This window comes from Bactrocera dorsalis, chromosome 4 (assembly GCF_023373825.1).
Source record: "Bactrocera dorsalis isolate Fly_Bdor chromosome 4, ASM2337382v1, whole genome shotgun sequence".
In the NCBI taxonomy this organism is placed as follows: Eukaryota; Metazoa; Arthropoda; class Insecta; order Diptera; family Tephritidae; genus Bactrocera; species Bactrocera dorsalis.
In genome coordinates, this window is record NC_064306.1 from 17,555,614 (window position 1) to 17,697,942 (window position 142,329).

The 142,329-nt window shown below is 36.6% G+C and overlaps 5 protein-coding genes across 6 annotated transcripts; 3 read left to right on the top strand and 2 right to left on the bottom strand.

The window, feature by feature from the left end:
* The first annotated feature begins 4,147 nt into the window (after positions 1–4,147).
* LOC105233115 (E3 ubiquitin-protein ligase HUWE1) lies at positions 4,148–38,318 on the top strand. 2 transcript variants are annotated; one of them, XM_049454588.1, is made up of 13 exons: positions 4,152–4,284; positions 4,323–4,622; positions 16,930–17,169; positions 17,224–17,445; positions 19,263–19,534; positions 19,594–20,051; positions 20,184–30,212; positions 30,383–30,787; positions 31,120–31,308; positions 31,370–31,691; positions 31,770–31,935; positions 32,021–32,211; positions 38,042–38,318. In XM_049454588.1, the coding sequence occupies exons 2-13, from the start codon at positions 4,356–4,358 to the stop codon at positions 38,142–38,144; spliced, it is 12,864 nt and encodes a 4,287-aa protein (XP_049310545.1). In that variant the 5' UTR covers positions 4,152–4,284; positions 4,323–4,355; the 3' UTR covers positions 38,145–38,318. The 2 variants fall into 2 exon arrangements, with proteins under 2 accessions (XP_011213379.2, XP_049310545.1); XM_011215077.4 differs by having other exon boundaries at positions 4,148–4,622.
* A 23,067-nt stretch (positions 38,319–61,385) lies between these two features.
* Positions 61,386–62,249, top strand: LOC105233116 (uncharacterized). The gene is made up of 3 exons (XM_011215080.4): positions 61,386–61,545; positions 61,629–61,829; positions 61,890–62,249. Exons 1-3 carry the CDS (start codon positions 61,426–61,428, stop codon positions 62,151–62,153), a joined length of 585 nt encoding a protein of 194 aa, XP_011213382.2. The 5' UTR covers positions 61,386–61,425; the 3' UTR covers positions 62,154–62,249.
* A 151-nt stretch (positions 62,250–62,400) lies between these two features.
* On the bottom strand, positions 62,401–68,138 carry LOC115066097 (putative nuclease HARBI1). The gene is made up of 3 exons (XM_049454718.1): positions 66,546–68,138; positions 66,332–66,476; positions 62,401–66,272 (listed from the first exon to the last, which is right to left on the bottom strand). The coding sequence occupies exons 1-3, from the start codon at positions 66,939–66,941 to the stop codon at positions 65,902–65,904; spliced, it is 912 nt and encodes a 303-aa protein (XP_049310675.1). The 5' UTR covers positions 66,942–68,138; the 3' UTR covers positions 62,401–65,901.
* Positions 68,139–80,536: 12,398 nt separating this feature from the next.
* LOC105233117 (E3 SUMO-protein ligase ZBED1) lies at positions 80,537–82,963 on the top strand. The gene is made up of 4 exons (XM_049454705.1): positions 80,537–80,592; positions 80,645–80,708; positions 80,840–82,419; positions 82,477–82,963. Exons 2-3 carry the CDS (start codon positions 80,672–80,674, stop codon positions 81,826–81,828), a joined length of 1,026 nt encoding a protein of 341 aa, XP_049310662.1. The 5' UTR covers positions 80,537–80,592; positions 80,645–80,671; the 3' UTR covers positions 81,829–82,419; positions 82,477–82,963.
* A 3,758-nt stretch (positions 82,964–86,721) lies between these two features.
* LOC105233118 (uncharacterized) lies at positions 86,722–120,764 on the bottom strand. Its single transcript, XM_049454722.1, has 5 exons — positions 120,523–120,764; positions 102,209–102,408; positions 95,733–95,907; positions 87,159–87,345; positions 86,722–86,980 (listed from the first exon to the last, which is right to left on the bottom strand). The coding sequence occupies exons 1-5, from the start codon at positions 120,707–120,709 to the stop codon at positions 86,857–86,859; spliced, it is 873 nt and encodes a 290-aa protein (XP_049310679.1). The 5' UTR covers positions 120,710–120,764; the 3' UTR covers positions 86,722–86,856.
* Positions 120,765–142,329: the final 21,565 nt, after the last annotated feature.

Genomic DNA, 142,329 nt, shown 5'->3' on the forward strand with positions numbered 1-142,329 from the left:
AAAATAATTCGAGCTGCAGAACTTGATCGAGCAAGTAGATAGATAGATGGATAAATAATTGAGGAATGCACCACGACCTTAGGTCTATTGTGCCCTCTCCTAACTCACAGGGACTAACTTAGCCCCAGCATATTGATAAAGTCCAATATCTTGCTAGGTGCTAGTGAGGCGATATGATCCCTATCCAGAAACATGGATCCAAGGGCCTTCGACCTGCGTCTGCAGACTGCGATGCAGTCGATTAGCAGGTGCTCCGGGTTTTCAGGCTCCCTGTCGTAAAACCGGTACAATATTTTATAAGAGTGTACAGCTGCTGGCGTATTCTGATGATATTGATATCATCGGCCTAAACACCCGCGCCGTTAGTTCTGCTTTCTCCAGACTAGACAAAGAAGCAAGGCAAATGGATCTGGCAGTGAACGAGATCAAGACGAAATATCTCCTGTGATCAAACAAACAGTCGTCGCACTCGCGACTTGGCTCTCACGTCACTGTTGACAATCATAACTTTGAAGTTGTAAATAATTTCGTATATGTGGGAAACAGCATGAACACCAAAAAACAATGTCATCCTGGAAATCCAACAGGTGCTACTTCGGACTGAGTAGGCAATTGAGAAGTAAAGTCCTCTCTCGACGAACAAAAACCAAACTCTCTAAGTCACTCATAATTCTTGTCCTGCTATATGGTGCAGAGGCTTGTACAATGACAACAAGTGATGAGTCGACGTTGAGAGTTTTCGAGAGAAAAGTTCTGTGAAAGATTTATGGTCCTTTCCGCGTTGGCCACGCCGAATATCGCATTCGATGGAATGATGAGCTGTACGAGATATACGACGACATTGACATAGTTCAGCGAATTAAAAGACAGCGGCTACGCTGGCTAGGTCATGTTGTCCGAATGGACGAAAACGCTCAGCAAAGGAAGAGGAAGACCTCCACTCCGTTGGAAGGACCAAGTGGAGAAGTTCCTGGTTTTGCTTACAATATCCAATTGTCGCCACGTAGCGAAAAAAAACACGAATGGGGCGGTGTTGTTAACTCGGCTACAATCGCGTAAGCGGAGTCTACGCCAATCAAGAAGAAAAAGAAGAATAGATTTTATTAATAAAATGCGTATTTTGCAATCCTTTTTTTGCGAAGAAACAATTAATCAACAATTTTTTCTTGAAGAAGTGATCATTAAATTCATCTTTAATTAGTTAAAATCAGTATTATGAAGTATAGTTTATTTTGAAATGTTGTATAAAACTTACCAATCATCAACAACATTCCTTAAATCGCAATGAAAATATTTATATACTTACACACATAAGTATATTTTCATTGTTTATTATCTCTTGCTCTTCTAATATGCATGATTCACAATGAGTAACCAGCTGTCAAAATTACTTGGCTACAGCTCAAGATATAAGGAATTTGTTTTCTTGAACATTTCCTTGAGAGCTGGAAATGAACAATTCCAATTCTCTATTTGAATAAATACGTAAAATAATTTCTCATCATGTAACTCACTCTTGAGTTCGAGCCCTGGATTGTTAAATAAAATTCCCAATTTAATGGCTATACACGCATCTCTATTTCTTATTCCAATAACTTCGTCATTACTATTTCGGTTTTAATAGATTCGTATTGAAAAAGTGTCAGTTAAAATAGTTCCATCTCACATTTTCGCAGATGCCAGTGAAAATATATATGCAGCCATAGGCTACTGCTGAACTTCTAAAACCGATGACTGAAGGAAACCTTGATCTGTTAGAAAAGAGTCCAATCTGCCTCGTTCTCATTTGAGCTTAATTAATTGAAAGATGACAGATATGTTATGAAGGGGCCTGAGTTATACAACCTCTCGCCATTTATCGATACAGAATGTCTTGTACGTGTTAGCGGACGTTTCCTAGAACCAAATTATGGCTTCAGGGGCCTAATTTTACTGAATTGTCACAATCGGATGGTGTATCTGAACGTGGAGGTGATGGTATGTGAAATTCGAAAAAATACTGGGTGCCGACATAAGACGTACTACGCAAAAGTTCATATCGACATGTTCGATTCGTAAAATTTCAACATGTACACCTCCACGGCCTATGACGGGGCAAATGCCAAAGGATCGACTGACTGAGGTCATTTTCTTACATAGGTATTGATTATTTTGGTCCTTTTAACGTAAAAGTTGGTCAGCGTAAAGAGAAAAGATGAGTGGTGTTATTCATCTGCCTAACTGCGGGAGTGATTAATCTAGCCGATCTTTCAACAGACGCATGCATTCAGATGTATTTGATTGTCATCGCATTCAGAACGATCTTCCTTTGCAAGGAGTTGAATGAATATTCAGTCCGAACAATCCGGAAGAGGGTGGCATATGGGAGCGTATGGTAAGGTGTGTAAAGAGTGTTCTCAATATAACTTTAAGGGAAGTTGCACCTCGCGAGCATACGTTGTGGGGTTTGTTGATTGAAGCGGCGAGCTTCATCAACTCCAGACCCTAGCATCACGCGAGTGACCCTAGCGCAAATTTGTTCTGGATATTGTAGCAGGTTAAACTCCTACTTATCCAGAATCGACCCCGACATACCCAATGTATGTCCTGCATGCAACGAGTCTCCGCATGACACTGGCCACCTCTTTGCATGCCCCACAAACCCCACCCATCTAACACCCTCTTCCCTTTGATCCGACCCCGTCGAAACAGCACGTTTCTTGGGCCTACCGTTAGATGATCTCGACGACAACACAAACAACCCTTACTATCCTAACGGGGATTAGCTAACCGTTAAAACAACAACATCAACTCCAGACCACTACACATATGCCGCAATCGTGAAACAAGGATGAACCACTCACTCGATCACAGATTATCCTATCGAAGATTTTCCAATGTTATCAATCAAACAGAGTGGCCTTAATTAATTGATGGCCGATACTTGCACTACCTCATTGCCTCGGGTAAGAAACCAGAGGCTCTATGCTATTAGAGAGCAGTTATTTGTTTGCTAGCGCTAGTTATGATGGAAACTTGGTTTCTACTACCTCATTTAGTAATACAGGGCAGGTCAGCTTTCGTCTCTATTCCTTCTAAGTTTCGACATTACTGCTTTACATGCTCCATCTCATGGATCTTCAGCCGCTTTGTCGCTGTAGTTCATTAAAGCATGCATCTTTGCTTTTACCTTTTGCCGCCTTAAAGTCGTTCCGTCTTATTTTAAAAAATGTATGTAGTCTCTCATATTCCATGGCTCCTTTCTTTTATATTGTCGTTTAACTTTGTGAAAAATTCTTCTCAAACCTATAATTTCGCTATTCCACGATTTACTGAACTTCGGCGACATTTGCACTTTTTTCTTTTTATAGCAGCAAAGCAAGCTCTGCTAACATGATTAATCAATAGTTTTTTTTAGTATTCTTGGTTACCGTATGTAGTAATACCACGTCAAGTAGTGAGAATGCTTTGAGCAAGGCATTCCCACGTTGATTTGTTTATCTACTTACCCAGTCCAAAGCCTAGGCATTGAAATCTCCGGCTATTTGATTCCGCGTATTCGTTTGGACATCTCTAACTAAATCGTCAAGTATGAATTGAAAGATTTTGAAGAGGTATCAACGTATAGTAAATCTAAGCATTTACCAAATTTATTCGGAATTAGATTTATGTATTTGGTTCAGACGCAACTACGTAATTTTTTCGAGAAATTTGTTAAACTATGACTAACTGCAAAGCTTTCCATGAAGTACACAGTAAATTAAAATCGCCCAAACAAATAATTTAATTTGAATTATTTGCCAGGGATATAGCATTGCATATATTGATTTATTTAGGATGTATTATAGTATATAACTTAGGTCAAATAACTAAAACAACTATTATCATTAACTAGAACACTTCTCCGATTTTGTTCAGTCGTCACAAAGACGTTTAAGGTTTTATTGTAATTTTCAATTAAACATACATTTCCACAGGAAAAGTTTGTCTGTTACAGTTTCTTATTTAAATTTCTTTTTTCGGAAGAACGCATTATTGTGATCAGGTAATCTCTTTGACAGTAGTTGAAAATTTGTTTCCTTTAATCTTTTACAATGGTCTAAACGACTTGTAACAAATTGTTAATTATAAGATAGGGGTATTGGTGAAAGTGAGAACAATCACTAAAAAGATTGATTAATAAGAGAGGTGGCAGCTCCTTGTTTTGTTTTTCTTTATTGTCTACGGTTTTTGAATTGGATAGTTTTTGTAATAATAATTAGGGAATCCAAGTAAAAGTGCTGAATTTTTTGGTCCTGCTATTGTGTTTTCATAATAATGATATGTAATGGTGAATTACTAAGATTGGGCAGTAAAATTGTGAAAAAACTACAACCATGAAAGTTGATACAAGTAAAATGAAAAAGAGTTCGTCAGAACTTACGCCAGAATGCAGATTGCTCATAGATCAATTAACTAAATGTCGCAGTAAAGTTGATATTTCCCGGTTTCTTGAGACAGTAACAGTTTGGACATATGGAAAGTGTGAACTATACCACTGGACTCATATTTTGGATCGTTTTGACAAAATTTTAGAGGAAGGTGCAAGGCAGGTGGATGATAATGAGTTCATGTTATATTGCGATCTAAAATTTTCCAAAGAGGTACTTATTATAAACACTAATGTATTACAGGATAATGAATTCTGTTGGATTTATTCCACATTCACCAATATAATATTGTTTTTGTGCATAAAATCTTTGTTTTGATTTCATAGCTTATTTCATATCTTGAAAATTAAAAATTGCAACTGAAATAGTTAAAAATATTTTCGTGTCTAGTTATAGTATTTTATCCATTTCTTCAATATCATAAAAAGTTATTTAGAAATGAACTCTTAATGTTTTTAGTTACATCAATGCTTTGCAGTTCCTTTTGTCGAGCAATGCGATATATAATATGTGACCTGGTCTACGAAAAGGGAGCTAACGTGCGAAAACTAGTTTTCTGGGAAACAGCTGTTAAAAATAAACAACTCGTTTCGTCAGTTTCTCGTTATTTCTCGATTTTTTGACACCTAAGCCCCCTTTCCGTAGACCAGGTCACATATACGTAATTACTGTTATTAGTTAAATGTTTGTTTAATTTCGGAATAACATCTTTGTTTAATTAAAATTATACCTCATCACAGCTACAGAAATGTGTATTCTATGTTTTCACGCATTGTTCTAGCCCCAGAAAGCATTCGTAAAGTAATTTATATATGTTTATATAGTTTTCAAGAATTTCTATTTAAAGTTAAAAAATTAAAAGGCATTGCCAGCTATTTCAAAAAGTTTTTTGCCGCCCTTTTTTTTTAAATAAATATACATATATCTAATTACACTGTATACATTGAAATTCATATATAAAATATAGATTAAATGTGGGTTTTTTTAAATATATCCTTAACTAAGTAGACGACATAAAGCAATACGCCGGGCAGACATCGGACTTCAGAATGCAATGAGTGTCGGCATGACCAGCTATCCTTAAACATCTGACACCCCTCTCCCTTTTCCTACTCCGTCGAAAGAGCACGTTTCTGGGTTTACCGTTTAGTGACCTCGTTGAGGACTTATCTGAACCTTACCACCCTAATGGGCACTAGATAAGCGTTACAACAACAAGATCTGGCCAAACGTTTCTCGTTAGACTTTAGATTTATCTACATACGTACATATGTGGATGCTATAAGATATACAGTAGACAAAATAATACAGTTTTTACTTAGTAACTTTGAAATATTTCCAATTAAAAATCTTTGTTTTAGTTATATATTTGCTTTACTTTATTAAACCATAATATGTCGGAAATCTTCCATTTCGAATATTAAAATTGTTTTTTTTTTTTTTTCAAAACAAGAAATAGAATTGGTGAAAGTTTCTGAATAAAAAAAAGTCAAGTTATCCTTCAATAACCTGTTTATCCGTGGTTATTCGTAAGTTATTCAATTCTATTCGGCATGGTTACATCAATTTTTGCCAGGTTTCCAATGGGATATCATCTCAAATTTACTTTCCACAAATGCTCTTTATTGTGAAATAAAAAAGCTGCCAATCTCCTTTTAAGGTCACTAGAAAAGTTATCAATCGGTTTGGAATCAGGGGATTATCTGCTTGGTTGCATGCAGGTCACATTTGTATTTTTAAACCATTCAGATATCATCCTCGATGTATGTTTCGGGTTGTTATGTTGTTATGCTAACACCATTTCTGCAGCACCATACGATAGCAAAACGTTTTGCAAAATATCTCTGTACTCAAAGGCAGTCATTGTGTCTTTTATCCAAAATAATTAATGCAATTTGTTAACACTGGCGCTCTACTAGTTCGCCTTCATTGTAAAATTATAACGGTACAACACCATTTGATGAAATAACTGTAACCGCTAAACTCACATCTATTATTTTGTCCATAAGTGTAGATATGCTTCTGTGAAGGGTATTATAACTTCGGGAATTTTGTTTGTTTAATTAAAAAATATTCAGATCAGCTTCATTTTGGTTTCATAATTTAATTATATTCTTATTTTTAAATTAACATAGTTTGTAATTCTGATTTTGTGTAGACAATTTATATATTTAGATAGGGCTCCAGTACAGAACTCCAAGCAGTATTATTGATCGAAACCAGTGCAATTCCCATGTTGTCAACGCAATACGTAACACACAATAGTGGCGTTGCCAAGCAACACAACAGTGCTACAACCGCCTCTGCTGGTTCTACAGCTGCAACAAATAGCACCTACAAGTCACTCCCTGACCCCCAGGGTCACGGACACCTGCGACAAAATCGCATTCTTCAATTTAACGGACTTTAAGATCGAGGAGATAGTTGCACTTATGGTCCGGGAACGCGTATCGATAGCTGCAGTCCAAAAAACGTTTTAAAGGTGGTTGTCTAGCCTTCATATTGCTACTTCGTGGTGAAAATCGTTTGATACTAAGCGAATTTAATGCACACCATGATCTTTGGCATTCCTGCCTGTCAAACGTTCGTAGGAACAGATTGACGATTTGACATTCTGCACAATGAATGATGAAGCACCACTAGAGTTATGGGCACCTGTAATAGCTCGCCCGATATTACCTTTGCTAGTGGTGGTCTGATAAATAGCATAACCTGGCGACCTATGCTAACTCTCGTATCAGACCATCTGCCTATAATTATCTCGATCGAGAAATCTCCCGATTTTGTTTCTATGGACAACCGTACCTTCGTTAACTTTAACAAAGCTACCTGGGTCGGCTTCACAGAATTTACTAAGATCACCTTCAACGCTCTACCCATTCCTACTGACGTATCCATTGGTGATCGAAGCAGCATGAGAAACCTTACGCCATGCCGATCCCTGCGATCCCCGCATAAGGAATTCCAATTTGGAGATTCGGCGATTGGTAAACCATCATAAGCGGACAAAATGGATAGAGCACCTGAAGTCCTGCAACCTCTCCACCGGTGTGAGTAAGCTTTGGGCTACTGTCAAGGCTTTGTTTAACCCAAAGAGACATGACGACCGAGTTGATGTTCAATTCAATGGTCATGCCTCTTCGGACCCGAAGAAGTGCACGAGCTACTTTAGCCGGCAGTTTACACTGTACCCTTCGGTAGACAAGGCCAAGAGATGTGTTAACCGACGGCTGCGCAAAATGCCAAAAAACTGCGCGCCACTTACTTTCACCGAGGAGGAGGTTCAGAATGTCATCAACAAATCAAAATCTTCTAAATCCATTGGCTCTGGTGGAATCAACCTGCTTATGCTAAAGCATCTAGGCTCGACGGGAGTAAGCTATCTTACCGAGGTTCTCATCCTGTCTCTGACCACTCTTCAAATACCCGATGTGTGGAAAGTCGGAAGAGTGGTCCCACTACTGAAACCTGGGAAACCCGCCAACAAAGGGGAATCTTATCGACCGATAACTCTCCTCTCCCCAGTAGTGAAGACACTTGAGGCCTTGTTACTCCCGACCTTCACTCACCACCTGAGCCTAGCCAGCCACCAGCATGGTTTCCGCAAAGTGCACAGCACCACCACAGCACTTAGCGTCATAAACGCCCGGATAGTTCGTGGCCTTAACCAGAGACCACCCTGTGAGAGAACGATTCTCGTAGCGTTGGACTTGTGAAAAGCTTTTGACACAGTCAACCACACAACGCTACTGCAGGATATCGAAAAAACTACGTTTCCTCCAGGACTGAAGAGGTGGACCATGAACTACCTGAGCGGTCGGCAATCATCTGTACTACTTCGAGGTAAAACATCCAAACTGAGAATAATTAAACAGGAGTGTCCTCTCCCCGTTACTGTTTAACTTCTACATCTCGAAACTCCCGCAGCTACCAGAGGGGGTTTCTATAACCTCGTACGCAGATGATTGCACAATATTGACGTCGGGCAATGGAATCGATAGCATGTGGTCGAAAGTAATCAACTACCTCTCCGACCTTTCTTATGATCTGGATGAAGGAGTATAGACCTAAGCCTAATATTGCAATCGATGGCGTCAAAGTTTCCACTGTCAATAAACCTAAGATTTAATGTGTAAGTTTTGATAGTCTATGCTCCTTCACTCTCCATACGACCGTAATTATCGCCAAGGTACAGAGCCGCAACAAAATTCTCAAGTCGCTAGCCGACAGCACATGGGGAAAAGGCAAAGAAACGTTTTTAGCAACATACAAGGCAGTCGACCGGCCGGTCCGCAATTACGCCGCACCAATATGATCGCCTGGATGCAGTGGTACGCAGATGAGCAAACTTCAGACCTGTCCGAACACTGCACTCCAGACCACGACGGGATGCCTCCTGATGTCCCCATCGAATACCTATATAGTGAGACGCTTATGCTCCTAGTTAAGGAGCATAATGAACTCCTCTCCAAACAGTTCCTGTTAGGATGTTTTAGTAGAAATCACCCTTGCAGCCACCTGCTTGGAGCGGAACCGCCTCCTAGGAACATCAAGAGGTCCTTCCTGGAGTCAAATCACCACCCATCCCAGACGAAGAGCTCGAGTTGCCGCGAGAAACGCGAGTGACCCTAGCGCAGCTTCGTTCTGGATACTGTAACAGGTTAAAACTCCTACTTATCCAGAATAGACCCAGACATATCTAATATATGTACTGCATGCAATGAATTTCCGCAGGACACTGGCCACCTCTTTGCATGCCCTGCCAACCCATCCCCTTTCTCTTTGGTCCGACCCCGTCAAAACAGCACGTTTCTTGGGCCTCCCGTTAAATGACGTCGAGGACAACATGGATAACCGTTACCTTCCCAACGGGGATTAATACTCCGTTAAAACAACAACATCCAAACCACTGAACTACCTAAATATTCAAGTTTCAGAGTTCTTAAATTTGGCGACTTTTACAAATTTTGTATTGTTAATTGATATAAGGGCGTACTTAGTGTAAAGGTAAAAAAATGATAGTTTTCATATTTCGATAGGTTATAATTTTAAAAATAGTTTTTTGGTTACAGCTTTCCATAGTAGATAACTGTGTTCAATCTCCTCATTACTTTCTCTTTAAACCCATTTTTTCTCAAAACTATATCTTCCAAATTTTCTTGAGTTTTTACTTGGTAACTCGGAATTGTGATACGATCATTCTTTTTTCATTGTTTTTTGATCTGATCAAAAATCCAATTTTTGCGGACCCAAATCGACCAAAATTGTAGGTAAAACTCAACATTATTTTAAAAAATACTGCCATTTTATCAATGTTTTTGGACAGTAGTTACGGACAATATCTTCTGGTAAACAATGATGTTTTTTTTTGTTTTAGTTTTTAACCACGAGAAGGCCAGAATCATTCCAGCAGTAAATAACCTCTTTTTAGCGCGTCGGAGATTGCGTGTAACTCAAAAATATTAAAGATTTTCAATCCAAAAATTTACTATGTGTTCTTAAATTATGTGCGGGTAAAGTGAAATTCTGCAATATGAACAGCACTTATAACCACATATAACATGTTTTCATTAATATTTTCATATAAAACCAATCCATATAACCGGAGATGAGAACGCTCCAATGAACGGACACGGAAAGTATCTGTAGAAATTTCATAAAACCTGTAAAGAAAATTGTGTACAACTTGTTTCCGTTTTTATAATTTCTTATCAATTTGCGACAATTACAATTCGCTGTGGCTCATCGGAAACAAAGTAATAATGGGTTGTCAAAAAAGTCTTACGGGATTTTTATTGAATTTTTTTAAATTGAAATTTAAATGAATTTTTGATGACTCATGCCCAGCTCTTGACCGATGCTACGGCTGCTACTATGCCGGCCTCTTTCGACCAATTCAGCGATTTTATCGCAATTTTCGACGACAGGCCTTCCGGAGTGTGGCGCATCTTCGACCACCTCTACACCAGAACGAAAACGTTGAAACCATCGTTGTGCGGTGGAAATGGAAACTGTATCGGGTCCATAAACTGCACAAATTTTATTGGCGGCTTGAGATGCATTTTTGCCTTTATCGTAGTAGTACTGTAAAATATGCCGTATTTTCTCTTTATTTTGCTCCATGTTTGCGACGCTATAACTCACGAACAACTTCAATCAAACACGTGTTAGCGCGTGAAATGAGCTTGAGGTATAATACCGCAAGACTTTTTTGACAACCTATTATTCCCCTGGCAACACTGGGCTAAACAACAAGTGCTAAATTTTGTGCTAATCATTTATTAGTTGTTTTATTTATTTATTTTCATAAATATCTAAATTTAATTGCTTAACGATTTGTTAAGTTAGGCGAAAGTAATCGGGAGTAATCGAATTGAACAATAAGTACGGTGATTATGCCCCCTAAAAAGTCAACCAGCAAATTTGCTTGCGGGGCTTGTCGTAATGTTATTCGCGAAGGTACCAGCAGCATTCAATGTGCTCAATGCAGCTACTGGCATCACGCTCGATGTACCGGACTCAGCAGCGAAGAATTTAGGGCTACAGCTAATAAAATATTAAAAAACAAATCAGTTTGGAAGTGCGACAAGTGTCTTTGCGAGGTTAGTGTAATGATATCAGATGCCCAGCGAGATTCTAAGTTAGTTGACAGTGACGTCACAGACGATGAATCCCTCGATAAATATGAAAATTTACTCATCAAACTGTCAAACAAAATTGAGTCGAAGTTCGATAAATTCAAGCAGTCGATTGAGGGTAACCTCTCAGATATAAGGAGTGAGATAAACAAACTAAATGAGGCTATGTCGAAAAAGTGCTCACATTTAGATAAACGAGTTGCGGAAATTGAAGAAAAATTAAGTTCATTCTCTTCACTTCCTCCAGAGTAGGTTATTACCGAAATCAATGAGCGTAAGAAGCGGGAAGCCAATGTGATCGCATTTAATATTACCGAATCCAAGGCGGTAGACGGTAAAGTACGTCTAGAAGAAGATAGAGCACGGTTAACATCAGTCATTCCTGAAGAGCTCCATGACAGTATGAAATCGTTCAGGCTACGCAGGCTAGGACGTCCAACACCCGATCGGTCTAGGCCGTTGCTAATTGAGACACAGTCTGTCACTTATGCCAGAAGTATACTAAGATCCAAACCTGATCCTGACACACGAGTCTCCTTCAAGTCAGATCTCACACCGGCTCAGCAGTCACATTTGCAATCACTGAGGGAAAAACTTAAATTGCTGAATGAAAGTGGCGTGAAAAACAAAACCATTAAATACGTGAATGGCACGCCTAAAATTGTTAACACTAACTTTCGCCAAGTCGTCGAGGAAAGGAAATCTAAAGCAGCTACAAATATTCTACCAGAATACGCGCGGTTTAAGGACAAAACTGAGCGAGTTCCTAACCTCATCAGCAATTAGTTCGCACGACGTAATATGCATCACAGAGTCATGGCTTTACTCGTCTATTCAAAATAACGAATTCATCGATAGCTCCTATATCACACTAAGGAAGGACGGAGATACTTCGACAGGATGCGAAAGAGGAGGTGGTGTCCTGATTGCTTTTAAACGACTAATTAAAGCTGAGCTTATATCCATTGGGAACAATAACCTAGAACAGATCTTCATAAGGATCAAAGGTGATAATGCTTGTATCATCATTGGGTGCGTATACATATATACCACCACAATCTAATTATGAGATATACTATGCCCATACTGAAACATTAATACATTTGAAAGAAAAATTTCCGGATTCAAGGATCATGATAGTGGGAGACTACAATTTGCCCAGCAGTACACCGCGCTTTGATTGCGAGAAGCCGCTGTACGATACCACTGCCCTTATTGAGTGTCAACAATTCAATAACATCTTAAATAAAAATAATAAACTGTTGGATTTATGTTTCAGTAATTTGGATCTCTCAATCAAAGAAACTCTTGCTTTCACGACTGTGGATAAATATCACCCGCCTCTGGAGATCTCCTTGGAGTTTCAGCCTAGCCTAATACCAAACTATCTTCCTTCTTATTCGTTTAAGAACGCCGACTATGTGAGTCTTAATGCTTTCTTTTTAAGATCTAACTGGATTGAGCTATACAAAATAAAAGAAGTGGATGATAAGGTTAGTTGGTTTTATAATAAAGTGCAAGAAGGTATTTCTCAGTTCGTCCCTGTATATTCGAGGAAACCAAGTAAATTTCCCTGCTGGTTCTCTAAAGAACTTATAAATAAAATTAAATTGAAGAAATCTGCACATATCAGATATAGGAGGAATAAAACTAAGTCAAACTATAGATGTTTTAGCCAACTCAGACTAGAATGCAAGAAATTAAGTGCAATATGCTACAAGTCATACATTAATAAAGTGGAAAATCTAGTCTCTTCAGACAAAAATGAATTCTGGAGGTTTGTCAAGAACAAAAGGGGTACCGACATGGGAGTCCCAGCTACCATGACATGGAATGACTTAACCGCTCATTCGGGTGCGGAGATTAGTAATATCTTCGCATCTTACTTCAAAGACACCTATACATTGAGCCCAAGCGGAGTTGGTCATCATCAATCTGCTGACATTGCAGGAAATGTGGGGCTAAATGAATTTGATGCGAACTTCAATGAAGTTTTTAAGCAGCTGTTGGCCCTGGATCCAAAAAAAGGAGCAGGACCTGATGGTCTGCCTAATATATTTCTACGCAACTGTGCTGTCGGGCTCTGTGAACCTATCACGCATATATTTAGTAAGTCCTTTTATCACGGAACCTTTCCATCGGCGTGGAAATCATCGTTCATCAGTCCCATCCACAAAAACGGCCCAAGATCTGACGTCACTAATTATAGACCTGTGTGTATCCAATCTGCTTTAGCAAAACTGTTTGAGAAAATTGTCTTGCCTCAGTTGATATCATCATTTAGAAATATCATTTCTCCTAAGCAGCACGGATTTGTTGGTGGCAGATCCACTACAACAAACTTATATATATATGTCAACTACATCTTGAAGGCCATGGACAGTGGTATTCCAGTTCATTCAATATATACGGACTTTAGCAAGGCATTCGACAAAGTGGACCATGAGACTCTTATGGTGAAGCTAAAAAATTATGGAGTGAATTGCAATGCACTACGTTGGATCAGATCGTACCTAACAGGAAGAAGGTTGCAAGTAAGAATCGATGGACACATTTCAGATGAGTATGATGTCACATCTGGTGTTCCCCAGGGATCCCACCTTGGACCCATACTCTTCAACATATTTGTGAATGACATTGGGAGGAGTCTGCAGTCTGAATACTTATTATACGCTGACGATTTAAAAATTTTTCGTAGAATTTCCACCGTTTCTGATATTCACATCTTACAAAACGATATAGATAAGCTGTATAACTGGTGTAAGATAAATAAACTCGTTTTGAATGTGAAAAAATGCGCAGTGATGTCCTTCACCCGTACGCATACGCAGGTACCTTTAACCTACACGTTGAACGACCAAAGACTCACGGAAGTTGAAGACATCAGAGACCTGGGTATAACTATTGACAGAAGACTAAATTTCAAGAAACACATCGATAGAATTACTTCGCAGGCATACAAAGTATTAGGGTTGATTAATCGGATGTGTAGGGAATTTGAGAACAATTGCTCGTTAACCTGCCTATTCTCAGCATTAGTGCTACCTATTTTAGAATATGGAACAGTGATTTGGTCCCCATTCACAGACTCAATGATCAACAGAGTAGAGAGAATCCAGCACAAGTTCTGCAAAGCGCTGCTATTTCATAACAGACACAGAAACGATATCAATTCAACAGAAGACGTCCGAAAAATCCTGAAAATAAATGACCTGAAATCTCGAAGGCAGGTAGCAGACCTCATCTTCTTATTCAAAATCCTCAATGGATTAATTGATGCCCCAGAAATCCTCGCAGACTTTGAAATCGTACCAAATAAGCTTAACCTGAGACAGATGAGGATCCTGAAAACTTGCAGATCGAACAAAAGCTACGTAATCAATGGCCCAAAGGAAAGAATCTGTAGATTGGTAAACTCTCTGCACGGTGACATCGACTTCTTCAGCGGATCTCTACAGAACCTCAAAAGGATCGTTAAAAAAGCTTTATTAAAATACTAGCATACGAACTAGGTTACGTGTTTAATTTCTAATTTTATATGTTTAAGCCTGTTGTCTTATTTATAATTATAATTGTTATTAGATGTATAGTGCCGATTGGCGTTAAATAAATGAAATGAAATGAAATGAAATAATAATAATTGTTGTTGTGGTAGCGGCAGAATTCTGCGGATACCAGTCCTTGCTCGAATAAAAAATACGGGTCCGGTTCGACTACGTAGACCCGACTGTCCTGAGAGGGATAATAATTATCGTTCATTCCTGGCTGAGATTGGATTGCATTCATTAGATCAGTAGAAGTATATGTAGTTCTGAGTTGCAATACCTTTTTTTATTCTGGGGACTAATTTGTTGTAATTTTTATTGATGTTGTTGTGTGGCTAAAGCTCACAATTTTTGGTAACTTCTATTGAAAGAGTTAAATTGTTTTTCATTTTGGTAAACCGTTTCGTAGAAATTCAAGTTAAGTATATATACGTTATAATATATATTCATTTATAGTATATACAGTACTATGTCAACTATTTTATCAGATACGTTTCCAAAAAAAGGTTTGAACAAGAATAACCTCACAACAAATCTCATAATTAAAGGGTGATTTTTTAAGAGCTTGATAACTTTTTAAAAAAAAAAAAACGCATAAAATTTGCAAAATCTCATCGGTTCTTTATTTGAAACGTTAGATTGGTTCATGACATTTACTTTTTGAAGATAATTTCATTTAAATGTTGACCGCGGCTGCGTCTTAGGTGGTCCATTCGGAAAGTCCAATTTTGGGCAACTTTTTCGAGCATTTCGGCCGGAATAGCCCGAATTTCTTCGGAAATGTTGTCTTCCAAAGCTGGAATAGTTGCTGGCTTATTTCTGTAGACTTTAGACTTGACGTAGCCCCACAAAAAATAGTCTAAAGGCGTTAAATCGCATGATCTTGGTGGCCAACTTACGGGTCCATTTCTTGAGATGAATTGTTGTCCGAAGTTTTCCCTCAAAATGGCCATAGAATCGCGAGCTGTGTGGCATGTAGCGCCATCTTGTTGAAACCACATGTCAACCAAGTTCAGTTCTTCCATTTTTGGCAACAAAAAGTTTGTTAGCATCGAACGATAGCGATCGCCATTCACCGTAACGTTGCGTCCAACAGCATCTTTGAAAAAATACGGTCCAATGATTCCACCAGCGTACAAACCACACCAAACAGTGCATTTTTCGGGATGCATGGGCAGTTCTTGAACGGCTTCTGGTTGCTCTTCACCCCAAATGCGGCAATTTTGCTTATTTACGTAGCCATTCAACCAGAAATGAGCCTCATCGCTGAACAAAATTTGTCGATAAAAAAGCGGATTTTCTGCCAACTTTTCTAGGGCCCATTCACTAAAAATTCGACGTTGTGGCAGATCGTTCGGCTTCAGTTCTTGCACGAGCTGTATTTTATACGGTTTTACACCAAGATCTTTGCGTAAAATCTTCCATGTGGTCGAATAACACAAACCCAATTGCTACGAACGGCGACGAATCGACATTTCACGGTCTTCAGCCACACTCTCAGAAACAGACGCAATATTCTCTTCTGTACGCACTGTACGCATTCGTGTGGTTGGTTTAATGTCCAATAAAGTAAACTGAGTGCGAAACTTGGTCACAATCGCATTAATTGTTTGCTCACTTGGTCGATTATGTAGACCATAAATCGGACGTAAAGCGCGAAACACATTTCGAACCGAACACTGATTTTGGTAATAAAATTCAATGATTTGCAAGCGTTGCTCGTTAGTAAGTCTATTCATGATGAAATGTCAAAGCATACTGAGCATCTTTCTCTTTGACACCATGTCTGAAATCCCACGTGATCTGTCAAATACTAATGCATGAAAATCCTAACCTCAAAAAAATCACCCGTTATTTCTGTTAGTTTGGTTTGTATGGACCGAAGTTATTTAACTTCTTTTCCGACTCTTTGATACGACGATCTTTTGATGGGTTCTGGGTGAAGGATGTTAGAACTAGAATAATGATAAAGTGTTTAAAACAAAAAAAATTAAAAATTCTTAATTAAGTTCAGGTGCTGTTTGTTTGGATGAAAAACGTTGAGTATTATATATTGGGCATAGTTGATATTGTGGGGGACAATACCTTATACCGGTATAATAATTATGATGAAAGAAAGTTGATGTATATACATACACTTTGAATTCGAAAATAGCAGTAGAATATAAATAGAAATTGCATGTCAGTTATGTATTATTTAAAAAAAAATGTGTTGGTATCAAGTGTATTAGTATTTAAAAAATATATTATATATAAATATACAACATATTTTAGTATTAAAAATTTGTAGACTTACATTTCTTTAATAAACGATATCACTTTTATAAATGGTTTCAGGATGTTCGGCTGTTACTTCTCGTTTTGAATTTTACTACTTTATTGATTGAACACTCCTTTTCAAGACATCTTTATAATTCGGTAGAACATTTGACCCAATTGCTGTCTTCTCAGAATATGGATATTGTATTGGCAGTTCTGAATTTGCTGTACATGTTCTCTAAAAGAAGTAATTTCATACCGCGGTTATCACTGGAAAAGAAGGATATGCTTTTGACGAAACTTTATAATATTGCTGAGGTACAATTACTTATTTTTTTTTAGATCTAATATTTCACACAAATTTATTTGCAGCGCTGGGGGGACCCAAATTATGGTTTGGCTTTAATTGATTGTTGCATTAGAAAACCTAAACTGGAGTTTTTATATCAACTTTCAATTGAATACTCAGATGAAAATGGTCAAGTAGTTTTACTGGAGATACCTGATATGGTGAATACATGCAAGGGCTTACCCATCTCAGAAGTGGTGAAAGCGATCTGTGGTCATATGAAAAACCCATCGGAGACAGTTAAGGTAAGTGGAAATTAAATAAAAAGAAAAATTGGTTATTTCGATGTCTACAAAAATTAATATCCTATGCAGGTACATAAATTAGCTTGGATTAGATTATAGTTAACAGAGAATGACACTGCGACATATTATCTATTGCGGTCTTTCCTCTTATTATATCACTCCATTTAGCCAAGTTGCATTAAGTAGACTCTCAGGTAATGCAGATATTTTGACTGAAACATAATTGATTTTGATAATTAAACAAAATATATTCACATAGATTTGTTTGCTTTCGCAACTTGTTGCAGATGAAGTTATGTTTAGGATATCGATAAGAGTTCAATACCTTCGGGAAAACTTCACTTAATTGAGTAAAATTTGAGATCATTTGATGACACTATGTATAGAAGGCATCTGTGATTTAAAATATTGTTGAGGAGTGGGTGACCAGTCATACAAGGTCTGTCGCTAAAGAAAAAGAATTTTTTAAATATAACTGTTTCTGGTGGCGCCACCTATTGATGGGTATATGAAATAAAAAGTTTGATCTCTTGTTGACATTTCGTAAAAATTTCAAGACAATTGGATAACTACAATCGATGTTATCTATCAAAAAGTGACAGCAGCTTTTGGCCATCGGTCGTAAAATGCATATAAATGCATATAAAGACAATGCTGATTTGTTTTTACGATTCCGAGGGTATTGTACACCGAGAGTTCGTCCCACCTGGCCAAACGATTAATGCTGTGTTTTACCTTGGTGTTATGAAGCGTCTTTTGTCACGCATTCGTCGTGCTCGACCACAATACCGTGAGGCAGGGTCCTGGCGCCTGTTGCACGATAATGCGCCGTGTCATCGGTCGCCGCTTGTCACTGATTTTTGGACAAAAAACTCCATATTAACCATTAATCCCTCACCCTACTCACCTGATGTGGCACCCTGTGATTTTTAGCTATTTGGAAAACTTCATTTGCCCATGAAAGGACACTGACTTCAGGACATTTCAGCTATGCAAAAGGCGACGACCGATATTCTCAAGAGCATTCCAAAAAATGACATTAAGCACTCATTTGAAATGCTAAATGACCGGGCTAAACGCTGTATCGAAGCACAAGGAAACTACTATGAATAAAAAAATATAACTTTTGAAAAAATTTTTTGTTGTTTTTTTAACAGTCCTGTTTCTTTTGCGACAGACCTTGTACTTTTAATGCATGTACTTATCTCACAAAACACTCAAGCCAAATATCAACCAAATTTACGATATTACTCTAGCATATCTTCATACAATATGAAATGGATGAAATCGGATAGTAATTTTCTCACCCCTACATAACTGCTATGTAACAAACTATAAAAAGGCGATTACACGCTAAAAAAGTTCAGCTATACTACTACTTGTTTAAGTATATAGACATATTATTTCGGGTCCTTCAAATTGATTGCAACTTAGAATCATCGCTTTTTCCGTACATATTTTATAAAAAAAAATTAATAGCCGGTTATACAAAAAAGAGCAAATAAATGTGTGTTTTTATTTTATATTCACAAAATTCATGTGATTGGTTGTGGAGGAGTAGAATACCTAAAATAATTATATTAAACAGTGGTTTGTGAGGTCTCGAAGCAATGTTTCAATAGTGGGATATACTTGAGTTGTTTTTTAAGTTAACACTTTATTATTTATTAATATTAAGAAATAAAAATTGTTAATATAAAAACTGTTATATAGAAAATAGAACGTATAACAAAATCGAAAAAGTGATCGAAATAAGAATAAAAAATAAAGTGAAATCAGAACAAAAAACTGAAGTAGCAAAAATCCTATACTTTTAGATGCGAATTGCACATAGGATTCGTCTTGTATCTGGTTTTAAAGATCAAAAGTTACGTCTCCAGTTTGTTCAAGCTCGTCTTCAAGCAATATCGGTACTGATTTACTCTAATGCTTTACAAGACAATGTTGAGAGAATTCTATATTCCGGCTTTGGTGAAGAACTGTGCGAATTAATAGATAAAGAAGATGTATACTTAGTTGAAATTCGTGCTGCCGTTCTAAGAACATTAACGTCTATGTTGCACTTCGACCGAAATCCTAATGTACCAAGGTTTGTATCTTTCTTTCATTAATTATTATTATTATAATTTAAGGATGTATTTCTTTTAGACCAGGTTCTAGGCTGGCAAAAATAATACAATATACAGGAGCAGAACGTCAAGGAGGCATTTTACCACTTTTAGTCCGCGATTGTATAATAAGCTTGACGAACGAAGGAATTTGCGAAAAATATCCATTGGTTCTGGCAACATCATTGTTTAGTCTACTTTATCATTTAGCCAGTTATGAAGCAGGTGGTCATGCTTTAGTGAAAAGTGGTATGATGAAATCTTTGCTACAAGTAATTAATTGGCCCGGAGTCGATTTAGAACACATAACCTTTGTTACACGAGCTGTTCGGGTCATTGATTTAATTACCAATATCGACATCAGCAAATTTCATCAATGTAATGGCCTTAATATATTTATTGACCGCATGGAAAAAGAAATTAATTGCTGCAGAGATGCTTTAGATAATTTGGAAATAAAAGTGGAATCTATAGACGATATGGAGCAAATTTCAAATGGTAATAGTTGGTACTGTAGTGTATAGTATACAAAACAACCTTTTTTTCATCCGTCATAAAACTTCATTAAACATTTAATAATTAGAACATGCCGTTTCTTTAATCACGATTTTTTGATGTTTTTATCTTCAGATCAGGGAAATGGGGATAATGCACCACCAGAAACGTTCGAAGATAATGAAGCTTATGTTGGAAGGAGTGAACTTCAACGAGACACCAGAAAGTATAGTAGACTCTTGAATGAAAAGTCGGCGTCACAATCACCGGTAACTGAGCAAGACGGAAAAAAAATGGCATGTGTTACTCAAAGAGCAGCCTTATTGAAATCTATGCTTAACTTTCTTAAAAAATCGATTCAAGACCATGCTCATTTTAATGGTATGCGAAATATAATGGAAAGTTCCTTGCCAAAATCTTTACAGCACATAATATCAAATGCTGAGTATTACGGGCCGTCATTATTTTTGTTAGCTACAGATGTTGTTACGGTTTATGTTTTCAATGAACCATCTTTATTGTCATCTTTACAAGAAACGGGTCTCACAAATATAATCCTTCGTTCGTTGTTACAAAAAGAAGTACCAGCCACAAGGGAAATATTGGGTTCTTTACCGAATATATTTTCAGCCCTTTGCCTAAATGAACGTGGCCTAATGGAATTCATGTCTTATGATCCATTTGATAAATTCCTGAGGGTATTGTTGTCGCCAGATTATTTAGTAGCTATGCGAAGGCGCCGGTCTTCAGACCCATTAGGTGACACTTCTACGAATTTAGGTAATGCCATGGATGACCTCATGAAGCATCATCCCTATTTACGTACAGACGCAATAGAAGCCATCGTACGATTACTTCATGATTTAGTTCGATTTGGATCTGATGCGAAATATGTTTGCTGGAGAGCGCATAAGGATAATAGCTCTTCTATTGCCAATACGATCAACCCAACTAATCAACAAACTCCTAGTAATGAGAACACCCTGGAATTAAGGTGCAACGAAAATGATAGCAGTGGGGAAGACGATGAAGATGATGATGAAATGTCTTCTGCGTCACAGCAACAGCAACACAGACAAAATAGAAATATAGAACAACAGGTGCAAATCCGATTAAATCATGAACGGGAAGCTATTCCTTTAATCGACTACATATTAAATGTTATGAAATTTATTGATGCGATATTCAGCAATAGCTCAAACGGAGATCATTGTAGAGAGTTCGTAATGCATGGCGGTTTACAACCACTACTACGTTTGCTGTCATTGCCAAACTTACCAATTGATTCACCTGTATCTACTACAGCACAAGCAGTTGCTAATGTGTGTAAATCTATTTTGAATTTAGCACATGAGACTACAGTAATAGATATAGCACTCGAAGAATTATCAAAAATAACAAACAATTTGCAACCGCTTATATCGAATTTTAATTTTCCCGGAGAAAGTATACTTTTGCGTGAGTTAATGGCATGTCCCAAATTAGATGATGGCTTTTCTACAGCTGATTACACACCACTCTTACACAATATGAGCTCAGTTCATGGATATGTGGTTCTTCTAGTTCATTTATGTCGGAACGCTTCGAGTGAAATGCGGCTAACTCTACTAAGTCGTTGGGGTAACAATTCAGGCACTGGCTTACAACTCTTGCAAAGTTTAGTCCGTCTTTATATTTCTTTGGTGTGGGAGAGTACCATTTTGTTAAGCCTGTGCTCCGATGAAATAAATGAAACTGGATTATATGACACATCTATTCCCGAGCCAACAGTGGGTGCTGACAAGGACGATTTGGCAATGAAGAAATTAAGTTCCATTAAGTTTAAAATAAAAGCAGATGATCAACTGCGTTATATAAAGTCATTGTTGGCAGCTTCTTCTCGGCTAGGACGTGCATTAGCCGAACTTTTTGGAACCTTAGTAAAACTTTCCGTTGGTACACCTCAAGCTCGGCAACGGCGGAACAATGACTATTCAACAAATACTGTAAACAGTAAGATTCCAACAGCGGACGCTAAAGAAATTGCTCGAGTTCTGAGCTCAATTCTAGTAAATGGCTTCAGCCATGAAAATAATGTAACAAAACCTGCACCAAAGTTAAAACTTACATTTCTTATATGTTCTGTGGGATTTACTGGTCCGATGCTTTTTGATGACAAACGAAGCTGTTTCCACTTAATGATCTCTCAATTCTGTGAAGAAAATGGCTTGGGGGCATTTTTTGATATGTTCTATTGGGCTTTATCTCTAGATAATAGTTCGAATACTTTTGGATTTGAGAATTGTTTGTTATTAAATAATATTTTACAAAATATTCCGAGTGATACCAACGAATACCCTGCAGGCACCGGAGAATTTATAGATGCCTGGCTACAGTTGCTTGAAAAAATGGTAAATCCCAGGGGAATTCTTGATTCACCGTATGCTTTGTCGACAAAAGGTAGTCATAGTTCAGATACTATTGACTTCGAACCAATATTTTACTTAATCCAAATGCATCAACTTGCTATGCATGTTGTGAGGCGCATTTGGAAACGTAAACCTATTCCTAATTATGGAGTATCTATAACGGAAACTATTATGGCTATATTGAAGCATATTATAAAATCACACAATATGATATCGAACCGTTATAAAGCACGTTTAGATGAGATTCAAAACGCGGATAAACTACTTAAACAACGGAAGAAAACTGAAAAGTCTTCAGAAGAAGGATTTTTAAATGCTAACCATTTCAAAGTATTGACCGACATGGGATTTGGCCCACAACACGTTATGGATGCCCTAAGAAATACGCGTTCACTTGAACAAGCAACAGAGTTCCTGTTGAATCATCCAGAAGCAACAACTACTGAAATTCAAAATACTCAAAGTATTTCAAATCAACTTAACTGTCAACAAGGTGGCACCGACATGGACATTGACACAGATTCGGCATCAACTTCAGGTTTCAACAGAACAAGTGATACGAAAGGAAATTTGAAGTTTAAACAATATGGAGGTTTTCATAATGTTCAAATTGTACCAAATGAAATATTTAATCAGTTTTGCAATGATGTATTTGAAAGAGTATTTGCATTTATGGAATATTTGCCTGAAACTGTTAATACTGGTACAGAGCTTTTATCTGCGCTATACCGACAGAATAATCAACAAAATAAACGAGAATTCATTATGAATCTTGTAAATGGCGTAACCGAATGTATGGAACAAATAACTAACGTTATAAAAAACGAAAAAATAATGAATACATCTGAATTGGAAAATATTTTCTTTGGGGAAATATCGACAAAACTTTTAATACGCCTTAAAGTCTCAACAATACTGTTAGATGAAAATTATAGTGATATTAGGAAGGAGTTTTGTGCTATAGTCTCTCATGAAAAATTTATGCATATTATAGTCAATCTACTCTATGAGACTGAAGCTTTATTGAATGAACAGACATTAATAGGTGTTAAGCCCCAAGCTCCTCAATGGTTGCAGAACTTCATAGAATTCGTTGACGCAATTGATAACGTTTGCATAATATTGCAACGAAGGGAAAATATGCGAGCCGTATGCACAGATAAATGGAGGTGGTATGATGTTTCGACGGGAAAATGGAACTCATATACAGAAACGAATAATAATTTACTTAAAAATGCGTTTGCAATGGGTGAAAAGTCTCAAGTGATTCATATAGGACGTCAGCGATATACTGTTAATTTTAATTATATGACCCAAGTGAGCGAAGCTTCAGGAAGCCATCGCTCAGTGTTACCAGACTTAAAAATATCGGAAGCTATAAGCTCACTCAAAAATGGAAATACCAATATCAAAACAGATAGTATTCTTACTCGCAGTGTAAGATCAAAACCTTGTGGTGAAGGTGTAATTTATAAAGATGAACTGATTTGCCTTCGTTCATTAACCGGTTTATCGCAGGCTAAGAAAGATTGTGATAATGAGGAAAACATTGTTCAGACTAATGAAAAGGATTCGACTTGCGCGACGCAATTACAAGAATGTACTCCATTAGGACAAAAGAAAATGAAGGTTAAAAACACTACAAAATCAACCACAAAAAAAGGAACATCTGGGTTTTCCAAACATAACAAAAAGATTATTCTCCACGAAGAAAAGGTTGGATTATCCCGCGAAAATTGTATTGATATCATTGCCTGTCTTGTTCACTTATTAAGACCTGAATTTTTGGTAGATTTCGAAACAAAGATTTCCATTATGAAACTTTGTGCTCGCTTAACTAAGGATTATGAGAATGCAAAGGCCTTCTATAAAAATGGTGGAATATCACTATTACTTAAGATGCGTCAAGCATGTGGAATGATGGAGTTTCCCACTTATGCTATCGTTATAATACGACATGTTCTCGAAGCTCCCTCAATTTTACAGGATTCCATTGAAAGAATTTTGACTATACGTTCTTCGCCAACTGTACCAGTTGGACATCGCGATCTGGTATATTTTTTGACGCAAGTATCATCTGCGGTAGCAAGACATCCGAAGATATTTCTTTTGGCGGCAAAACAGTCGTTACAAGCTGATAATGCTTTGAGTTCGAATTTTCCTATAGATGATTCAAGATTCCTTATAAAGTGTCAAACTCAAAATAAACCCAGTGACACCATCACTAATAATGCTTTGAAAATTGATGAAGCCTCAGAAGAAACAGTAAAAGATATATTGAGAGCTATAATTCAACCTTGTGAACATTATGGCGGATTGTCCACAACAGATGATTGTGATGATAGTATCACAGGGATGGGGGAGACTTCACATATTCAATTAGATAATTCTCAACCTAAAATATCTTCGGCTAAAAAACACACAGAAAATATTGATGTAAATCCTTGCTGCTGCAGTTGGCATATACCATCTACAAGTCATACGCACCAAAAGCCAATATTGCCGCGTTCGACTTTATTAAAAATATTAGCAGATGCAGTTAGATCCTACCAGTGTCTAGTGCCGAAAATTATTATCGAATACGTATATATGCCGTCCGACAGCCCACTAATTAAAAAACCACAGACATGCATCTCATTTATTCTAGATCATTTTCTACCAATAACTAAGCGCCAACAAGATCCAGAAGTGAGTATGATGTCAAGAGTTCTACTTTCTTCTTTGTCAGATTGCGTTAGTCAGCCAACAGTTCAATCGAAATTGGTTGAAGAACTTCATGAAGCGATTGTGCGAACACTAACTGAACCTAGCTACACAGAAAAACATGTTCGTTTGCAAGTTCTTATTGGTTTGATTCCCATAATGATTGAAAGTCCAATGCTGTCAAGTAAAGTGCATTTACAACGTAATAATATGTATAGAATTTTGCTGAAGCAAGGAATAATGACTGATTTGGCAAAATTAGCGCAATATAAAGATTTGTCTAATTCTAACACTCTAACTACAGTACATTCAACTTTACGTCCAATGGAAATTTTATTGAGACTTACTATTACACCTGGTACTCTATCTTCTAGAAAAATATTTTTTGGTACTCCACCAAATGGCAACAATGCTATTATGAATCGCCGTTTATATCCAAGGATAACATCACGTATCTCTAATGAAAACTCGGGATCTGTAGGTAGTGAACATGTGCTTCGTGATATTATTCGGAACGTTTTATCTGATCGTAGACAGGCATTCGATTTTATTTTGAATGGCGAAGATATATTCTTAGATTCAGAAGAACCAACCAACTCCATGTCGACCAGTAATGAAGACACTGCAGAAAATGTACGAGAATCACAACTTTTAGCTTCAACAAATTTGCGACCTCAAATTAATTTTGATCAACTATGGGATGATCTATTGCAAAATGGACATGTAGCATTTTTAGGCAGAAGTTCTGATTCTAATAATGGCCCTGTAGATGGAAATAGAATGGACACAAGAAATAACCGATCAGATGGCAATCAAGTTGCAAATACAGAAAATGGAGGAAATGGTGGTAGTGATGGCGCATCAACTTCATCTGAACTTGTTGCAACTGTTGTAGATAACTCCACTAATCTGGGAGATGTTAGTACAAGTGAATCTGAATCTGACTCAAACGCTTCTACAGAAAATGAACGAAATGACGATGATGAAGATGATGACGAAGATGAGGATGGTAATGAAGAAGACGTTGAAGATCATAGCGAAACAGATGCCGATGAAGAAACCCGCCAGTTTATTGAAGTTTTCGATCATATTTATGAGCCCGAATCCTCAGAAACCGCGTCAAATGATGCCGATGATGAGGCTTCAGAAGTAAGTGGTAGGAGCGGCGAACAAGTGGTCAACGGATCTGACGCTGATGATGAAGTTTCAGAAGTTAGCGCAAGAATTAGTGAGCAAGTAACTAGTGCTGACAGTAATCTTAATACCGAAAATAGAATGATGAATTCCCCCGAAATTCGGGGAGCTCGTTTGGAAAATCAAAATGATATTTTGTTATTATCTGATCAGGATAATGTACAAGCGTCCTCAAATGTGGTTAGTAATATGGTTGACCAATCTTTTGCAGATAATAATCTGACCAATGCAGAAGAAAGCTCAGTGAGAACAAATCCTTCATCTGTTTGGGTAGCACCGAGGCTCGGTCCAACTAGGGCAGATTTAAATTTTGTTACAAATACTGAATTAGAAAGTGCTTCAACAACCAATCATGAGCGGAGTCAAAATAATACCAGCACAGTATACGTTGGATCAACAAATAGCCAAACTACACCAATAGGAAGTTTGATTCAAAGGCGTGAATCTACTAGACGTTTAATTTTGCTTGATCAACAGTATTGCACTTTAATGCCATCATTTAATAATCCGACCGAAGAGGGGCAACTTGATATATTTAATCAAGATAGTTTACATTGGTGGCTTGAGGAAGCTAAGCATTTGGACTTGGAGTCACAAACAGATGCTTGTTTATATATTGCCCATCTTCTAATTCCGTTTTTAATAAGAGCATTCAAAGACAATCAAAAGGCCAAATCTATAGATCAACCAATATCCACTACCACTTACAATTCTCCTAATCGCCGCAGTGCTATACCTGTATTCATTCAACAGACAACTAATTTAAATAGTGCATCTGAAAATATCTCGTCGGCTAATGGAAATATAACAGAAAGAAATGAAAATACTGCTTTATCTACTGACATACAGGAACAGCAGGATCAAATATCAAATGATGGTGCCGGTGAAGTGGAATATTCGAGTGAAGAAGAAAACCCAACAATACTGGTAACGAATGAGGGTGAAACTCTTGAGAATGTTGAAGATGATTTCGAGGATGAACAGGATGAAAGCAGTTCAAATACTAACCCAACAAATTTGGGAGAAGAAATGAACACGGCTTTTGATATACCGCCAGGCTTTGAAATGCGCACAGTGTTGGAGCCATCAAATAGCGAAAACGTGGATAATATAATGACTCAAGCATCACAACATTTTACAACAAATAGGCCAGAAGATGTAACAACTGAAAATATTGAAGAAGAAGATATTACGCTAGTGAGTGCCGTAAATCAAGAACTTTCTGTGCAAGCGGTTCAAGACCATCGGTCGGATGATATTGAAGCTGTTTCAGAGGCTGCACCTTCTGGAATGAATGCTGAAGTTCGAGCTGCGTTGGGAGATCTACAAGTTCCGGAGGGTGTGGATCCATCATTTTTAGCTGCATTGCCCGCTGAAATGCGTGAGGAAGTTATAAATGAGCACTTAAGAATGCAACGCATACGCCAACGAGCACAACAAAATGCAATTCAAGTCGCACATGATTCTTTAATAGAAGTTAATCCAGAATTTTTGGCTGCGTTACCACCAAATATTCAGACTGAGGTTTTAATGCAACAGAGAATTGAACAACAACGCCAGGCTGCTTCGGCAGCCAATCCCGATGATCCCGTTGATACAGCGGCTTTTTTCCAAAATTTACCTGAGTCATTACGTCGAGCAATTCTTACTGATATGGAAGAATCACAAATTGCAAGTTTACCTCCAGATTTGGCTGCTGAAGCTCAATATCTGCGGCGCGATTGGGAGAGTCGAAACGGTCCAAATATAGATACGCCACATGTACTTCGACGGTTTCCATCCTCTTTACAAAATCTAACTGATGACTCGAGATGGCATTCGAACTATGATACAATATGGTATGAAGCAGACCGCACTCAGCAATCTCAGCATCACCAGCATACAACAATTGTACATCAGCATCAGCAACAAATTCATGGCAAGCCTATAGCACTACTCTTCATGGAGGATGATAATAATTTGCTTGATCCAGATTGTTTAGCAACAATTCTTCTATTTTTATTTACAGAAGACACTAAAATTAATTACACTCGTTTTCATCGCGTTATACGCAATTTGTGCTATCATGCTCCGACGAGATCCTGGATTATACAGTCTTTAATAAGCATTATACAAAAAACCAATGAAGACAAAACGAACGAATCAGATGGACTAATTGTTAAACCCAACTGGCTTAAACTGCGCATAGATGCAGCTTTTGGTTACAAATCGAATGTTTTTATTATTAATGAAATAACACAGAAAAATATTGAGAGCAATTCAACTACAAAATATAATATTAGCATAAATCCACAAGCAGCTCAAATGGTTGTTAAAAACTGCTTAGATTTACTTTTTGTTTTAGCAAGGCATTTTCCACGCAGTTTTGTTCCATTTAAACACGATCAAAAGAGAAAAACTGATCCAGCTACTGAATCGAAAGAAAATAACAGAAATATGAATATATCTACTGGAAATACTTCAGAAGTGAACCGGGAGGCTCTCATAATAGAATCAAATATGCAGCGCAATAGTGCTTTGAACATTACTAAACCATCTCATAAGGTTTCAGATTTGAAATTAGATGAAGGCCCATCAACATCAAAAGCCGCAGCAAATCGTGGACACAAAAATAATATATATGGTGTGAAAAGCAAGCAACTTAAAAAGACTACATATAACACAAACACCAAACAATTTTGGGATGTTCTTTTAAAAATCGATTTGCTTACACCACAAAGACTTACGAATATGCAAGATTTTCCACTTACTTCTTATCCACGGTGGGAGTGGGAGGAGCCGAATGTCGAATTTCAATCATTTAATGACACTCCATTCTCGAAATTACTTGAAATGTTACCTTACAAAGTTATTTGTCGATCTCCGCAACTTACAGATATGCTTGTTAAATTATTAGCTAGTCTTAGTGGGGAACTCCCTAAAGAGAGTGATTTGGACGACAGCAAGTTAGGTAATAAACCTTCTGATATGGAAGAAAAGGGTAAAAGTACTGCAACTAATGTTGAGTTAAAACATAGAGATGAATCATCTACTGACGCTGAAACTAAGTTATACACTACCGGTTATCGTTCAAAAAGTAAACTGTATTCAAAAAATTTTTCACAACTGCAGTTAGTTACTGAAGTACTAACTCATCAATGCGGCACCGTCGATGGGCTTGATAATATTTCAAAACTAATTGTTAATTTGAGCCAATGTTCTCACGCTTCTAATGCAATATTTTTGGAGTATTTATCCTCAGCAGTATTTGGATTGGCAAAAGAAGTTCGTTTAGCCATACAAAATTTACTCGAAGAAATTCGCTCCTACAAAGTTCAAAATAAGGTCGATAATGAAACAAAATGTGAAACAGCAATTCAAAATAAAGTTGTACTGGAGGGAATAATGCAAGACCGGTTTACATCAGAAAACGTAATTATTTCGGCACCTAGCAATTTTAAGCCTTCATGTGAATTGCAACTACCGTCTATCAAAAAATTGCTTTCACCTTCATCAGCTCAATTGTATTTTTTGAAAACTCTTAAGATATTCATACAAGTTCGTGAGATTTTCTACTCAGAAGATCCTGTAGGTATGAATCCAGCGAATAAAAAGCCGACTCTAAGTCAGATAATATCTCTGCAAGATCTTTGGAACACATTAAGTGAATGTTTAGTAGCTTTAGAAGAGTCAAAAGACGAGTATGCGGTTCTTGTATTGCAACCCACTGTGGAAGCATTTTTCCTAATACATGCCACTAACAAAAAAAATGAGAAAAAAAACACTTCCAACCTGGAAACCCAAAATTCTACCTTAGAAGTAATAGAAGAAGCAAATAGCAACCAGGCTGTTTTAGCTTCAGACAGCACTGATAAAGCAGGTTCGTAAAATTTATTTTGTTATATATTAATTTTATGTAAATATTCATAATACTACGACAGTAATTGCTCTAGAGATTCTAAATAGTTTTTTTTTTATGATTTTCCACTTAATATATTATTTTTTCATTTAGAAATATTATTTAACTTTCTCCAATGTATTTATTTTTAGATTCAACAGACATACAAGATTCAATTGGTTCGTTCGAGTTCTTAGATAATATACGAAAGTCTTGCATACGCACAAACTCATTGGAAGTTCAGCAACGACTAGACAAGGAAAATTTTTTGATTTTTGCAGAAAAACATCGAACTGTGCTAAATCAAATTCTTCGTCAATCTCCGATTCATTTATCGGATGGACCTTTTGCTGTTTTAGTCGATCATACACGTATACTTGATTTTGATGTGAAAAGGAAATTTTTTCAAACTGAGCTTGAACGCATCGATGAAGGTGTACGTCGCGAAGAGAACACCGTTAGCGTACGTCGAGTTACAGTATTTGAAGATTCATTCCGGGTATTATATCGTTTAGGACCAGAAGAATGGAAAAATCGTTTTTACATAGTATTCGAAGGTTGGTAATTTATTAAAACTTACTTCTATGACTGAAGTATGAAAGCAGGGGTATTGTTTATTTCCTCGATACATGGGTTGTGAATTGCTTGTATTTAATTTTCGAAAGTGCTAATTGAAACGATCTTCACTTAATTATATTTCGCTTTTGTTAATATTTACTCGGATGTAATTTTTATTATTCATTAATATTTTAAAATACAGCATACATACATAGAATCGAATGCAAAATTGTGTTAAATGTAGCTCAGTTGTAATTAATGGTTTGGTACATAAAACAATTAGTAGTCACACAACCCTAATAAATTTAATATATTTTTATGTATTTCACAGATGAAGAAGGTCAGGATGCTGGCGGTCTTCTAAGGGAATGGTACGTTATAATTTCAAGAGAAATCTTCAACCCCATGTATGCTTTATTTTGTGTTTCGCCGGGAGACAGAGTTACTTATATGATAAATCCGTCGAGTCATGCTAATCCAAACCATTTGAGTTACTTCAAATTTGTCGGACGTGTAATAGGTACTATTTTTTACGAATTTAATTAGAATAAATTGTAATAAATAAATTCTACACATTTTAGCAAAGGCAATACATGATAATAAGTTACTAGAGTGCTACTTTACTCGATCATTTTATAAACACATCCTCGGAAAACAAGTGAAATATACTGACATGGAGTCGCAAGATTATGAATTTTATAAGGGCTTGGATTATCTTATGAAGAATGATATTTCAACTTTGGGCTATGAACTTACATTTTCTACAGAGATACAAGAGTTTGGTGTCACCCAAGTCCGGGATCTTATTCCAAATGGACGTAATATCGCTGTGACTGAAGAAAACAAATTCGATTACGTCCAGTTAGTTTGTCAATTAAAAATGAGTGGTTCGATTCGTCAACAGTATGTTTGAGATATATTAAAAGCACTTAAGGTAATAACCAATAATATTTTACTTTCCACTTTCACTACAACTTACAGGTTAGATGCCTTTCTAGAAGGTTTTTACGACATTATACCAAAACATCTAATTTCAATATTTAACGAACAAGAACTTGAATTACTGATATCTGGATTACCTGACATTGATATTGAGGATCTGAGAGCAAACACAGAATACCACAAGTATACCTCAAAATCTTTACAGGTAAAAAAAAATTTTGTCATATAAAATTATTCATCTAATAAAATATTATGTTTTTTACCAATTGACTTCCTCTTCTCTTTTACAGATACAATGGTTTTGGAGAGCTTTACGCAGTTTCGACCAAGCTGATCGAGCTAAATTTTTACAGTTCGTTACTGGTACATCAAAAGTTCCTCTCCAAGGATTCGGATCTTTAGAGGGAATGAATGGTATTCAAAGGTTCCAAATACATCGCGATGACCGATCGACAGATAGATTACCATGTGCACATACTTGGTAAGAACATTTTATATTTAATATGTTATACTATGTTCGGACCGACATTGAAAACATTGTTTTCGAGGGAAAAACTGTTTTCGTCCTTGTAAAATCTCTCAAACGAAGACACAGTTTTCGCTGAAAACTACTTGAAAACTTACATTCCACTGATTATAATCGGTGCCTGCTCTAGTTTAATCGATTTTTTGAAAGATATATTTTGCCGGCCCTAAATTGTCATTCGATATTTGCTTACATTTCATATACAAATACAGCTGTAACTTGATATTCTCATATTAGAGGAATTCTCTTGATCTTGCAACACCTTGCACGATGCAGAAATTGTAGAATTTTCCTCTTGGTGCAACGGCACAACAACAAACACACGCAGAAAATTATTTGCAACGGCTGTAAAATATGTCAGACCAAAACCCATGTTAATTTCCATCCAAATATGTTACTTTTTTCCCAATTAATATAATTCTCAATTTCATAATGTCATTACTATTGAAAGTCTCGTTCCTATTAGCCACAAAAAATTGGACAGTCGACTTCCATGCTTCCTTTGAGGCGAATTTTTCACTAAAAAAAATTATTAGACATATACAGAATCAGGTGGTAATCACTTTTTACCATGTCCGGTATATAAGTATAAGAACCACACAACCAAGTTCCCAGAGTTTCTGGCGAGTCTGTGGCCTGTAACCATTGGCTTCAGCAGTGGAAGATAGTACTTATCCATGAAATTGTTTGCGTTATTCCGTGTGGGATTCATACATCGAGCTTCTTTTTGTATCCAACCTTATTAAAATGGTACCAAACAGTTTTTTTTGTGCCATGTTTAGTTCTAGGCAATCGAAAGATTGCTTACATGACTGTCGGATTCGAAGACAATTTCAGCCGCCTGGCATGTATTTTTGCCTCTATCGAAGGAAAATTGTAAAATATAACGCTTGATCAACCAATACTGAGTCAAGTAATCACAACCTTTTCCGCCCTAAAAAACGTATATTAATTTTTTTAAACAACATATAATTTCTTAAAGATTTGAAAGCAATTTGTTGCTAAAACAGGTAAGAGGGCTTAGACTGGACATAGATATTTCATTCATATTCACGCCTAGAAAACATCTTACTTAAAGAAACGGGTCTACTTAATATCCTTAAAGTATCACAAATATTTTCCGACCTAAACGGTTAAACCAGGTGAAAGTCGGAAATCATATCGTATCAAGTTAATAGGGGCTAAGGCAAGGTCTGGATTGATTGCATTAATTTCTGACGTTATTCAATTATACATGATGAGAACATTTTTTATGAGTATAATTCAAACACTGATCGGCATAAAATAGGATATAATAAGAAGAATCAGTAGTATACTTAGTGACTTAGTTTTGCTAAGATATCTTACATTTTGACCATTATATAGTTATAAAGCCAACCCGAATTTTTTTTAGTGTATGGAAGTTTGGGTTAATATTGGCCCGATTTTATTAATATTAGGCTTCATTCTGACATACCATTCTCAGAAAAAGATGCTCTATGAGCATCAGTAAGATCTTTTTTGATAAAATCAGACGAGTGTTTAAAAATCCTTATATTAGATATAATATATGAGCGCTAGAGGTAGTGTTCACCGGATTTTAACCATTTGACGTAGAACGTATGAAGTCATATAGAAGTTTGGAAATGTTTATATGATGTACTATATATTACGCCTTCTGATATGGCCACTTTGATCCTATGACATCATTTTGAATCATTTAGGATATGAAATTCAATGCTTTTGGCATTGTAGTCGTAGTCGTTGAAACTACCAGGGGTGTTGTACTTGTAGAATATAATAGTCGGTATCGTAATGGGTCACACTTCCTCTTTTCAATCCAGTGGTGTAATATGAAATGAAATGTAAGTAGGCTGATTCAATTATAGAATCTAATATGTACATAAGTATGGTATATATATATAAAAAAAAAAAGTATATGTAAAACATTTTTTTTTAATTTAACGTCCGCTTAAAAAATGCGTTTACACTGACGAGTACAAAAAAAAAATAATTTTTTCCACAAACGTTGCCGATTCGCAAAATACCATAAATCATCCGTAAAATCTTTCAACCGAACACTCCTAAGGCCAACTCGTCAGATGATGTCATTGCCCATGCCTCAACACTATAGAGTTTGATCAATGTTCATCGAGTAAGGACTTTACTTTTCAATTGCCCATTCAGACCATTTGACATACATATAAAATACCTGCCACCATCGTATCGTAAATTTTGTTTTTACGTTAAGGTTGTTTTCCCCCATAAATGTCGGAATTTTTTTTTAGTGGAAATAGTGGTTTTCACTGAAAATGGCCGCCAAAAATTTTTAAATAAAAAAAAAATTATCAGAGAACGATGGGGGAAGATTTGAAGATTTTGATACAATTCCTATTTGTTTTTATTCAAAAAAGTGTCATTTATCGCCTTTAAAAAAAAAAAATTAAGAAAAAAACTACATAAACTACTAAAAAAAATAAAGTAAACATTTTTATAATTTTTCATTTTTATTTTATTTATTTATTTTAATAAATATTGCCTAAAAAAAATTATAAAAAAGGCGATAAATGACACTTTTTTGAATAAAAACAAAAAGAAATTGTAATTCTTAATTTTTCTAAATTTGTTTCATCAAAATTCGTTCGCGAAAAAACATCAAGATAAGGAAAAAATTTAAAAGGTCATAAAAAAACTGACACATACGAACGCCAAACTCTTTGACGGTTTTACTATACTGACCTAGTACCATCACCCTGACTTGGAATTTCTCACCCCCCAGATTAGCTGTTGTACTGTGTAATGTACAAAAGGTCCGCATAAAATTACTCAATCCTTATTTAAGAAATAAATTTGCAAAAAAAAGAATTTTTTTACCTTAAAAACCTTATCCCACTCTCTTCCCTCTTCCACTCTCGGTATCTATCCCACCCTCTCGTGTTGTAATCGATCGCCTACCTCACAAGGCTCTCCACTTTCTCTCCACTGCGACGCGACAGTCCTATCGTACCAACTGTTCTTCGACCTTTACGAAAACCAATGGTTTCGCTTGGAGCTGTGCGTAAAGAGCTTGATATGCCGTCCACAGTTCTTTTATACCGAGTTGCTGATGAGTACTCTCGGAGAGCAGGTCGTTTAGAAAACCGTTTAAATGTCGATTGTGATGGTCGCTCCTCGACGTCTTATCTTCCCTGTGTTTGTTGACGGGCGTGCTTTGCTGTAAAGCTTAGTACGCAGCTCTCAAGAAACGTAAAAACTTCATATAAAAAAACGCTTAAGAAACGGTCCAGAAACGTTCCTGCGATAGAGTTACTTGTGCTAGTACGCAGCTCTTAAGAAAGCTAGTACTAATTTTTAATACTTTTTTTCAATAAAATGTGAATATGGCAAACCTGGTTTTGCGAAGAAACATCAAATCAACAATTGTTTCTTGCAGGAAATTCGAAGTAATCGTCAAATTCATCCTAAATTAGTTGAAATCATTATTATAAAGTATGTTCCATTTTGAAATGTTGTATAAAACCAACCAATCGTCAACAACATTCCTTAAATCTCAATGAAAATATTTGTGTTACCATACACATACATACATACGCACAAAGTTTGTTTACTTTGTTTATTCTCTCTTGCTCTTCTAATGTGGATCATTCACAATGCGTAACCAGCTGTCAAAATTACTTCAGAAATAATGTATTTCTGTTCTTGAGCAATTACTTGAGAGCTGCGTACCAACCTTAAGACAAGACAATGGAGACATATTGACCATCTATCATAACACGATCGATATAGCTTTGAACTTTGCTATCCGGAGAGAGTCAAGTAGCTTGATGAATTTGCTTGTGCTGCAATCTCAACCCATTTGGAGAGGTTACGCCATGGAGGCTGAATTTTCCAACTGTTGTACCAAATATGCCTTCTTATCCCACCCTGGCATTAAAATCACAAAGCACAATTTTTGCATTCTGTCGTCATAAACGCGCTCCAGCCGCTCATAAAAGGCATCTTTGGTCATATCATCTTCTCTTTCGTTGAGACGCGGGCGCAATCGTTGGCGTTAGAGGCTCATCCACGGGTGTGAAAACAGTGAAATTCTTCATAATCGGACCATCCACCGTCGCAATGCCTTTGTTCGATTGGGAAAGCTATTTTCATATGGGGTTATGAGAAAATTTAATGTAATTTTGTATTATTAGAGTCGCAAAAATTAACAGAAGTTGTAATTTATAAAATAATGTATGTTTTAAAATTACGAGTATTTAAAATTAGAAATTCTCTTGACCAAAAGCAGCTTCTTTTGTCCAGCCATGTTTGCTCGAAATAGTATTGTTAGCCCCTCTTTACAGAATTTACCACCAACGCATTACCGGTCTTAACAGCGAGATTTTTGCATTTTAAATGTTTTTTATGTTGTCGCGCAGCAGTGATGACAACTTTGCCTTGTACACTTCTACGGCTCATATCATAACTTCACCACATGTGCTCTTAAAAGCAGCATTATTCCTTATGCGCCGTTTATTTAACCATCAGAAGCAATATACATAAATTAAATAACCCAAGTGAATCAGTCAAAACACATTTTGTTAATCTCAGTCCTACTTCTTTTGTAACTTATCAGGCTTCTATTTAGAACGAATATATCATAGTCCACATCTTCAAGGGCACTGGTCCGCATTTCTTAGTGCAATTCCTATCGTTCAGTCGACATAACGACGAAATGACATCAGGCATGGTCATGCCGCTGAAGCAAATGTGCTCTGCCCGAAATTTAAAGACAATAAAATTGATGTATTTATGGTTCAACATACAGTTAAACTTCCTTACTTGAACCACCATAAATCACAAAAAAGGTTAAGTTAGAGAGGCTTCGAGATATTAAAGTTTTCATTACAGCATATAGTGCCTATGTACATAAAACATGTATCCCCTTATTTTTGGCTGAACATATACTTTTTGCTTGTTTGTTTTAGTGAAACGATAAACTAATCTGTTTAGTGCTTTGTAGCGACCGTTACATTATTTTTGGATTGAATAATTTCTTCTTCAGGATCCTCTTTGTTTGGATAACTTTATTTATGTTTGATTATACTGAAAAGTAAAACAACCAAATGGAATGGTTTTTGCAAAATATATATAACACTTTCGCGAACGATCAAGGTCTAAAATTTACTCCAAAAAGGTTAATATTGTATTAATTAGAACATAAAACATTCTCCAATCGTTTAAAGATATTTATTGAAGTATTAAGGCACATGTTAGTCTTTTAATGCTTTTTAAAGTTCAAAAATGCTTTATCCTTGTTTGTTAATTCGGTTTGCTTAAAAGTCACGGGTTTTGAAAAATATTTAAAAAAAAATCTCCAAAAAAAGATTAAATGCAACAACTTCTATCACAGGGGTTTAATGTCTCATTTTATCTTTAATAGAATATTGACTAATAACATACATACGTTCGTGTCCGAATTTCTTTGTCAGCCACTATATAAATATTATATATGTAAATAAATTGCTTAGCAGTTGCTAAAAAATAAATTAACTTTCTGTGGTCAAGAACGCTAAAGAAGCGCCTCTAAAGAAGCAAAAATTAAAAAAATAAATAAAAATTTTTCGGTATATGACCAATCTTTACAGACGGTTATTAAACTTCTAAATAAACTTTTTTTTAAGAAGTGATATCCATATTTTTAGGAAGTACACGTTTTTTACATGGAATTTTGCGATAAAGATAAATACATAAATACTCATTTTAAATTAAAATACTTCTATAACTAATTTTTATAATCTGACTTATTACTATTTCGTTTTTTTTTCAGCTTTAACCAGTTGGATTTGCCCATGTACAAGTCATATGAAAAATTACGAAGCAGCCTGCTTAAAGCCATTCATGAGTGCTCGGAGGGATTTGGCTTTGCATAAATATAAACAAAACTTAACAAAATTAAATAAATATTTTAAAATAATTATCACATTTTGTCAAGGAGGTCACAAATTAGGTAAATGGTGTATTGACTTATATTTGTGTTGCCTTCATATTATGATTCCAAATAAAAATCAGATTAGGTGTTTATAAAATTGGCCGGCAAAGCGTTATTTGCTTTGTTTTATTATTGAATTTTAATGAACATTATTGTTTCCATTTCTTTATGTTTTATCTCATGATTTTTGTCACAAATTTAAGTAATGCTGCCAAATGGTTCGAAGTAGTCTAGTGTAGTAGTAGTGCTTTTAAAAAATTTAAACTCGGGTTACCGTCAGCAGTTTTTTACAAAGCAAAATCGCTATATTTTTTTTTTTAATAATAAGGGGGGGGGAAATATGAAAGGACACTCCAAAAACAAAAATCCGTAGAGCGGACTGATGAATAACTAGAAGCTACTAATTCCCACTATTTTCACTTTAAATTGAATTCAAATCTAAAAAGAAAATCATTTGCTGACATATGCGAAAAGGTTTTCGCGAAGCTGAATATTTAAAACGCTTAAAATTATAAAACTACCCTGTAACAACAAACGTAAAGTATTCGCATGGAATGCCATGACTTGAAAGAACGAGTGGCATTTTTTTTAAGGAAAACTTCAATTCAATTGAGATGGACCTGATGACTTCAAATTAAAGAAAGTTAACACTTTCGCCATCATAGCTGCGGTGTGTGTGTGAAAGGTGTTACGGTTTGGGGTACTATGTCATATTGCGGAACGTTTCAATTGCAATTTGTGTCATCTAAAATGAATACAACCAACTTAAAGACTGACTTCAGAATGCATTTCCTGAAAGTAGCAACGTATGTGGACATTGATCGGGGATCGCAGTACAATTTCCGTGAATATGAATATGGCTAACCAGAAGAGAATAAACATTAACAGATGCCATAAACGCCGTCTGGAGCGATATATTCTTAAATTATCAAATGATGATGAGATGATGTATGATTCACTGATCTGATCGTCTTGAGTTTCCATCTGTATATATACTTTTACTTTGTTCTCTATGTTTATAATCCCTTTTATGGGATACACTTAAAATACTGAAGTTCAAAATGCCGACACATCAGAATGCCTACAAAATTTAAATATGCAGCTAAATCAAAATACCAACAAATCAAAACACCGACAAATCAATATACCGACAAACCAAAATGACGACGAATCAGCCTAGAAAGTCTTTTAGGAATCCTAGGAACACAAACTGGGAAATGTACGGCAAGAAGCTCCGTCAAACTCTTCCACGGGCGCCGGGGGGAAACTTATTAGTCACCACGGGCACGGTGGACGGGTGGTTCGAAGCCTTCAGCTCAGTATGCAAAACGGCTCTGGAGAACTCATGTCCACTGAAGACACCGAAATGCAGAGAGAAACCTCTCTGGTGGACTATAGAACTATCGGAAATCAGGGCGTCCTGCAGACGTTTATTCAACAAAGCCCGTAGTGGTGAGTCTACTGACGACAAGGCGCTGTATAAAACGGGACTTGCAATATACAAGCCCGAGTTAAGGAATGCAAAGAGGGCTTCATGGAAAATCTTCTACGAAAAAGTGGAGTGCTGCTATGAGTCTTCTAGATTCAGGCATATTCTCGTAAAGAACCCGTATCTCCGGGTTATCTTAAAGACGCAAATGGGAAGTGGGCCTTGAACAGAGAGGAAACACTTCGGATGCTTCTTAATGCTCACTTCCCGAGCTACACGTCCTCTAAGGGGATATCTCTCGGGGCGTGCAAGACGATTGCGCGGCCTTTGTCGGCCTTCTGGGTGACCGGTGCTTAACCTGGGTGACCGGTGCTTAACCTGGGTGATCAATTCGTTCAAACCCTTCAAGTCCCTGGGAGGGGATGGCATCATACCAGCGCAGCTGCAACAGGTGTGTCGTAAACTGGTTGGCACCCTTCTATGCGAGCTACATAAGTCTGGGTTACACCCCGGGGGCCTGGAGACGAGTCAGAGTCTCGTTCATCCCGAAGACTGGCAGGGGCTCCCACGTTACGGCCAAGGACTTTAGGCCTATCAGCCTCTCTTCCTTCCTACTAAAAACTATGGAGAGACTGATTGACTGGTATATAAGGGACGCGTTCCGAGAGACCATTTATCGGGAGCACAACATGCTTATTGTAAAGGCAAGTCAGTGGACACTGCCCTGCATACTATCGTGTCATGGCTTGAGAAATTCATTAAGTTTAAGGATTTCGCTGTTGGGACTTTCCTTGATATTGAGGGAGTCAACAACGTCCTACCGATCAAACCAAAATGACGATCCCTACGATCTTTGGTTGGAATCAAACCTTAAGCACCTCATTCACATTTTCTTTGCGACAGAGTGATTGGTACGGAATGGAGCAACGCGCGAGTTACATCAACTGGCGTCATGCAGTTGTGCACCACATCGCCATCCGCCAGTTCTCTAGAAAAGACCACACATGCGAAGAAACTCGAAATCGTTCAGTGGGCGGCGCTCATCAGCATGTGTGGTACACTAAGGTCCACCCCAACAATGGCACTCAGGACCAAGTGCACCTTATTTGGGTGCCTGGTCTCAAAAATATAGGCTGGAATGAATTGGGTGCATCCACTGATCCAAACCCTTTATTGCGGTGGGTCCTCATACCATATGCCAAGTTGCTAATGGGTGGTTACAAACTCGGCAGGTTTAAATATATACTACCACTTGATACTTGTCGGTTCTACACTGGCCACTGTAAGCTCAAGAAGAACTTATATAACATGGGCATAGCTTCTTTTGCAAATTGCCGGTTCTGCGATAATACCATTTGATCAAGGAAGCCTATCAGAGTATTTGTTATTAATTTTAACTCTAAATGTGCGTTCCATTTTATTAGCTGGCAAGAAACAACGTTTATATCTATTGGATCAAAAGTCCTTTCGAAGTCTAGTACAAGTATAGTAACATGGCTTCGACTTAAGATATGCCACGTGAACAATTTTTTATAATATGAAACGTGTTTTTCCTGTTGAGCTAAACAAGGGTTCTTTATTTTTGAATTCCGCCCAAGCCTAAGCAATGAAATTTTCTTATTCAGATGGTTTACCGATAAAGGTTTTTGCTTGAGGTACAGTACCAGGTTGTTCAATAAATTTTGTCGTTCGATAAGAGAGGGCGTTGCTACTAGCCTAAAAGTTTTTTTTTGTTTTGTTGATACACTCATATGAACGTATGTGAAATTTCATTTCAATCTGCCAATTCATTCTTTGTTTACAAGCCATTTAGAGTCGCCGTCGCATTTTTTACAATGGAAAAAATTAAATGTTGAGCAGTGATAAAATTTTTATTTTTGGAAGGTGTGGCCCCAAAAGAAATTCACGAACGAATGTTAAAAGTGTATAATGATTGTTCACCTAAAATTAAAACAGTGGAAAGATGAGTTGCTGAATTTAAACGTGGTCGAACAAGCCTTCAAGACGATCGACGTAAAGGACGTCCAAAAAGCACATCAACACCAGAAATCAAAGCCAAAATACAAGATATGGTTTTGGAAGATCGTCGATTGACAGAGAGATTTAATAGAAGCTACACATTTCATTAGGCAGTGTGAGCCATATTTTAAGTGAAATTTTGGGTTTTAGAAAGCTGTGCGCACAATGGGTGCCGCATTCGATAACAATGGAACAAAAAACCATTCAAATCGACTTTCTCAGCAACATTTGGAGCATCTTAAAAAGGATAAGGGTTATTTTGTGCATCGATTCATCACCATGGATAAAGATTTGGGTGAACCAGGTTGTTCGGCCTCGAAAGGAGTTTGTGTCCGGAAAACGGCCAAGAAGGTTATGGCATCAGTTGGGGGATGCGAGAGAAATTTTGTTTTTGGATTACTTTCCAACTACTAAAACATTTAATTCTGAATTGTTTAAATGAGTTAAGCCTCTACCCACTCTAACCGGGAAAAACTGGCGCACCCTAGCTAGACACAACACCAATACACCACATCTGGGGACACATTGGATTTCACCACAGCAGATGTCAAAAGGACTGGATCATCGCTATTATTTTTATCATATTCGCTTCTACACTGCGCCGCGTCGACACCTACCGCATCTTTACATCGATCGGATGAATCTTGCGCGCTGATTCAGGATTTCAGCATTTGATTCAACCGAGATCATGAACGTCTCTTTTTCTCATCTTGTCGCCGTGGAATTTCAATCGCACGCTCACATGTAGCGAGTGCATTTACATTTTTTTATAAACATATCTAATGTTTAAATGTGAAATATCAAAGTTTAATTAAATTCATATACACTCAAATCAACAACAGTATTTTTTCTTGCCCCCGTTTAAACCTTTTGGACCAGTTGAAGGCAAAAAGTCGTGAAAAAATACCCGTTTTACACAAGAAAAAAATCATTTTCCATCAGGACAATGCACCGTGTAATAAGAGCATTCTGGCTAAAATTCATGAATTAAGGTTCGAATTGTTAGAGCATCCACCAGATTTGGCCCCCAGCGACTTCCATTTGTTTCCAGAACTCAAAAAATTTATGTGGCAAGCGTTTTTCATCAAATGAGAAGGTCATAACGGTTGTTGAAGCGTATTTCGCAGACCTTCCGCATTGTCACTTCAGGGATGTCGCATCGCAGCAAGCTTCAAATTGAGGCCAATCCGCTTTGTTTGTGTTAAACTTTGACGATGTTTTGATTTTTTCTTTAATTAAGTTAGCTTCAATAGGGGTTATGATCGGAAAAGCTTCACTTCCGTGGATATACTTTAGAATCTTCTATGATCATTTTGGCGCTACCTTTGCTGAACAAAATAGTATGTCCACATTTGTGAATCTTTGGTGAGTCGAGAAATGAGTAGGTGAACCATCATTGAGGACTACCAAATTTGACGTTAAAAGCATGTCTTCTTTATATTCCCCTTTGATTGTCTGTGGTAGTACATGAGTTAAAATCGCCCAGCAAAATGATGGTTATGGAAATAAGTGCTTCTTAATATTGCCAAAATTGCATTAAAACTTTAACTTGGAGGTATATACATGGATACTAGCGTAATTATAAAGCTTTTATCAATTTATATGGCATTTGTAGAGCCTAGAACTTGTGTTGTCATTGTGTTGAGTGTTGAGTGAAAATTGAATTTTTGAGAGTTGCTTTGGAATTATTCTGGAATAAATGTGTAATGTGTGTGTTGGATATTAGCGTGAAAAGAATATTTGTTTCTAAAGAAGTTGAATTTTAATGTTCTAATTAGAGTTTTTTGAGTGTTTAACGGACAGGTTAAGACTGTGCCTGCAATGGATATACTATTTAAATGATTATTAGATTTAACATGTTTTTAGGAAAAGGTGGATTTTTCATTTACTGATTGACCCTCATCCAACAAGTGACCCTAATTTCTTTAAACAAAAAAAATATTTAAAATCAAAGAAATACACAAGGCGAGAAGCAAAAAGATTCATAGAAACCTGTCCATCTTAGAAATTTCTCAAAATGAAAAAATAATCGAATAATCGCCCTACAAATTATGAACCACAGGATGTGGTACAATATTCCTCTAAATATATATTTACCTATATAAATCTATCTCTATAGTCTCGATCTCTAAAAAGTTGTAGGTGTCAACCGTTAGGTGAATAAAACTATTATACTCGATTGCAACATGTTGCGAAAGTATACAAATAATATAAACAGATTGTTTCCGTTGATGCTTATTATGTAAAGAAGAAATTTGGCATTCGATTTGCTGCGATGCATATGTTACAGGTGTGCAGTCGCTTACTGGAAATAGTTTTCGAATTTTGATAAAGTGGAGGACTACAAAGAAAGAAGAGTTTGTTTTTCAAAACAAATAACCGTTTAAAGACTGATCAGTCTTTTAAAAATAGAAAAGACAGATCATTTTAAATTTAGAAGTTTAAATGAAATTAGCAATTGAAAAACGACGGAGTTTAGACAGTTATTATTGTATATACATAGGTATATTTGTCCTAAAAGATTGCATTGGTGGTGACCATTACTACCGTTTCCTCTTATTGCACGTAGGTATAAGGCTACTGTCATGCAAAAAGCCGTATAGCACTGAAGCCAATGTTGCCCAACAAATTTTTGAGGAATTCGTTGATTTAGAAATGTATATGTAGACCATTTAGTTGCAATATACATGGTTTACTCCATTTAACTGACTGTACTAAGCAACATGATCCTCTAGATAACTTTCCCGCTAACAAATTTTAAGGCTTGAAGAAAGAAATATTCGTTGAATATAGATTTTAAAAAAGATTTCTTATTGTTTTAGTCAAAAATTATTCCTCATAAAAGTAACAGGCATGACAGTCGAATCTGGTATCGCTATACCATCGGCACATTGTTTCTTAAGTTTTGAAGCTACTTTCAAGAACCATTGGAATCGTTATCTGGTTTAGGTATTTTGTTGCCAAATAAAGTAGATAAATTATTTTTCAAAATATAAAAAGACAATACAGTTAATAAATATTTTTCTTTTCCACATGAGGGCAAGTTTCTTCTTATTCCCATTTACATCATATATTTCATGAATTCTCAAATTAGTCTTTTTCACTGGTGTAAGTAATTATTGTATTTTCCCGACGCCATTTTATTTTATTATGTTAAATTATTTAAACTGAATTTTGATGTTGCCAAATTTTTATTTTTCAATCAGATAGATTCACCTGCGCTATTCTATGAAATTTATTAGGAGGAAAGCTCAACAACGTCTTCGACTGCTTTAAAAGGTACATGCGAAATTGTCGTTTTCGTTTTCAATTTATTTTTACGCATTTGTTATTGTAAAACAATTGACATTGAAGCGGAAGAAATTTAGCATTTCTAGTTGCTGCAGCTCAGAAAAAATTCCACCACAGCACAATTACAGCTGTTGAGCTGAATTGCAGCTTCGAGTCTTATAGGAGAAACAGTGGAGAACGTAGAATCGTGGCCCGTGTCAGCTGATACGACCTATCTTATGGGCGCGCAATGTAAGTGAACAGTGAAAAACGCTGCTCTCTTCTCTCTTTGACGTAGAATGCCGTGAGCGAATTCACTGCATTTGTATTTTTGCGGCAGAAACGTGTCAGCTGATTGCTCTCTCACGACACAGGGTTGCCAATATCGATATACTGTAATAATTATCAACTTTTATAATTCAATCTATTCAATATGTTTGAAATTTTCTTAAGGGGGTATTCTACTCTAGAATTTTGAAAAACTCGATTTTTTTCATATATTTAAAGTTTAGACCCTTAAGAACATATCCTCCAAAGGATTTTTAAAAATTAAAATTATTTTAAGAGCTACAGTTACTTTAGTGACGCAGTACCTAGTCCGGTTGGGTTTGACTCACTTTTTTAAAAGCGTTTTTCTCGAAACTACTTTTTTCCACATGGTACCGGCATTATCTCAAGTTCTATTTAACCGATTTACTTGAAATTTTGTGTGAACTTTCTTTATCATGTAAAAATTTTTGTTTTTAATATTAAAAAAAAAATCAGGAATATCAAAAAATAAAACCTAAAAATGATTTTTATTTTCATACAGTCGCCATTAAAAAAAAAAAAAATTCGTGTTCCCTGAGGTAGGGACTATGACAGCATCCTTACTGATTAAGTACAGTGTTGTTTACTGATTAAGTAAGGATGCTGTCCCCCTCCCCCCTCCCCCCTCTAATTATTTTAATTTTTAATATTTTTTCTGTATTCTTAAGATATCAATAAAACATCATAAAAAATGGATAGTAAAAATATTTTTTGGTTTTTTTTTTTAATAAAGTTCAAAAAACTGCCCAAAATTTGATTTCTAGACTAGAATACCCACTTAAAATAACTCAAAATCAGAGACGAATGATATTATTTATAAATACATATATACACCCCTATCATGCATTTCGATTACGTTCCCGCTCTACTCTCCGCCGGAGTCGAAATTAGGTATCATGCGTTGCGATTGGATTGAAAGAAGAAGAGGAAGAGCTATAACTCTTTCGAAATCAGCTGTTTGCTTTAAAATATGTGAAACTGGAACATAACAAAGCAAAAATACACAAATTACTGCTGTTCAAAGAAAATAAATAAAAGTAAAATTTTTATATTGTTATTTTTTTTATTAAACGTAACTATGGAATCTTTATCCGCGGCGATATTACTGGTTGAGGAGGAGAGCAGCGCATCTCAGAATGCTGGGGTAAGAATTGAAAGGAAAAGATTACGAGATATGTGCGATCCCTTCCAGATGAATGACGGGCTGTAAGTAATTGCAAGTGAAAGTAGAAATTTTTCTTACAATTTTTTTACTTATTTAGATTCAAAAAAACTTTCGTCTGAAGAAGGACGCATTCAAGTATGTCCTAGATACGTTTGAGGAAGAAACGACGGCAAGTAAATTTGATGCTTCCTCTTTCCAAAAAGCCTGCATATCTTTTTTAGGACCCTGGTGGAAACCGTTGGCTATATCTAGCTTACTCTCCATCATATCTGCCAATTTTCCATATTGCTCTGGTATTGTTGTTTTTGACCTGAAAGCATATCAAAAAACATCACTAAAACTGGAAATATCGTGTGTTTTACAACTTTTAAATACAAGTTTTACTTACATTTTTAGAAAATTAAAAAAAAAATCATGCAAATAATAAAATTTTCGCATCAAAATAAAAAAACAAAAAGTTCTCCGCCAACAAGATTGCAACTTAGCAAAACGGAGCTACGATCGAAATGCATGATAGGCAGAATTGTAAATTTCGAAGTTGAACTGAACGGGAACGGAACGCATGATACCAAAGTCGCCAACGGAGAAAATTTCAATCCAAGTCGAAATGCGTGATAGGGGTGATAAACTATTTTTAATAGTTTGTTTTCAGTTTTGATATTTTATATTATAAAAAAATGTAATTGAAAACATAGATGTGTACAGAACTATATATGCGTATTGAGCAATGGCAACATTGTTCAAATGAAAACAAACAAAGATGGCTGATTTCTGCGTTTTTCTACGTGCTGGTTTTTTTGACTGGTTCTGCTATTATGCCACTGAACAGTTATTATTCCGGCAACTTCTGACCAGGATGTTCAACTTATTCCAGTGTGAGAGCGCCTCAAAAGAAGCCTTTTTTTATTCCATTATGGCCAGATTGGACAAATTAATAATTTTTGGCCATTTAAATCAAAACACTTAACATTTAGAACGAATAAAAATTACTATGTACTGGTTATTTATTATATGGAGAAACTATTTAAATATTTTTGTAGTATTTTAGAACAACTGACATTTGACCTTGCAATACCCAATAAAAGGATTTAAGCTTGTTAGCTTTCAATCATCAAATGTTTATAATCATTTTCCATTGAAAATAATACTATGATACTTCAAATTACAAAACGTTTCATCAAATGCCTTTATATTTCACATATTTATTTAATTTCCACTGTTTTACATTTTTTATAAGTGCAACAAATGCCTCCGTTTACATATTTTTTTGGTAAGATTTCAACCTGGCCATCGCTCGATTCCAATTGATAAACGTTAAAACCTACTGACAGGGATAATGGGATGCCCAACTTATTCCAGTGTGAGAGCGCCTCAAAATAAGCGTTTTTTATAACATTTTCCATTATGGCCAGATCGAACAAAATAAAAATTTTTGGGCATTTTAAATTAAAACACCCAACATTTAGTACGAATCAAAACTACTATATAGTGATTATTTATTATATGTAGAAACTATTCAAATCTTTTTAAAGTATATTAGAACAATTGATTTTTGAACTTTCAACTTACCCAATAAAAGGATTTAAGCTTTTTAGCTCTCACTCAATAAATGGTTTTAATAAATTTCTATTGAAAATAATACTATGATGCATCACATTACAAAACCTTTCATCAAATACCTTTAAATTTCATAAATTTATTTAATTTTCATTGTTTAACATTTTTTATAATTGGTCTTGAACGATGCAACAAATCCCTCCGTTTTCATATTTTTTTGGTAAGATTTCAATCTGGCCATCGCTCGTTTCCAATTGCTAAACGTCAAAACCTCCTCAATCCAGTCAACTGTCAAAGTTTAGGTGGTTTTGACGTTTAGCAATTGTTCTCTCACTTTCAGTATGTAAAGTGTATGGCTAGTATAAGCAACCGCTACCGAAATTTTTACTGAAGTCTAATATATTTGGGGTATTCTCTTGCTCTTGCAAAACCCTTGCACGGTATCCTCTTGATACAACGGCACAACAACAAACACACGCAGAAAATTATTTGCATTGGCTGAAAAATATGTCAGACCAAAACCCATGTTTATTTTCGTGCAATGACACTTAAAAAATTAATTGCAAAACTGTGCTACCTGTCATTTTACATAAAGACATATTTCGTCGTTAAATTTGTTCAGGAAGGTAAGCTTTAAATATATTTTATAATTTCTAGATTTGTTACAGTTATTTTTCTGTTAAGAATGAATGCACAAGGTGCGCCAATTCACAATAGTCATTTACAATAAATTGGCCGAACCAGCTGTTCTTATATCTCTAGATTCTGCAATGGGTGCTCTCGTATCCTTGCATAATTCGGTATAGGATTTTTAGCGCATACAAATCGATCGATCGTCTTGACAATGAGAATGAATTATCTAGCAGAAATTCTAAATTCTTTGTAGAGGCTTTGTATGCCACCGCAACATTGGCGTCTCAAAGTTGGATCTGTCGTTATTATGTTTCGCAATCTTTAAGCACCGATACTGTGTAATTGAACCCGACTGATTCTGACGCAGCTATCGAATACTAGGGGGCAGAATTCTTGATTCTACGAATTCCTTTAAGTTCTAACGATTTGCCATTTCAGTTCAAACGTATTCCGTTTCCAATTCAAGTTGCGTTTGAGAAGACAATCAACAGGACACAAGGATGGTCATACTCGTACAAGGCGAGCTCACGAGTTGGAAAACCTTCTTCTTTGCCCATTTACGCGCCGGAACAGAAATCAAAAAATGTTGAATAAAGTTTGGTTATATTGAATAAAATTTAGAAAAATCGCAAATAAATGATTTTCAACACAGTATAAATTCAACTTTCTTTTCATTTTAAATCACATAATTTCACGTAGGAAAACGGCTGGGGGTTCAGCTAGTAAGGAGATAAAAACAAAAAAATTCGGTTGAAGTTTTAGTGAAAAGTTACAATTTTCAGTTAAAAGTTTTAAAAATACCAGTAAAATCATGGAATGTCAAGTTACTTTGTAGATTTTTTCGTTTCATCGGTTCTGTAGGATTTTTTCGGCAAATCGACCAACAGAAATTGCTGCTGACCATTCCACCTGCAGCGTGATTTAATTTGTTTGTTTCAACTTTGAATTAAAAGCTTCATCCGTAATAAACGCGAGTTATAATTTCTAACGATGTTATTAAATAGATCCGAACACCAAGACGTTTGGTCAGCAACAGTGGCGTAGCGTTGTAGTCGGGCGCCCGGGGCCAAGGATGTTCTGCCGCCCCCCTTTATCTACCTATCTACAAGTTTCATGAGGTGGTTCGAACAAAAGTGAATTTTGATAAAATATCTTCGATATTAAGTATATAAAATTGCGGAACTAGAAGCCACGCAAATTCTGAAGTTCCAAAATTCTCACAATATGGTTTTCGCCCTATATCTTGTACACTTTTGACACAATTTGCAAGAATTTTTGCCCAAATTTGAGCTTTTAAAAATTGGTTGAAGTATTTTTCTGAATATTAAAAAACAGCGAAGATCGTTTTGCCGCCCCAAGACGTTGCGCCGGGGGCGACGGACCAAAAATATTTTTACTATCCATTTTTTATGGTGTTTTTATTGATATCTTAAGAATACAGAAAAAAAAATGTTACAAAAAAATATTAAAAATTAAAATAATTAGAGGGGGAGACACAGGTGTAAAACAAAATGGCGCATCCTGGTGACATTGATCCTGACTCTCCTGGTGGTCTGAAAAAAAAAATCAAAAGAAATTCTTAATCAGTAAGGATGCTGTTATAGTCCCTACCTCAGGGAACATGAAAATTTTTTTTTTTTTGAAAAATGGCGACTGCCTGAGAATAAAAATAATTTTTTACGATTTTTTTTGAAATTCCTGAATTTTTTAAAATATTAAAAACAAAGAATTAAGGATTATATAAAGATAAAAGATTATATATAGAAGGTTCACACAAAATTTCAAGTAAGTCGGTGGTATAGAACTTGAGATAATGCTGATACCGTAGTTTCGAGAACAACGCGTTTAAAAAAGTGATTCTACCTACCTACCGGGCTAGGTACTGCGCCACTAAAGTAACTGTAGCTCTTAAAATAATTTTAATTTTAAAAAATCCTTTGGAGGATATGTTCTCAAGGGTCTAAACTTTGAATATATGAAAAAAATCGAGTTTTTCAAAATTCTAGAGTAGAATACCCCCTTAAATTCCGCAGGGCAAGGACATTTAACTTTAACACAACTATTTTTTTTATCATAATATCCCGAGGCTAATTAGTGAAAAAGCCGTCATTAGTGTTTGTTTCTCCCGGTTCCTCAACCCGACTCTTAGTATCTACTTCCATATACACCTATAATGCCCACTGTTATTGTTAGTCCAGATATTCCTAGAGTATTGTCTAGAAAAATTATTTGTGTTTTGCAGTCTGCTATTATGTTGACCCGGTCCATTTGTTTGACCTCGAAAATTTTGTTGTTGACGTTCAGAATTATTTGTATGTATTGGCCTGTAATTTTGTTGATTGTTAAAACTATTGGTATATCTAGGCCTAAAACTTTGTTGGTCTGTAAGTTTATTTCTATTACTTGGCTCATTGTTTTGTGTCCTATAATTTTGATTTTTTCTTTGACATCTAAATTATTGGAACTTACGCAACTTCGACCTCTGTAAAGTATTCGGTTTAAAGAAATTAGCCTTATCATAATTGTTCATGTTTTATTTTCTCTGTTATCTTTCCTTTCCTCTACCTTTATTCATAGCTGCATTTAAAACTGTTCTCTATTATTATTATATGTATTATGTATTAAACTAAAGATCCTACTTAACATTTTGTATAGAAACCATAAAAGATGTAACCATAGAAGATGTAATACTAAAACTCTTACGACATATGAAAATAGATGATAAGAGAGAGCGTTAAAGCCACCATTAGGCGAAATCGCATATCTCCGGACGTACTAGACAAGTTGTAACAGTTCATTCCCTCACAAACCGAATATATGGATCCCAGTGCTGATGACTGACTTTTTTTCGAATATATCGGTCAATCTGGGAGATATTTTATTGAATTTCAATAATAATATACCATTCAGTCAAAAATGAGTACAAACGAGTAAAATGATTTTCGTTTCGTCGTAACAAACTTTCTGCTCGTTAAGTGTGTGAGTCATTTGCACAGTTTTGCCAACACATGAAGCAATTCCCCTTGTTTTTATCCTTGTAAATTTCAAGAGTATGAAATATTCGGTTACACCCAAATATAAGCCTTTCCTACTTGTTATAAATAATCTTATCTGAAAGCAAACAAGTCTGATTCTATAATCGTTCTGGGAGAATTCAATTCACCGTGTGAATCATGAAAATCTTATCCATAGTCATGGACTGAGTCGATTTAAAAAAAAATTATTGTGCCAATCGTTACAATTCTTTAAAAACTTTCAAAATAGGCTCCTTCATAGTTGATCCTCTCTGATCCCCTCTGTCGTCTCAAAATGCTTGTCTTTCATCGGCCACTTCAGGCAAACAAAAACCGTCCGAGGGAGCCACATCTGGGCTGTAGGTAGCTGTAGCTGTTCACAAGAAAGGCAGTGTGAACCAGGGCGTTGTCGTGATGCAACTTCCAATCGGCTTCGATGTTTTGTCGGACCCGATTGACCCTTCGTTTGAGTCTCTTGAGGACTTCCACGTTAGATTTTGATAAATTTAACATTTGGGCAATTAAACAAATACTTAGTCGACGATCTGAGTTCAAAACTTTGCGCACACAAGTCGTATTGTCGGTGTTTGTCGAAGTCGCAGGTCTCCCAGAAAGGCCTTCAACAGCGATCGGCCCTCCAAAAAGGCTTGGTGCCACCGAAACACACCACTTCTTGCTAAAGCTACATCTGGGTAAGCCTGCTTTATCATATCAAACGTCTCTGTCGCAGATATATCGAGTTTCACATAGAATTGCGTACCTCTGCTCTAACGAACGCTGCGTTTTCGGCTTGCACCACTCACAGAAAATCGCCGCGCTACAATGTTTGTCCTGACTCTCCAGGTGTTCGGAGACAACTGACCAGCCGCTCTTTCGTTAATTAGGAATGCTCTCTACCGAATCCAGTCGGTGCGCGCACGCTCCGAAGTACAGTCGCGGCGAAAGAAAATCAGTCCTATTACTTTCCGGACAAACCCTGTATATTCTCATTACCGATAAAGCGCGTTCTTGCGTACATATAAAAGAAGCAGTTACATACATTAGCAAAAAATGGCAAAGTATTAGTAATATGAGCGGTAAATATGAAGGAGCGCAAAATCACATCTTCTTCTTTATTAATGGCGCAGACACCGCTTATGCGATTATAGCCGAGTCCACAACAGCGCGCCAGTCGTTTCTTCTCTTCGCTACGTGGCGCCAATTGGATATTCCAAGCGAGACCAGGTCCTTCTCCACTTGGTCCTTCCAACCGTGTGGAAGTCTTCCTCTGCTTCCGCCGGCGGGTACTGCATCGAATACTTTCAAAGCTGGAGTCTTTTCGTTCATTTGGACGACATACGATATTCGTTGTGGCCAACGCTCAAGGGACCATAAATTTCCCAAGAACTTTTCTTTCGAAAACTCGCAACGTCGACTCACCAGTTGTTGTCATCGTCCAAGCCTCTGCATCATAGAGCAGGAGGGGAATTATGGAGTTTTGTTTTTGTCCGTCGAGAGAGGACTTTACTTCTGAATTGCAAAATTAGTCCGAAGTAGCACCTGTTGGCACGAAATATTTTGCATTGGATTCCGGGGCTGACGTTGTTGTTGATGTTGATGCTGGTTCCAAGATAGACGAAGTTATCTGCAACTTCGAAGTTGTGACAGTCAACAGTGACATGGGTGCTTAGTCGCAAGTGCGACGACTGTTTGTTTATTTCGTCTTGCCCTCGTTCACCACCAGACCCATTTACTTCGTTTCCTTATCTGTTCTAGAGAAAGCAGAACTAACGCGCGGTTGTTATGGCCAATGATGTCAATATCATCAGCATACGCCAGCAGCTGTATGTACACTCTTATAGAAGATTGTACCTTCTCGGTTTAGTTCTGCAGCTCGAATTATTATCTCCAGAAGTAGGTTGAAGAAGTCACACGGAAAAAATCGTGTTGTCAGAAACCTCGTTTGGTATCGAACGACTCGGAGCTGTCCTTTCCGATTCTGACGGAGTTTTTGGTGTTGCTCAACGTCAATTTACACTGGTGAGTGTCGATTCTCTTTTCACGGGTCTTTTTCAAGATTTAGCGCATGGTGAATAGCTGGTCAGTGGTTGATTTGCCAGGCCTAAAGCCACATTGATAATGCCAAATCAGTTTGTTGACGGTGGACTTTAATCTTGCACACAATACGCTCGATAAAACCTTATACGAGACGTTTAGAAGACTTATTCAACTTCAAAAAGTTTTAGAGAAAAATTAACTGACGCTTTATTTCATGAAGCTGCTGAAGAAATTATGGACATTGAAGGTAAGAAATATTTTTATGCGGCACATAGCACAAATTTCAAATTTCTTAATTTTTATTTTACAAAATTTACAAAAATGTCTCCATTTTTTCTCTTTGTTTACAGTATTTTTATTTTTGACAGCAGCTGATAATTTGCAAACCAGTGTTGCAAATAATACAATGGCGTTTTAGTGTTGCTTATTTGCAAGGGTGTAGCAGATGCAACGCTATACATTTTGTTAATGTAAAAGCAAAAATATGCTCGCTAAGTGTTGAACTCAGTCTTTTGAAAAGTAGTGAATTTTTTCAAGATTATAGTGAATATATTAACATTTTACAAAAAGTATTTTTATATTATAATTTTTTGTAGTAATACTTCATTTTAAATTAATAAATGCACATATTAATTAAATTTGTAGCAAAAAATTCTTTGTGGTGCCACCGTTAGCGTTTATGATACTTTTAATTTTTTTTGGATTGATTCATATAAAGCGGTTAAATATTCGGCGATTACTGCTTTGAAACAAATGTCGTCAACAGTCTTCTATTATTTGTTTCAATTCTACTTTTGTTTAGGGTTTCGTTTTCCGCATTTCAGCGTTTATTACAGCCATTTCGTTTTCTATTGGACTTAGCTTAATGACCAATCCAATTTATTAATAACTGAATTTTCCTTTAATTTTCCAATCTCAAATGTAAAACTTACCAAGCGGTTGCAAAAGCAAGGTGAAGAATCATAAAAAATAAGGCTTGGATCACGCAACTGGATACCTCCCCTTCCGTTACAATATTTTTATACTCTTGCAACCAGTTACTACAGTATATAATGTTTTGTTCACCTAACGGTTGTTGCAAAATAGATACACATATGGGGTATGACGACAATAGTTGAAATCCGGCTGACTCTCTGTCCGTCTGTGCTTCCGTGCAATCTGTAACTTGAGTAAACATTTATGAAACTTGGTATGATCCTCTAAGATTTTTAGTACAACAAAAATTCGAGTTCGTAGATGGGCGGAGGATGGAGTCATGTGTAGAAGTTCACGCAAGTGAGGAAAGTTCTCTGATCGCCATTCACTTGGGAGTGGCCAGAAACGATTCTTTTACATATGACTCAAGCAGCTCACGACTTCCGGTCTTTGACCAAGTATCCTCTGGGTAGCCTAAGAACATCCGTTTGAAGGCGAGCTAAAGTGAGAAGGCAAAATATCCCCTACTTAGGGTTGTGCGCTGGGTTTGGGACCCGCCACGTAAAAAAACACCCCCAAGGAAAAAGCAAACACAGCCTCGGATGAGAGACCCCCCTTTTGATGACGACCATGGCAAACGAAATAAGGACTATGATTTGAGGGCATGCACCTGGAATGTCCGGTCCCTTAATTGGGAAGATGCCGCTGCCCAGCTGGTAGATGTCCTCGTAAAGATAAAGGCTGACATCACCGCCGTCCAAGAAATGCGATGGACGGGACAAGGACAGAGACGAGTAGGTCCTTGTGACATTTACTACAGTGGCCATATAAAGGAGCGCAAGTTTGGTGTTGGATTCGTGGTGGGAGAGAGACTCCGTCGCCGAGTACTATCATTCACTCCGGAGAATGAACGTCTAGCCACAATCCGCATCAAATCGAGGTTCTTCAACATATCGCTTATTTGCGCCCACGCCCCGACGGAAGAGAAGGACGATGTGACCAAAGATGCTTTTTATGAGTGCTTGGAGCGCACTTATGAGAGATGCCCCCGCCACGATGTCAAAATCGTGCTTGGCGACTTCAACGCCAGGGTGGGCAAAGAAGGTATCTTTGGCACTACGGTTGGTAAATTCAGCCTCCACGAGGAAACATCCCCAAATGGGTTGAGGCTGATCGACTTCGCCGGGGCCCGAAATATGGTTATCTGTAGTACTAGATTCCAGCATAAGAAGATACATCAAGCTACCTGGCTGTCTCCGGATCGAAAAACCACCAACCAGATCGATCATGTTGTGATAGACGGAAGACACGTCTCCAGTGTTTTAGATGTGCGTGCGCTCCGAGGTCCTAACATCGACTCGGACCACTATCTTGTTGCAGCCAAGATTCGCACTCGCCTCTGTGCAGCAAAAAACGCACGCCAACAAACACAAGGAAGGTTCGACGTCGAGAAGCTGCAATCACAACAGACAGCCGAACGATTTTCTACTCGGCTTGCACTCCTGCTCTCTGAGAGCACTCGTCAACAACTCGGTATAAGGGAACTGTGGGACGGCATTTCAAACTCCTTACGTACAGCTGCAACCGAAACCATTGGTTTTCGGAAAGTGCAAAAGAACAGCTGGTACGACGAGGAGTGCCGTGTCGCAGCGGAGAGAAAACAGGCTGCCTACCTCGCAACGTTACGATCGACCACAACACGTGCGGGATGGGATAGATACCGAGAGTTGAAGAGGGAAGCGAGACGCATTTGCAGACAGAAGAAGAAAGAGGCCGAAATGCGTGCGTACGAACAGCTTGATAAGCTGGCCGACAGGGGTAATGCTCGAAAATTCTACGAAAAAATGCGGCGATTTACAGAAGGTTTCAAGACCGGAGCATACTCCTGTAGAACCCCCAAAGGTGATCTAGCCACCGATGCCCAGAGCATACTTAGATTATGGAGGGAACACTTCTCCAGCCTGCTGAATGGCAGTGAACACATAACACCAGGAGAAGGCGAACCCGATTCCCCAATCGATGACGATGGAGCAGACGTTCCATTGCCCGATCATGAAGAAGTTCGAATAGCAATTGCCCGCCTGAAAAACAACAAAGCGGCAGGGGCCGATTGAACTGATAAGGAGCATGCATCAACTTCTTTGTAAAATATGGTCGGACGAAAGCATGCCCAACGATTGGAATCTAAGTGTGCTCTGCCCAATCCATAAAAAAGGAGACCCCACAATCAGCGCCAACTACCGTGGGATAAGCCTCCTCAACATCGCATACAAGGTTCTGTCGAGCGTATTGTGTGAAAGATTAAAGCCCACCGTCAACAAACTGATTGGACCTTATCAGTGTGGCTTCAGACCTGGTAAATCAACAACCGACCAGATATTCACCATGCGCCAAATCTTGGAAAAGACCCGTGAAAGGAGAATCGACACTCACCACCTATTCGTCGATTTCAAAGCTGCTTTCGACAGCACGAAAAGGAGCTGCCTTTATGCCGCGATGTCTGAATTTGGTATCCCCGCAAACTAATACGGCTGTGTAAACTGACGTTGAGCAACACGAAAAGCTCCGTCAGGATCGGGAAGGACCTCTCCGAGCCGTTCGATACCAAACGAGGTTTCAGACAAGGCGACTCTCTGTCGTGCGACTTTTTCAATCTGCTGCTAGAGAAAATAGTTCGAGCTGCAGAACTGAATCGAGCAGGTACAATCTTTTATAAGAGTGTACAGCTGCTGGCGTATGCCGATGATATTGATGATGATGGTTTGCATATTATCAGCTGCTGTCAAAAATAAAAATATTGTAAACAAAGAGAAGAAATGGAGAATTTTTTGTAAATTTTGTAAAATAAAAATTAAGAAATTTGAAATTTGTGCTATGTGCCGCTTAAAATATTTCTTACCTTCAATTTCCATAATTTCTTCAGCAGCTTCATCAAATAAAGCGTCAGTTAATTTTTCCCTAAAACTTTTTTTCGGCATATTTTCCAATTTGTGCGAAAATTTTGTTTACAAACAATGTTTTTCTTCACGGATCAGCTGTGAATTAATGGTCTTTGCAAGGGTTGCACAGAAGCTACAAAAAAGACGTTCATTGTTGATGGTAAATATTTGCAATTGCATAATTTTCCAAACTCAGATGCACAAGATTCTGAATTGCCCTTATATGATTGGTTTTACACCTGAAATTTTTAAATGGCTTTGATTCTTGCAGGTTACAAGAGTATAAAATGTTCGGTTGCACCCGAACGAAGCCTTCCTTACTTGTTATATTTGTGAGCACTGAGCCCTCTAATAAGACCCGTGAAAGGAGAATCGACACTCACCACCTATTCGTCGATTTCAAAGCTGCTTTCGACAGCACGAAAAGGAGCTGCCTTTATGCCGCGATGTCTGAATTTGGTATCCCCACAAAATTAATACGGCTGTGTAAACTGACGTTGAGCAACACGAAAAGCTCCGTCACGATCGGGAAGGACCTCTCCGAGCCGTTCGATACCAAACGGGGTTCAGACAAGGCGACTTCGTGAGCTGTACGAAATATACGACGACATCGACATAGTTCAGCGAATTAAAAGACAGCGGCTACGCTGGCTAGGTCATGTTGTCCGGATGGATGAAAACACTCCAGCTCTGAAAGTATTCGACGCAGTACCCGCCGCGGGAAGCAGAAGAAGAGGAAGACCTCCACTCCGGTGGAAGGACCAAGTGGAGAAGGACCTGGCCTCGCTTGGAATATCCAATTGGCGCCACGTAGCGAAGAGAAGAAACGACTGGCGCGCTGTTGTTGACTCGGCTATAATCGCGTAAGCGGTGTCTACGCCAGTAAAGAAGAAGAAGAAGAGCCCTCTAATATTGAAATTGATTCCGATTTAGATTTGAAAATACTATATCACTATGGGAATGGGAATGTATGTTTATAGTAGGCTGAATGCAATTTCTTGGGAATCGTTCACCCTGTCTGCAACGAACAGATGGATAACCACAAGGCTTTTTTACAGGTTTCCTTTTTAACATTCCCATCATATCATCACTAAGTGGTTTCCGCAACTCTTCTTTAATCTCGGTTGAGTTTTTAAATCGGGTTTTCTTAAATTTTCTTAAGTCTGAACGGTCTTCTCTCAAGTTACTGATTATTTTTCTTCCTATCAATTTCTTCCTCTATAGTTTAGCAGTTTTACGATATTTTTCCGAAAAACGTAGCTCTGAGCTTTAGTTAAAATGTACTTGTATTTGTGCTGCTATTTAACGAATAGACTTTTTTGATCAGCCAACGAAATAACAATAGCTTTTTGTGCCAAAGAATGCTACGTTTGCTTGAACATGATATTTTTTAGCAATGAAGTGTAAAGCAAAATATCTAAAAAGTTTCCCTGCAAAGCCGTATGACCGCTATATTGGAATAATCTCATTGATAGAGCTATTGATTATTTTCCTGTTTCATTTGATACTTTTCTCGAAGCACAGATATTGGAAGCTTAGTCAGTCGAACGTATTTTGGGAGCGCAACGTTGGACAAAAAATTCAATATCTTCGGAATGGCATGAATGAACAAGGCTTTGTTAGCAGATTATTAAAGGAAACGTTCTCCTTCCGTGTTGGATCGCATAGTTTGCAATTTTTTTAGCGGCATACAAAATGTTTAATTGTTTAAGAAAAATAGATGTTAAATAGTATTATTTAAACAAATTGACCATAAAAAAATATTTATGATATGGCACGAACATTTTTCTTTTAGTACACAAATTTCATCGATTTATCTTTAATTTATGAGAAAATAATTTTATAATTTTATAGAATTCAACCTTCAATAACATTAGCAAAAAATTGAATTTTAACGAGATCACGAGGTCTGGTCTGATCCTCACCTAATGATGTGCTAATTTTCAAAATTATTCATGAACAACCAATATTCACATAAATTGACAGTTTGGTGTGGTTTTTGATCTGGAGGAATCATCGGTCCGTAGCTCTTTCGAAATGAAGTGTATAAATCAACCACAAGACATGAGAACAAAACTTTGTAGTTAGTTAAATTGGTTTTAATTAAAATTAAGTTACTAGTTGTAATTAAACCAATTTATTATATGAACTATAGCTGGGGTAATAAATTATGAATAATGATTGTTGTTAAAAAATTCAACATTTAAATTTATAAAGCAAATATGAGGGAATATTTTTTTGTTCCTTTGAATTTTGTCAAAATATATTTGTGAATATCCTCCTTTCTTTTCAATGGATTAAAAAGCGATCTTTAGCAAAATTCTAGTACTAGATAAAATTTTAATCTTAAAACATTGACAGACAGAAGAAATAAGTACAGTTTAAAAATTGGTACAATGGTTTTTTGCAACTATTTCTATTTAAATTTACTCTTTTAATTAGGCAATAACCGTCATGGTGCCCGCGATACTAAGTAATGGGACAATGGTGGTTATAGCAGTAATAATTTAAAATTATGAAAGTTTAATGAGTCAAATAATTAAGTTTTTGTGTGCAACAAAGTTATTTGAGAGTTTTACAAATAACAAACAATCGACTTCTTTCGCAACCCGGTACGTACGGAAGTTCAAGTCATTGAAGAGGTGAAAAACGAAATTCAACTTTAAAATTTGTTTACAAAACATAACCCACAGGCTTCTTCTTGTACGAAAAAGGAAATGCTCATTTGCTCCCCTATACTATAGTACTCGTAGCTGTAGTGTTTAAAAACAACCGCTACTAGGATTCTAATAGTTGTACGTCAACGTACTACCTAAGGACCATAAGTTTATGCTATTTACAATTAATTTTGCAGTTCTAACAAATAATTTTATATGATAATTCCCTTAGCACTAATTTCATCCCCTAAGCCACAGCTGAAGCAATTTGACAATGCAAAGTTTTTCGGCTTTTGAGATATTTTATATTGATCATTCTGATTTTGGCATGATTTCGATTACATACTTATAATTATGAATTTTTTGGCACCAAGTGGACCAGAAAATCTTGCTTCAATAACTCGAACATTTGTATTCTTTATTATAGTAGTCCCAATACTACAAAATACTCGGTTGGATACCAAACCAATTTCTTCGAGAGATTGAGTCATAAGTATAAAAGTAACCGTAAAAAAAGTAATGCTTCGTGTTTCGAAACCGAAAATTAATAATGATGTGTGAAACAAGCAAAATTTCGATCTTCGAAGATAAATATTCAGATTTTTTAGAAAAAAGTTTGCTACAATACCAAAAAAAAGTAGTTTTTGTCGTATTCTAAATTGATTGTATTTTTTTGTGCAATCTCGATTTTTTTACTATTTATATTGTTTTATTCAAACTATTTTTCTTATTAAACCTTTCGTTAGTTACCAATTGTATTCATAATGGAGCATTCATCTGAAAAATTTAGATTTTGTATTTTGTTTATTCCTTATATGCCAAACCTCTCATTATTTTATAAAAAACTTTTAAAAATATTTTAAAATTTTCATACAACGCAAATGTCCCTGGAAGAAATCAATAATTGTGAAGTACAAAAGTAGTATGCATATAAGTATTTATAAGCCACGTATTTAATCTAAGCTAATGTTATGTTTGCTAAGTACATATACATAATATGTTATATGCATTCGTATATATATACAAAATTTGCTGTCCAATGTTATCAACACTAGACATTACTATTTATACAAAAATAATTTGTCTTATTATCATATCGCTTATACATACACCATGGAGCAAGTATTTAAACTTCCTTATCAAAAAGCAAAAATAATAACTTAGTGGGCACTATTTAGAAGATACAATAATATTATGGACATACGTATTCAAGCAAACACTTTTTCATTTCTAATAAAATAAATTATCGCATGATCTTTGAACATTACTCTCTACGAAATGGTATATAAAGTGGTATATTCACTAATTCTGAGTAGTCTCATTCTGATTATTAGAAAAGCACATCGCACAGACATGTACTTGAAACAGCTATTTATTTTAAGTTTCATCGTTTTTGCGGTAAGGGTGCTTTTGCAAGAATTTAAAACAATTTACCGACTGTACGTTATCTTAAATAATTAAATAATGATTACATATTTCAGAGCGTCAGTGCTCGCTCAATACGCGAGGTTGCATCTGATCACGAAGTACCATCGATTTTAAATTTATTTGAAACTATTAACGAGAATTTTAAGAAATTTGGAGATACGGTTTCAAAATCATTTAATTCGCAGAAGTTTGAAGAAAGTGGACGAGATGTTGCTAAACAATTAGATGAGTGGGGTGCAAATATCAAGAAAGAGGTAAATTCGATAAGTTAGTAGGTCAATATTATTTTTCTAAACTTATTCTGTTTATTTCAGACTGAAAACTTGAAAGATAACGAAGCTGTCAAGAGCTTAAGAGAATCTGTAGATAAAGCTCTGGAAGAAATCAAACAATCACCCGATGTTAAAGTCGTAATTGAAAAATACAAAACTGGGGCAGATGCATTTTTAGCCAAAATAAACAAAATAAAGGAGACTGAAGAGCCAAAGTTGCAAGATCTTTCCAAGAAGATTTTGGAACAAACCACTACAACACTGCAGGATATCGCTAATATTTTTCAAAAAGATGTAAAGCAATAAATTAATACTTGAAAATAGCTGCGCTAAAAATATATAAGTGCATAAATTCTTACAAAGTAAAATTTAATGCGATTATATGTCGCTTAATCTCTGAAATGTAGTTGCATTTTTGTATTACTTTAAAGAATTAATTTATATTATTTGAAATTTAAAATAAAAAGGTTTGCAGATATCACAAGATTGCTGAAAAAAGGTCTTTCTGGCGTCTCTTCACACACCGTGAAAATAGGTGAAATCAGGTAATTTTTTCTATTTCTCATATAAAGGTTCTGTTGAAAACTACAAAAAGTACTTGGAATCTATAGGTTAATATTAAGGTATTTTAATAAGTTTAATATTGAATATTCTATAGTTTAATGCAAAAAATGTATATAGTCATTACACATATTCCCATATACAATAATTTCGTTATTATAACATACTTTATATTGAATATCTCAATCTGTATATGAGCTGTTTTCACAAAATTAGGTGAAAGACGTTTATACTCTTGCAATATGGTACTGCAGAGTATAATAGTTAGTTTTGTTTATCTCAAGCTGGTGGTCATCCATGCAACGATTTGCATTGTGGATAGCTATCTATTCGTCCGTCTGCCCGTACAAGCAGTAACTCAAATAAAGTCTAAGATATCTTTACGTTTACGTATTTCATTTCACAATAATTCCCGGTTTCACAGTCCATACTTATGTTGTACTTAAGATAAAACAGGAAAATAGTGTTTTACAGTTCATACTTATGTATTTTATGCTTAAGTACTGAAAAGCGAGACTTAAGCAGTGCTTACATAACAGCTGATTTTTGTTTTGAAATAAATTATATTTTGTGAAAAAAATATGGAATCGAATTGGGATTTTGACAGGGACTCAGAATACGATGACCTGTGGAATATTATAATAATGCGACGAACAAAAGAAATCGGGTCCCGGCAAAAATTCTTCAAGCCATGTGACGATAAAGATGTCCGCGACAGATTTCGGATTAGCAAATACTATGTTCGGACCGACAATGAAAATATGTTTCCGTGGGAAAAACGGGTTTTCGCCCTAAAGCTTGTATTTTCATCCATGTAAAATCTGTCAAACGAAAACACATTGAAAACCAGTTTTCGCTGAAAACTATTTGAAAAATTACATTCCACTCATTATAATCGGTGCCTGCTCTAGGTAGGAGTGCAGCCCTATCGAGCTCAATTAGCACTTGATGTGCCATTTTTTGCTCTAGTTTAATAGATTTTATAGGAAGACATATTTTTCCGGCCCTAAGTTGTCACTTGATACTTGTTTATATTCCATATACAAATACAGCTGTCACTTGATATTGTCCTATTAGGTGGATTCTCTTGCTCTTGCAAAATCCTTGCACGGTGCACGAATTGCAGAATTTTCCTCTTGGTGCAACGGCACAATAACAAACACACGCAGAAAATTATTTGCAATGGCTGTAAAATATGGCAGACCAAAACCCATGTTTATTTTTGTGCAATAAATATTTCGTAGTTAAATTGTTAAGGAAGGTAAGTTTTAAAATCCGATTTTATAATTTCTATTTAAATTATAAAGATTTGTTACAGTTTTTTGTTAAGAATGTATGCAGAAGGTGTGCTAATTCATAACAGTCATACACAATAGTCATTCTCAATAAATTAACTGAATCGGCCGTTCATATATCACTAGATTCTACAATGGGTGCCCTCTTGGCCCTGCATATTTCGGTATAGGATTTTTGCATTTTGTGTCATCGTGCAATCTTGCAAGAACAAAAGAATCCCCCTGCCCTGCTCATTGAATTGTGGCAAACCAAAATTAGTGCTCTTCACGGGCCAATATTAAGGCTGGTATTGTCACTAGCGAAGCGAATGAAATTTTAGGCGAATTTCGCTATTTCGAATTGCGAGTAGCGAGCGGACAGTAAATTCGCCACGAAGTGGCGAAAGAACTAGCGAAAATGAATATTTGGTATTGCCACTTGCGAATTTATAAAATTCGCTTCACCTCAACTGTCAAAATTTGGCGAACGTTTGTTTGATTCGAGAATCTAATTAAAAATGGAGAAAACGTTAGTAAAATTTTAAAAATTTATTTATTGTATTTAATTTATTACAAATTTAATTATTTTTAGAATAAAACGAAATACTCAAAAGCAATTTGAGGTACTCGTGAAGTTGATGGAAGGAAATCCTGTGCTAGCCAGAGGAATGGCGATGTTTGGCTCAACAAAAAAAAAATAGGATGGAGTTGTGGGAAGGTATTGCTTCAGAGTTAAACTCCAATACGTAGTGGCAGCGAATGGAATAAAGTAAGAATAAACAATTTTGATTGCATATATGTACATATCTGTATTGATTTGTGTATTTCTTAGGTTTGGTTGGACTATAAGCTAAAATTAAAAAGGAAAATTGCAGATAATCGAAAAGAGATTGTAGCCACAGGTGGAGGACCATACAACCAACGGAGTTTAACGCCTTTGGAGCAGGCCGTGGACGAGCTGCTCAGCTTGCAGCAGGCAGTAAATCCAAGCGGAGCCGCATTTGGTAGCACTACACCTGCACCTGCATATTTAGAAGAAGAACATCTGGAAGATGTCGAGGTGCAGCCTACAAGCAAAGTGGAGGACCGCGAAAATTTGCGTATGAAGGCTTTGGAGAAACAAGCAGAAACGCAAGAAAGCCTTGTCGGTATTATGCAAAATATTAATTCGTTGTGTAATGAAATTTCTAGATACAACAGAAAAATTTACGAATTAAAAAAAGAAAAATTGGCGCTTTATAAAATGAAAGAAGAAAGAAAGAAGGAAGAAAATAAAGAAAAAAATAGGCGACATAAAGAAAAAATTGAAATAAAACTAAAAGAATTGGAATTAAAAAAATTTAAATACTCAAAATAAAAAAACGTATTTTCTGCATATTCAAAATTAGTTTCAGTTATTTTATTGTAGTTATGTTACATATACATACCAGAGTCCTGCACGAGTAATTAAAAAAGTAACATGTTAGCAAGCGGCGGCGGTCGGCATTTCTTAGAACAATTGTGGAAACTAACTTCACACGTACGCTTACGCTCTATCGCAGAGCCGCTCAAAATTTTTCATGCCTATACTCGGAGTATAGGCAAGCAAATGCAGTCGAAGCATGTACGCTATGACGCTAATTCTGCCAGCGTAAAAAATACACTCGAAATACAGGAATTCAGTTTCGAATAAGCATATAGAGGACTTAATGAGAATCAAAACTTACGATCTTGAAGTCGATATGGAAAAAATCATGGAAAGTTAAAAAAATTAACTTAAAATTATTGTTGTTCTTAATTGCTTTTTTAATCAAAAACCATAATTTTTTATTTTTTTCTAAATTTTTAATAACAAAATAACCAAATAGCACGATTTCACTCAGTGTACTAAGCAAGCGCGCGCACACAATCATACGCTAGCAGATATCAAATGTGTGATTGTATGCGTTGGTAAATAAATTGCGCATTATTTTGAGCGGCTCTGCTCTATCGTTCAGTCGTTGTCGAGCCAGCAACGAATTAACATCATGTAAGACTATAGCGTTTCATTTGCCATTGACGATACCAGATAGTAATCGTACGATGCCACGATGCCGCGATGCCGATGCGCAATGTTACCTTCGCATCGTGGTAATCGTCAGAAGTGTTACTTAGTAACGTAATCGTACGATGCCTACCTTAATCGTGCAGGCCTCTGATACATACATATATTTTACATATACTTTAGGGATGCAACTAAACTACGACAATGCATTCGCAATTTGTCTTCGGCGATGATCTGCTGCTGTTCCACTGAAGTTTCCTTCAACTGGTTTTAGTGGTACTACGACATCAACAAAAGTTTCTTCTTCAGGATCATTCACATTATATTGTTTGCAAATATTGTGTAAAGCACAACAAACATTTGAAATAACAGTTGCTTTACTAGGAGGATATCGTAGTTTACGTTCACGTAGTATACAACGAAAACGACATTTCATCACTCCAATTGTCCGCTCAACTACGTTCCTTGCCTTTGCATGTTTCTTATTAAAATTTGATTCCACTGATCCTGGTAAAGCGTTTCGGAAAGGCCTCCATAGATACTCGTGTAGTGGATAACCACAATCACCTATAATATATTTAATTTTAGTATTTATGTAGGTACATACACATATAAATTGTAGTTACCTAAGTAAACCGAATTATGATCTCCTCTTTGGTATGTTTGCTCCAGATATGTTTTTAATGCGCTATTGTTCCACACAAATGAGTCGTGGCTAGATCCTCCATATCTTGCATCAACACACCGAATAACCATATCTTGATCGCACGCCTAATAAAAATTAATTTTTTAAGACGAAATAATGATAAGTAAAAATTTATTTATTTAGTTGCTACTTACAATCATCGCATTTATGCTGTAAAATCCTTTTCTATTCATATATAAGTGCTTGTTCTCACATGGAGCAATAATTGCAACATGGGTTCCATCAACGCAACCAACCACATTTGGAATTCCAGCTCTGGTGAAAAATTTCCTTCTTGTTCGTTTCTGCTCGTCAGTTATGTCTGTTTTGATCCAGACACTGCACAGAGTGGATTCCAATATCGGAAGCATTTCCTTAAAAATCAACGAAACAGTGGGCTGCGCAATACCTAGTTGGAAATCATTAAACACTGTTTGCTGATAGCTCCCATGAGCAAAAAATCTGAGAACGCAGCACAGTTTCAACATTGGCGATATTGACGACGATAGGTTAGTCGGACATTTTTCCTTTATGCTGTCTAGCACATACATAAATGCGTCCTTACTTAACCGAAAGTTTTCTTTAAATCTGTTAATAAAAACTTATGTGACGTGATATTTGTTTATGCACTTTTATAGCAATAGATACAACACTGAAGAAAGTTCCATGGGATTAGAGTGATCTCTGATGAACCGTCGCTGCCTAAGTAACTTCGTTGTTGTCCTTTCAACATAACTGTCTTCAAAATACAAATCTACGTTGTTAAACATTTTTATTCACTTTTTTAAAATCACGGTAAAATTTCAAAACACACAATAACGAATAAGCGAATAATAAAATTTCAAAACAATAACAATAATACGTCAAATATGTCAATTTCGGATGAACTCGTGTGACATTTCTCAATTATTTTAGTATGGCAACAAAAAAGTTGAGCGAATGTGTTCATTCGCCAGTCACAATGTGAACATGGCGAATTTTCGCCCAAAGCAGGGATGGGCACATTTTTAGCCCGCAAAGTTAGCAAAGTGCGCACGGGGGCTAGATGAGGGGAATATAAGTTTACGGAGAGAAGGGCATAACAAGTTGAGAAAAATTGCGAAAAAAATGAATTACATCCCTCCGTAACTTGATGTTCATCGCAGAGTGATTGCGGCAATACTGACATTGTACACAAATTTAAGGGTGGAAGTTTACTTCATATCGGAATTGTACAGTTGTGTGAACAAAAAGGGGTAAACATAATTTGCAGAGTTTACAATTTCGCAATAAAATTTGTTTTTATTTACCTTTGCATGGTGGGAAATTTTAATCACTGTTAGGAAAAAATATATCGTCACCTGAAATGCAAATTAACGTAACAACATTTTCAGAAATTTACAGTGGCATGAATGAAACACGGAATAAAATGGAACATGAGTGAAACAAAATATTAATATTGGTTAAAACTGGTTTATATATGACCGCAGAACCAGAAAATGTTGAACATATTTAATATTATGTATATAATTTGAAGTAGTGAAGCGTAATCAATAAGACACTCAATTTCGAATTTTTTGATGATACGTTATTTTGCATTTCAGGTGACGATATATATGTTATGTTATGTATCTAAAAACAATTTTATTTAATAAGAAAACAGCATATTTTAAAACTTCACAACACCTTATGGTTGTTTCTATTTTGTTCACACCACTGTACATGTGATAGATCAGTCAATGGTGGTGGAAAATACGTTGCTCTCATTTGTAAATATGGAGTGGTAAAACGTTGCTCTCACTTCCCTCTTCATGTTTGCCCGCGATGATCCCCTCACCTAGCCCTCAAAATGTGCACTCGTGCCCGCACGGGCTAAATGCCACTGAGGGCTAATGTGCCCATCCCTGGCCTAAAGCATTCGACTCGGCAATGCATTCGCTTCGCCAGTGACAATACCAGGAAAGTTTGAGGAAAGTTAATGCAGCCAGTTAACATGTCTATGGGAAATTTTCCATTACCAATGTCAATTAGTTGTTTAGAGAATATGTTTCTAGATTGGAGATTTTGCAACTCGACGCGCATATTCTTGCTTAAATGAAGTACTTTGACATGTTTCCACAAATTGGAAGACTTTAGACATACATTGAGTTCATCTGCTGGTGTTGATCGTGGAATCACTGGCAATGTTTGACGAAACAATAGTAAACAATAATAATAAAATCATTGCACCACCAAATTGGTTATGATTGCTCCGTAGATCTTTTCTGTCTAAAGCCTCCAAGAATTTTTTATGTGCCATCGTGCATTCATCCTAAATAATTAATTTACATTGCTGCAAGACCTTTGCCATTGCAGAGTTCTTCGAAATGTTACAGGTCGGATTTTCATTGTTTTGCATATTTAATGGCAATTTTAATGCTGAATGGGCCGTTCAACCACCTTATAGCAAAGTTGCTGCGATTCCCGATGAAGCGAGTGCAAGTGCAGTTTTATTTTGTAATCGAATCGTTGCTAAAATTAATGAAATCAAAAATGTTTTTCCTGTACCACCAGGTGCATCTAAGAAGTAAATCCCTCCAATTTCATCATTTGTTACTTTCATAAGAGTATCAAATACACACTTCTGTTGTTCATTCAACAGTGGGAGATTTGTTTGAATTATTTCTTTCAAAGTGCTGAGATCATACTGATTCTCTCGATTCAACTCTTGGTTAAAAGCATCATGCATTGGACGATTGGTTCCGGTCAGGCCTAATTGAATTAATAGTTTGTTTGACATCATCAAGCATATGTCCTCAATTGAAATCAATGCTTCGTTGTAAATTTCTTCACTGATTTGTATTTTTGGATTTCCCATTCTATTTTGTATTTGATACAAAATATCATCACACATATAATCTTTGTACTTGATCCACAAATCAATTGGGTTTGATGGGAAGCATAGATATGATTATAGAAAACAATGTTCGTATTTGATGAGCGTGTGATGATATTACAGCATCATTGAGGGTTTGATCCCAATGAGCGTCATTTTCTAGCAATTGCAGACGTTGGCAGGCTTCTCTGTAAAATCTACACAATTCACCATTAACAGTTCGTAAATGTTGGACCACGTACATTGACTAATAGCAGTCGTAAATAAAAACATTCATAATTACTTGGAAGTACTGAATAAATTCGACCAATGGCATCGGTTGAATACACATTTGGGTGTCTTGGAACTTGTTTTCCTTGTTTCCGTCGTATAAATCTTCTTGAGGATTGATTCCAAGTATAATATTTTGGCATTTCAGAATATAGCACTGTGCGTGCAAAATCATCGTTTTGGCATGTCTCAAAAAAACTGGTTAACGTAGTAGATGGTGGCTGAGCAGCTCTTTGTACTGCGTTCTGTGCTGTAAAATACACTCTTTGTCCATTTTCTAAATGCTCAGCTAAGTGAACAACAGAAGGGTGTCTCTCATGAATAGGAAAAGAAAATACTCGCCATACTGCTTCATTACTACTAACATAGCGGCCCATTTGGTATTGGGTAACTTCATCATTGGAATTCTCTGCACCAATTCCAATCACAGCCATATCGCTCCCTTTGGTTACACATTTACAAAATTACAAATAGATTTCACTGAATAGCAAGATTCAGCGTTGAAGGTCTTTGATAAAATGGGTGAATATGGAATAATCCAACGATTATCTATTTCAATATCTTGTTGATTTAATTTGACAGTTGTTGATCTTCCATTGCCTGCAGTCGATCGTCGACGATACAGTGGGTAACCGCCATTACCAGTAATTGTTTCCGCTATTAATGTTCGTAGATATCGTTTTGAACATTTACCATCCATTATACATGGTGCATTTTGACTAAGACTTCCACAGGGACCATGTATCATATTTTTGATAACTACCTCATGCAATCCAGGATCTATTTGTAAGTTAGGGATTTCAGCTGATATCACTGCATCAACTTCGTTTGGCCTTATCAAAATGTGCACATGTGGCAATCCTCGTTTCTGCCACTTTACAGAATACATCCAGCACCGTGTCTCATCAAACACACAATGTTTTACGATGAAATCCATTAAAGATTTCAATTTTTGTGTAAAAATTCTGGCTGTAATATCATGACGATCAATGGGTGATTGCCCAGGGAATAACTCCTGCTTGATTTCTATCCAGTGCGGATTGCATGTAAATGTGATGAACAAATCTGCTGTACCATAATGACGAACATACGACATGGCGTCTTGAGCATATTCGTGCATATGTCGAGGGCTTCCGATGTATGATGCTGGAAGAATAGTCATCCGACCAACATTCTGTGCATTTCCATCAGAATTAATCGCATCTCGAAGGTGAATATACTCTTCAGATCGGAGTTTGGCCAGATTCAACCAGATGAATGTTAATCTCTCCGTTTCAATTTTAACATACATACATGTCAACAATATATTTGTGATATAATCGCCGACATTTCAATATGTGATTGTCTTCATTTTCCCGAATCATTAGGCGGTATGAATAATAGTTCATTAAACTGACTTTTTTGTTGGTTTCAGAGCTTTTTTTGGTGTAAAAACATTAACATATAAAATTAAAATACATAATATAGTGACTGAGATATTATCGCTATTGCTAAACTAATATTTTAACTACCTGTAATGGCATTTATCATTTTTATTAAGAAATCATAGCCATCTTCACCTTGCCAAAATATAATGGAATATTGCAGTGCATCATATGAGCGGTGTGTTAATTTATACGTTGTAATTGATCATTCCGACGATGCAAAACAATATCACGGGATTCCAAGTTTTCTCCAACTACAACGATAGCAACTTCATCAATATTTGGTGCATTAAAACGTCTTGCATGTTGACCCGAAGGTGTTTTATTAGCTCTGATTACAATTTCGTGATTATCTGATGGCATCAGATTCAGGGCAGTTTTAAACAATATAATCAATTGATTGTGTTCATGAAATAAGGTTTGTAATTCTTCTGCAATAGACCTCTTTACTAAATTCTTATGTCCACAACGTAGATTAATTTCTTGTGCTGAATTACCCATAAAATAAATTTTTAGTTGCTCTGACACTGGTAACAGTGAACCTGCTCTGTGATATATTTGGCCTTGTACCTTTAAATTAAAAAAAATATTACGTTTGTACCAAACACTATAAAATAAAATAAATAAGCAATGTGGGATATAAATTTATGGATTGTCAGTGATCAAACTTAAGTAATATTTATTCTTAAAAATTATATCTGGCTCCTAATTAGTTGCAACTGATATCTTTCATCAAATAATTATATTTGGTTTCAAAATAATAAAAGTGTCGTTAAAACTGAATCACCAAATAATATGATGACTAAGTGATGATTATGATCAGTTACATAACGAACGCAAACGATCCTTACCATCCTAACGGGGATTAGGTAAACCGTTAAAACAACAACATCAGTTACACATCTTAACTTAGGTGACAGAACATATTGTTGGCTAAAATAATTATAATTAACTGCTATAATAACGGGTGATTTTTTTGAGGTTAGGATTTTCATGCATTAGTATTTGACAGATCACGTGGGATTTCAGACATGGTGTCAAAGAGAAAGATGCTCAGTATGCTTTGACATTTCATCATGAATAGACTTACTAACGAGCAACGCTTGCAAATCATTGAATTTTATTACCAAAATCAGTGTTCGGTTCGAAATGTGTTTCGCGCTTTACGTCCGATTTATGGTCTACATATCATTTCTCATTTCTGGTTGAATGGCTACGTAAATAAGCAAAATTGCCGCATTTGGGGTGAAGAGCAACCAGAAGCCGTTCAAGAACTGCCCATGCATCCCGAAAAATGCACTGTTTGGTGTGGTTTGTACGCTGGTGGAATCATTGGACCGTATTTTTTCAAAGATGCTGTTGGACGCAACGTTACGGTGAATGGCGATCGCTATCGTTCGATGCTAACAAACTTTTTGTTGCCAAAAATGGAAGAACTGAACTTGGTTGACATGTGGTTTCAACAAGATGGCGCTACATGCCACACAGCTCGCGATTCTATGGCCATTTTGAGGGAAAACTTCGGACAACAATTCATCTCAAGAAATGGACCCGTAAGTTGGCCACCAAGATCATGCGATTTAACGCCTTTAGACTATTTTTTGTGGGGCTACGTCAAGTCTAAAGTCTACAGAAATAAGCCAGCAACTATTCCAGCTTTGGAAGACAACATTTCCGAAGAAATTCGGGCTATTCCGGCCGAAATGCTCGAAAAAGTTGCCCAAAATTGGACTTTCCGAATGGACCACCTAAGACGCAGCCGCGGTCAACATTTAAATGAAATTATCTTCAAAAAGTAAATGTCATGAACCAATCTAACGTTTCAAATAAAGAACCGATGAGATTTTGCAAATTTTATGCGTTTTTTTTTAAAAAAAAGTTATCAAGCTCTTAAAAAATCATCCTTTACATACCTTGAAAGTTGGCATAAAATTTTCCCGAACTACATTTGTTGACCCCAATGAAGTCATTTGAAAGCAACTGTTATATTGCTGTATATTTGTTAAAAAGTGTATAGAATCATAGAATCTGTTCCTATTCCTGAAACCAATGAGTACAATGGCTCTGGTGGTGGTTCCAATGGTAGCAATTTCACCTTACCATTTGCGCAACACAATCCATTAGCTTCATTTTTATATTTTAATGCCTTGCAATGTGAGCAAACCGAGTTCATCGAACCAATAACAACACATTGGTAGTTACTGTAGTCAATTGACACATGGTAACTGAAATCAGCTCGATTCAAACTTGCGCGATTTGGTTTTGAATGTCGCGCTCGCTCTTCACGCGTTTGTGATATCCGAATCCTTTCACGTTCATTTCGATCGTCACGTTCTTGTGCAGCATTATAAGATCTGTAATTAACTTGGTTTGCAGCATTTCGGGTTCTTCTACCTAAATTGTTTCGTCTAATAGGAGGCATATCTAAAATGCAATAATTAGTTATCATAGGTAACTAAACACTGCACAAAACGAGATATAGGTACGATATGTTTTGTGTATCAGTTGACAAAAACAAACTCAGTAGAGTAGGTGACGGAAAATCCAAGAAAAAAACGCTGATATTGATAGTTTGTTTCAACTTTTTTTTAATTTGATATGACTTGGAGTCAATACCTTCAAGTCGTACTAATGTTTTATGGATGTAAAATAGGGATATAATAAAACACTTTTTGTAATGTTGTTTGTGTTTGTCTGATGTAATGACGTGAAAACTGATTCATTTTAAAGTAAGTCAAAAGAAATAATATCGCGAGTTTATTAGCCGATCGCGTTAAAGGCGTAAATCGTACTTACTTGTAAAATAAATGGTTTTTAAATTTTTTTAATTTGAGAACAAAGCGAATACTTCAAAATAACCAATTGTTTTCTTCGTTGGAATTGAACAAATTATAAATCTTTTTTCTTGTTTTATTTTCACACTATGAACTTTATTTATGACACTTAATGATTTTCAAAGAATTTACAATGAAATCAATTGGAAAACAAAGCAAAAAAATTGAAAAAAAAATTTGTATGGAAAAGTCACTTTGAAATCTGCGCTCGTAAGTCAGTTAAAAATTTACATTTTCCGTTTTTTTTTTTCTTTACAAACCATCTTCATTGGATCCTCTGCAAAGTGGACGTTGGGAACATACCTACATTGTTTGCACAACAGTGAGTACTCTTAATTTAATATGTACTTTATATAATAGCAAAAATCTCAAATTGATTCTACGTTTTAGTTAGATAACGTTTGTATGGGAAAAAGAAAAGGGCTGTTTTTAGGGGTTTTCCGGAAATTATTCGAATTTTTCTTGCCGTAAGAACCATCCTTGAGCCTCAACGAACATTAAAAAAAAAGAATTGGCAAAATTGGTCCAGGCGTTTTTGAGTTATGCGCTTACCAACGCATTTTGCGACTCATTTTTAAATTTGATCGGCATTTTGAACTTCGGTATTTTAAGTGTATCCCATCAGGCCTATTTACAGTAGAAAGTTCAACTTTTTAAAGATAGCTTTTACAAAGTTAAACTATTAAGTAATTTTCAAAGCAGGATTACACGAGTCCTCAGGTACAACAAGGGGATTACTCTGAATAAAGGAACACTTTCAAGGAGTATCAACGTATACTAAATCTAAGAATTTACCGAATTTATTTCGAATTAAATTTCTAAAAATTCTAAATGATACAGATTGCAAAACACTAAAATATAAACGTCAAAAGCTTTCCATGAGATATGGTAAACTGAAATCACCCAAAAATACTATTAAATCTGAATTATTTCCCATCGAGATAACACTATCGATTAAAGAAGCATGTTGCATATATACGGAGAAATCGGATTGGTTAGGTATGTAAGACAGGGTTAAATAAATAAAGCAATTATGAACAAAAGCTCTAATACATTTAAATTTAAAACATCTTCACAATTAATAGAAGAATGTACGGAAAATAGAACAATTCCCCCGACTCCTATTATACATTTTCTTACGTCCAGAATACAGAAAGTTTGCTATTTAAATATATTATTTATACTCTGTTGAAATTCTTTAATTTGGTGTAATTATACCTATAGTATCATTACCGAAACCATTAAAAAGAGGATATAAAATACTAAAAATATTTTATGCAATAATTTTAACACCTCTTACAAACCGCATATACTCAAAAGTCACTCTGCAACCAGCTTGACCATCGACAAATTTCTTGCTATGTACCGAAAACTATTATTACTCATTTGAAAGATCAAAGATTAAATGCACTAAGTGCTGTCAATAGGCTTCAAAGAAAAACTAAAACTTCATTCCCATGGATTTACGATGCCAAAACTGTTTCAAATCGAATTGTTTCTATTGAACCGGAGTCACTGGCTAATATTGCCAATACACAAAACTATTGTGACTTGCGAATACGAGTATGTGTTAAGTGCTCCGGTAAGCACAAGAGAATGTTCAAAACCAGAGCACTAGCGGCCTAAATTCTGCGACTGTGGCGAAGCCTATCCAGTCAACAATAGAGGATGGTCTGTTGCTAAAATATTACAAAAAATGCGTGCTAAAAAAATTGGCCACAAAAAAGGTGCCAGTATGGCTCGAAAGGTAAAAGGTCCTGTAAATTTTAAAAGGAAAGAAATGAACCTTATCAACATAAAAAATCTACTTTTGCTGATATTTTAAAAGCAAAAAATAATGACCATTTATCCAATAACATCATTTTAGCACAGATCTTACAGAAACTCAAAAAACAAGACGAATTCATCACCTCCTTACAAAATCGGTTAGGCATGCTTAAAGCCTATCTCTTAACACCAAATATGCCTAAGTTAATAAAGATTATCTATGGAACTCAAATGGGTAATCATACCTAAGGATGAAATCGAATTTATATTAAGCTCGGAAAAAGTTGACGTATGTACAATATCAGATACACATTTTACGGCACAAACCTATTGTAAAATTAAAAACTATGAAACTTACCATACAATTCATCCAGGCAATTGCGCCTTACGATTAAACATTTTGAGAAAGAAAAAGTTTCAACTGATAAGTGATAATTTTTTACTCCGCAAAAAGTCCACTCTAAGTTATCTCTCTGTATAGACCTCCAAGAGATAAAATCTCCAATTTTAAGAGTACCAAAACTTAATAAACAAACACACATACATATTTATATTTATAAAGGATGGAGATTTTAACATAAATAATATGCACTGGAGTTCAAGGCTTACGACTACAAAGGGGAGAGGTTGTAATCATACTGGCCTACAGGTTCCAGATCTGATAGGTGTTTTCATTATCGACAAAACATTCCGGAACTATCTGTCGATTAATGAGAGTTATGCCCTTAACTCGGATCATCTTATATAAAAATGAATCGCAAAATATGTTGCTAAGCGCATAACACAACAACGCCTGGACCAATTTGACCTATTCTTTTTTTTTAATGTTCGTTTAGGTTCAAAGATGCCAAGAAAAATTCGAATAATTCCCGGAAACCCCCTAAAAACTGCCCTTTTATTTTTCCCATACAAACGAATAAATGTTTGTTTGTTAGTAACGCTAAGAGAATGGCTGCACCAAACTTGATGAAATTTTCAGAGGTTGGACATTTAGAAATAAAAATACCTTATACTTTTCATGAGGAAAAGTCGGAAAATTGGACATTTCCAAAAAGTAACTTTTTTCCATATGCATTTTTTATTAAAATTTTGTTTGTTTTGTTTTACAACATTTTGATTTATACATTATTTAAATCGTTCAATTTCGGTCACCTGCTTTTTATTCCGACAATTCAAAAGAAAAATTATTGAAAATTATTCAGTGAAAATCAGTGAATTATTTACACAAAGTGATCAATTACAAATTGAAATTTGTTACGAAGCCATGAAGAGGTCGCACTAATATAGCATGGCAAGAAGTACTTCCAGGATGCGATGACATACGTGGGGAATTATGAATCGCGGTCAATCAGCAAGCGATCGACACGATGTCACAACACGACTTTTCAAACAACAGTTGGGATGTTTGATGGACTTTATCTTTAAGCAACCTATGGTATATATGATGCTGTTAGATGCTGGAGATACATATTTTGTTGAGTAGCAAAAAAGAGGGTTGCCGCACGTACACGTTTTTCTTTGGATGGGGATAGTGGTTACACGAGATCAAATTGATGAAATCATTTCTGCGGAAATTCCTGATACAGAGATATATCCAGAATTATACGAAGTGGTGACAGCCAATATGATTCATGGACCTTGCGGATATCACAATCGCACTTCGTTTTGTATGTCTGACACTAAATGCACGAAACACTGTCCCCGTCCTTTTCTTACGGAAATGGAAATTATGGACATTCACTGTGTAGGCGTCGCTCAACTGACGACAATGGCAGAACATTAAGCATTCAATTTAGAGGCGTGAATATCGAAGTTGACATTACACCGAAGTTAATAACACATGGATCGTACCATATTCGCTACTTTTGTATAATTCACATTCAAAACTCATGTGAATGTTGAGTATTGCAATTTGGTGAAATCGATCTTCTTCTTTACTGGCGTAGACACCGCTTACGCGATTATAGCCGAGTTAATAAGAGCGTTTCTTCTTTTCGCTACGTGGCGTCAATTGGATATTTCAAGTGAAGTCAGGTGCTTCTCCACTTGGTCCTTCCAACGGAGTGGAGGTCTTTCTCTTCCTTTGCTTCCCCCGGCGGGTATTGCGTCGAATACTTTCAGAGCTAGAGTGTTTTCGTCCATTCGGACAACATGAACTAGCCAGCGTAGCCGCCGTCTTTTAATTCGCTGAATTATGTCAATGTCGTCATATATCTCATATAGCTCATCGTTCCATCGAATGCGATATTCGTCGTGGCCAATGCGTAAAGGACCATAAATCTTTCGCAGAACTTTTCTCTCGAAAACTCGCAACGTCGACTCATCAGTTGTTGTCATCGTCCAAGCCTCTGCACCATATAGCAGGACGGGAATTATGAGTGACTTATAGAGTTTGGTTTTTGTTCGTCGAGAGAGGACTTTGCTTCTCAATTGCCTACTCAGTCCGAAGGAGCAGCTGTTGGCAAGAGTTATCCTGCGTTAGACGAAATTATCTACGACTTCAAAGTTATGACTGTGACGTGAGAGCCAAGTCACGAGTGCGATGACTATTTGTTTGATGACAGGAGATTGAGCTCTGCAGCTCGAATTATTTTCTCCAGCAGCAGGTTGCAGAAGTCACTCAATAGGGAGTCGCCTTGTCTGAAACCTCGTTTGGTATCAAACGGCTCGGAGAGGTCCTTCCCGATTCTGCCGGAGCTTTTGGTGCTGCTCAACGTCAATTTATACAGCCCTATTAGTTTTGCGGGAATACCAAATTCAGACATCGCGGCATAAAGTCAGCTCCTTTTTGTGCTGTCAAATCGACGAAGAGGTGGTTTGTGACGATTCTTCTTTCACGGGTCTTTTGCAAGATTTGTCGCATGGTGAATATCTGGTCAGTTGTTGATTTGCCAGGTCTAAAGCCACACTGATAAGGTCCAGTTAGTTTGTTGACGGTGGGCTTTAATATTCCACACAATGCGCTCGATAGAAGCTTATACGCGATGTGGAGGAGGGTTATCCCATAATAGTTGGCGCAGATTATGTGGTCATTTTGGGCAGAGTACACTGGAATTTCCATCGTTGGGCATACTTTCAATCGACCATATTTTACAAAGATGCATGCTCTGTATCAGTTCTTCGCCGCCGTGTTTGAATAGCTTGGCTGGCAGGAAGTGTTCCCTCCATAATTTGCGTATGCTCTGGGCATCGGTCACTAGATCAGCTCCTTGGGTTTTACAAGATTATTCTCCGGTCTCGAAACCTTCTGTTAATAGGCACATCTTTCCGTAGAATTTTCGAGCATTACCCCTATCGGCCAGCTTGTTCAGCTCTTCATACTCTCGCATTTCGGCCTCTCTCTTTATCTGTCTGCAAATGCGTCTCGCTTCCCTTTTCAACTCTCGGTATATATCCTATCCCACAAGTGTTGGGGTCGATCGTAACATTGTGAGGTATGCAGTCTGTTTTAACCATACACCTATTAGATATACACTAGTTAGAACACACTCTAAGCAAAGTCAGTATTACCAAAATATCCGCATCCTTTCATTTGAACTGTATTACAATAGTAAATACATGAATGTGTACAAAATAATAAGAGTAATAATTTTAAGTGGCGTTTATGTAATAATGGCAAAGTGGTAAAATGCCAACTTGGGTTAAAAGAGTGCTCCGTGGCAATAAATTAGCTGTTCTTCATTTATCTGCAAGCGTTTTTCCAATAAACATCCATTCAAGCAGTTTATTTGAAAATAATCAAATAATGCAATATTATATTTAAATGTAATTATATTTTCCATTTTACAGCGAAGAAACCAAATCTGATTTTATTTGAAATAGATGCTGCATTCCACGGTATATTTTTTATGTGAAACAAGATGGGTTCAACGGCACGTTGCAGTTTTTCAATTTGCCGCGAAATTGTCGGTGATCGTCAAAGCTCTGACAAAAATTACTAACAGGAAATATAAGGAACCAGCGCGAAAGGCAACGATACTCATCGCAGCCGTGTGCAAATTAAAATAATAATGGGGATTTTTTGCCCATGTGATATTCTATCTCTAACTCATTCACTCAGTGTGATTATTCAGAAAGAATAGATGATCTATCGGACACGAAAAAAATTACGGCAGAACTGAAAGTTGACGAAGAAAAACCAGGAATAAAACAAGAAAATTTCTGCGTAAGAAGTTACGGGAAATACTATAGGGCCTCAGTGGTCATTCCTCTGTTGGATACAATCGGCGAAGATTTCAAGACGCTGAGTTTGCTGCTTCCAGAAAAGGTATATGATTTGAAAAAGAAATATATGGAAAATCTTATTCACTGCGTGATAGGTAGATTCAAAGGCCTTTTGGATTCATTATCAACGTCGTGCAACATTTCAAGGTGAAAGGTGAACTAGATCACTGACAGTGCTATTGGGGGTAGAAGCAAAAGTCAAAAGAGGACAAGTTACCGACTATTGTATTGGAAACATTGAAGAACTGTGATGTAAGCCTATACCACATAATTCATAGTATTCTTCGCATATTCTGCACACTTCCTGTAACGAATGCGAGCCCTGAACGCTCTTTTTCGACACTTCGCCTAACGAAAACGTGCCTGAAGACAAATATGCTTCAAGATAGTTTGATCGGCCTGGGGTTGTTGTATATGCATCACTACATTGAAGACGTTGCAGAATAAATTCTCGAAATATTCTCAAAACTCGTTTCAAACATCGTTTAGTTTTGTGAAAATTTTCTATTCAATACACGAACTGACCACAGTGTTTTACAAGTACATTCAACAATTTTTTTTCACGGTAGATACGTTCCTTATTTCGTTTGCCATGGTCGTCATCAAAAGGGGGATCTCTCATCCGAGGCTGTTGGTAATTTTTCATTAGTACAGTTTTTTACGTTGCGGGTCCCAAACCCAGCGTACAACCCTGCGGAGGGAATGTTTCGTAGAGGTGGAGAAACATCGATGACATCGATGTTTTCGAAACATCGGCAACATTGATGCTTAGCTGGACAAAATCGATGTTTTTCCATCTCTAAGGCACATAGAGGAAGACAGTCGAATTGTAAGTACATATATCATTTAATCTCATTATTAACAGAATATTATTATTTTAGTTATACTTGTTGGTGGTGTTGGCGTAAATGTGGTGGTACTTAAACATGGACAGGTTTATGAAAAGTAAGTACTAAATATCCGAATTTATCTTCAGAAAAGCATTGTAGATGAATTTCTGCAGAAAAGCATATGCACATTCACATGCATTTTTGCTTTTGCATTGAATAGGCATTAATGCAGTTTAATTCTTATAGGAACAGCAAGCGAACAGCCAAAGCCTGAAGAGTATCAAAAGAAGAGGAGGCGTGATGTTTCTATAGCTTGGGATCATTTTAAAAGAAACAGCGAAAAAACGCATGGGATATGCAATTACTGTGGTAAGCCAATAAAGACGTGTGGAAACACAACAAATCTAATGGACCACTTAAAGCACGTTCATGCTGATCGGCTTAAAGTTGGGGGAACTGCACAGAAACCAAACATCTTAGAAAAGTTTGTTGGAAAATCGGTTTCCTTTTATGAAAATGACTCGAAACGAAAACGTCTCCTAGACAGTAAGGTCATGAACATGATTGCTGTCGATGTTCAACCTTTTTCTTGTGTGGAGGACGACGGATTTAAAGAGCTCATGAAAGAAATGGACCCTCGCTACAGGTTACCTAGTAGGTCACACCTGCGCGACGTAGTGCTTCCATCTCAATATGAGTCTCTTAAGAATAAACTCCAGTCTGTACTTAACGATATTGATTTTGTGGCCATAACGACTGACTTGTGGACATCCAAAGCAAACGAAGGTTACATTACAGTTACGTGCCATTTTGTTTTAAATAGTTTTACGTTGGAGTCGGCAATTTTAGCAACAAGGCAACTTCTTGACACTACCAATCACAATGCTATTAATATTTCTGAAACACTAAAGGACGTGCTTGATGATTGGGGTGTCGTGAATAAGGTTGTTTGTGTTGTGACTGACAATGATGCGACGATGCTAAAAGCATGTGAGTTGCTTGAGTATAAGCACTTGCCTTGTGTAGCGCACACAATCAACCTTATTGTGCAAGATGTTCTAAAATTGCCCGATTTCGACGTAATTCTTACAAAATGTAAGTCGGTAGTTGGCTTTTTTAAGAGAAGCCAGATCGCATATTCGAAATTTAAGGAAGCTCAGGGGGACCGCATTCTCTTCTGCAAGAAATGCCAACTCGCTGGAATAGCGCATATGAAATGGTTAAGCGCATACTGAAGACAAAACGAATTTATTACATTAGCTTTGGTATCTTCTCGTGGCGCTCCATTGATGTTTTCAGCAGCAGAAGTGGATATTTTAAATGATATTTCCGAGTTACTATCCACCTTCGAAGAGGCAACGCTTTCTGTATCTACAAACACAAAAGTATCGGCGTCCATAATTATCCCTGTCATATGCGAACTGAATCATAAAATAAACAATATTAAAGTCAACACAGAAAAAGGCAAAAACATATTGACGACCATCAAGTTTAGTCTTACCAAGAGGCTCGCAAGCTATGAAACACGCACAATACCACGAATTGCTACCATACTAGATCCCCGCTTTAAGAAACACGGATTTTTTAATCCCTTTAATGCGGAAGAAGGTGTCAAAGCTGTGCAGCATGAACTGTTTACACAACTACTTGCAAACCCACTACATCCGCCAACATCACCAATACAGGAACCAAGCCCATTTTCATTTCTACAAGTCAAAAGCCAAAACAAGGTGCACTCTTCCTGGGCAGATGCCATTATCCTGATGAGACAGCATTTTGAAAAGGAGAACCAGCCGGAAAAATGTGACCCTCTTGTGTACTGGCAGGTAAGAAATTATGCAATAACATATTTCTTCCAATTTATTGTATTAATTATATTTTAGATTACTACAGATGGCGACGCGTTTAAAACGTTAGCTAAAAAATACTTCTGCGTTCCCGCATCTTCGTGCGAATCTGAAAGAGTTTTCAGTAAAGCTGGACAACTTATAAGTGAGCGTCGCACACGGCTATCATCGACCGTTGTCGATAAGCTCCTCTTCTTAAACAAAAACAAACATGTAAATAATATGTAATATATGTATATAGTAGAGTTTGGGATAGTAAGTAAGGATAGTAAAATAAGCAATAGTATAGTAGGGATAGCACAATATCCTAAAGAACTAATATTTTCTTTGGACCATCTAAGTATATATTGAAACATTGATATTAAATTTGTTTTTGTTTTTAGTTTTTATTTACAAACTAAGGATAGGACAATACACCAAAGAAGTGGAACATGAATATCATAAGCAATTTTATTTTAATTTGTTTTTCGTTTTCTTTTTTATTTGATAATTGATTAATAAAATTGATATTTTTTGTTGAAAATTTGACTTTTAATTTTTAAACATCACAAATCAAAATAAAGTTCAAATAAACTAAAATAACTGCTAATTTTTTTTTGTTTAAAATGTCGATGTTTCATCGATGTTTTCGCTAAAAACATCGAAAAAATCGATGAACGTGAACATCGATGTTTCTCCACCTCTAATGTTTCGCCTTCTCACTTTATCTCGCCTTCAAACGGATGTTCTTAGGGTACCCAGAGGATACTTGGTCAAAGACCGGAAGTCGTGAGCTGCTATGTAAAAGATTCGTTTCTGGCCACTCCCAAGTGGATGGCGATCAGAGAGCTTTCCTCACTTGCGTGAACTTCTACACATGACTCAATCTTCTATACTAATAATACCTACTGGCCGATATATCCGGCACAAAACTTGTTAGAATAACGACAATTTTGAAAAGTAGTATAAGGAAGTTTGGGTAATATTGACTAAATTTTATGTATTCTTACCAAGCCTACGTACAATAAAAATGCCACATATTAATAGGAAGCTCCCAGAGTTTCATCAAAATTCCTCACATACCTATTGGAAGGGTGTTCGAAAAACTAGACACTAGTTATTTGGAGGCTACGTCAAGTTTTCACCATTTTAGGCACAAAGATTTTGTTTAAAAAAAAACGCCTCTTAATTTTATTAAGATAACTAACATATTGGCCGATATATGCGTTATAAATTCACCCAGAAGTTCGAAAGCCTTTGTATTAGGTATACTATGTATATATGGTATTTTTATCATATAGATATACTATTATCAGGAAAGAACTCTCTCAAAATTTCCCACTGCCAGTATGGGCTCTTAATTGGGAGTGAATTTGGTTAATTTAGTTTGAGCGGTTAAAAAGATACGTACATCAAATATATGAGGAGCCGGGGCTACGCCTAATTTTACAAAAGTTTTAGCCCACAAGTGCCCCTTGATATAGCGATCCTCTGTGCAGTACTGTACTCGAATTTAGTGCTTAGTTATGGCACCTAATAGGTATTCATTTAATGGCATTTTGCGGGAAGTGATACTATTACGCCCATCATGAACTCGTCCTTACTTTTTTGAGAGGGAACGTATATACCAAGTTTCACTGCGATATCCCCATTTGTGTTCAAATTACAGCCTGCACGTACGGATGAACAGGCAGTCACGCGGATTAAACTCGTTTCGTCATCCGCATCATTTTTGTACATATACATATATAACTCTATATCTATCTTTATTGTTTTAGGTGATACATACAACAGGTACGAGAACAAAATGTACAATTCAATTCATCATGCATTATTCTATGAAACCGAATCGATTACAATCTAATTTGGTATTTTATTAACACTTAGTTTCAGTCCTACATTTTGCATGTCGAAAATGTTAATATTAAGATCAACCTAATTAAATCAAATTTATGTGATATAAACTAAGTCAAAAAGGGTAAATTTAATATGTGGGGTATATGAGGAAAACATCAACCAAAGGATGGAAAATTTCTTCTCGAGTAATGAAAATCATTACATTTAATGTATGACATAATTTTTATCCATTTCGATATTGACAATTCTTATTAACTTTCCTATATAAGGGCTATTGCTAGGGGCTAGGGAATATTTTGAATCGATATTAAACAGTTTTGGTATTGCGACATATTATTACAAACAAGAGGTGATCTCTGAATTTAATTAAGAAACTTCACGGATTAACCAATATACATATATGGTATAAAATCAAGCGGATGTTTAAATACCTTTGTATTAGATATATGGGGACAAAGGGAAGTATAGGGTTGATTTCATTCATTTTAAGCAAGGGGTTCCATTTTTATTGGGCATATATTTTTCTGATTAATGTTTGTCATTAATGTTTTTGTGTATTGGCCGACAGATGGGTTATAAAGTCAGCCAGAAGTTTGAAAACCCTGTGACATTTGAAAAGTTAAAGTCCGATTTTGTATTTTTTGGGCGTGAGGTAAACGAAGCTATTATAGGAGTATGTATACTTTGCAGCAATACGAGTACGTTGCGAGAGTATAAAAATAAGTTGGTTCAGTAATGGTTACAAATATTTTAAGTAAAGGTAAAGTAGAACCTTGCCTACACTGGAATAAGTTGCACTTCACATTAAAACTGGTGAGGCTCATAAGATAAATTAGAAAGTAAAATTATTGAATCCTTAGTTATAAATTTATAAACATATTAAATTCTTAATTTACTTACTTATTGAATATACGGTGATCAATGAATTGTTTATTAACGGTGTTGCCGCAAGTATATTTATATTAACAGCCTAAACATTTTTTAACTAATATATGTTAGATGCATACTAACCAGAGAACTGCAACGAGTAATAAATTTTTGTTTATACTTAAGTACTGATCCGTTACTCTGTCGGATTCTGTCAGTTCGGTTCATGTACACGAAGCGCACCGTTTGTCTTCAAATCAGCGATAGGGACCAATTTTGAATCATTTATGAACGTTCGCATCAGCAGAAAATACCCAAAGTGATGCAAACGCATGCTTCAATGATGGACAGCGTTCGGTTTGTACATCATCCCCTAAACAATTAGGCTGTTCACGATAAGGTGGTTATCGGGTTATGTGGTTATGTGATTAAGTGAACAACAACAAAATGCGGTATGACAATATAACCAAAGTTGACCAACCTAGGCCCTTGTTTACAGATTATGTGGTTATTTGCTTATTTCCAGTGTTAGAAAGTCGTTGGAATTTTACTAAATGGCAGCACAAAAAATAAATAAAACTAAGCGAATGGCATTTCCATTTAGATTTTCTTATTGGAAAATCTGCTATTAACAGCTGCATTTTGTTTACAATCAGCAAATTAAAACCGAAATAAAAAGCAACGAAAAGCATCAAAAATTATCAAAAGTAAATAAGAATCACAAAGTACATAACAAATATACACTTTTTGTCATTTATTTATACTCTAATTTTAGTATCTACAGAAACACGAAAGCGCCGGCGAGAAAAGGAGGTGAAAAAATGGACGGAAGCCGAAATCAAATTTCATTGAACTAAAATTGTAAACAATGAACAGCTGTTTGTGTAAACATAAGCAAATAACCATACAACATAGGGTGCTCACGGAGCATAGAGGTTATTTTTAATCTAATAAGCACATAACTCGATAACCACCTTACCGTGAACAGCCTAAATGATTTAGTCGGGCACTTCTGTTCTATTTCAAATACATATGTTTGTATGTACATGTATGTATGTACATATGTTATATGTATAATGGAAATTCCATCAAGTACATACATTTTTCAAGAAATGTATGTATGTATATATGTATGTACATACGTACTCGATGGAATTTCCATTGTTTACGCATCGAAAATTTGTAACATGCGCTCATTTTCAAAGCTGATACATTTTTTGCCACGCATGATTCAAATCAGTCCAACAGAAAATTCTTGTTGTTTGCTGTACTTATAGATTTACCCAAAGATTTACTCGTAAATTTACTTATAGTTTACCCAAAGTTTCACGTCAATTCAAACAATCCTCGCAACGAAGCTAGCCGTACCGTTTATTCGATCGCGATTGCCGAAGAACAGATTGTTCGTGTTGCATCAGATCAGTTGACGCTGGCGGCTACTTGCATTGATTAACAATGTTGTCTATGCTGAACTGAATTGATTTGATTGTGTTTTTGGCACGACTGTTTGTTCTGATTTTATCATACTCGTTGCAACTCTCTGATACTTACTATTAATAAAAAAAATTAAAGTTAATGAATTTTGCATATATTTTTTAAAATTTATTATTTGATTAGAGATGTAAAAAGTATTATAAGAGGTTTTAAGAATTAATATCATGTGCAAAATCCATTTCGTAAATCATAGTAATGCAGTGTTTTTATTGGAATATATTATTTTATACTTCTTGTTGGTTTAATAAGTTTACTTGATGGTGGTGGCAATTTACAAAATCCAGTTGCATCGAAAACAGGAAGCAATTCACGGACTCGACTACTCTTATTTCCATCGAAAATTCTGAAATAATTGGATACATATGCATTTTAAAAATTTTTCATGTTATTCTATAATAAGAAACTCATTTAACAAAAAATTGTCAGAAATAAAATAATAATTTCGTATAATGAAAACAGGTGAACACTTTAAACACATATTTTATTTATACGACAGTATTTTTTAAATGTATTTTATATACCGTCTTTTATAGTCAATTTTTACATCCTTCATTTGAATATTTGCTTCTGTTGGAAAAAAGGTCGCATCGTAAAAGTTTAGTCCATTTTGTAGTAATATATTATATTCATCCATTGAAGCCAATGTTATTCGAATTACCGACGTAGTTGATTCTCGGCGGTCTGTTTTCTCAGCAACTTCTGTTCTAACTGTAAGAATTCATGAGAGAATAAATTAAACGAAATTTTTAGTTAAGTCCGAATGTCAAGCTTCATAAGCTCTATATATTTCAAAAAACCTAATGCCCGGTTTCACAGTCCATACTTATGTTGTGCTTAAGATAAAACAGGAAAATAGTGTTTTACAGTTCATACTTAGGTTATGCTTAAGCACTGAAAATTGGAGTCTTAAGCAATGCTTAAATAACAGCTGATTTTTGTTTTGAATTTGCTTTGAATTTTCAGCGACATCTATCGTAGCGTAGGGCAAGTGTCCGTTCGCTTGCACTCAATAACAGCTTATACTTTTCCTTCCGTTCCAATGGGTGCTCCGACTCGCTAGTGATGAAATTTGGGGTTCTTTTGTTGTTTTCATCCATTTTTGTTATAATTTTCCTCGCAAATTTATGTATTGTCTGTTATAATTTAAATATTTCAAACATATTTTTATGAATGACATTTGTAAAACATATGTTGCCCACAACGTTGCCATATATCATAATAAAATTTTATAAAAATTAAGCATTGACTGAGAAACGCCTGCTTAGTTTGCAACAATGCTTAGCTAAGATTTTATTTAGGCACAACTTAAGTATGGACTGTGAAACCGGGCATAAAACTCGTAAGAAAGTATTCAGGCATTCATTTTAAAATGTTCCGAAAATTTTCATTCAACGACTTTTAATTCTCGTATATGTACATATGTATAACCTTTACTCAGTAATTCGTAATAGTTAACATTTTCAAAATACATTAAAATCCGTTAGAATTCATTATTCTTTACGCGACGTAACTGTCAATGGATTAAATCAGTTTCGTTATCTTATTCATTTCTATTATAAGCCCTAGACAAACTTAGGGATATGTGATAATCCAAAGGAGCTACATTTAACATAGTGGGTATACTCCAAGTCAGGCAGAGAATCGGAAATCATTATATTAGGGATATGTGGCCAAGACCGCGGTGTAGACCGATTTTATCCAAATTCAGCTTTAAGCTTGTCGTATTTGAGAAAACCTGTCCACACAATTTTATTAAAATATTATATTACGTATTTTCCCTAATACAAAGAGTTTAAAATTTGAATGGGGGGATAGGGGTACGTATTGCATTGACTTTTTACATTACTTTTCTTTAACCATTTTACGTATTTAAGTATAATGAGATAATAACCATAATAATAACACTTCCTCGCTTTGCTCTAGTTACGGATTTATTGCGTATAAACTTTTTCGTCGTGACATGGAGGTTCCCTTTCTTAAACCTTTGGCATACGTGGCTTCGTGTTATAAATTTTTTATTCCCTTTAAATAATCGTCCTTTGTTCTATCTCACTCTCAATTATTACAATAATAAGAAACAACTGTTGCAATGTCGTTACTATATTCGTTTCAAAATGTATTAATACGTATTTATTTTCGATAAATGTCAATAACGTAGACAGACTGTCAGTCTTATTTCTAGGGGCATGTGAATATTCGAAATTTCGAATTATTCGACGCGAATCGAACCGAATTATTCGATCCGAGATTCGACCCGTATATTCGCATTATTCGAATAGTTCGAACTATTCGAATAATGCGAATAGTTTGAATAATTCGAATAGTTCGAATAATTCGAATAGTTCGAATAATTCGAATAATTTTAATATTTGACTATTTGCATGATTTTTTAATTAGCGCCAGTAGTATCTGAATCTCGTTCATGCATCTGACGTACATCTGTCATTCTCGTTTCAAATATTCAAAAAATCAAACATTGGCTATTTTTTTCAAATTGAATAAATGTCTTCCCTTAATTCTAAAGAGGAAAGTGTGATTATGGAAGTAGAATGAGGTTGTGTCTTCAACACATTGGAGTCCTGCTTGGAATTTTTTTAAGCTCTGTACTGAAGGATACCGAAAAGCAATATGTAATACTTGCTCGAAAGTATTAAAATTACTAACATGTATGATGCTTTTTTCTGACTTATATATACATATATATCTATACTAATTAATCATTATGTTTTTCTGGCTACTACGTCACCTATGTTAAAGCATTTACATTCGAAACATCCTATTTTATATCAGAAATGTGTTGAAATAGGAAAAAAGGGTATAGTTGCAGAAGAAAGTAAAAGTACTAAAGAATCGCCAAAACGTCAGAAACTAGGGCCACCTACTAAAGCAGAGCTAGATCAACTATGTTAATAAATGTCTAAATCAATTTGAATTAAATAATAGTTTTATTTTCTTTAATTTTGTTCTATTACTGCAATAGAATAATCTATTTAAGATTTTACTTCTTCGAATATTTCGAATTGCTCGAATTATTCGCATTATTCGAATAGTTCGAACTATTCGAAATATTCGATATTTGACTCGAACTGGATTCGCATACCCCTACTTATTTCGTTTTAAAACTACAACAGGAATACAAGTATGGCCGCCTATATGTATGTAGTAGTATATAGGAAATATACTTTACTACATATACAGTGGGGAGCAAAAATGAGTACAAGTTTGTGCATAAGTATAAAAGTAGCAAAGAAATTTTAAGAAGCTTTTTATCATTTTAGTTCATGTTCAATTCCAAACAAAATGGCTAATAATAGTATAAAAAAAAAATTTCGAAATTGTTCACGACTTAAATAAAATATTTAATTGATATTATGCTTTATTGCGCTTGGCAACAACTTTTTGATAAATAAAAACAAATATTTTTTTTTAATATTTAATACATTTGTTTCATTTACCTTCAAAATAATGAAGAAAGTATCATCACACATGGAGGGGATGTCATCAGAAGAGCGGGTCTTAACACAAAGGATATCTAAAGTACTTAAAATAAGCCAATCAGTTTTCATGAGCGTTCAGAAAAGGCGACCTATTGTCCCCATATCACAAGTCAGGAGCCACAATAAAATTCTGAGAGATGCAGACGCGCGTCTTATGATAAAACATAGGAAAAGAAACAAGCACCAAAGAGCGCAATTATAGAAATAAATAAGCTTGCTTGGAATGCCAAAAGAACAATTCTGGACAAATAAAAACTTCCATTATCAGTATCAATGATTAGGAACCCCTGAAACACCGATAGATCACAGATGACTGGGAGCTTGTAATCTTATCAGACGAATCAAAATTTAATTCTTTTCAACCAGTTGGCAAGCAAACAAAAAAATATAAATTTCGCGGCCTACTTCGTTAGGGAAGCTAAACTTTATATCTGCCTAAACTGTACATTTACTAAAGTTAATGCTCTGTTGTATTTATTTAGTAAGTTATCGCACTTTTATCAACATAACCTTTACCCAGAGGCGCCAGGGGCATGGAGTCATGTGTAAAAGTTCGGGCAAGTGAGGAAAGTTCTCTGATTGCCATTTACTTGGGTGTGGCCAGAAACGATTCTTTTACATATGGCTCAAGCAGCAAGATCCTCTGAGTAGCCAAAGAACATCTGTTTGAAGCGAACCATCCCTCATTAAGGTTGTGCGTTGGGTCTGGACCCGCCACGTAAAAAAAAACGCTCCCAATGAAAAACCGCCGTCCAAGAAGTACGATGTTAAAATTGTGCTTGGTGACTTTAACGCCAGGGTGGACACAGAAGGTATCTTTGGCACAACAGTCGGTAAATTCAGCCCAAACGATAAAACACCGCCAAATAGATTGAGGCTGATAGTCTTCGCTGGGGACCGAAATATGGTTATTTGTGGTACTAGGCTACAGCACAAGAAAATTCATTAAGCTAACTGGCCGTCTCCGGATCGTAAAGGAATCAACCAAATCGATAATGTTGTGGTAGGCGGAAGACACGTTTCCAGTGTCCAGTATGCTATTTTACTGTATCTGCCAGAATACCAAAATGAGGCTCCTGACTAACAGAGTCACTAAATTACTATTTTGACAATTAGAGACGTGAGACAATCGTCTCAAGCAGAATACCGATATTAATCTTTCAATACTTAATAAGGTGGATTAAGCCTGTTAGTTATCAATTATTAAATGTTTTTAATCATTGGTAACTGAAAATTAATGCTACTATGCATCAAATTGCAAAACGTTTAATGAAATATATTTAAATTTCGCATATTCTTTGATTTTCATTGTATTACATTTTTATTAGTGATTTTCAACGGCGGCAAAAAATTCTTCCGTTCTCATATATTTTTGGTATGATTTCAATCTGGCCGTTCCAGTTATTCCAATTGCAAAACGCCAAAACCTACCCAATCCAGTCAACTGTCAAAGTTCGATAGGTGAGCGGTTCTCACATTTCCAGTGGCAGGAGAGTTGGGGAACTCTTTATCTCTGCCGTATACTAACAGGTGCAAAACTACTAATCTCAACATTCGCAGACGACACCGTTATTTGATGTCGAAGCATGTGCCCACTGAAAACCACAAACACGCTAGACAATCACTTAAAACTCGTTGGAAGTTGGCTGTCAAAAGTATAAGCACGTCTCATTCTCTCAAAATATGGAAGCATACCCAACAGTGAAATTAAGCAACGTACTGATCCCTCAGCAAACGAAGTTAAATACCTTAGCATTAACCTTAGTATGTAGATAAGCGTTTGACTTGGAAGACCCACATTTCTGCAAAACTACAGCCCTCAAACTTAAAACCACCAGCGTAGATTGGTTATTGGGTAAAAATTCAAATCCATGCTTGGACCATAAAATCTATCCATACAATTAATTCATAAAGCCAATATGGATGTATGGTATACAATTATCTCTGCCTGCGGAACAATTCCAAAAAAAACCTAAAGGGAGTATCGTGGTACATGCGCAACGCATACAAATGGTAAAGCAGATGTGACAAATACCTGGTAAAAATATCTGTCGAAACAACAAAATCATCCTAATCCCCTAACGAAAATCTTATCCTGCGAATACGTATCAGAGAAGGGATCTTCCAGCGTTTTTATGAGTACTGTTCCATCTATCTATTACTACAATTTAATGAACTAAAATAGTAATTCAATATTTATTGAGTTTATAAAACTCATCGTTAGGCTTAAATTATATAAGCAGATTCAATAAATAATTCTTCTTCTTCTTTACTGGCGTAGACACCGCTTACGCGATTATAGCCGAGTTAACAACAGCGCGCCAGTCATTTCTTCTCTTCGCTACGTGGCGCCAATTGGATATTCCAAGCGAAGCCAGGTCCTTCTCCACTTGGTCCTTCCAACGGAGTGGAGGTCTTCCTCTGCTTACCCCGGCGAGTACTGCGTTGAATACTTTCAGAGCTGGAGTGTTTTCGTCCATCCGGACAACATGACCTAGCGAGCGTAGCCGCTGTCTTTTAATTCGCTGAACTATGTCAATGTCGTCGTATATCTCGTACAGCTCATCGTTCCATCGAATGCGATACTCGCCGTGGCCAATGCGCAAAGGACCGTAAATCTTTTGCAGAACCTTTCTCTCGAAAACTCGTAACATCGACTCATCGGTTGTTGTCATCATCCAAGCCTCTGCACCATATAGCAGGACGGGTATTATGAGCGACTTATAGAGTTTGGCTTTTGTTCGTTGAGAGAGGGCTTTACTTTTCAATTGCCTACTCAGTGCGAAGTAGATAATAAATAAAATAATTATTTGGTTAAAAAAATATAGTAAGGGAAGAGATTAAACACCGAATTAGATAAAACACCATAGATAAAAATTGAACTTTATCTCAATCATCACAGGGACAAGCTAAAAGAGTTTATTGGTCATCTATTCTTATGATAGAATAATAATAGAATGGTAAAATAGTTTGAGCTTTGTCAATTAAAGATAAACTAAAAAATATCAATCTTTGAGAAAATGGGATGAAGAAAAAATATATCACGAGTAAGTACAATTCAATATGAGCACCGTTAATAGAACAATTCCAAAGAGCAAAAATGGCCAATTATCGATTTTAGCGTTGAAAAATGATTTTGATGCCATACAAAGCTGGTTAAGGAGATGGCGTCAACGCTATGATATTATGCTTAAAAGATTTAATGGCGAAGGAAAAGAAAATGACGAGATTGTTGCAAACAATTTTATAAAACACCTAAGTTTAAACAAGTAATGAAGGGTTAAGTTCGGGTATCACCCAACATTTTATACTCTTGAAACTTGTACGAATCAAAACCCTGGAAATACCTTAAGGTTTAAAACGTCAAACAGAGAATGGGAATGTAAGCAATTTTATTTATACATATACTGTATATAATATAACTCATATAACGCATATCGAACTATTTCATCTATTTTTGACAAGTGATATTACCTGCCACATACTAAAAAATGTTCCTGGGTTTCATAAAGTACCTTACATACAATCACCAATGTTATGGAGTAAAGTCACCCGGATATTCGAAAATCCTGATTTTAGTTCTACGGAAAGTAAAAAGACTAAGTCGATTTAAAAAAATTCACATCTGGGTTGTAGGGAGGCTGCGGAAGCGTTGGGACGTCGGCTTTGGTTAGGTAGCTGTTCACAAGAAAGGCGGTGTGAGCGGGGCGTTGTCGTTTTGGAACTTCCAATCAGCACTTTTAGGACCATCTTCGCGCACACCTTGCTCATGTTCAAGTGCTCCGTCACAATGCCATGAACCACAGGTTTTGATAAATTTAACATCTGCGCAATTAAACAAATACTTAGTCGACGGTCTGAGTTCAAAACTTTACGCACATGAGTCACATTGTCGTTGTCTGTCGAAGTCGCAGGTCTTCCAGCACGGTCTTTATCAGCGACCTCTTCCCGGCGTCTGGGTAAGCCAGCATGTTCACATCAAACGTCTCTTTCGTAGATATACCGAGTTTCACACAGAATTTAATCGCGTACATCTGCTCTAACGAACGCTGCATTTTCGGCTTGCACCACTCACAGAAACATGTCGCGCGAAAATGTTTGTCCAAGTGCTCGGAGACAACTGATCAGCCGCTCGTTCGTTAGCTAGGAACACCCTCTAGCGAATCCAGTCGGTGCGCGCACGCTCATCAGTCAATCAGTCCTTTTACTTTCCGGACAAACTCTCTATGAGGCCTAGGCCAAGTTTTCGCAAAAACACACTGTTCTGAGTAAAACACGTTCTCTCAGTTTCATTGAGATAACTCACATATTGGCAGAAATATGTGGTATATGGCGAGTGGTCAGAGTTATTTTCCGATTTTATCTATATTTGCAATGTCTATAGGGTTGCTAAAGGGGTCGGTGTGAGCAAATTTGGTTATTTTAGCTTAAGTAGTTTAGAAGATATGTACATTAACCCAAATAAAGAGCGCCCACTATTTGGATAGTTATATTTTCGATCGATATGAAATTTTTTCGCCATACACGACATACTTAAACGCCGCCGTGGCATCCCTAAATAAAGGATCACCTCACAGAGGAAAAGATCGGATTTTTACTAAGAATATAATGCCAAGCCATTCCCTACGTCTAGTAAGTGTAGGTAGATTCATAAGTTTTAAACGACTAGTAAATGGAGCAATACTTAACCTATAATCCCATCGGAAATACCCTAAGGCGAAAAGTAAAAATTGTTTTTGTACCGACTCTAACTAGGGCTCCATTCAACAGAGCCATTTCCAATATAGGTCTAACCAAAATTGTAAATACTGTTTTAGTAACATACGGATCTCTAAATTATTAGACCAACAAGAATACCTTTTGCTTTCAAGACTATGGTATGAATATGAAGATCCATAGCAACTTAAAAATTAACAAAGTTAACAACTGGCATATCATTTCTATCACTGAATCTGAATTTCGTTATGATATTTCGCAGTTTTACTGTATACCGTAAAATCAATTAGGTCAAGTATATGGCTAGGGGAAGTATTGAAGCATTAACATCAGAAATGATTTTCTTTGACTTACTACTTTTACTATTTTATAAAACGTTAAGGAGAATTATGCCCAACAAGTTTGATTGACATAATTTCCCAATTTCCAAAATTAAATTTTTAATCACAAATGTCTCTTCCTACTGTTATACCTGTGCCAAATTTAATTTTGTAAATTACTTTCTGTCTTAGTTATAGCACTTTATAACTTCCCGCTTAAGGGCATTTTGTAGACATGGCAATAGCCCGATTTTGATCATTCACAATACCAACAACCTCGAGTGTAAAGAAATTCGTGTAGAAAGTTTTATCCAGATATATCAACATATGTACATAACCACAAGTTATCGCTTGCACGAGTAGACGGACGGGCACATAAAAAGCCGGAATTCAACTCGTCGAGATGAAAATAGCCAATTGGTGAACAAAACTATTTTACTCGGTACAATATGTTGGAACAGTATAAAAATAGGCCGCACTCCACTTCAGCATTAATGGTAATCAGACCTAGTGAACAACTACTAACTACGTAAGTTTATCAATATGTTATTTCGATAATTACCTTCTTGAACTTTTTCGTTTGATATTAATTGTTGAGTTTGGTAATGAAGACGTACTACTTCAACTACAGAATCGAACTTGTATAATGCATGCCTAATGTCTTCGACGGGTAAATCTTCAGGCACATCCATAACAAAGAGAGTGAATGTTTTTTTCGGTCGACAGGGAATCGCTATCTGTAAAGATATATTCATTCAATGGTAATTAGTTTCTTTTTTTATTATTTTGAAATTGAAATATGTATGTATATGCGTTGTAAAGTATTATTGTAACAGGAATGTGAAAATTATTAAATATTAACACCTTTCTTACAAAAGAAAAATAAATAAGTAAGAAATAGCTAAGTTCGGGTGTAATCGTATATTTCATCCTCTTGCAAAACTTTATACAAGTATTAAACAAGTAAACTTTATATTACTCTTGCAACTTGCAGAAATCAAAACCGGGAAAATACCTAAAGGTGTAAAATACATATATACTCATGTTATATAACTCACACACTGACCTACATATTCGGCAAAAGGTTTGCTAGAAAAACGAAAATCATTATACATACATATGTATTATAAGGGAGCTAGGGTAGTATCGACCCGATTTAATCTATTAACTATTCTTATGTCACATACTAAAAAAATATTCCCTGTGTTTCATTAAGGTACCTTATATTTATTTTAGGCACAAAGATACATTGTTATGAGTAAAACACGCTTTGTAATTTTCATTGAGATAACTCAAATATTGACCGATTTATGCAGCATAAAGTCACCTGGTAGTTCGAAAATCTTTATATTTGGTAATTGGGGGCTCTGGAAAGTATTGAACAGATTCAACCCATTTTTGATACACAGAGTTATGATCCCATAAAACCTTATCATACCCGGAGGTAATTTTAACGTCTTTGCCGTATTTAGTTATTGATTTATACCGTTATACGTATATTGGGAGCGAGCGGCGTTATCATCCAATCTTATAATATTTGTCCAGGGTAATTTGCTACCACTTACGAACTCTTTAATTTTTTTGTGCTCAGGAAGTCGCATACCAAGTTTCATCAAAATATCTCAATTTTTACTCAAGGACGGACGGACAGATAAACAGTCATCGGAATTTCAACGTCATTCTAAGGATGGAAAGTGGCATATGGAAGCTTACCATGAGTGGCTATCGCACATTTCGACATTAAATTATAGTATATTCAATACTATACAAATATAAAGCCAGCCGGAAGTTTGAAATACTTGTATAATTTCATGGTTTTAGTATTACGACATATCTTCACTAATATAGGGACTCCCTAGATTTCATTAAGAAGTCACATAGTTTGAATTATATGTATGTATCTACATATATAAAGTACAAAGTCAAGTGTATATTTGAAAATTAGTATAATGCGTATATGGGACAAGGTAAAATGCCGCCATTGTCCATTTTAGGCAAGAGGATCCTCTGTTATAAGAAAGGGATTCTTTCTGAATATCATTAAGTTTTCTTCATATTAACTGATATACGCGGTATACAGCGAAATATATTAGTTCAAAAATATTTAGATTAGGGTTAGGATATTAGAGCATTAAGGAACAAGTTATAGTTTGATTCGACCATGAAAAAATCAGATGAAATCAGATGTACATAAGTAGGTATTCGGTTCGTCCATTTTTGCATTGTCTAATAGATATGTCTGGATAATCTGACATACTAAATTTGGTTAAAAGTGGTCAAGTAGTTCCTGAGAAATATAATTTAACCTTCATCCAATTTTTACTACAAGTCTTATTAGGACCTTCCTTACAATCGTCCTTGTGAAATTTCAAGCTTGTGGAGCATTTATTCAGTGTGTTATCGCTAGTTTAGTAGTTTTATGAATAACCGTTATGTGGGAAATGAAAGTGGTTTTACTAAATTTCACTTGTGTATGGAGAGGCGCAATTCGGAAGATATGTATGTATGTACATTAAACCAATTAGGTAGCAGTTCCACGACCATTAAAAAATTTAGGCTGCATGCGTCTCTTCCTACTTCGATCTTATCCTCCAAATTACAATTTTTGAAGTTATACTTCTTATACGAGTTCGGAAAAGGTTGCGATAGATTCATATTGCGCAACCTTGTCTCCGAAGATGTTCGAGTAGCAAGGGAAGCGGTGACATTCGGCGATCGTTTCTTTCGGCACAGCTCGGATTTTCTATCAACAACACAATGTTGCCATGCTTATGCTATTGTTGTTTTTGTAGAACAATGTTTCAATTTTTGGTTTGTGACATATTCACATGTGTGCGCATATGTATGTTTGTATGCTTGTGCATTATTGAAGTTATACTTCTTTTTCTTTCGTTTGTCTTTCATTTCTGCGAATTCTCAACTATTTTGTGTGACTTTTGGTTGAAATACTCTGCGTTGAAAAATTAAGACTATACTTCATCGTTTCGTATATCGTTTTATCTGACAGCGTGAGGTTTATGAACTTTATTTTAAATTTTGCTTTGTGGCATATTAGAAATGATGTTTCTTACAAAATCGCTCGCTTACAACGGATAAAACGACTTCTGAGTGGTGATTTTAATGAATAAATTCCAAGGTTTTACACAAAAATAATGCAGTCAATTAAGTACAGTACGCTTATGTATGTTTGTATGCTTGCGCCTTATTTTTATTTCGTTTGTCTTTCATTTTTGCGAATTCTCAACTATTTTGTGTGACTTTATTTCTTTCGTTTCTGTTTCATTTCTGCGAATTCTTTGTGTGACTTTTGGTTGAAATACTCTGCGTTGACAAGTCGCAAGGAGGAACTTTGGAAGCAATGACACGTCATGTCGCGCTTTGCGAAATGAAAAAAGAAATTCAGGCGTTGCTATTTATCACAATGAGCAAGACAAATGTCATATTCTCACTCCTCATTTAGATATAAAGGCTCCGTACGCGAGTGATGCTGATGTGACGATATCAACATCAACAAGAATTGGCGATTTGTGTGCGGTAGAATGCAAAATGAACCCTAGCGATAATCATAATAGTAAAAAATTGAATTTAATTGCCATTTTTATATCACTAAATTCATCGATGAGAGATATAAAATTTGTCATCGGTAAAGCTTTATTACCGTTTTCAACAGCAGGTTCGCAAGCTTTTGCAGATATTATCGGAGAACCAGTAGAGTATAGCGAACAATCGATATTCCTTGCGGGAGATTTCAATGTAAATTTCTCATTGCCAGTAGCTGAACCATTACTGCCTCAGAGAGAAATTTCCATTAGAAATGATCAATGGAAGAAATGATCCTATGATAAAAGGAGGTACGACAATTGATGCGGTATTCGCGAGAAATATAGATAAAATAGATGTAAGACATTTCATATCGTATTTTACTTTTCATAATCCAATTGTAAATATTATAGATATCAATCCGTCAGAAGCCAGAAATCATAATTGAATTAGAATGAGAATGTGCATAATAAATTTATAAAATGTGAATTTAAGAAAGTGTTGGTCACTCCACCATATTTTTATCCTTTCCCTCTTGCTAGTTTTCTTTCATACAAAATGATATGCATTTCTTGGAATATCACTAAGAAGTATAACTTCTTCCGCGCGTAGGGACCTTTTTTATCTCAATGTCTACATTTTACCAGGGAACACCTGTGCAAATTCTTATGCAATATCTTAATTTTTACTGAAGTTATCACTTTTATCGGCGCCTTTTCCAGTGTACACATCCTTTGGAACAATACCAGTTGGTTCATTTTTTGTTGACGTTCGCGAAACAATACTTAAACTCTTTTGAATTGCGCTGAAACAGCGTTAAATACTGCTATAGAGTTGTCTCACGGTAGTACTTGTTATATGGCGTAAGCAATCCAGATACCAGGGTCGACAACTTACTCAATATTTAATCCAAGATATGATCCACACAGTCTTTTGATATTTGTAAATATTGGCGAAAAAGCAACCACCATTACAGTACTTCAACCGATTAGAAAAGTCAGTAAGTTCATCGAAAATTCGTTTTAAAATAGCGGATAAAGTAGTCAAAATAAAAAAAGTAGGGCTAAGCTTTAACAATTTATAAGAATAAAGCTCAGATGTTTTCATTGGTAGTTTTGGTATAATGTGTGGTAGACAGATGAAGCTGCTCTTTCGACCCAGTTGGAATTTTAAATTCATGCCTTCGTATTGGCCAATTGGCTTTTTCCTACCTATCGACTAGATTTCACAACATATCATAGTTGACTTTTTTATTCGTTCATGACGAATAGGTATAAAAATTACGGCTATGTTTAAAAAATATTTATATAACTCACATTAATTTCAAAACGTATTTTCTCATCAGTTTCAACTCTTGAAAATAAAATTTGCCGCTGGTCATATTTCGAAGTGGAATAAATGTGTTTGCTGTCACCTAAGCGTTTAAGTCCAGTGATAACTAAGGCACCATCTCATAAGCGGTGGGTTCCTACAAAACTTTTAATCGACGCAAATTAAATTGTTCTTTCTTGACACAAACCTCTATATTCAATATATTAGAAAATAACGTGTTTAATGTGGCCTAATTCGTTATATTAACTTTCTAGTGTTTAAACTAAAGTCTTAACCGAATTCCATTCATTTACAGTATAGCTAAGAAAATAAGAAAATGGGTTTATTTTTATATCTTGCATATTGACCGATATATGATAAGCGCGTTTTTTTTAACTATTTTTTCAATCTCCGAATGAAATTTACTTGGAAATAACCTAAAAAGAATTCCCTGAAAATTTGAGCCCCTAATATTAATATTAAGTGTCCATCGAAAAAAACACGATAATCGTGATTTTCTATCTTCAAATTTCTAAAGTTTAGAGGCATTTTATGGTATCGCTTTGACTTTAGACATGTATTCCTCAGAATTGAACACTATACAAACCTAACTTCAGGTCATCAATGACAAGAGCAAAAGAAAAATGGTATATGACAAACTTGTAGGTAATTTTATTTGCTACAAAGCGCAAAATCGCTATCATCAGCTTTTTGAGCAAGGCTGCATGAGTTCCAAGTAAAAATTCGAATATCTCGAGAAGTATCTCCAAAGTAATCAGGACCCCTTGGTGGCGCTATCTATATGTCAACTGTATCAGTATGTTTGTGTTATCGGTGCGAAAATAAGCTTCGAACAAAGAGCCAACATTAAATTTTGGTTTAAAATTGTTAAAACTTTTAACGAAACGTTTCAATTGATGAAACAAGTTAATGGCGATAATTGCCTATCCCGTAGCAGAGTGCACGAGTGGTTTCAACCAACAAAGTGGTCGTGAGGACATAAATGATGATCAACATGTGAGCCAATCAAAATCCGTGATCACCGGAAACTCCATTGAAACTGTGCGTGACTTCATCAAAAATCAGCCGAAATCATCATTGAAATTCATGAAAATTGAATTGAACATCTCCAAAACATAGATTTATCGCATTTTGACCGAACATTTAGGTTTACGAGATGTATGTGCACGGTTTGTTCCGCACAAATTGATTGACGACCAAAAATTGCTCAGAGTCCAACATTCGAAGGACATCAGTAAAGAAGTCAAAAAGAACAAAAACTTCCTTTACAATATTGTGACTTGTGAAGAAACGTGGTATTTCCAATATGATCCCGAAACGAAACGCCAGAGTTCTGAACGGAAGCGTTATGCAGACGTAGAGGCCATTCGAAAAGGTTTGTACCGACATACTGGCGACATACTAAAACACTCGTCCAACATGCTTTTTGGCCGTGCAAAAAGCTGTATTGAAGCAGAAAGAGACTATTTTGAATAAAATAAATTGATTTTGCCGAAAAAACATTTTTTCTGTTTTTTAAAGCCCTGTTTTTTGTGGAACGCACCTTGCGCATATACGTATGTACTTATATGCCCAATACTCTAACTTAAGAGAAATTGAGCAGCTGCTATGCGTCAATAAGCATAATGCATGTAATCCATTTGCCTTTTTTTCATAAAAACAATTAACGACACAATAACTTCTAAAAATAATGTTTGCATATCAATTTGTATCGGTTCATATTAGTTAATTTGCTTTTGTAAAGCAAAACACTTAAAAAAGGAAAATTTAAAGCAATACGAGTATAACTTTAGGTGTTACAAATAAATAAGTACGAACTGAATGAATCGATATAGATAATGCAATGGTGTGCCCATAATAACTTAGACCACATTATCGCAAAATATATTTACTATACTTGTATTGAACATTCTAACGACAACTGTCAACATTTCAGCCGAATCAGACTCTTGGTTTGGTTTTAAACGCGTGTGAATAAGGCCATGTCTGTGGATTTCAGAAAAATTCGAAAGACCAATAGCTCCATTAAAAAATATTGTGCACAAAAATTAAAAAAAAATTTAGCTAGTCAAGAAAATAGTGGGGAAAGAATTTAACGACTGGTAAAGTTAATGTACCGCTGGAAAGGTATTTATCACTAATATTTATATTTGAATAAGAGCTTACCTTTCGATAAAATCTCGCCCCTGTTATTTTATGGAATCCTTTTTTGTAAACGGCTTGATAATCGTCTGGGTGTGAAAACTTGAAAAGAATTCCCGTAGCAGTTTTCGTTAGGCTGAAACAACCCTTGAAATTCATTTTCTCGCATATAACTGCAGCTCGTTCCATTGATAATTCATGTAGAGGCGTCAGCAAAAATGCACCTTAAAAATTTTGTATTACTAATAGAATTTTTAACAAGTAAGGAAGGGCTAAATTTGGATGTAATCGAACATTTTATACTCTGACAACTTGCAAGAAACAGGGCTGGAAATACCTGAAGGAAGAGCTAGGTTCGATTGCCGCCGAATTTTATACTATTGCAATTCGCAAAAATCTAAACTTCGAAAATTATTTCAGGGGCTGGTAAAACTTAATATTAAAAAATGTTGTGCAATAAATCAACATTACTTATTTAAAAAAGTGAGTTAATTACAATTAATTTTGGAAAATACATGACTTATTTTTATTTTGTCAGCTAAAATTATATCAAAAACAATTTCAATTGATATACATTAGGGTGATTAAAAAAAAAAATTTTTTGTTTTTTTTTATTGGTACTCGGAAAAATGGGTTCCTAGACACCTCTAAGAAATCCTCTCCAAATATGAGTTTTTAATTGTAACGGGAAGGTCCTCCGCCTAACGGTTTTCTATTTTTTCTTATTATCAGATAGAAAAATTTATATCTCGCTTCCAACTACTTGAAAAAATATCTTGTTAATTAGGTTTTGTAGGAAATTGAATGCTCTAAAATATGGTCTCTTAAGATTTTTTCGTAAACCCAACCGTTTAAAAGATATTAACAGTTGAACTTTGATTATTTTTGGTAAAATTTTTTATTTCTTATTAATTTTATAACTCAATGAAAAAAAATTATTATGAATAGGTTTTTGAAGAGGATTTCTTAGAGGTGTCTAGGAATCTGTTTTTCACAGAACCAAACGAAAAAAAAATTTTTTTTTTTGATCCACCCTAATATGCATTGATGTTTGACGATGAATATCTCGTAAACGCTTAACTTAATCGAAAAATCACAGTAGACCATTTTTATAGAGCAGTAAATTTCCTACAAAACTATGTGTTTCATCATTCATAATAATTTTTTTTCATTGAGTTATAAAATTAATAAGAAATAAAGAATTTTTCCAAAAATAGTCAAATTTCAACCGTTAATATCTTTTAAACGGTTGGGTTTACGAAAAAATCATAAGAGACCATATTTTAGAGCATTCAATTTCCTACAAAACCTAATTAACAAGATATTTTTTCAAGTAGTTGGAAGCGAGATATAAATTTTTCTAACTGATAATAAGAAAAAATAGAAAACCGTTAGGCGGAGGACCTTCCCGTTACAATTAAAAACTCATATTTGGAGAGGATTTCTTAGAGGTGTCTAGGAACCCATTTTTCCGAGTACCAATAAAAAAAAACAAAAAATTTTTTTTTTGAATCACCCTAATATACATACATATAATATGTGTGATTTGAGATATTAAATCGGTCAAAGAGGTTAAATTTATATCGATATTCTGCTTGTCACGATTGTCTCATATCTCTAATTGTCACAATCGTAATTTAGGTTTTGTCACCGTAGTAAGAAGCCATGGCTCCAATGGATATCCCGAATTAACCAAAAAACAATTTAAAAGCTCCATCAGAGTGTTCTCTTATAATCTTTATCCTTGCTGGCGAAGTAATTAATTAAGTACGATTGCGACAATTAGAGACATGAGACAATCGTGACAAGCAGAATACCGATATTAATATATATGAACTTCGTCTTCTTTACTGTCGTAGACACCGTTTATGCGATTATAGCCGAGTTAAAAACAGCGCGCAAGTCGTTTCTTCTTTTCGCAAAGTGGCGCCAATTGGAAATTCCAAGCGAAACCAGGTCCTTCTCCACCTGGTCTTTCCAATGGAGTGGAGGTCTTCCTCTTCCTCTGCCTCCCCCGATGGGTATGGCGTCGAATACTTTCAGAACTGTAGTGTTATCGTCCATACGTACGACATGACCTAGCCAGCGCAGTCGCTTACTCTTAATTCGCTGAACTATGTCAATGTCTTCATACATATATCTCATACAGCTCATCGTTTCGTCGAATGCGAAATTCGTTGTGGCCAACGCGCAAAGGACCATAAACCTTTTGCAAAACCTTTCTCATGAAAACTCGAAACATCTACTCATCAAACATTGTCATCGCTCATGCCTCTGTATCATATAACAGGACGGGAATAATGAGTGACTTATAGGGTTTGGTTGTTCGTCGATAGAGCACCTGTAGGCAAAGGTTATTATGCATTCGATTTCGTGGCTGGCATTGTTGTTGCTGTTAATGCTGGTTCCAAGATACACGAAATTATCTACGACTTCAAAGTTATGACTGTCAACAATGTCAGCTTACACAGCCGTATTAGTTTTGCGGGGATACCAAATTCAGACATTGCGGCATAAAAACAGTTCCTTTTCGTGCTGTCAAAAGCAGCTTTAAAATCGACTAAAAGTGTCGATTCTCTGCTGACGTGTCTTTTTCAACATTTGGCGCATGGTGAATGTCTGGTCGGTTGTTGATTTTCAGGCCTAAAGCCACAATGATAGGTCCAACCAATTTGTTGACGGTGGGCTTTAATCTTTCATAAAATACCTTCGATAGAACCTTATACGCGATGTTGAGGAGGCTTATCCCACGGTAGTTGGTGCAGATTGTTGTCATCAATTCTTCGTCGCCGTGCTTGAATAGTTTCACTAAAATTTCGAACATTTTAACCAATTTGAACGGTTCAAAACGGATATTTTGGGGGTAAAGAAAGAGACGGGCTATAACAGAATTAATTTTGACATTGCTAAGGTATACTAGAATATATATCTTGAAGCTATTTTATATATACATAAATAATGTTCACTGACTATTCAGCTTAAAACTTAGCTGGAATAATGTAAATTATTATAAGTATAATAGTATATGGGAGTTGTGGGTAGTATCGACCCGATGTTATCTATATTTACCAATACAAATCACTATTAACATGACACACACTAATAAAATGTTCCCAGAGTTTCATTAAGGTACCATACATATGGAGTAAAGTCAGTCGGATGTTCGAAAAACCGGTTATTATAAGGGGACTAGGTCAAAATTTTGCTCAATTCTATTCATTTAAAGCACAAAGCCATACTGTTATGAGTAAAACACTCTTTTTCATTTTCATTGAGAAAACTCACATATTTGCTGATGTAAGCGGTATAAAATCACCGAAAGTTCCAAAATCCTTCTATTAGGTATATGGGGGCCCATTACGATTGAACCCATTTCTAAAGCACAGACATAATATTACCAGGAATGGATTCTCTTTCCATTTCTATGATATAACTCACACATTGACCGATATTTTCGGTCAAAACCAACTAAAAGTTCTGCGGTCAACATATTTGGTACTTAAGGGCTTGAACTATTTTCCCTCATTTGGACCATTTCTGGTCATACATACTTCATAGGTACTAGTCGTGCAAACTTTTGCCTCTTTATAATAATAGCGTCTTGTTTTTTATACAGGAAAGATTTCGCACTATAGAATAAGAATGAAAACCGAATTTGATTGAAATCGGTCGAGGAGGGCCTGAAGTATGTAGTTTCACCTAAAGGTGAGCGATGCCACGACCATTGTCCAATTTTTATACCGGCTCCATTAGAGGCATCTCATACCATCCCGCGTGTAAAATTTTATGTACCTGGCGTATATAGATACTAATTTATCGCACTCTTAGAGGTTTTTAACAGAACCGTTATAAAGGTAGTGAACGATTATCTTCCGATTTCATCAATTTTATAAGCGTCGGTAGGGCTGCTAAAGGGGTTTGTGCTAAGCGAATTTGGTTATTGTAGCTTAAGTGGCTTAAGAGATATGTACATATGTACATTAAATCATAAAAAAATGATAACTCAATGAGAGTCGAAAAAACTCAGTAAAATTGATAGGGATGACGTGGGAGGTGAAATTGCCAGTAACAGTAATGGAATCTCACCGTCGGATGGCGATTATATCTGGGGTCTTCACCAAACTTGTTAAGGGGGTCGGACATCGAAAAATATAAATTGTTGTTTTTTTGGTTTAATCTGTTCCGTAACTGTCTGAAAACGTATGTGTGAAATATTAGCTTCCATCTCGAAGTATAATAGTTCGACAGGTGCGTTGACCATCTGCGCGATCAATGATTGTCTTTAGCATCATGTGGGTTTACCCTTGAAAGATTCTGTCATCTGAAAATTGAGAAACATAAAAGAAAACTCTTTGACACTGGAATTATTGGATAGCAGATCTTCAAGCAGAAGGTTATTCCTAAGTGCCCGTAGCGGCCTCATTGTATTAAGAGAGTCTTGGTATATATGTAGAAGTCACAGAACTCACAGAATCTATATACAGAAGAGGCACTCCTTAAAAGGCCCAAGGAATTCGAGGAAATGGCAAAAATGAAATTCAAAAACACCTTCTATGTTCTTATCCAAGGATACCTGGTACCTAAAAATCCACACTATAGTCTTCTACTTGCTGCTTATTTTGGATAAGAAGCTTTCATGGGAGATAAACATTGAGGAGAGAGTGAGGAAAGCATTTGTTGCCTTCTTTGAAAAGAGGTGGGGTCTCTCAATTAGTGTTCTGACTCTTTAACAGTAATTAATTAACAGTAAGAGCTAGCAGGGGTTCGTGATACTACTTGTTCTCACCAAGGCTTATCTTGCCAGAAGGGTGGATATTCTGACTGGAGTTGTATATTTATTCCTCTTTTTAACTGTGGTTAAGTAATAAAAGTGGAAGATGAAGTCATGTGTAGAAGTTCACGCAACTGAGGAAAGTTCTCTGATCGCCATTCACTTGGGAGTGGCCACAAACGATTCTTTCACATACATATGGCTCAAGCATCTCATGACTTCCGGTCTTAAACCAAGTAAAGGAGAAAGTGAAACATCCCTCCCCAGGGTTGTGCGCTGGGTTTGGGACCCGCCACGTAAAAAAAACACCCCAAACGAAAACAACAAAACAGCCTCGGATGAGAGACCCCTTTTTGATGACGACTCCTGCAAAAGGGCATGGACCTGCAATGTTCGGTTCTTTAATTGGGAAGGTGCTACTTTCCAGGTAGTTCATGTCCTTATTTGAAATGCAATGGACGGGACAAGGACTGATATGAGTAGGTCCTTTCGGCATTTACTACAGTAGACATATAAACGAGCGCCAATTTGGTGTGACATTTGTTGTGCAGGAGAGAGTCCATCGCAGAGTCCTGCGATGCTATAATCCGCATCAAAGCGAAGTTCATCAACAAATCGCTGATTGCGCCCACGCTCCGACGGAAGAGAAATATTATGTGACCAAAGATTTTTTCTATGAGCGCTTGCAGTGCACCTATGAATGCTGCCCCCGCCATGATGTCAAAATCGTGCTTGGCGCCTTTAACGCCAGGGTGGGCAATAAAGATATCTTTGGCGCAACGACAGTGGGACGGCATTTCAAACTCCTTACGTACAGCTGCAAACTATTGGTTTTCGAAAAAGGCTAAAGATAAGCTGGTACGATAAGGAGTGTGGTATCGCAGTGGAGAGATAACAGACTGCCTACCTTACAGCATTACAAAACGACCACAACACGTGCGGGACGGGATAGATACCGAGAATTGAAGAAGGAAGCAAGACGCAAAGAGAGTGACGGAAATGCGTGAGTACTAATAGCTTGACAAGCTGCTCGAAGAATACGGCGACTAACAGAAGGTTTCAAAACCGAAACATACCCTTGTAGAAACTCCAGAAGTGATCTAGTGCCTGATGCCCAGACTAAAATTATGAAGGGCGGCTGCGGAAGCGTTGGGATGTCGGCCTTGGTTAAGTGGCTGTTCACAAGAAAGGCGGTATGAGCCGGAGCGTTGTTGTGGTGCAACTTCTAATCGGCTACAATGTCTTGCGCAGATTCAAGTGCTCCGTCACAATGTCAGGAACCACAGATTTTAACATCTGGGCAATTAAACAAATACTTAGTTGACGGTCTGAGTTCAAAACAACAAAAAAACACGTCGCGCGAAAATGTTTGTTCCGACTCTCCAGGTGCTCGGAGACAACTGACAAGCCGCTTGTTCGGTAGCTAGGAACACCCTCTACCGAATCCAGTCAGTGCGCGCACGCTCCGAAGTACAGCCGAGGCGAAAGAAAATCAGTCCTATTACTTTCCGGACAAACCCTGTATCAGTACTAACGAGACCAGAAAAGCATTCGAGCACAGAGTACTGTTAAGCAATATTCTGATATATACTTATAGTGTACGCACATTACTGATAAAGAAACATTTTTTCACGTCTTAATAACAATATCCACAACAATAGTACACTTTGATGTCCACCATTTTTAATCTCTTGCAACATGTTGTTACAGAGTATAGTAGTTTTTTTTACCTAGCGGTTGTTTGTATCACGTTAAAATAATCGAGTTAGATATAGGGGTATAAAGTACTTACACAAATGGTTAGGATAATGTGACTAGTTGAAAACCAAGTGACTTCCTACCTGTCAGTCCGTCTGAAAAAATGATTTCTTGAATAAAAATTAAGATATCTTGATAAAACTTGGTATAAGTGTTTCTGAGCAAGAAAGTAAGGATGAGTTCGTAGATAGGCGTAATCGGATAACTGCTACGCTCACAAAACGCCAATTCTTTAAAACTTCTTCTTCTTCTTTACTGGCGTAGACACCGCTTACGCGATTATAGCCGAGTCAACAACAGCGCGCCAGTCGTTTCTTCTCTTCGCTACGTGGCGCCAATTGGATATTCCAAGCGAAGCCAGGTCCTTCTCCACTTGGTCCTTCCAACGGAGTGGAGGTCTTCCTCTTCCTCTGCTTCCCCCGGCGGGTACAGCGTCGAATACTTTCAGAGCTGGAGTGTTTTCGTCCATTCGGACAACATGACCTAGCCAGCGTAGCCGCTGTCTTTTAATTCGCTGAACTATGTCAATGTCGCCGTATATCTCGTACAGCTCATCGTTCCATCGAATGCGATATTCGCCGTGGCCAACGCGCAAAGGACCATAAATCTTTCGCAGAACTTTTCTCTCGAAAACTCGCAACGTCGACTCATCAGATGTTGTCATCGTCCAAGCCTCTGCACCATATAACAGGACGGGTATTATGAGTGACTTATAGAGTTTGGTTTTTGTTCGTCGAGAGAGGACTTTGCTTCTCAATTGCCTACTTAGTCCGAAGTAGCACGTGTTGGCAAGAGTTATCCTGCGTTGGATTTCAAAGCTGACATTGTTGGTGGTGTTTACGCTGGTTCCAAGATAGACGAAATTATCTACAACTTCAAAGTTATGACTGTCAACAGTGACGTGAGTGCCAAGTCGCGAGTGCGACGACTGTTTGTTTGATGACAGGAGATATTTCGTCTTGCCCTCGTTCACTGCCAGACCCATTTGCGTTGCTTCCTTGTTCAGTCTGGAGAAAGCAGAACTAACGGCGCGGGTGTTGAGACCGATGATATCAATATCATCGGCATACGCCAGCAGCTGTACACTCTTATAAAAGATTGTACCTGCTCGATTAAGTTCTGCAGCTCGAACTATTTTCTCCAGCAGCAGATTGAAGAAATCGCACGATAGGGAGTCGCCTTGTCTGAAACCTCGTTTGGTATCGAACGGCTCGGAGAGGTCCTTCCCGATCCTGACGGAGCTTTTGGTCCCGCTCAATGTCAGTTTACACAGCCGTATTAGTTTTGCGGGGATACCAAATTCAGACATTGCGGCATAAAGGCAGCTCCTTTTCGTACTGTCGAAAGCAGCTTTAAAATCGACGAAGAGGTGATGTGTGTCGATTCTCCTTTCACGGGTCTTTTCCAAGATTTGGCGCATGGTGAATATCTGGTCGGTTGTTGATTTACCAGGTCTGAAGCCACACTGATAAGGTCCAATCAGTTTGTTGACGGTGGGCTTTAATCTTTCACACAATACGCTCGATAGAACCTTATACGCGATATTAAGGAGGCTAATCCCACGGTAGTTGGCGCAGATTGTGGGGTCTCCTTTTTTATGGATTGGGCATAGCACACTTAAATTCCAATCGTTGGGCATGCTTTCGTCCGACCATATTTTACAAAGAAGCTGATGCATGCTCCTTATCCGTTCTTCGCCGCCGTGTTTGAATAGCTCGGCTGGCAATCCATCCGCCCCCGCCGCTTTGTTGTTCTTCAGGCGGGTAATTGCTATTCGAACTTCTTCTTGGTCGGGCAATGGAACGTCTTTTCCATCGTCATCGATTAAGGAATCGGGTTCGTCTTCTCCTGGCGTTGTGTGTTCACTGCCATTCAGCAGGCTGGAGAAGTGTTCCCTCCATAATTTAAGTATGCTCTGGGCATCGGTGACTTGATCACCTTGGGGGGTTCTACATGAGTATGCTCCGGTCTTGAAACCTTCTGTAAGCCGCCGCATCTTTTGGTAGAATTTTCGAGCATTACCCCTGTCGGCCAGCTTATCAAGTTCTTCGTACTCACGCATTTCGGCCTCTTTCTTTTTCTGTCTACAAATGCGTCTCGCTTCCCTCTTCAACTCTCGGTATCTATCCCATCCCGCACGTGTTGTGGTCAATCGTAACGTTGCGAGGTAGGCAGCCTGTTTTCTCTCCGCTGCGACACGGCACTCCTCGTCGTACCAGCTGTTCTTTTGCACCTTCCGAAAACCAATGGTTTCGGTTGCAGCTGTACGTAAGGAGTTTGAAATGCCGTCCCACAGTTCCCTTATACCGAGTTGTTGACGAGTGCTCTCAGAGAGCAGGAGTGCAAGCCGAGTAGAAAATCGCTCGGCTGTCTGTTGTGATTGCAGCTTCGCGACGTCGAACCTTCCTTGTGTTTGTTGGCGTGCGTTTTTTGCTGCACAGAGGCGGGTGCGAATCTTAGCTGCAACAAGATAGTGGTCCGAGTCGATGTTAGGACCTCGGAGCGCACGCACATCTAAAACACTGGAGACATGTCTTCCGTCTATCACAACATGATCGATCTGGTTGGTGGTTTTCCGATCCGGAGACAGCCAGGTAGCTTGATGAATCTTCTTATGCTGGAATCTAGTACTACAGATAACCATATTTCGGGCCCCGGCGAAGTCGATCAGCCTCAACCCATTTGGGGATGTTTCCTCGTGGAGGCTGAATTTACCGACCGTAGTGCCAAAGATACCTTCTTTGCCCACCCTGGCGTTGAAGTCGCCAAGCACGATTTTGACATCGTGGCGGGGGCAGCTCTCATAAGCGAGCTCCAAGCGCTCATAAAAGTCATCTTTGGTCACATCGTCCTTCTCTTCCGTCGGGGCGTGGGCGCAAATCAGCGATATGTTGAAGAACCTCGCTTTGATGCGGATTGTGGCTAGACGTTCATTCACCGGAGTGAATGATAGTACTCGGCGACGGAGTCTCTCTCCCACCACGAATCCAACACCAAACTTGCGCTCCTTTATATGGCCACTGTAGTAAATGCCACAAGGACCTACTCGTCTTTGTCCTTGTCCCGTCCATCGCATTTCTTGGACGGCGGTGATGTCAGCCTTTATTTTCACGAGGACATCAACCAGCTGGGCAGCGGCACCTTCCCAATTAAGGGACCGGACATTCCAGGTGCATGCCCTCAATTCGTAGTCCTTATTTCGTTTTCCATGGTCGTCATCAAAAGGGGGGTCTCTCATCCGAGGCTGGTTGTTGCTATTCGCTGGGGTTGTTTTTTTACGTGGCGGGTCCCAAACCCAGCGCACAACCCTATGTAGGGGATATTTCGCCTTCTCACGTTAGCTCGCCTTCAAACGGATGTTCTTAGGCTACCCAGAGGATACTTGGTCAAAGACCGGAAGTCGTGAGCTGCTTGAGTCATATGTAAAAGAATCGTTTCTGGCCACTCCCAAGTGAATGGCGATCAGAGAACTTTCCTCACTTGCGTGAACTTCTACATATGACTCCATCCTCCCGCTAAAACTACAACATCCAAATTCGCCTTGAAGAAAAATTCGACACACGAATTGGCATGACATTATAGGTGCCGGGCGAAAAATTTGACGATGTGCGTGGCACAATCGACAGATTTCGACCAAATTTTGTACGTGACATTTCTCTCACATTCCTATATGAAGAAGCAATTAATATAATGTGATAAAACCTTGCACGAATAATGCCTTTAGAGTGAGCCATGTTATAACCAAACATTTTCCAAAACTGTTCAAGTCTCTAGGTACCGAATATATGGACCCCAATATCTGTAGTTGACTTTTGACGGAAAATATCGGTCAATGTATAAGATTTTCAATGGAAATTCAGAGAGAATGCTTTCCTGGCTATAATAAATCTGTGTATCAAAAATGGTTTGAATCGAGTCAATACTTACCTCAGCCCTACATACCTAGTATACAGATATTCGAACTTCCGGCTGACTTTATACAGCATATATCAAGCAAATATGCAAGTTATTTCAACGAAAATGAGAGAGAGTGTTTTACTCACAGCGGTGTATCTTTTTGCCTAAAATAAATAAAATTGGACGAAAATTTTACCAATCCCCCATATAACTAATATCAGGACATTTGAACATCTGGGTGACCTTTTGTCGAAGACGGTCAGTGTATGAGTTAATGTACACATATAATTTTACATCTTAAGACATCAGGTTGCAAGAGTGTGAAATGTTCTGTTACACCTGTACTAAGCCCTTTCTCTATTTTTATACTCTTCCAATATGCTGCCACCGAGTATAATAGTTTTGTTCATCTAACGGTGGTATGTACCTAAAATTAATCGAGATAGGCATAGTTATATATATACATTAGGGTGTGTCATTTATAAGAGTTAGGCAGAAATGTATTTTAGGAGTATCGCGACGAAGATTAAATTGACGCTGTAATGATCGTACGAGGTTACCACACATACATATATATATGTATATTAGAGTGTGCCATTCTGAGGCAACCTTTTTTTTCAAAAGAAAAACAGGCTCAAAACTTTCGAAAATGTGTACACAAAAGTCACTCAAAAGATGAGCTCTTAATATTAATATTAAGAGGTGCCTCATTCAAATTTTCAGTTTTCCATATAAATTACATGGAAAAAAAATCATTTTTTTTTTGTGGTGGTTATTGTGCAGAGGTTTTATATGTGCCCCGATAGCTGCTGTTAGGGATGGTAAACTCGATTCCGATTCTACTCGAAAATCGAGTTTTCTCGTAAAATAATAATATGTGCTTTAGAATCTGCTATCTTTATCGATTGACCAGTGAGAATTTCATGACATTTCATTGATTGGATGTGAAGTTATTGCGTTTTAAGTGTCAGTATGTTTGTGTTATCGGTGCGAAAAAGAACTTCGAACAAAGAGCCAAATTAAATTTTGTTTTAAAATTGGTAAAACTTTTCGAAACGTTTCAATTGATGAAACAAGTTCATGTTGATGATTGCCTATCCCGTAGCAGAGTGCACGAGTGGTTTCAATCAACAAAGTCGTCGTGAGGACATAAATGACGATCAACATGTGGACCAATCAAAATATGTTATCACCGGAAATTCCATCAAAACTGCGCGTGAATTCATCAAAAATCAGCCGAACTCATCATTGAAATTCATTTATCGCATTTTGACAGAACATTTGGGCTTACGAAACGTGTGTGCACGACTTCTTCCTTTTTGGAAAAATGCATTTTCCCATGAAAGGAAAGCGTTATGCAGACCAATCAAAAAGTTTGCACAGGCATACTGGCGGCCATATCGGCCAACGAGCTATAACACTCGTTCGACATGCTTTTTGACCGTGTATTGAAGCAGAAGGACACTATTTTGAACAAAATAAATTGATTTTACCGAAAAAACCATTTTTCGTTTTTTTTTTAAGTTCTCACACCTTGTAAAAACATTTTAAAGCTTAGTGTGGAGTACCGTAAAAAATTCTTTGGCCAACGAATTTTAAAATTTCACCAATACACTACAATTCAGGTGAAATCGGTTTTCCTTTTCTTAGACACATAATTGGCACTTGCAACCGAAACCATTGGTTTTCGGAAAGTGCTAAAGAACAGCTGGTACGACGAGGAGTGCCGTGTCGCAGCGGAGAGAAAACAGACTGCCTACCTCGCAACGTTACGATTGACCACAACATGTGCGGGATGGGATAGATACCGTGAGTTGAAGAGGGAAGCGAGACGTATTTGCAGACAGAAAAAGAAAGACGCCGAATTGCGTGAGTACGAAGAGCATGATAAGCTGGCCGTCAGGGGTAATGCTCGAAAATTCTACGAAAAATGCGGCGGATTACAGAAGGTTTCAAGACCGGAGCATACTCTTATAGAACCCCCAAAGATGATCTAGTCACCGATGCCCAGAGTATACTTAAATTACGGAGGGAACACTTCTCCAGCCTGCTGAAAGGCAGTGAACGCACCACGCCAGGAGAAGGCGAACCCGATTCCCCAATCGATGACGATGGAGCAGACGTTCCACTGCCCGACCATAAAGAAGTTCGAATAGCAATTAGCAGCCTGAAGAACAACAAAGCGGCGGGGGCGGATGGATTGGCGACCGAGCTATTCAAACACGGCGGCGAAGAGCCGATAAGGATCATGCATCAACTTCTTTGTAAAATATGGTCGAAGAAAGCATGTTCAACGATTAGAATTTAAGTGTGCGATGCCCAATCCATAAAAAAGGAGACCCCACAATCTGCGCCAACTACCGTGGGATTAGCCTCCTCAACATCGCATATAAGGTTCTGTCGAGGGTATTGATGATATTGATATCATCGGCCTCAACACCCGCGCCGTTAATCTGCTTTCTCCAGACTGGACAAGGAAGCAAAACAAAGGGGTCTGGCAGTGAACATAGGCAAGACGAAATATCTCCTGTCATCAAACAAACAGTCATCGCACTTGCGACTTGGCTCTCACACCACTGTTGACAGTCATAACTTTGAAGTTGTAGATAATTCAGAAATCTAACGCAGGATAACTCCGTTGGAAGGACCATGGGGAGAAGGGCCTGGCTACGCTTGGAATATCCAATTGGCGCCACGTAGCGAAAAGAAAAAACGACTGACGCGCTGTTGTTAACTCGGCTATAATCGCTTAAGTGGTGTCTACGCCAATTAAGAAGCAGAAGATTCTTCGTAAAGAAAAATCTTAAATTTTTTGGGTATAATAATAGAAGATCGAAAAAAGCATTTATGGCATATTTTACTGTTTTAGATTAGGTGAATACGGTGGTTGCGGAACGATATGGGTTGAGTTTTTGGCGAAATGATCACGAATTACGAGGGCAGTATGGGATGGTGCATTATCGTGGTGTAAAAACCAAGAATTATCTTTCCACAATTCCGGCCTTTTTAGGCGAATAGCGTTACGCAAACGACGCATAACGTTCAAATAATATTTCTTGTGGACTGTTTGACCGGTTGGAAGGAATTCATAATGCACAAACCACGATAATCAAAGAAAACAGTCAACATGACGTTGATTTTTGAGCGACTTTGGCGCGATTTTTTTGATCTCGGCACGATATTCACTCGATTGATCGGTTGTTTCGGGGTCGTAAGCATAGATCCAAGTCTCATCGCCAGTCATAATGCGTTTCATGGCCCCTGGTAGTCGGAAAGCATCGTTTCACACACTTCAACGCGACGCCTTTTTTCCAAAAAATTCAATGTTTTCGGTACCAGTCGAGATTTGACGTGCTTAAGGCCCAAAACATCCTTCAAAAGGTATTGGCTGAGCCTTTCGATATGCCAACTTCATCAGCAAGGTCTCTAATTGTTAATCAACGGTTTTTCAACACCAAATCTTTGATTTGTAGAACGTGAGCTTCGTCGGTTGAGGTTGATAGTCGCCCTGGACGCTCTTCGTCTTCGACACGTGCACGGCCGGCTTGGAACTCACTATACCACTTGTAAACATTTTTTTTAGACATAGCTTCATCACCAAAGGCTTTCTGCACCATCCTCAACGTATCCACAGCAGAAAATTGATTCCGTAAACAAAATGTAATGCAAATTCTTTGCTCAACACACACAGTAGGCACTGTAGTATGATGTGACGGCCTGTGCAAAAATTGTTGTGCAAAATTTCATTCTTGAGTATACACCACGTCTTGAAAGGGCTCTTAAAGCCGACGTGAATAAAATAATGTCGTTGGTCGATGGAAATCGTCGAATAATAACTGGAGAGATTACTGAAAGATTAAATTTGTCTAACGCGGCCATTGGCAATGTCTAGGATTAATTTCGTTGCTTGACATACACGTGTTCTTATAGAATGAAATTTGTTTCGTTGTAGTAACGATTGTAATTTGCTTATTAAACGCCAATGGAGTGATCCATTTTTTGGAACACATTGTTATTGGCGAAGAAAAGTTTGTTAAATACAAAAATGTAAAGTGCACGAGATCGTGATCTAAAATTGATGAATCAGCTCAAACAAAACAAGGTTATGTTGACTCTTTGGTAAGATTTCAAAGGGATCGTTTATTTTGAGTTTTGTTCGACAATTTCAAGATTAATTCTGGGATGAAGGAGTGCCCAAAATGTATGGACGTGTTTATTTAATTCGCTCCGTGAATTCTGTCTTTACAAAAAAATAATCTAGCAGTTTATTAAATTGTGAACAAACAAAGCATATAAATAAACATAAACAAATAGAGCACGAATCAAAAAGTAAAAACAAAAAATCAAACAAACCATAACTAGTGCTTCGCAGCTTTATAACAAGGCCGTAGCAATTCCTTAACCCACATAAATTAGAGATTATTATATTTCTGCCTGAAAAAAATATAGATGTAATTCTTATATCAGAAACTCATCTAACAAATAAAAATAATTTGAATATACCGGGAATAAGTCTCTATGTTACAAATCATCTGGATGGAAAAGCGCATGATGGCACGGCAGTATTGGTTAGAAATCGATTAAACAACTATGCTCTCAAATTTCATGCAACGGCACAGTTACAAGCTACAACAATATTTCCAACAAATCGTGGTTGTGACTTAAACCTTACGGCTATATACTGCCACTTTGTTTTAAAATTGCAGAGAGCGAATTTAAAGACTTTTTTGGAACGCTAAGTCAAAGATTTCTTGCACTTGGTTCACGTACTGGGGCTCATGTCTATTAATCCGACAGCTGTAGTACATTATGAATAAGCATAATAACCTGGATATAATATCTCCTGGATTAAGTCTCTCCAGACTTAATAGATTTTGCTGTATTCAAAAATATAGATAGATCGCTTATGACAGCTGATACATGTACAGACTTATCATCTGACCATTCACTTGTACTAATAAAGTTATACGCACAGCCCATGATATTTGGGCCAAAAGTTTCTCTAACGTCTCATAAAACTAACTGGTTAAAGTATACAAAATATATCAGCAGCCACATCGATAGTGATTGCAAAATAAATACAGAAAGAGACATTGATGAAAGCATAAGATAATTTAATGATGTAATGACTAATGTAGCTATATTGGCAACACCAAGAAGAAACAATAAACCAGTTGGTTTTAGAAAGGTCAACAATAATGAAATAGAAAAACTGAATGAGAAAAGGCGACCCAGAAGTGAATGGCAGTTAAGTCGCTCCCTTTCAACTGAAATCTGCCGTACGTGAATTAAAAAATGCGCTTAAACGCTAGGAAGAACGCAACTCTGATTTAAATAGCCCAAAAGTATTTTAAGCTATCAGTAGATTCCAACATGCATGATGGAAAAGGCAATTGCCTTGCAAATCATGTAGAAAAGGTATTTCGACCTATTTGCCCAATACCGCAAACGAGTCGGTTGTGTCTATTAGGACATCTACTTATGAAGTTACTATTATCATAAAAGAGCTAAATCCGAAAAAGTCATCAGGACACGATAATATTACTCCAAAAATGCTAATTGAGTTACCAAATATTGCTATATCGGTGCGCGCATGATAGATAAACCTGGGAAAGACTTAACAAAGCCGTCCTAGTACAGACCAATAAGTCTCTTACCCTGTATTTCTAAAATATTTGAAAAAGTGTTACCATCAAAGATGACTCCTTTCTTCCACGATTAATATAATTCCAAAGCAACCAATTCGGTTTTCATGCTAAACATGGCACTGTACAGCAAGAAAATAGAATTACCAACGAAATCAGGACGAGTTTCTAGATGTAGCTCAACTATTTTATTTGGGGATTCACCTGGATTGAAAGCTCACGTGGCGAAAACATATGTATATCGAGTAAATTTACTTGCACGAAGTTAAGAACAGCAAATTTGAATTTGCTTTTAAACAAAAATTCTAAACTTTGCCTAGACAACAAAGTCCTGTTAAACAATGCAATCACAAAACCGATTTGGATGTATGGCATTCCACTGTGGGGTACGGCCTGTGCAACCAACATTGATATAATACAAAGGTTTCATTCTAAAATACTTAGAACAGTCACGGGTGCACTATGGTACATGCGTAATGAAAATATCCATAAAGACCTTGGTATTTCTACGGTATAGAAGGAGATAGAGGACAGCAGAATGAGATATTTCTAAACTTCGCGAACATCCAAACTCATTGGGTAATGCTTTGGTAAATTCCTGCAATCCAAACGCGTTTAAAAAGAAGTGATCTATCAGCCGACTAGGGGCCAACGTCCTACCAAAATAGGTCAACCACATTCTTGAGCTTATAGATTTAAGATTTGAATGCTTGTTGTTAGGCTTTACCAAGCAGATCTAAAAATCTGAAGAGTATTGTGATCTAGCTAGACAAATTAAGTGATGCATTCAAACAGAAAAGGTCAGAGTTAATCAATAGAAAAGGTGTAGTGTTTCATCAGTATGTTGCGAGATCTAGTACAAATTTGATGAGTCGAAGAAAAATTTCCAGCTTGAATAAAATTTGCTATCACACCCACCCTATTCTCTAAACTTGCCACCTTCGGACTATTACTTGTTCCGGTCTCTGCAATAAATTTTGCGAGGGGAGGACCTTTACCTCAAACCAGGACGTCAAGCCCAATTAGACCAGTTTTATAGTTTTGTTCACCAAACGGTTGTACGTATCACCTAAAGCTAATCGAGATAGATATATGGTTGTACTTGTATATATGTATAGTATATAACTGAACTTGACGAGAAAAGTTGAAATCCGGTTGACCGTCTGTCTGTCCTTTCGTCCGTGCAAGCTGTAACTTGAGTAAAAATTAAGATATCTTAATGAAACTTGGTATGTAGGTTTTTAGTACAAAAAAATTCCAGTTCGTAGATGGGCGTAATGGGACTACTGGCACAACCAGAAATCCCCATTAACCGAAAACACATAAAGTGCTATAACTAAGCACTAAATTGAGATATATGGCTGTAATTTGGCACGGGGGATCGCAGTAGCAAGGGGCACATGTGAGCAAACCAAATTTGCTGAGTAAAAATCTTATGAGAACTTCTACCGACAGTGTTAAAATTAATAAAATCGGAGGATAACCCCGCCCATTCTCCACATAACAGTATACCGGTACTGTTAAAATCTACTAAAAGCGCGATAAATCAATAATTAAATACGCCAGAGACATTAAATTTTACCACCAGGATGCCCTAAGAGAGCTTTTTGGGATATGGTGTGAAAATTGGGCAATGGGCGTAGTACCGCCCACTTTTTGGTGAGATCCCAAATCTCGGGAACCGACCAATCTATTTCAACAAAATTTAGTAGAGGCATTTACATTCTTATATCACATTGAGAAAATGGGTGAAATCGGAGAACAACCACGCCTACTTCCCATATATCACAATTTTAAATTCCACTTCACTCGTTCAGTTCCAGTACAAAAATCAAAAAGAAATTAATATAACAGGATAAAACTTTGCGCGGATAACGCCTTTAGCTTGTGCCACCTTATGACTATAAATTGTTGAAATCCAATAAAACATGTTCAAGACAAAAGAGCGTGTTTTATTCATAACAGTGTATCTTGTTCCTAAAATAGATAAATTTGAGCGAAAACTTGGCTTAGCCCCTATATAACTAATATCAGAATTTTCGAACATCCAACTGACTTTACTCTATATGATTGGTTTTCCACCTTAAAGTATTTCCCTGGATTTGATTCTTGCAAGTTGCAAGAGTATAAAATGTTCGGTTGCACGAACTTAGCGCTTCCTTACTTGTTTTATAATATTTTCCCAGAATCTGTATTTTGTGATTCACTTTTTTATTAGCAGTAATAAAGCTTAAAACTGAGACAAATACTTTGAAATATTATCTCACCTCTCGTCAAAAAGTTTTCTGTGTACGATAATTCTGATCCAGATTCATCATCCTTTTTATTTGTCCATTTAGATTCCAAGGATAACTTGTTTGCAGCTAACTTTGAAATGAAATCCGAATGACGGGTTTTTGGTTGATCCGCCCTTTCACATTCAGCGTCTGAAGTGTTTGTACCAATATATGACATAATTCAAAAATTAGCAACTAAGCAGCTGTCTTCAATAGAATGAACTGAACACAAATATAAGACTGTTACTTTTATATACAACATTAAAGGTTTGCTTCTTCTAGAAGGCGCTCATTGACAAACCACAAAATAATAATAGTGCCATCAATCCCATTAATTTCGGGATTAATTTGATTAACCTGAAAATATTGAATTAAGATCAAAAAAATGTATATCATCATAAAAATATGTTCAACTATAAAGCAGAATATTATAACTTACTTTAAACAGCAGTCTTCAAACTGAGTCATAATCAATTAAGTATTTTATTAATTAATTACACTTTTATAAAATGTTATCTAATAAAGTTTCATGTGCGAATGAAAAGATCTCTTATGAAGGTATTATAATACTTCAATAATAATTCAAAATATTATTACACAAATAATTTTAACTCAATTCTTAAGAAAAACTCTTCAAGACCCGAAATAAAAATTAAATACATGTATCTGTATCCACCCAACAAACAATAATTTAAAAAACAAACACAAATATAGTGCACACGCACATTTAATGTGTTTCTTCTATTCCAAATATGGTTTTGGTTCTCTTTATATTGCTCATAGGTTATGCATCAGTTAGTCAGCGCGTGGGTAAATGTCACAAAAAGACGTATTTACAAATATACGTAGATGCATATATGTATATGTATATAATTATGTGTTTACCGTAACATCTTCAGTCTACAAAAGATGCAGCATTGCGAATAAAATGTTCAAAAGGCCAAGTTTAAATCTGGGAGACATAAGCTTCACCTTGCTAGTGTATTGAGCGGCTTAATTAATTGAATAATTACTTTTTTTATATTTAATCTAAATCATCGTCCTCAAACATATCCTTTCATAGTTTGTAATACGTCTTATGTCTCCGCTTAATAAAAAATCTATCTCTAACCTGTGTATTGTCTGTATATCATATCTTAAATGTACACTATTAAATAAAAATTTTCATCCTTCAAAAGAATTTTATTCGTATTACAATTTGGAAAACGTCGAAGAAAGATTTTGTTATAAGTTTTATATTAAACACAAGTAAAGCTTAACAAATTGAAAATTAAAAAAGTTTCATAACTAACCTATGAATATATTTATATAAAAAAGATTTAAGTGAAAACAAAATTAAAAGACGCCCACAAATGTGTAAATTAAGAAAAATAAACAATATGGAAACGTTTTCGAACATCTTGTTAAATGAAAATATATTTTTTCCTAAAAAAATATATTTTTTCCTAAAATATACATTAGGCTCCATCCTAGATAAAACGTTAAGTCATTGAAAGTATTTCAATTTGATTTCAATTATTTACTTAACTTCAACGAATTTTCTTATAATTATTTCCTCCATGTGAGTCATTTCCGAAATATGTTTATGCTTAGTTGATTAAGCAAAGATAAAGCTTTTTCATTAAGGTCTTTAAATATCAATATTTTGCACTTAAAAAGTTATAAAAAAAAGTATTCTTATCTCAAATATATTAGTAAATGCAATAAAAAAGGTTAAGCTACATTTGGATCCTTATACATATGTATACACATGTATTATTTTATGCATAAATTTTGGTAATGTAATAAAATACACTATTACTTTCATAGGTATTTAAGCTCATACTTTCGGAATTAAGAATTATGCGTCCACAATATCATAAATACTACTTATATATCCTACTGGGAATGTTGGAAAGCTTTTCAACCATCAGTAACAATTTGTTCATTCGACATACATATGTATGTATATACATTTATACATCCATATGCATCTGTGTGGGCTTGAAACTCTGGCGTAGAACGGAAATACCATATATGACCACGCTTTATTTATATACTTAAAAAATATTTTGTATGTACATACATATGTATGTATGTTCAAGCATACTTTATATAAGACATTATATGTAGATATTTATTAGTTTGAAGGTCAATAAAAACAAAAAATTAAACAAAAAACATTATTTTCTTTTTTATTTCAAATATTATACTCCATTGCAAAACCAAACTCATCCGATTGACAAATTTATGGTATTTATACTTTACAACATGTTAATGGTGGATTGGTTGCTTACTTCGAATCATAAAATATTTCAATATTGAAAATCTTGTACTGGAATTCAAATGATTTTTTAACAAATTACATATGTTTCGTTAAGATTCAATACTACATAAAAGCTAACACAAAGTCTGATTTAAGTGAATAAAATTTAATACAAAATAAATACAAACACTTATATTTAGATACATATTTAACAAATTTGTTTATATGTTTAATAATTTAAACTTATGTTTAAAGTTGTAACAACTGTATAAACATAATAAAATATCTCAAGTAACCGATATGCGATTTCGTCACTTGTGTTTAGATTTGCAATACTTCGTATAAGCCAAATATTGATTAAGTCACTGGTTAATTATTCTATAGCGAGCAGAGATTTCGGAACACTTGTGTACGTCCAAGCGTTCTTCTCTTCCCGAAAGTGTATCGATATAATCTCAACGCCATGTGATTGATATTCAAGAGTAGTTTGATATTACAAATAAAAAATATTTAAAATTTGGTGTGGTACTTTTTATCATTCTCTCATATATTCCTTGTTGCTTTTGTGACGTTTCCGAATTTTTTTTATCCAATAAAGCATATAATTACTTTTGTATTTCGTTATCGTATGACTGCCACAATTCCTCAAGTCTACATGAATGTTATCCTGAAAATATTTAACTTTGAGACGTCAGCAAAAGTTACCGCCTTCCAGAAATCAAATTTTTTAATTCCCAATTCGACTTAGCTGGCTCGACTTCTTTCGCGCAAGTCGGCCACCATCAAAGTTTCGACGCAAGATAGTTTATCTAAATGAGGCGAAATCGATGAATACTAATTTATTAGACGATATTTTGTTTTACTAATTCTGCATATTATCGTGGTTATGTTTTGAAGTGGTATGCGATCAGTTCTCGCTGTTCAATTGTCAACGGCACATTGTACATCAACTTTACTCCAATCGAAGATTCCAAGCAAAACCACCAGGTCTGCTACTTTCAGAGCTGGAGTGTTTCCGTCCATTCGAACGACATGACCTAGCCAGCGCAGCCGCTGTCTCTTAATTCGCTTAACTATGTCAATGTCGTATATTTCATACAGTTCATCGTTCCATCGAATGCGATATTCGTCGTGGCCCACGCTCAAAGGACCATAAATCTTTCGCAGAACTTTTCTCTCGAAAGCTCGCAACGTCGACTCATCAGCTGCTGTCATCTTACATGCCTCTGCACCATATAGCTTATAGAGATTTGTTTTTGTTCGTCGAGAGAGGACTTTACTTCTCAATTGCCGACTAAGCACCTTTTGGCAAGAGATATCCTGTTTTGGATTTTGAGGCTGGTTGGTGTTGATGCTGGTTCCAAGATAGACGAAATTATCTACAACTTCGAAGTTATGAGTGTCAAGAGTGATGTGGGTGCCTATTCGCGAGTGCGACGGCTATATGTTTGATGACATGACATATTTCGTCTTGCCCTCGTTCACAAACAGACTAATTTCCTTCGCTGCCTTCTGGAGAAAGCAGAACTAACGGCGCGGTTGTTAAGGTCAATGATGTCAACATCATCAGCATACGCCAGCAGCTGTACACTCCTATAGAAGATTGTACCTTTTTGGTTTAATTCTGCAGCTCGAAATATTTTCTCCAGAAGAAGGTTGAAAAAGTCACACGAAAGAGAATTGCCTTGTCTGAAACCTCGTTCGGTATTGAACGGTTCGGAGAGGTCCTTCCGGATCCTGATGGAGCTTTTTGTGCTGCTCAACGTTAGTTTACACACCCCTATTAGTTTTGCGGGGATACCAAATTCAGACATCGCGGCATAAAGTCAGCTCCTTTTTGTGCTGTCAAATCGACGAAGAGGTGGTGTGTGACGATTTTTCTTTCACGGGTCTTTTCCAAGATTTGTTGCATGATGAATATCTGGTCAGTTGTTGATTTGCCAGGTCTAAAGCCACAGTGATAAGGCCCAGTCAGTTTGTTGACGGTGGGCTTTAATCTTTCACACAATGCGCTCGATAGGAGCTTATATGCGATGTGGAGGAGGGTTATCCCATGATAGTTAGCGCAGATTGTGTGGTCGTTTTGGATAGAGTACACTGGAATTCCAATCGTTGGGCATGCTTTCATCCGACCATATTTTACAAAGAAGCTGAGGCATGCTCGCCGCCGTGTTTGAATAGCTTGGCCTGCAGGAAGTGTTCCCTCCATAATTTGAGCATGCTCTGGGCATCGGTCACTAGATCAGCTCTTTGGGTTTTACAAGATTATTCTCCGGTCTTGAAACCTTCTGTTAATAGGCGCATCATTTCGTAGAATTTTCGAGCATTACCCCTATCGGCCAGCTTGTCCAGCTCTTCATACTCTCGCATTTCGGCCTCTCTCTTTATCTGTCTGTAAATGCGTCTCGCTTCCCTTTTCAACTCTCGGTATATATCCTATCCCACAATTGTTGTGGTCGATCGTAACGTTGCGAGGTATGCAGTCTGTTTTAACCATACACCTATTAGATATACACTAATTAGAACACACTCCAAGCAGAGTCAGTATTACCAAAATATCCGCATCCTTTCATTTGAACTGTATTGCAATAGTAAATACATGAACGTGTACAAAATAGTAAGGGTAATAATTTTAAGTGGCGTTTATGTTATAATGGCAAAGTGGTAAAATGCCAAGTTGGGTTAAAAGAGTGCTCCGCGTCAATACGAGTAAATTAGCTGTTCTTCATTTATCTGCAAGCGTTTTTCCTATAAACATCCATCCAACCAGTTTATTTTAAAATAATCAAATAATACAATATTATATTTAAATGTAATTACATTTTCCATTTTACAGCGAAGAAACCAAATCTGGGCCCGAATCGCGGCACACGTTAACGAGCGAAATTCAATTATTTTTTTTGTTTTCGGATCGTTGTACTCGCTATCGAATACGCTCTTTCGAAATTTGAAATTTCCTCATTCGATAACGTGTTCTCGTTTGTACGAAAGAAGCAAAATCTCGCTCGTTAGCTATTTGAGAAACGTTATAGTACAAATTAAAAAACGAGTTTTGAATATATCAGTTGAAAGTAGTCGGAAGTAAAATGTAAGTTATTTTTCTTTTATTGAGTTTATTTAACATGTATTATAATTATAAGTAATGATTTAAGAACAAATATAAACATAATAAATATGCGTCAAAAAATGTGATGAGTAATTTTATGCTACAGCATCAGAACTTAGCAAAAAATATTTTGATTAATTGTGGGCAAGGCAAAGTTGCATTAAATAAGCTATGGGATGCATTGACGCTAAAACTTCACGCTGCTGGGCCACCGATGAAAGATGCTAAATTTTGACGAAAAGTAAGATCAATACAAGTAAATAATAATAATTAAATAAATAAAATAATTGATGATTAAAATAATAATGAAATACAAAAGTAGGTATTTACTGATCAAAAGCACAATATAAAAAAGAAAATTTATTTCAACAAAGCCTCGAAACAGTAGACTGGTGGTGGTTAGTACGAGGAAAAGCTTTGAACTGTAGCAGAAGAGCAACTCCTCCAAGCTACGGGGATAGATGTTGCAGTAGAAGTAAAAATCTTGAGAAACTAATTGCTTTAAAGAAGAGATCGCTGCAAATAAAAGAAGAGGTACATAAAGCAGATATGCAAGGCAAAGCTGTAGAGTTGCAGATTAAAACTCATGAGCTTGATATTTTAAAGAGAAAAGTTCAGAAATAAACACCAATATATTTCCAAGTTCCTGTTTTTATTGAAAATATATTTATTAAAAGAAAATTGAATTCAAATGTTGTTTGAACGTTTAACTCAATTATTATCTAAATACAGCATAATATGATCTCTAATTTTATGACCAATTTAGTTAATTAAGTCTCCTTTCCCGTATCTATTTCTGTATTATTGTTTTCATTTACAAAATATTTGCAATATGTTGAATTTTTAAACTGTATGCAGATGCCACCTTTTCAGGACTATACCGACTTCTTTTATCATTACTAAGAATTTTCCACGTGCCCACCGGCTGATTGAAGCATTGGTGGTACTGCGGTTGATAAATGCCCGTTAAATTTTATTTCCGATCCGATGAAAGTAAATCGTCTTTGGTCAATCTAAACCGCTTCTGGAATCCTGAACCTTATGGTCATTTGGTGATATTTTTCATCTGAATCAGATGAACTTGTATAAAAAAACACGTTAGGGTTCATTTTATTGAATGCAAAAGCTAAATTTAGTAAATTTATATACAATTTATTACACATATTGTATAAACGGTTATTGTATATTTACATTCAATTCAAATTCAAATACTTGTTATTTCATAAAATTTCTATTCGTTTCGTATCGAGCGCGACGATCCCCACACTCGACACGTTACGAAATTTCACTCGCTACGATTACTTGCTCGCTCACGACTGCCGCGATTCGGGACCAGTTCTTTTAAAAAGTGTAAAAGCTCGAATTTTTCTGTTTTTAATTTATATAAATCTTTCAATAACGACGTTTTTGTAGTTTTACTTTTATTAACAATTACTATATGAACATAATTGTCAAATAATTTTGTAATAGTATCTTCATAATACGTCCACATAATAGTCAGACCAGGGTGTATAACGGGGTGTATAACGTAAAGCTGACAATCAAAATCTTGCAATTTAGAATCCCTACAATCAAAATACCGACAAATCAAAACACCGACAACTCAAGAAAAGGTGGCGTTGATCGTTCGAAGCCCTGCGGCCTTCGGTCAGTAGAATTCTCTTTCTGTGCTTCAATAGAAATAAGTGCAGACAAGATAAAATATTTTTTACATTTCGGCACTTTGGTTTGTCGGTATTTTAATTTTTTGGTGTTCTGATATGTCGGTGTTTTGATTTGTCGGTATTTTGATTTATCTACATACTAGCTGACCCCGCAGGCGTTGTCTTGCGTGAAATTATGTGTTTGAAATGAAAAGAAAGCTGGATTTATATTGTTTTGAAAATCTTTTATTTTCGATTTTTCTAAATTTTTTTTCAATGTAACGCAGCTTGATAAACAACATTTTTTGGCTTCTGTTCCGGTGCGTAAATGTACAGAGAAGTTGGTTTTCCAATTCGTGAACACGCCACGTATGTATAGCATTCCAGACTTCGTACTGCGTAAATAAATAGCAGTAAAATCCTGTCAAAAAGATTTGTAATATGACATTTTTTTGTTCCTACATATTGTATTTTATAGTTCTCTTGAACAGAAACATCACCGTGGTGATAGGGCGTTGTGAATAAGAAATATAATTGAATAAAACATATACATATAAGCGTTTAAAAATAAATAATAATTTTATTGTTAATCATGTGAATCATAATTATTCACAAAAATCAGTTTTATTTTCATTGTAGTGCTTTATGATATACGACGTTCTTTGTTTGATTACCTGGCGCATAGACAAACAAATCTGATGGTTTTCCAACACGGGAACAGGCAACATACAATTGACCATGTGAGAAACATGGGTTTTCCAGATTAATATCACAAACACTTAACGATTGCCCTGGGACTTGTTTATGGTCATTGCAAAAGCAAGCCGAACTGAAAACTGTAGTCGTTCAAAGTCAAATGGCTCCTCCTTTATACTTTATTCTCCTTTATACTTTCCTTTCAGGATAGTTGCTTCTATCACATTGTTTAGTAATTTTTTTTATCGCTAATCGTGTGCCGTTGCAAAGACGTGGTTGGTTGATATTTCGCAACATTACATCTACCGATCCAACCTTTAATTGAAGATTGTAAGGTGGCAAACCTGGCAAATCCAGCGAGTTTAAAAATTCTGGTGGATAGTTCACTACATCATTTTGGTTAGTAGCCGAATCAATTGATTTATATGTATATCCTCGATTCGCCTGTAATTTGTTCTTGAATTTTTTTATTTAATTCATTTAGCTCGTTCGCTCAACCAATCATGATTTCTGTAATTTTGAGAAACATCTGGAAACACCTTCTGAATAAGTTCATCTTTTGATCGAGTTAACTGACAAAAACTTTGAGGAAAGTTAATGCAGCCAGTTAACATGTCTATGGGAAATTTTCCATTACCAATGTCAATTAGTTGTTTAGAGAATATGTTTCTAGATTGGAGATTTTGCAACTCGACGCGCATATTCTTGCTTAAATGAAGTACTTTGACATGTTTCCACAAATTGGAAGACTTTAGACATACATTGAGTTCATCTGCTGGTGTTGATCGTGGAATCACTGGCAATGTTTGACGAAACAATAGTAAACAATAATAATAAAATCATTGCACCACCAAATTGGTTATGATTGCTCCGTAGATCTTTTCTGTCTAAAGCCTCCAAGAATTTTTTATGTGCCATCGCGCATTCATCCTAAATAATTAATTTACATTGCTGCAAGACCTTTGCCATTGCAGAGTCCTTCGAAATGTTACAGGTCGGAGTTTCATTATTTTGCATATTTAATGGCAATTTTAATGCTGAATGGAACGGCCCATTCAAGCAAAGTTGCTGCGATTCCCGATGAAGCGAGTGCAAGTGCAATTTTATTTTGTGATCGAATCGTTGCTAAAATTAATGAAATCAAAAATGTTTTTCCTGTACCACCAGGTGCATCTAAGAAGTAAATCCCTCCAATTTCATCATTTGTTACTTTCATAAGAGTATCAAATACACACTTCTGTTGTTCATTCAACAGTGGGAGATTTGTTTGAATTATTTCTTTCAAAGTGCTCAGATCATACTGATTCTCTCGATTCAACTCTTGGTTAAAAGCATCATGCATTGGACGATTGGTTCCGGTCAGGCCTAATTGAATTAATAGTTTGTTTGACATCATCAAGCATATGTCCTCAATTGAAATCAATGCTTCGTTGTAAATTTCTTCGCTGATTTGTATATTTGGATTTCCCATTCTATTTTGTATTTGATACATATAATCTTTGTACTTGATCCACAAATCAATTGGGTTTGATGGGAAGCATGTAGATATGATTATAGAAAACAATGTTCGTATTTGATGAGCGTGTGATGATATTACAGCATCATTGAGGGTTTGATCCCAATGAGCGTCATTTTCTAGCAATTGCAGACGTTGGCAGGCTTCTCTGTAAAATCTACACAATTCACCATTAACAGTTCGTAAATGTTGGACCACGTACATTGACTAATAGCAGTCGTAAATAAAAACATTCATAATTACTTGGATGTACTGAATAAATTCGACCAATGGCATCGGTTGAATACACATTTGGGTGTCTTGGAACTTGTTTTCCTTGTTTCCGTCGTATAAATCTTCTTGAGGATTGATTCCAATTATAATATTTTGGCATTTCAGAATATAGCACTGTGCGTGCAAAATCATCGTTTTGGCATGTCTCAAAAAAACTGGTTAACGTAGTAGATGGTGGCTGAGCAGCTCTTTGTACTGCGTTCTGTGCTGTAAAACACACTCTTTGTCCATTTTCTAAATGCTCAGCTAAGTGAACAACAGAAGGGTGTCTCTCATGAATAGGAAAAGAAAATACTCGCCATACTGCTTCATTACTACTAACATAGCGGCCCATTTGGTATTGGGTAACTTCATCATTGGAATTCTCTGCACCAATTCCAATCACAGCCATATCGCTCCCTTTGGTTACACATTTACAAAATTACAAATAGATTTCACTGAATAGCAAGATTCAACGTTGATGTGTGCTTTGAAGGTCTTCGATAAAATGGGTAAATATGGAATAATCCAACGATTATCTATTTCAATATCTTGTTGATTCAATTTGACAGTTGTTGATCTTCCATTGCCTGCAGTCGATCGTCGACGATACAGTGGGTAACCGCCATTACCAGTAATTGTTTCCGCTATTAATGTTCGTAGATATCGTTTTGAACATTTACCATCCATCATACATGGTGCATTTTGACTAAGACTTCCACAGGGACCATGTATCATATTTTTGATAACTACCTCATGCAATCCAGGATCTATTTGTAAGTTAGGGATTTCAGCTGATATCACTGCATCAACTTCGTTTGGCCTTATTTTTTCAACCAACCAAATCAAAATGTGCACATGTGGCAATCCTCGTTTCTGCCACTTTACAGAATACATCCAGCACCGTGTCTCATCAAACACACAATGTTTTACGATGAAATCCATTAAAGATTTCAATTTTTGTGTAAAAATTCTAGCTGTAATATCATGACGATCAATGGGTGATTGCCCAGGGAATAACTCCTGCTTGATTTCTATCCAGTGCGGATTGCATGTAAATGTGATGAACAAATCTGCTGTACCATAATGACGAACATACGACATGGCGTCTTGAGCATATTCGTGCATATGTCGAGGGCTTCCGATGTATGTTGCTGGAAGAATAGTCATCCGACCAACATTCTGTGCATTTCCATCAGAATTAATCGCATCTCGAAGGTGAATATTCTCTTCAGATCGGAGTTTGGTCAGATTCAACCTGATGAATGTTAATCTCTCCGTTTCAATTTTAACATACATACATGTCAACAATATAAAGCGTGATTTTTTAAGAGCTTGATAACTTTTTTTAAAAAAAAAAACGCATAAAATTTGCAAAATCTCATCGGTTCTTTATTTGAAACGTTAGATTGGTTCATGACATTTACTTTTTGAAGATAATTTCATTTAAATGTTGACCGCGGCTGCGTCTTAGGTGGTCCATTCGGAAAGTCCAATTTTGGGCAATTTTTCGAGCATTTCGGCCGGAATAGCCCGAATTTTTTCGGAAATGTTGTCTTCCAAAGCTGGAATAGTTGCTGGCTTATTTCTGTAGACTTTAGACTTGACGTAGCCCCACAAAAAATAGTCTAAAGGCGTTAAATCGCATGATCTTGGTGGCCAACTTACGGGTCCATTTCTTGAGATGAATTGTTGTCCGAAGTTTTCCCTCAAAATGGCCATAGAATCGCGAGCTGTGTGGCATGTAGCGCCATCTTGTTGAAACCACATGTCAACCAAGTTCAGTTCTTCCATTTTTGGCAACAAAAAGTTTGTTAGCATCGAACGATAGCGATCGCCATTCACCGTAACGTTGCGTCCAACAGCATCTTTGAAAAAATACGGTCCAATGATTCCACCAGCGTACAAACCACACCAAACAGTGCATTTTTCGGGATGCATGGGCAGTTCTTGAACGGCTTCTGGTTGCTCTTCACCCCAAATGCGGCAATTTTGCTTATTTACGTAGCCATTCAACCAGAAATGAGCCTCATCGCTGAACAAAATTTGTCGATAAAAAAGCGGATTTTCTGCCAACTTTTCTAGGGCCCATTCACTGAAAATTCGACGTTGTGGCAGATCGTTCGGCTTCAGTTCTTGCACGAGCTGTATTTTATACGGTTTTACACCAAGATCTTTGCGTAAAATCTTCCATGTGGTCGAATAACACAAACCCAATTGCTGCGAACGGCGACGAATCGACATTTCACGGTCTTCAGCCACACTCTCAGAAACAGACGCAATATTCTCTTCTGTACGCACTGTACGCATTCGTGTGGTTGGTTTAATGTCCAATAAAGTAAACTGAGTGCGAAACTTGGTCACAATCGCATTAATTGTTTGTTCACTTGGTCGATTATGTAGACCATAAATCGGACGTAAAGCGCGAAACACATTTCGAACCGAACACCACCAGCGTAAACACCATCAACAACGTCAGCCTAGAAATCCAACGCAGGATAACTCTTACCAACAGGTGCTACTTCGGACTAAGTAGGCAATTGAGAAGCAAAGTCCTCTCTCGAAACTCATTGGCGTAGACACCGCTTATGCGATTATAGCCGAGTCAACAACAGCGCGCCAGTCGTTTCTTTTCTTCGCTACGTGGTGCCAATTGGATATTCCAAGCGAAGCCAGGTCCTTCTCCACTTGGTCCTCCCAACGGAGTGGAGGTCTTCCTCTTCCTCTGCTTCCCGCGGCGGGTACTGCGTCGAATACTTTCAGAGCTGGAGCGTTTTCATCCATCCGGACAACATGACCTAGCCAACGTATATCTCGTACAGCCCATCGTTCCATCGAATGCGATATTCGCCGTGGCCAACGCGCAAAGGACCATAAATCTTTCGCAGAACTTTTCTCTCGAAAATCGAATTATGAGCGACTTATAGAGTTTGGCTTTTGTTCGTCGAGAGAGGACTTTTCTTTTCAATTGCCTACTCAGTCCGAAGTAGCACCTGTTGGCAAGAGTAATCCTGCGTTGGCGCACTTAAAAAATAAAATTCCAGATGTCCTTGGTGTACATTGCGTTATTCATAGACAACATTTAGTTGCTAAAAACTTAAGTGAAAAACTATTTCAATCACTGCAATATGTCATCAAAGCAGTCAATAAAATCCGCAACAGCTCTTTGAATGATAGATTATTTCATCAGCTTTGTGTTACTAATGACGAGGATTTCAATCGTTTGTTGTTTCATACTGAAGTTCGTTGGCTATCAAGAGGCAATTGTCTGACTCGATTCTACAACCTGTTTGACTCTGTTAAAGAGTTCTTGGAAACTAAAGATACAGAATTTCAAGACAAGCTCATAACATCAAAGAATGATATAACTTACATGACAGACCTGTATAAATTGTTCAACGACATGAATCTCCACCTGCAAGGCGATAAACTAAATTTAATTAAAACAAAAAACGTCGTTGCTGCTTTCGCAGCCAAACTGCTTCTACACAAAAAGAATCTGGGCAGACGTGAGTTTCACAATTTTCCGAATTTATCAGTATCATGCAGTAACGACGAATTGTTTGCCTACTGCCAACATTTGGAAAACCGCCACATTGACTTCACCGAACGATACCAGGACATTTTGAACTTGGAAATACCAGACTGGGTGTTGGATCCGTTTTCAAATGTCAACACAGCAATGTCACCTTAGCTGGAAGAAGAACTTATAGAATTAACAACAAACGAGGAAATAAAAATCAAGTTCAAAAATGGTTACCAAGAATTTTGGCTACAAAAACCGATCTCGCAATTGTACCCTGGATTGTGGTCAATCGCTCAACGATTCTTAATAGCAATCCCATCGTCATATTTGTGTTAACGTGGATTTAGTGCTGTGACAACACTGCTTACTAAAAATAGAAATCGTTTGCTTGTTACCGAACGTGGCGACTTGCGACTGTTCTTGAGTAAATTGGAACCTGATATTAACAAACTTATTAAACAGCATTAGATTCATCGTTCACATTAGTTTTTATAATATGGATCGATTATTTTAGTTTTATTTTTAATAAAAGATTCTCTGTTTTAATACTATAAAGTTGTGTTTTAATAATCATTCTTATTGGTAGGTAGAACCCGTAAGAGTTAACTTGAGACCTAAGCGCCGTTGTATGTTACCTACTGCGCTCAGGTTTCAAGTTGCTGGTTATAGTAAAAGTTTCGTTTAGAATTCTCCGTTAATATATGTACATATATAGGTCACAATAATTAATTTGAAGTTATAGTGGTTTTTAAATAGGTGAAAAATGGGGGCGTTAAAAAAATATTTATTCTCAAAGAGGACGGTAGACAAAATAAGTTTGGGAACCACTGCTGTAAAGGGTCATCCAAGTAGGGGTCATCCAAGTAGGGGTGCTTTTGACAGATCAGGCGTGAGTCTTGTCAAGCTATCATGTTATTTTTGTTCACTAATGTATTGGCATTTCATCATAGCAACAACATCTGTTTGATTTGTAAGCTCAAACGTTAAACTCAATAAAATTCTTTAAGTTCTTACCAGTGGTGGGGGGAAAATAAAGTTCTTTCTTGAGCTGAGAAGTATTTCATTTTTATTTTATTTGAAACCTTTATGTACAATTTTGGAAAACTTACGTATTTAATTAAATATATGTATGTATGAAAATGACAACTAAAACAGGGTTGCAATTATATTTTTACGTGTCATTGCAAGAAAATAAACATAGGTTTTGGTCTGACATATTTGACAGCCATTGAAAATAATTTTCTGCGTGTGTTTATTGTTGTGCCGTTGCACCAAGAGGAAAATTCTGCAATGGGTGCACCGTGCAAGAGTTTTGCAAGAGCAAGAGAATCCCCGTATTGTACATGTGCATTTATAATCAATTGCCCAAATGTAAGTAAATATGTTTGTAAAGTTGTATATTTGTTGAGTGCACGCGTATTGCATATACTTAAATACATACGTGTCTCATATAAAAGTATGCGTGCTGTATATGTACGTATGTATACGTACAAACGTACGTACGTTTGAACATAGATATTTACTGTTAGTGGACCGCATGGGTTTTTACATATTTCTTATCTTATCTTATAGGTATTTAGTATTCTTAATAAATAGAATATATAGAAAAGAACTAAATATATTGCTGCACTCCGCCCTTTGGTAGCAACGAACATGTCCAATTTTAAACACCATCACCCATCTTGAGACCCAGCATTAATTTTTGGATAATAATTGACCGCATAGACCACGTTCAGCACCCAGTGAACAAAATATACCAGTCGTAGCTGAGAATGTACACGAAGACCGTACTTGGCGCATTTTACGTTGAGATCTTAAATTGCAAGCGTAAGAAATACAGCTTGTGTAAGAACTGAAGCCACTCGACCTTCCCAAGCGATAACGCTTCGCTCTATAGGCTATTGAAAAGTTTCAAGAAGATCCGACAATAGGTATAAGCAAAATTTCCGTTTTTGGAACGAAGAGCCACCTGAAGAGACTCAAGAGCTCCATTTCATCCAGAAAAACAACGGGGTGGTGTGGTTTGTGGCCCGGTGGAATGATCGGTCAACATTTTTTCAAAAATTATAACCGTCAATCTTGACCGTTATCACGCCCTGATAATCTACTATTTATTGTCTGAAATGTAAGTTCGTGATCTCGGCGATTTTTGGACAACATGACGGTGCCACTTCCCGCACATCGCATTAATCAATGGATTCATTGAGAGAACACTTCGATGAGCAGATAATTTCACGCCTTGAGCCGATCGATTGGCCAAGATCATGTGATATAACGCCGTTAGACTTTTTCCTGTGGGGATATGTAAAGTCTAAAGTGTATGCGTGGAGTCCTGTTTCCATTCAAACCTTGAAGCAAAACATCACGCGTGCCATTCGCTAGTTACCATACGAAATGATCAAACGAGCCTTCAAAGAATGTTCTTTCGAATGATAATAAGCATTCCCCATTAAATTTTAAGATTCTGTGTTTTTTCTTTGAAAAAGTAGGGAACCTCAAATCAGGAAAAGTATCACGCTTTATAAATCGGTCATATAACCTGGCTTATAATCTAATTTGATGTCAAAGATAGGTTAATTTATGTAGTAATATATATGTACATTAAAGTGGGCCAAAAATTAGTTTATATTTTATTTTTCGTAGTTACCATGAAAATCTCATTCAACATGACTAAAAACAAGTCCTGGTAAATACTGAGCTCTTTATATTAATATTAAGAGGTGCCTCATCGACATTTTCGATTTCCCATATAAATTACATGGAAAAAAAATCATTTTTTTTTGTGGTGGTTATTGTGCGGAGGTTTTAATGTGCACGCGATGGCGGCCAGTAGGGATGGTAAACTCGATTCCGATACTACTCGAGAATCGAGTTTTCTCGTAAAATAATCGATTTTTCGAATGTCAAGAACCGATTCTTAATCCACTTCGACTACTGAAGATCGATTTTTAAAAATCGATTATTTAACGAGAAAACTCGATTCTCGAGTAGTATCGGAATCGAGTTTACCATCCCTACTGGCCGCCATCGCGTGCACATTAAAATCTCCGCACAATAACCACCACAAAAAAAATGATTTTTTTTCCATGTAATTTATATGGAGAATCGAAAATGTCGATGAGGCACCTCTTAATATTAATATAAAGAGCTCAGATTTTACCAGGACTTGTTTTTAGTCATGTTGAATGAGATTTTCATGGTAACTACGAAAAATAAAATATAAACAAATTTTGGCCCACCTTAATGTACATATATTTTAAATTAGGCCCAACGTTATTTACTGAATCGAATTGGATGATATGGACTTGGATAATATTTGATATTTATAACAGGACGAGGCCACAAGACACATAGCAAATGCCACAATCGATTTATTGAAAACCAAGTTTGGTGAGATAACACTCACGAAATGACCCAGTCAGTTGGCCGCCTCGGTCGTGTGATTTTACACCTTTAGACTATTTCCTGTGGAACTACGTCAAGCCTATGGTCTATGCCAACAAGCCAGCGTAAGAATATCGAACGTGGAATTGCAGCAGTATCGGCTGATTTCTGCTTGAAAACCGTGAAAAATTAGGTTCAGCGTCTGTACTTCCGAGTTCCATACATAATGGCATCGAATGTACTTTTGCAGAAATAAAGAATTTCGGTGGCATCCCAAATCGGTTTTGTTTTATTAAAAAACTTTTATAGCGTTCTTATTAAAAAAAAATGTTATTTTGTTTGATTCAACTTTAAAGGTAGTATAGTTTATATCTTTAATAAGATGGAACGTAAAACCATTCAAAAATTAAAGAAGTATATTGCTTAACATAAGGATATTTACAAAATTCAAAAAAACAAAAATTTGCAATAATCATTTTCAAAACTAAACCTCGAGTAAAATCCCTTGCATTCCCATGCCGGCAATTACATTTTCGTTAGCCGTAAATAATTTTTTTACTGTATTGAATAAATTCTCATATAGTAATACTAATAAATTTGAATTGGTACTTCTTCTTCTTTACTGGCGTAGACACCGCTTACGCGATTATAGCCGAATTAACAACAGCGCGTCAGTCGTTTCTTCTTTTCGCTACGTGGCGCCAATTGAATATTCCAAGCGAAACAAGATCCTTCTCCACTTGGCCCTTCCAACGGAGTGGAGGTCTTCCTCTTCCTCTGCTCTCCCAGCGGGTACTGCGTCGAATACTTTCAGAGCTGGAGTGTTTTCGTCCATTTGGACAACATGACCTAGCCAGCGTAGCCGCTGTCTTTTAATTCGCTGAACTATGTCAATGTCGTCGTATATCTCGTACAGCTCATCGTTCCATCGAATGCGATATTCGCCGTGGCCAACGCGCAAAGGACCATAAATCTTTCGCAGAACTTTTCTCTCGAAAACTCGCAACGCCGACTCATCGTCATCTTGCTCTCGTTCACTGCCAGATCCATTTGCTTTGCTTCCTTGTCCAGTCTGGAGAAAGCAAAACTAACGGTGTTGAGGGCGATTGTACCTGCTCGATTAAGTTCTGCAACTCGAATTATTTTTTCCAGCAGCGGATTGAAGAAGTCGTACGATAGGGAGTCGCCTTGTCCGAAACCTCGTTAAGGGAAAAGCTTTATACTTTCATAAGGAAAAGTCGGAAAATTGGACAATTCCAAAAAGTAACTTTTTTCCATAATTTTTTTTTTCAATTTTTTTTGCTTTGTTTTTCAATATTTTGATTTGTAAATTATTTGTATCGTTCAATTTCGGTCGCTTGCTTTTTTATTCCGGCTATTTAAAAGAAAAATAATTCAGTGAAAACGCCCAAGACACATGAACGAGTACTCCCAGGATGCGATGACATACGTGTGGAATTATGGATCGGGGTCAATCAGCAAGCGATCGTCACGTTGTCACAGCACGACTTCTCAAACAACAGCTACGATGTTTGATGGTCTTTATCCTGGAGCAACGTATGATATATATGGTGCTGTTAGATACTGGATGTACTCTATTGAGTTGCAAAAAAGAGGTTTGCCGCACGTACGCATTCTTCATTGAATGGTGGATGGTGGTTACACCAGATCAAATTGATGAAATAAGTTTTGCGGTAATTCCTAATGCAGAGAAAGATACAGTATTATACGAAGCGATGAAAACCAAAATAAACCACAGTCCCACATCGGTTTTTATGTCTGACAATAAAAGCACAAAACATTATCCCATTGCTCTTCATTCGGAAATGCTAAACTGGATTTAGCATTCTACTTAGGATCGTACCATATTCGCAACTGTTGCCTAATTCACATTCAAAACTCATGTCAATGCGGTATCCACTTTGGTGAAATCGATCAAATACCTAATCAAAGAAAGCAGCATGGCGGTTATTGGTTTTGAACGAGATGAGTTCAGCAAGTATTAAATGGGTCGATACGTGAACTGCAATAAAGCGCTTTGTAGGATATTTACTTTTGCAATTCATGAACGTTTCCGACTATTGTGCGTCTCGCAGTTCATTTGGGGAATGGCCAAAGAGTATATTTCAACCCAGGGAACACATTATAGCCAATGGAAACACTGTCAGCAACAAAATTGGCCTTGACGAGTTTTTTCTCAATTTTTGGCAGTGATACGTTTGCGAGTCATTGCGTACTGTGAATGGTATGATGTGTGCAACTTTTTGAGAAGCATGCCAGTAATTACAATTGCTGGAACAGGATAATCAATGGAATCAAACGATGAACGATTCGATAGCTACTTCTCATGCCACTGAAGTGATCATTTCGGCGTATCAGCCTTCAAATGCGCGTCAGTTATGGGATACGAATAGAAATTACATTGTCGAAACATTTTACATCGTATTCGATAAGTATTGGAAATAGGCAAATTCCGATTGATACTACCACTGGTTTGATATCAATTCCACCTGCCTTTTGTCAATTCACTTCAACGAATAATAAACTTATCACGAATGTTTGTGCCAATATTGGCCAAATTATTGTAACTACGACTGCTTGAGTGCACGCGCAATTCTAGCTGCCAAAAATACGAAGCCGTGAATTATCCAGTGGAATTTGTAAAATCTTTGGATAGGCTTGGTAAGCTGCAGCATCATTTGCGTCTCAAAGTATGATCTGTCATTACTATGTTTCGCAATCTTTATGAGCCGAAATTTTGTAATGGAACCCTACTGATTGTGCCGCAGCTATCATATGCAAGGGGCGAGTGCTTGATTCTATGAATTCCTTCGAGTTCCAACGATTTGCCATTTTAGTTCGAACGTATTCAGTTTCGAGTTGGAATATAATATTCTCTGTACATTTACGCACCGGCACAGAAACCAAAAAATGGTGTTTATCAAGATGCGTTATATTGAAAAAAAAAATTTTGAAAAATCGAAAATAAATGATTTTTAACACAACGTAAATTCAACTTTCTTTTCATTTCAAAACACATAATTTCACGCAGGACAACGCCTGTGGGGTTCTGGTTGAAGATTAGCTCGAAGCCCAAGAAGAATTATTAGGATTAACTCCTATAAAAATCCCATAATTAAAACTAATAATAATTAAAAACAAGAAAAAAGAATAACTTATCTTAGCACACCTTTTTTGCTATAAGCCTTAGGCTAAATGCGCCGTCTTTAAACTTGTTTTTGAAGTCAAAGCTGTATCTCCAAAACTATTACTCTGATCAACTTGAAAGCTTAGGATATTTTAGAGGTTTTGTAGGATAAGACAAAATTCGATTTTTTGAAACCCGTAAGAGATCTGATGGAGGATGAAGTCATGCATAGAAGTTCGCGCAAGTGAAGAAAATTCTCTGATCGCCATTCACTTGGGAGTGGCCAGAAACGATTCTTTTACATATGACTCAAGCAGCTCACGACTTCCGGTCTTTGACCAAGTATCCTCTGGGTAGCCTAAGAACATCCGTTTGAAGGCGAGCTAAAGTGAGAAGGCGAAAAATCCCCTGCTTAGGGTTGTGCGCTGGATTTGGGACCCGCCACGTAAAAAAACACCCCAAGCGAAAATTTATTGGTACTATATTGTATTTATTTTGAGAAAAAAATAGTTTAATTTTACCATATGTATATTTTTTTGCACATACATATATGTGGCTGTATCATCACAGTAAAGTGCGGCCAGAGTCTGGTATGAATATTTCGGTTTGTGTTTGTTTATCAATGTTAAAGAATGTTCTCATGCCTACTTTACTTTTGCTATTGTGAATGAATCCAAACAATTAAAAATTATATTTTTATACTATTGCAACCTGTTGCTACAAAGAAGAATAGTTTTGTTCGCATAACGGTTATAAAACTAAGCGAGATCGATGAAGGGTTATATATATATATAAATGATCAGAATTACTATGTTCGCACCGGCATTGAAAACATTTTGAAAATACATTTGTATGTTATGGAATATAAGTCGTTCCGACCGACAATGTGTGTTTTCGATGAGTTTTCACTGACAACTATCAATACAGGGATTCCATCCGTGCCCGTTGTAACTTGAGTAAAAATATAGATATCTTGGTGAAAAAAATTCAAGTTCGTAGATGGGAGTAATTGAACCACTGCCACGCCCGCAAAACGCCGTTAAGGTAAAACCTATAATGTGTCATAACTAAGCACTAAATTAAGACATAAAACTGTAATTTGCTACAGGAGAACGCAGTAGCAAGAGACAACTGTAAACAAGTTTAATGTGCATATCCCTTAAACTTCTAAACCTACAACAGACAAATTACCTTAGCGCAAATATTATAACAACTACCGACAGTGTGAAAATGGAAGATATCGAATGATAACCCCGCTCACCTCCCGTATAACGGTACTGTTCAAAGTTACCGAAAGTCAATAGCTAATTACGCCAGGAGGATGGTGCCTTGTGTAGAAGTTGAAGCAATTAAGGTAAATTCTCTGAGCGCCATTCGTTTGGGGGTTGCCAGAAACAATCCTTTATGGATCACGGCTTCCGGTCTTAGATCAAGTATCCTCTGGGTACCAAAGAAACATCCGTTTGAAGGCGAGCCAAAGTGAGAAGGCGAAACATCCCCTCCCCACGGTTGTTCGCTGGGTTTGGTATCCGCCACATAAAAAATCCTACCAATGAAAAGGAAACAATAGCCTCGAATGAGAGACCGCCCTTAAGATGACGACCCACAAACGTATTAAGATTATGTTTTGGGGGCATGTATCTGGAATGTCAGGTCTCTTAATTTGAAGATGTCGCTGCCCAGCTGGTTGATGTTCTCGTCAGAGTGAAGGCTGACATTACCGCCGTCCAAGAAATGCGATGGGCGGGACAAGGACTGAGGCGAGTAGGTCCTTGTGGCATTTACTACAGTGACTATATAAAGGAGCGCAAATTCAGTGTGGGATTCGTGGTAGGAAAGAGACTAGACAACCTACTAGCCTGGTGGATAGACGTCTAGCCATAATACGCTTCAAAGCGGGGGTCTTCCACATATTCTGATTTTCGCCCACGCCTTGACGGAAGAGAAGTACGATGTGACATCTATGAGAACTGCCCTCGCCAAGATGTTAAAATCGTGCTTAGTGACTTTAACGCCAGGGTGGACAAAGAAGGTATCTTTGCCTTCTTCTTCTTCTTTACTGCCGTAGACACCGCTTACGCGATTATAGCCGAGTCAACAACAGCGCGCCAGTCGTTTCTTCTTTTCGCTACGTGGCGCCAATTGGATATTCCAAGCGAGGCCAGGTCCTTCTCCACTTGGTCCTTCCAACGGAGTGGAGGTCTTCCTCTGCTTCCCGTGGCGGGTACTGCGTCAAATACTTTCAGAGCTGGAGTGTTTTCATCCATCCGGACAACATGACT

Excerpts from the sequence above, each read along its gene's own strand:
- LOC105233115 (XM_011215077.4), top strand. The coding sequence starts at position 4,356 with ATGAAAGTTGATACAAGTAAAATGAAAAAGAGTTCGTCAGAACTTACG. Across the intron at positions 20,052-20,183 it reads TATGGAGCAAATTTCAAATG|ATCAGGGAAATGGGGATAAT; the intron begins GTAATAGTTGGT and ends TTTTATCTTCAG. Across the intron at positions 30,788-31,119 it reads TTTTTACATAGTATTCGAAG|ATGAAGAAGGTCAGGATGCT; the intron begins GTTGGTAATTTA and ends TGTATTTCACAG.
- LOC105233116 (XM_011215080.4), top strand. The coding sequence starts at position 61,426 with ATGGTATATAAAGTGGTATATTCACTAATTCTGAGTAGTCTCATTCTG. Across the intron at positions 61,546-61,628 it reads TAAGTTTCATCGTTTTTGCG|AGCGTCAGTGCTCGCTCAAT; the intron begins GTAAGGGTGCTT and ends TACATATTTCAG. Across the intron at positions 61,830-61,889 it reads GTGCAAATATCAAGAAAGAG|ACTGAAAACTTGAAAGATAA; the intron begins GTAAATTCGATA and ends TGTTTATTTCAG.
- LOC115066097 (XM_049454718.1), bottom strand. The coding sequence starts at position 66,941 with ATGTATGTGCTAGACAGCATAAAGGAAAAATGTCCGACTAACCTATCG. Across the intron at positions 66,477-66,545 it reads ACAGCATAAATGCGATGATT|GCGTGCGATCAAGATATGGT; the intron begins GTAAGTAGCAAC and ends AATTTTTATTAG. Across the intron at positions 66,273-66,331 it reads TCATAATTCGGTTTACTTAG|GTGATTGTGGTTATCCACTA; the intron begins GTAACTACAATT and ends AATATATTATAG.
- LOC105233117 (XM_049454705.1), top strand. The coding sequence starts at position 80,672 with ATGTGGTGGTACTTAAACATGGACAGGTTTATGAAAA. Across the intron at positions 80,709-80,839 it reads CATGGACAGGTTTATGAAAA|GAACAGCAAGCGAACAGCCA; the intron begins GTAAGTACTAAA and ends TAATTCTTATAG.
- LOC105233118 (XM_049454722.1), bottom strand. The coding sequence starts at position 120,709 with ATGTCATATATTGGTACAAACACTTCAGACGCTGAATGTGAAAGGGCG. Across the intron at positions 95,908-102,208 it reads GGGCGAGATTTTATCGAAAG|ATAGCGATTCCCTGTCGACC; the intron begins GTAAGCTCTTAT and ends ATATCTTTACAG. Across the intron at positions 86,981-87,158 it reads AAAATTGACTATAAAAGACG|AATTTTCGATGGAAATAAGA; the intron begins GTATATAAAATA and ends CAATTATTTCAG.